This window comes from Cuculus canorus, chromosome 4 (genome assembly GCF_017976375.1).
Source record: "Cuculus canorus isolate bCucCan1 chromosome 4, bCucCan1.pri, whole genome shotgun sequence".
NCBI lineage: Eukaryota > Metazoa > Chordata > Aves > Cuculiformes > Cuculidae > Cuculus > Cuculus canorus.
This window is the reverse complement of record NC_071404.1, coordinates 9,570,179-9,714,357: the sequence shown is the minus strand read 5'-3', so window position 1 is coordinate 9,714,357 and position 144,179 is coordinate 9,570,179. Positions and strand designations below refer to the sequence as shown.

The following is a 144,179-nucleotide window of genomic DNA, read 5'->3' as shown; positions in this document are numbered from 1 at the left end:
CCCCAGCTTCCCCCAGCTGTTTCAACTGAACATCGAGGAAAACAAATTCCTTCCACCATTTTGCAGGCATGTCAATGTCAGCATTACGTATCTACCTACTGTTCAAGCCACATTAGCGTTGCTCTTTTTCTTGATTACTCCATACTACAGTGCTATGCCAGCGTACTTGTTTGGTTTCTTTCCCATCAGCTTCCATGAATTCACGCCTTTACAAATGTTACTACTCTCTTCTGGCCAAATTTAGGGGTCACTGTGTGAACAATCTTCCTGCAGGGAAACCGGGCATCCACGCAGTGCACCGGGCACTGTATAGCACGAGATTAATGAATTACAGGAGAGCAAGGGCTGAGGAAACACTGAGGTTTGGTGCTCAGATTGCCAATAGCAAAGGGGTTGGAACTAAAAGATATCTAAGGTGACTTCCAACTCAAACCATTCCATGACTCTATGATTCATCCAACCCTGTTTCAGCACCTGAGAAGGTTCCTTTCCTCAGGACTGTGGTGATTTGGGATCCCAATTCCTTCAATGGAAAGAACCAGACCCCTCTAGAGGGAAATTTTTGTCTTCAGCAGTTGTTTTTGCCTTCCGGAGACCACCATCTCTGGTCAATGACCACAGGGGAATCTTAATGGCACCCTTATCACCCTCACCACCTCAGAGAATTGTCTACCATTGCCTTTGGATGTTACTTCTGCATGGGCTAGAGGTATCTGTTGTGACTGGAGGACCAAAACTTGGACTTGGTCTGATGCCCAAGAAGGGTTAATAACTCCTGTCAGTAAAAGAACTGGAGAAAACTGTAACACTGTTCTTCCCTCCCTCCCCTCCCCCCCATCCCAGTGCCCAGGCTAATAATTAAAATATTCATCTGGGATATAGTAAACTCCCATGAGTGATTTTCTTCTGCTTGATGGGACTTGAACTTGCTTTCCCCAAAGAAATGTCCAAACTCAGCTCTCAAAGCCTCTCCCAGGCTCTAAAACATTTAAAGATGTTCCCATTTGTATAAAATAATTAAATTGCCACTGGAACAGTCCAGGTTTCTCCCCTTCCCAGCTGAAAGACCTAATAACAGGGTGTGATGATTCAGGAAACCTGCCCACACAATTCGTGGCTTCTGTTTGAAGGTCTGAGATCTCAAAGCCTACCTCCGTCAAGAAACCCTCTCTGGGTTGGGCTACCAACTCTCACCAGAGTCTTTCCATCAAACAGCAGGGTGTGTTAAATAGAGTTGGTCTTTCTTCAAATGCGAGCATCATGCACAGTAGGTTATGTCCTGTGGAGAAGTATATTATTTGGGAAGGCCACCTTGCTTGTGGAGACACCACACACCTCTCCGCAGCAGATGGCACCTGTTTGAGGGGAAGCTTGAAAAAGCAGGGGGTGGTATGGAGGCCAGGTTTTCCCCAGCTGAGGCTCAGACAAAACTGCTTGGCTCAGGAGCCTTAGAGGGGCAAACAGACCTTACCAGAAGGGTGAACATTTATGTGCTGCAGTGCTGTTTTGATTTTCAAGTTTAAATTCAGTGAGGCTGTGGGTTTTTCAAACATTTTGTACCATAGGTTTGATGCAGAGGACAATTGGTGGGCTGTGAAGACACAGGCCCCTTCTGTAGCAAGTATAATATTTCACTCTAAATGAGATTTTCCTATTAGCAGTGATATAAATAAACAGTAAAAAAAATTTATGCAGTCAGTAAGAAGCACTGTATTTCATCAGATGTGAACAGGGATTCATTAATGTTCTGGTTTTATTTTAACATCTTTTTCTAAGTATTAAAAAACCTATTCACTTTGCAGTAAAATATTTTATTTTCTGGTTGAGGGCTTCTATTTAAAACACACGCATTGTGTGTGAGTTTATACATTTTTATATGCATATCTATATGTATGTACGTAAAATACATGCAAGTGTGTGTGTATATTTTATATAGTATAGGCCTGTGTGTGTGTCTATGTTATATTTGGCCTGTATCCACTCTGGCCTGACTGCCCCGAGCTTAGAAACTGAACAGTTGCAGTCTTGGCTGGTGCTGAGTCTGGGGACCACCTGGGAACATGGGTGCTGTGGGGAACAGCCAAAGAGTCGCGGTTAAACACGTGGTGAATTTAAGACCGCAAAAACAGCGTGAGTGGAAAGACTTCATTTGGCACCAATGCTGCTGTTGAGCTGATGGATGGGAGTTAAAAAAAAAAGTAAAATTCAAAAAATCCCTCCTCCTCACGGCTGGGTGTGGTGGCTCAGATGTCTGAGCTGCAGAGCCTCCATACCCTCCAGAGCTTACGCTCTGAGGCCTTGAACCTGAAAGAACGAAAACCAAATATGCTTAATATTATGCATGTGAGTACTTGCATAACTGTTTGCAGGCCTGGAGCCTGAGGAGCTGCTCGGCGCAGGAGGCTGCGGCAAAGCTCACGCTGCCCACCAGGAGAGGCTTCAGTGCAGAGTGGTGTCATAGAATCATAGAATCAGTAGGGTTGGAAGGGACTTTAAAGATCATCTAACTCCAACCCCTCTGCCATGGGCAGGGACACCTCCCACTAGATCAGGCTGCCCAAGGCCCCCTCGGCTTTGTCTTTCTGGCTCACATGGTGGTGAGGATGCTCGTGGTGCTGGCAGTGCCAGTGCTGGGGACAGATATGGCCTTGGAGCTACTTTTCCTTTCAGGATCAAAGCTGGTTTTGCTTTTTTAGATTCATGTGCATACGTGTGCGTCTAAACAGCAGCATGCTGTGTTTCCTGCCATCATCTCATTCTCTCGCAGGCACTGGGGCAGGAGCAAGGGGAAGGGATGAGAGCATCATCCCAGGAGGTTCAGCAGAGGTTTGAAGGGAGAGTTTTGCTTTGGCTTATATCACTCCCATAAACTCTTTTCCTTGGCCTTCGCTATGGATAGAGGTCTGTGTGCATTTAATGAAACCTAAAGGACCACAGGACATGGCTGTGGGGCAGTCTGGGAAGATGCTTGTCCTGATGGCTTTGAGGAGCTGCTTATCACGCCATCACCTCTGCAGCTGGTAGAGTGTGTTCTTGGGGATGCCTCGTGTAGCTGAGACGCATCTGCCGTGTCTTGTGAAACCCTTTGCGCAACCTGCCTCCAACAGTATGACAAGGATGATTTCATACTATATAACTCACAACCAGTTATCTATAGCTCCATGTATAGCTGGGGCTGGCCCTGGCGCTGTCTGGCGGGTGTCCCCCTCAACCCCGCGTTGCCTACAAAGGCCCCCAGACAAAAGCAGAGATATGAATAAGGGCCAAGGATCATTACCTTGGGCAACAAAAGCCATCCAGGAGAACAAAAATAGCACAGAAAGAGCCCACAAAAGGCAGAAAATCCTTCCTTCCTGCCAGTTCCTCTGTAGGCCATGCCTCCAGCGCAGGGGAGTGCAAGGGCAGGCGATACCCTCGGCGAAGGAGCTGCAACAAAGAGCGCATCAGCACGTCCCCCAGCCCCGGGCTACCTTTGCAGCCTCGCCATGCCCTTCCCTGAATGCCGCCCCATTGTGAGGGGACACAATGGTGGAGAACCCCACGGTGACACTGAATGAGTTACAATGCCAACATCTGTGTGACAGTTTCTTTGCTGGGTGATGGAGAAGAGGCAATAAATTCCTGATAGGCTGACTTGGGAAAGCAGTCACCCATGGCAGGGCCGGGGCACGCGGGGATGGAGTCGCCTATTTAACACTGCCGCATGTGTCCCCAGCTCCCCGCCTGCGCCTGGAAACAGGGGGTCAAATGCTGCAGCCCCCCTCTGACAAGGCGCTGGTGAAAGTCAACAGAGAATTAAGGACAGGCAGCGGTCACAGAGCCATTTAGCTCATCTTCTTGTTGCCGTCTGCTCTTTGTTCAGCTTAATGTGAATTGACCCAGCGATTGTTGGACTGTCTAATTCTTCAAGCTGGAGCCCAGACGCCTGCTTTTGGGGGGTTTTGTGTGGGATTGGTTTTTTTTTTTTTGAGTTCTTATTTTAATGAAATTGCTTTCTCCAGCTGCCTTGTCTCCTCTACAGGGGTAAAGCATCCTGCAGAGGCAATAGGAAGTAACGATATTTTAAAGTTTGAGGAATGTGGGTTGAAATAAAATTGAATACAACTTACGTGTGTCCAGTGGAGTTATTTGATCTGCTTACTCACTTGGATATGGACCAACAGGGAATGGATATTTTCTGTTTAATAAACAGCTGCTTTTGGTCTTAAAATGGATGAATTTTCCTCTTAATACAGCTCTGCTTGTTATACAATCATACTGTGTAGTATCACCCAGTGACTCCCGCAGCAGGGCCATCCCACCTGGCTGACCTACTGCAGCTCTTTAATAAGAATGTAAAATTTCAACTTTAGGCTGAAATCTTATTTTATTTTCCTGCCAAGTGTCCATTTATTCATTATCAAAGATGAGTTGCCTACTAAAAATAAGCCCTGGCATTTATATTTACCAGTTTCCGGAGGATGTCTTAAGAACACAGAAGTGCTGATTAACAATTCTGTCACTGATTAATTTTCGGAGTTTTAAGAGGCCATGTCTATCTGCACAGCAGCATGATCCCATATATGTTTAAACATTCTTTCTGCTGCATTATACATCATCCTCTTGGGACTACTCTGCGTCTGACTTGGGAAGCTTTACAACTTTCAGCTCTTGTTTCTTGCACAGACCAATCTCCCTTTTAATAGCTGAACCTGTCTAAACTTGCGGGTGAGCTAAAGCAAGTTTCCCTTCTGATTTCAATCGTAAGTATTTAGCGATGTGCAAAACTGTTTTTGGCAAAGTTCCTCCCCAGCCAACATGCTATCTCAAGTTAATTATTATAATTTGACCTAAAACTGTTACAAGTTCTGGAAATTCTCTGAGATTGAAGGGAAATCCTTTGAGTTCTTAATCCCTTAGCGTGCCATCTAAAAACAGCTCAAAGCTGATGCATTGATCTGTCTTTTGATCTTTTCTCTCTGAGACCATAATAAAACTGCTGATCCATGATACCCTCAATTTGTCAGCAAAAACATTGTGTATTTATTTATTTGTTGTTATGTAGATCTTTAATTCATCTTGGTTTCCTTAAACCTCTCCTAGTGAAGATGCAAAAAGAATTGCACAGAATCCAAAAATAAAAATACTTCCAAAAAGTCATTCATTGATGGGAGTTATAGCCAGTAGGAGCAGAAGGGCCCATTAGATCATCTAGTCTCATCCCCTATAAAATGCAGAGGTCACAGAACTTCACCCGTTTACTTTTGTATTAAGCTCAATACTTTGTGTTTCACTAAATTGTATCTTTCAGAGAAGTATGCAGTCTTAATGTTTAACATGTTAAGAGAGAGATAATCCCCCTGGGTAAAAGGCTGAGTATGTACAGCAAGTAGAGATGAAAAGTAGAAAAAATACCCTCTCCACTCCTTCCTCTTAACATAGGAGTGTATATAAAATATATTTTGACTTCCTTTATAAAAAAATCTGAAATGTGACACTTATAATATCCTTTGACAAATTACCCCATTATTAAAGGAACTCTGGAAACAGATATTCAATGTAAATGTACTATACTTTTTTCAGTTTCCTTAAAATGCCATACCTGTTGTTTCTATTCTAATTTTGTCGCACAAGTGCTTATGTTTGTCGGTCAGGAATTGAGGTCCCCTGTATGGCACAATGTAAAGGGAAAAGATGATACTTGCTTTAAATGACTCATGCTCCATCAGTTTTCTAATTCAACTCCCTTAATATTCTTTTGCCTCATTGGAGACTCCAATATACCTGCTTTGATTTCCTCACATATAGATTGAAGAGGATCAAACCACACACAGCCCACAGTATCTAAAGGGCCTGTTTGGTTATACCTTATGGGGCTTGTTGAATTATTCCCTACGAGACTCATCCCACGCCAGGGATAGCTGGGTGTAGTAGCAAGATTTGTCCCGCCTCATGTCCCAAACTGATGGAGAAGCTGCCTTGCCTTGACAGATAACCACAGAGATGATGCACTGACTTTGTCTTGGCTCCTCCACATAGCTAAATTTGTCCCTAGATCTATCAGAACAACTGTTTGCCTCATGGGAGTAAGGTCTTTTTATCTGCTTCATTTATCAAACTTCTAGAGGAAGCATGTCACCTCTTAGATGAGATGTGGTGTCTGGCACTGGAACAGGTTGTTCAGGGAAGCTGTGGATGCCCCATCCCTAGAAGTGTTCAAGATGAGGTTGGCCTGGGCCTTGGGTAGCCTGATCTAGTGGGATGTGTCCATGGCAGTGGCGTTGGAACTGGATGATCTTTAAGGTCTCTTCCAACCCGAACTATTCTATGATTCTATGTGGTATGAGTCTTCTATCATCATAAATTTATTGATGGGTTGATGTCCATGTTCAGACTCAAATCTTTCTCCTATAGAGTCCTGAAGGTTGGCCTGGGTCCGTGTCTGAGCTCGCATTGCCATGTTATTTTAACTGGGCTCAGACTGATGGCATGCTACGCTATTTCTACAAAACCTTTCTATGTGGAGAGAAAGCAGTTGTGGCCCAGGAATAACCAAAGCCTTTTTTCTTTCTTCTTAGGTGCTGTTAATGGTCTGCCCAGAGCTCTCAGGGGATCCCATTGGCAGCTGTAGGATGTAACCAGAGAAGAGCTGGTGTGCCCAGCCTGGCCCTGCTCTGCTGGTCCCTGTGGCCAACCTGCCCTGCCTCTACAGTGACACTGCCAGCACTGCATGGCTTTTCATGCGAGCCCGGCATGGTACCAGGAAGAAGGATTTTCTTTGGAAGAGGTTTCTTTTGTCTTTGAACATTACCTTTTGCCCATAAAAGAAGTGGAAATCAGAACTGCTGGAAAGGCTTAATCCCCCAGTACAGTCACTGCCTGCTTTTAGAATACTGCTTCTCCGAGTGTCACCTTCACAAGGTATTTCAGGTGTCTGAGGCGCTTTAGGCATCCAAGTAATTCTATTAAAATCACTGGAGGTAAAGAATTGAGGTTGTCTTGTACTTCCCAAAAGGCTGATTTTTAAATTATTTTGATTTTCTCTCTCTTCAGGGCTGAGTGCTCTGGTGAGGAGACTAAAGGCAGGTGTTCCTTTTCTGTTTGTTTTTTTTTTTATTTTTTGACTGTCAATTAGCACTTCTTGACTGCAGAGAGATCTTAACTCCTATGCTGGAGGTTTCTCCCTTGGGCTTTTCGTCAGGATGATGGTCCAGGTGGGCCCATAGAAGCAATGTCTTTGAGTTCTCTCACCTTGAGAAAGGAGCTGAATCCAAGTTTGCTATTTCTTGGCCTGTTGCTGTGTCTGCCATGGTGCCAAGAGCTTCCACTTCCCCTTTGGGATGTGTTTTCAGTGAAGGTGCCAGTGACTGCTGCGCATAAAGTCGGCACACCATGTTCAGTTGACCCTGATGTTACATGGTGGTGGAAGTCTGTGTTCAGAGGACTTGTGTATCCCAAGTGGATTTGGGCAGGAAATATTTTTTCTTGTTTTATCCAAGGAAGAGTTAGTTCTAGTCGAGCACAGCGACAGAACTTTGATCACCCTCTTAAATACGATGGAAATGCAATTGATTTCAGCAGCTATTATTTCATCAAATAGGAAATTAAAAATGTGATGTACGTTCAGAGTCACAGTATTGTTAATCCAATATTATGGCAACAAAATTACAGCTGCCCCAGCACGGCATGAACACAGCAGGATCCGGATACTCATGGCACAGAGCACGGAGAGGAGGGTTAGAAGACCTGGCAAGGGCAGTGCAGCAAGGCAGGGAAGGCTGCAATGCTTTCGTTCAGGTAACTGTGAGCTAATGTACAGACCTAGAGCAACAGACTGGACTGAAAGCTGCAGTGACAGTAATTAGTGCTGGTGTTAATAGTCGGAGGACCATCAGGATTAATATTTTTATACTTCTGCTACATTGATAATGTGGTCTCTCTCCAGAATGAAACGGGAGACCTGGTTCCCTGAGATATGGAGAAGACAGAGGTACTCAATAATTTTTTTTGCCTCAGCCTTCATCGGCAAGGGCTAAAACCACACCAGACAAGTTGCAGAAGGCAAAGGAAGGCACTGGGAGAAGGAGGAACCACGCACTACAGGAGAAGATAAGGATTAAGACCATCTAAGGAACCTGAAGATGCACAAGTCCATGAGATGTGATGAGATGCTCAGCAGGAACTGATAGACGAAGTTGCTAAGCCGCTATCTATCATATTTGAGAAGTAGCAGCAGTCCAGTGAAGTTCCCACTGACTGGAAAAGGGGAAACATAACCCCCCATTTTTAAAAAAGCAAGAGGAAGACATGGGGAACTACGGGCCAGTCGGTCATGCCAAGTGGATGGGACGGTGTAGTCACTTTGCATGGAAAAAAAAACCAAGCCAGGTGAACCCTATGCTTGAAGGTCTGCTATAGATATTGATGGAGGGATATGAAAGTGCCTGGACTGGGCTTTTCTTTGAGCATTCAGGATTCAAAATGCCAGGTTGGATGCCAAAGCAGCTATAGCAACAGGGTATAGCTTGAGGTCTTGGGAGGTGACTCCTTTGCTCTGTGTTTCTGTCCATTTGTCTCTGACTCCTGTAATGGTTCCAGTGCAACTAAACCTGCTTTAGCTCCCACAATAGCATCAGCCTCAGGAATCCTAATGCAGAGAAGACTCCATGTGACCACAGCTGTCTCAAACACAATCCTTGGACTTTGCTTGGAGCAGGTGTAAAATGCTGGCAGTTGCAAACTCCTTGGATTTGAAATGCTCCCATTAGAAGACAGTTGTTTTCTCTCCCTTACCCAGAGCAGAACAGCACTGGGCTGCTCCTAGAGCAAGTTCCAACTCCCACCCCTTGCTAGTTCAGCCATTCTCCTCCTCCAGGGTTTGTCCAGACTTGGCGTGAAGGTGCTAACACGCTTGTACTGACACGTTTCCAAATGAAACATGACATATTCTCAACTGAGCAGCTTTATCTTTTCCTGCTAACACCTGCTAAAAAGCAGCTCCTTCTGTCCACACTGGGATTTGAAAACCTGCTTGTTCAAACATTTCAGCTGACGTGTTTCAGAAATGCTCTTTTCGCTGCCGTCAGGATAGGCAGGATGTAGGGGCCTGTGTTTCTTCCCCTCCTGTGGGCTAATGACAAAGCCTGGCTGGTTTGAGGGATGCAGCATAAGACTGAAAATAAGTTAAAAGCTCTATTTCTTTTCTCTCAGCCTCCAGGTTGTTGTGGGAGAGGAAAGCTTCACAAGCCAGGCTGTTAGTTGCCAATAATGGCCTCCTGCAATATAACGCCTATTTTCAGCTGAGCTTCCAAACAAGAAAAATTTGTCCTGACAGCTACTGTTTCTCTAACACTCCTTTCTGATGGTGTCTGTAGCTTTGACTAGTTTTTCCTTGCCCATCTAACAGTATCTAAACTGAATCTGAAAGATGATTAATTTATTTTCAAAGGAACTGGCATCAGGTACCTCTGGCAAGATGAACTGCCTCCCAAGGCAGTTGGATTGAGCTCCTTCCTCCCCCTTCATGAGTCAGGTCAGGTCAAGATTACCTGAGGTCTCATCTCAAAAATCCTCCAACCTCATCCACACGTAGAACTGCTTGTATAAGTCAAGGGAGAGCTGCAGGAGTGATGAGTGCAGGGCTGGGCTCACAAGTTTCAAGCCTTTTGGGGAAGCAATCATCATTCACTGTTTTCTACACTAGTTACACAGGAGCAAACCAGAAGAACAGCTCTGCTAATGAAAAGAGCAAGTTAAAAGAGCTAAGTAATTATGTCCTGTCTGGGCCAAATTGTGCCTGCAGTGAGCTCACTTGCAGTGGCTCAATCACTGTTAAATGTACCATGACCTCTCTTAGGAATAAGGAACAACTCAAAGTGAAGGATTAGCAGAGTCCTGCCATTACTTAGGGAAAAAATAACGAGATATTTGCTCCTTCTCATGATTCCTTAGGAATGTTAGATACAAAGCTGGACCGTGGATTAAAAAAATTAGGCGGGAATATGGCAAGATTTATTTCTGGGCAAAATCTGGTAGAACGTAGTTGAACTACTCTTCCCATGACAATGAGCCTTGTGCAATCTCCCAGATTGAGCAACATTGCCTCTTAACTTCTTCCTCTTTCACACTGTGACCTAACCTGTGTCTACCCAGGTCTTGCTTTGCCAGCCTGGAGCTGCGCGCACCTTGCTTTTTCGGGAGCTCTCCTGAAGCTGGTGGGCTGTGCTAGGAGGGGATCCTGGCCAACGGGTAGTCCAGGAAGATTTTCACAGGGTGATGGAAATATGCTTCGGATGGTGGAGCCAGGTGGGGTTAGCTGGCATATTGCTTATCATTGCTAAAAGACAAGAAACCTGGTGAACATACCTTCCTTAAGGCTACACCTAAGCTCTTGTACTGATGTGTTCAGTTGGGTAGAAAAAAATTCACTGCGTATAATCTAGAAGGAGGACTTTGCTTCTCAGTACATTTCCTTGAAGTTAGCAGTGCTCAATAATATCAATAATATCAACAGGGAAGGGAATGAGGAGAAAAACTCTATTTACCACTGCAAGGTCTAACTTCTATTAGCTGGGCTGGTTGGTTTAGGGTGGATTTTCTAAGGCTAAACATTGTGCCCTACAGCTATTGATGTAAGCAGATAATTCTATTTATGACAGCTTTCAAGGCTCCAAAGTGAGATCTTTTTTTTTTCATAGGAACCAGACAGGATTTTTTTTTAGAATGGTTTCCTAAAATGAAATTTCTTAGTGGTTTTGGGTCACAAAGCTCATTTTAAAGAAAATTCCACTTCATACCATGATGCCTTTCTGACCTAGGGATTCCTCAAACTTCCAGAAAATCATCCTCAAATACATTGTCAAACCTCAATGTTTTTGCAGGATGGCTGTGCTTTGATATGGTGACACATTTTGTCAAAATGGAGATTTTTCAGTGTGTTTCTCTTGCTGCCTGTAAGTCCCTCTGTACACAGCATTTGAAATCTCACTTCAAAAGCATCTGTTCTCAAGAAACTTATCATGGCTCAGCATTCCCAGTAAAGACCCTTGGGTATGTCCCCTCACTGATTTCACTAATTCCCTCACTGAGAAACTGAACTTCTTGTCCTAAATATATCTGTATTTGTTGGTCCAGTTCAGCCATTAAAAGTGCAGCTACTCACAGCATATGTGTATTTTCTAAGCAGATGAATCTTAGGGGGCTGATTGTGCTCTGGTCAATGGTGCTAAGCCATTTTGCCCCATTTGGCCTCTTTTTTAAATGAAATGATGAAAATGGGTCACACAAATGGTAATTGCTTGATGATTTTCATTGCCCTGAACTCAGTGGTTGTTCTGTGTGTTTTATGATCACTGTGGCATAGATGGGAACAGTCAGCTGTTTCTCAGGTACATTCCTCTTCCAGTTCTTGCTTTTGGCTGGTTTGTTGTAGATAGGTCTTCTACTATTCACACCTCATTTCAGATGTGGCTGTAACTAGCAGTTTTTATTTGATGTGAAAAAGCGAAGTAATCAAGGCGCTTGGAAGCAAAAGGCACTGTTTGTTTTCCAATGCACACAGGGATTCCTGTTTTGCAGCTATGATGTGCATATTTCATAGTGTCATAGACAGCTTCTCTCAATTAACATGAATTATGGCTCTAGCAGCATCCATTTACCGTAAACCTGCAGTACATTAACTCCTGAGTTTCAACCCTTGCTAGTGGCAAATTCATTGCAATGCAAATAGAATTCATTTTGCACCTTGTGACTTGAAAGTTATTTCTCTTGAGGGACTGCTGTTTCTGATGCTGGGGGTGAGCTGTCTCAGTATAACTCACAATTCTTTTTGGAGACATTTTGCATGCCAGATTCAGGCTGCAGGCTCCTCCTGGAGTGTCAGACTTCTTGCCTCCCTTCCATCCCCAGCTGCAGAGGGAAATCTTTGCCCCTGGCATGGGGATAGTGGCACAGGATGGTAAACCTGGTCTGCCCATTCATGTGGAGAACACCTGGAGGACAGGAGAGCCCACCCGAGGACAACCCAGGAGCTCATTTAGAACAACACTTTAGCTCATTCTGCTTCTTTTTCCCCCATCTGTCCCAGGCTAAATGTTCTCACAGCCCCTTCCTGGGCTCTGGGGCTTGGCAGCCCCCTCTCTGATCTGTTCACGCTTAGCCCAGCAGTGATCTGCCCCTTTCTTTAAGAGGTAGCTTAGTTTTCTGCTGGTCAAGTGCATTGAATCGGCTCATGGAAGTCTGATAGGGGAACTGAACAAGGGTGTGTGGCCAGGAGATGGGAGATGGAATGAGGGAGGTTGATGTGATGCCGCAGGGTTTCAAATATCACAAGTAATTAAACCTGCTTCATCTTCTGACATTGCAACTTGGGAACTTTTTTGAGAACTCTATAGACCTCTCAATAACGTTTGATATCTGTCACGGTGAAAAAGACTTACAGGTATAAACAAGAGTTAATCTTAGAGAGCAAAGAGAGATGATCGCCTGCAGGGGCTGTATCCATGCAGATAACCAACTAAATCTTGTCTTTTAATAGCAAGGATTGCAGGGTTTACTTACTTTTATAGGCAGAAAGAGTTCAAAATGTTTTGTAGAGGATTTTCGTTCAGAAGGGATGTTGGTCTGTAGCAGCATGTCCTGTGTGTGTAGATATTTAGGCAATGTGCTCAGACACTGCACTGTGGAGAAAAGATGGATTTCAAGTGGGGGTTCTGAAATGCTGCTCAGCTGAGTTCCTATCTCCACTCTGCTACATGCTCTTTTAGAGTCTTTTGTCTGCTGTCTAGAGTAGTCTGTGTTTCAATTTGCCGTCTTTAAAATGAAGACAACAGAAAGCACTGACCCAGGCATATCTACACAGTGTGCAGATCTGCTGAAGATATCCATATAACCACCTAGGCTGACAGATAAGACAAAGATTGAAATGCTGGTTAGATATCTCTCCTAGACATGAGCGAAAGGTAACTTGTGCTGTGTGGTCTTTTCAGACTGTTGACCCAAGGTCTTTGCAACACCAGCTCCTTGTTTTTTTTTCAAGTCAGGACAAATCTTTCCAAAGCATTGACTTTCATGTCTGCTCCCACGGTCGGATTTTCCTAGGCAGCTGGGTAGGAGTCAGTCAGCCAAAGCAGCCATACCAGCTGATCTGTGCCACTATAGCAATGTAAAACAAACTAGAAAAACTGGATAGGCTGCCAAGGGAAAGAGCTTCCATGAACTGGAGAATCCTCTGGTGAGGCCGAGTCAGTGCAGGACAATACCCACTGCCAGCACGTGGACTGGATTACAGCTGGGGAAAGTGCCAGTGGTGCCTGTATACGGATGTGTAATAAGTGAGCATGTATAAATGCAGTTCAGATGGTGACAGCAACCTTCAGAGACCTCTGATTGTGGTCTACACATTGGCAAAATTGACTTTGTACAGTCTGTAGCTTATTGAGTGAAGCTCAAACGGTTGTGATGCTCACTGCCTGGTTCTCCAGTGTTGTTCTGATACTGCTGTGCTGACTGACCAATGCTGATCTCTGCTGTGGCTGAAGAATAGTTTCTTTTCTGCAGAAATACAATGTTGTGAACTTTTACGTACCTCTGCATTTCCTGAACGGGTTACAGGATGTGTGTATTTTTGACCTAATAGACACTTTTCACTTGCCTATGACTGCATAAGGAATAAGGAGCAACTCGAGGAAACATTTTACAGGCCCAGTAAGGCTTTTTATCTCCTTCTAACCAAGAAACTGTTGCTGAGGGTGTATGTTATTCAATTAGAGCATTTGCACCTTATCTACTACCAGTTTGCACAGATACGGTGCCTGTACCACTGGAGAGGGAGCGTTTGAAAGAAAAAATGCTTTTCAGGTGAATAATATTCAGCTTTTGCAACTGAAACCTTCACAACATCAGCTTTGAGAAAGCATGACCAGAGTGGAAAGGGCACAGTTTGGTGGAAACTGGAGTGCAGACAATGCCCCATATCTGGGGAAGTGCACAGTGGGGCAGGTCCCGGGGGGGTCATGCTTGTGAGTACTGCTGTGGTAAGTGCATGGACACAGACTGTCCAAGAAGTTTTTTTAGTGCGTGTGAATTGCTGGTGCATCTAGAAATCAAGTTCCAAGAGTTCCCAAGACAGATTGGAGCTCTCAGCAATGTCCAGTTCTGTATTTCTTCACCATGAGAGTGGTGAAGCCCTGGAACAGGTTGCCTAGGGAAGTTGTTGATGCCCCATCACTGGAAGTGTTCAAGGCCAGGCTGGGTGGGGCTTTGGGCAGCCTGATCTAGTGGGACATGTCCCAGCCCATGGCAGTGAGGTTGGAACTTGATGATCTTTAAGGTCCCTTCCAACTCAAACTATTCTATGATTCTATGATTTCAAACTTTGCTGGGAGGGTAAAAGCTCCAGTTGATGCCAGCGTCATGATGCTCTAGGTCTTGTTCCTGTGAGCTGTCACTGCGTAGGACTGCCCTTCTCATGAGAGGCTCCTACTGGGGTAGGTGTTGACCCATTCCATATACATAAGCTTAGAAAGATTTTCATTTTTTCAGTGACCACCGAAACTAGTTTCTTTGCTATGGCTTGTCTGTTGTGGGAGACTGGCTCGTGTTGGAAAGAATATTATCTGACGTGCCTTAACTAGCATCATGTTAAATGCTGCTTTGCCCAGCTGTCCTTGCTGCTGCCAAAGGCAAAGTAATATTGAATATTGTGGTGGTGTTGATCTAATCATGCTAATGAATATATTTTCTAGGATGAACTTTTCCACTGTAGACATAATCTGTAGTTTCAGACAAGTAAAGAGTACATAACTGATTCATTTCTTGTTGGTGTCTGTGCTCATTATAGTTGTAATTACCATCCGCTTGAGCATTCATCCACTTATCTCAACAACACTGTTAGTAGAAACAGAGGAGGAATGTAGAGAAAAACTTGCTACTCCCTTGTTGCCTCTTCCAGCATCAGGGAAGGTGGGATGCAAGCATTAAGAAAGTGGTGTGGGCCTTTGTGAGCATCAAGTGAGGAGTTGAGAAGGGTGTGCTTGGACTCATTTCTTGCTTTTGCTGGCCTAGCCTTAAGCAATGCATACACTTCTAAGGGACTTGGTAAATCTTCCATCTTGACTCAGGAAAGTGGGTTTTGAAAGTTATGTTGCCAAACTCTTTCTGTAACCAAGGCCAACATGGGCCCAAGGACCCCTACATGCATGTACAGCCTCAAGCGGTTAGCATTTATCAATTTCTCATTCCTGCTCATGGCTAGAATTCCAGCACTACCAGGGAAGGTATTCTGGTAGGTACCAGTGAAGCCAAAGAGAGCCATTCATGAGCAGTCATTTAATCTGACAGAGGAATTGAGCCGTTTATGGAGGTTATTAAACACAGCAGAGGGAGCTCGAACCAGGTTCAAACAATGTGGGAGCAGTTGTTCATCCTTAACTTTCCCCTGCAAGCCAGAATCAGCACACTGCTTCCTATGGGAACCACTTCTGACAGTCAGAGGGAAAAAGCGTGGCTGATAAGACGCATGACTACCTGAAAGGAGGTTGTGGAGAGGAGGGAGCTGGCCTCTTCTCCCAAGTGACAGAGGACAGGACAAGGGGGAATGGCCTGAAGATCCGCCAGGGGAGGTTCAGGCTGGATATCAGAAAAAAATTCTTCACAGAAAGAGTCATCGCGCACTGGCAGAGGCTGCCCAGGGAGGTGGTCGAGTCACCTTCCCTGGAGGTGTTTAAGGAAAGGGTTGATGAAGTGCTTAGGGACATGGTTTAAGGGAGTGTTAGGAATGGTGGACTCGATGATCCAGTGGGTCCTTTCCAACCTGATGATTCTATGATTCTATGATTCTATGGCTCTGAGGGTGATTTAACAGGGCTTCCCTGCATGCAGAGCTGTTTCAGGGCAGTCCTCATGATGGCAAAAGGCTTTTCATGAGCCAATCTGAATTTAGAGGGAGAAATACCCTCACTCACCTTCTGGCAGGCACTCGGAGCATTTTAGGGACTGAAAATGATGAAACAGAGAGTGAGGCAGTCCAGCAAGATCTGAGGTACTGACATTACTTATGCGTGGATGTACTAATTGGTAGGAGACTAGAGGCAAATTTAAATAAAAATACACTGCACAATTACGAGAGATTAAATCAAGTTGGATTAATTGAAACTACAGGAGCGAAGGGAAGAAGCATACTGCATTGCTGCAGTTTGAGTAGGTTTTATAGAAACTTTGTCCACCAAACGCCTCTGCTAATGAGCATCAAAACTGAGACAACTCATCTGGCTTAAAGGTATCTCCTACAAGTGACTCCTTTTGCTAGGCTAAGGACTAAGTAAAGGGGTTTGCAGTGAACTAACTAGAGAGCTCTGAAATTCATAGAGGGGATTTTGAGTGCTGGAGGGACTTACGTGCTTTGCCTGACTTCCTTTAGTGCTGTCTACAGCCTGGTTTTCTGCCTCAGCCCTGACAGAGCAGCCACTTGGAGGGCAGGGGATGGGTGACATGTATTTGTGCTCTGCCCAGTGACATGAGATCTCAGCCTTGTCACACTTATATAAAATAGTGATACTAAAACCAAGAAGCCCAGGAAAAGCTTTCTGCCCATGTCAGCTCAGACAGAGATCGTTGTTTGCATCCCGATGAGAAAAAAACACAGAAACTGCAAACTCAAAACAAAGATCTAAAGAAAAGCTCTGGGTCATCTGAGAAGATCTAGCAATAAATCAAGCACAACAAGGCGTAAAATGTTACAGTATTACTCGCTTGCTTTCCGTACAGCTGAAGATCAAGTGTGAAGCACGGGCATGACTGAAATACTGCCTTTCCCAGAGGTTTTAGTGGCCCACCCCCATCACACATCTAAAAGGCTGTTCTATTCCAAGCAATGCCAGTGTCAGAGTGGAAGAAGAGTGGGGCAGTGCTCTCAGAACTGAACAATTAGCTAATTTTGAATATATACACATATTTTCATGTCTGAAATTTGTCACTTAAAAGAAAATAAAATTTTACACTATTTTTAATGGCAATGAAAAATAGAGTTGGTAACTGTCGTCTTTGCTTCCTTTCTTTGAAGCCTCAGATGTTAGGGTTGTGATATTGATTTTATAGCTGGGAAGAAAAGCTATAAATGGTCCTTGGAAAGTACCCTCCAAATTCAACAATGAAAAGTCAAATAAAAAGAGCTTTAACTGTTGACTTAGACTGAAAAGTAGTAAATATTCAAAGTCCTGCTTCTTTGAGCCAGAATTGTGAATATTAGTCTATTAGTATGGAAAATTGCTATAAACCCCATAACCCGCATTTGTCTGTGCACAGCATAGACACACAGCAGTGTCTTTCTCCGCACCGACCAGAGCAGGGCTCTTGCTCTCAAATTCAGTCTTTGGTGTCAGGTATGGATCACCACCGGGAACTTAAGGAACGAGAGTTGTCCTACCTGACCAGAAACCTGCTCCAAATCCACAGCCCATTTCACAGAAGCCAAGGTGGAAGCACAGCTGGAAAACCATTCCATGATCTTCCACTGAGTATGGATTCACATGGGGGTGTTCAATTCCCAGACTGCTGTATAGCCACCCTGTCACTTAGCCCAGTAGTGACCTGGGTAAATTACCATTAATGCTTTTTGCAGCATATTATAAAGAGGGAACAGCAGGTATTTTACCTTAGCTGAGATAATTGAGCATGTTTCCTTTTGCAAACACCTTTTCTAAAGTACAGGAGTATTAGTTTGCTCGTCTTCATCCTGCAATGACATTAATTTATGAAGAACGCACTTTCTCTCCTGTTAAATGTTTTTTCTCGGCATGTCAAGTGTGCACATTGCTGCTGGCAAAAAGCAACCAGACCTGTAGAAAGAGAAATTTCTGAAGAATGTGTGGGGTGTTTGGGTGGAGCACAAATGAGCAGATGTTCCCACAGAACAGGGTTTTACGGTGAATGAGCACAGGTAAAGCCCTGGCTCCAGGGCAGCTGGATGGGTTAGGCATACTCCAGCATAAAAGTCACAGATGCAGCAGGACTACAGGAAAAATAACTGCTGCAATGTGCTTGAGCCCTTGAAATGCTGCATATGGAGAGGTTTCCCACTGGGGGAGCTGATTGAGGTGGTTGTACGTGGGATAACTGGGACAATCTGTGCCCAGCTGACAGCCTCCCTCAAATGGCAGTATTTGGCTTTTTGAAGCAAATGCTGAATAATGTGAAGTTTAATGTCAGGAAGAAAAATGCCTGTTAAAAGAAAAGTCAAGAAGTTTCAAACCTGAGTATTTGCAGATAAGCCAGATAAATCCACATTAGCTGGCAATAGTATAATGCCATGTTTTTTTGGCTTGTGAGACATATTTTTTAAGGGAGTGGTCAAAAAATATGAAATACCTTTGCCACCTCACCCAGGCAAGGTGGAAAAGCCAAGAAGCTAATCCTCTGTTGCATGCCAGTGGGGACCCCATGCGCAGCTCCTTGGGCTACTGGTGCAACATTACATGTACAACCAGAGAGTTAACAAAGCTATTTCTTTAATTTGCACCATGTTGGAAGTCTGAGCTCTCAGCTCTTCTAAAAACATGCACTCCGCCTTCAGTGCTTGTAAACGGCAGTAATTAGCTGTAGAAACCCAGCTCTCAACTCTGGCAGCTTTGGCGCCATACTAAAGGATTACACAGAGATCTGAAAAGCCCCTCTTGTGCCCCTGCTTGTCTCTAGCCCCCGTCTACCTCTCTCTACCCGGGAGATATGCTGCAAACTCACACCATTCCTTGACCTTGCATTGTTCCTGCTCTACTAAATTTGCAAAAATGTTTGTCTCTTCAGCACCTTCAGATCATGAAAACAGAGAAATTGATGACTAATAATTTATTTTGCTGCTGAAATTCCCGTTCTCTGCACATTAGATGTCCCACCCGAAATCTGCTTCATTGGTGCCCGAGCTTCAAGATACATACGACAAAAGGCATGGATTATGCTCCTTGAGTGTCACTGAGAGCTTGGTGATATCTGATCTCCCCTGTCTTGGCTGTATCTTGCTCATGCATGCAACTTGCACAGAAATGTGACAAATGTACAGCCAGACTAAATTGAGATGTTTTGCCTTATCTGATATTTAATGTGAATCATTGGCTCATTTGAGGTTGGAATTAAGTATTAGTTTGCAGTCAGTGTAATTAGTGGTTGTTTGAAATGATAGTTAAATCCATTTTCTGAGCCCAATGAATCACTCAGACATTGAGGAAAGAAAAATAAACAAGGGTCGGATCAGCTCTAGATCTGATAATTTGAAATTATATGCAAAGCCAGAAAGTTTGGAAGGCACAGGGATGTGGAAGATCTGTCCCTTTGAAGCCACAGATTCTTATTTCCCAAAGGCAGAAGAAAACTCTCATCATAAGCCATGGGACTGTGCTCGTCCTGGCTGTCTTGCGTAGCTGAATCCTGGAAGATGATGTGGACTCTGTAAGGGACTACCTGTAGCACCATATTTAGGTATTCCCTTGCTTGCAAGAAAGGGCAGTTGGTTTTGATATGTGCTGGTTATGAAGAGCATCCTAAACCAAGACCCAGAAAACAGCTCATTACTGAGTGAATAATGAAAAATCAGGAACCGCAGTGCAGGATGCTGCTTCCCTAGGAGATGCTGAATGGGAAAGCCTGGTCCTGCAACATGCTGTGTGCAGGTTTGCACGGGCAGAGACTGCCCAACCCATGGCATTTCAGATCTCTTGGTCCCCTTTCCTCTCCATGCACAGCCGGGATTGTCAGCAGTGACAATTTTAGACTCTTGTTCGGATGCTGGCATCCAGACCAAAACACTTCTTGAGTACCTAAGTGACAGACTTATTTTGGGCATAATTCTTTGCTCCTGAGAGTGTGAAGTGACCCCTGCACCAAAGCACAGCTAACACAGATGAGGAGATCGAGGACAAAGCATGGGGCCATAAGGGTGGCGAAGTCTCAAATTAAAGCATCACTCTTTTTTGCAGGATAATCGTAGGTTAACTTGTCACTGAACAACCCCAACTACAGAATATTTCACAGATCTTGCCTATTTCATGGAGTCCGAGCGACGTGCAAAACCACCTTTACTGACACTTAAGTACTGGGAGGCAACATTACAGCTGAGCATTCAACCCTAACGCTGCTTTGCTTGACTGCTTCATTTCTCAACTTTAATGTTGCATACACAATGGTTTTTCTGCCCTGTTCTACATGCTTACACATGCACAGAGGCCTTGCTTCTCCAGTCCCTCCCACACAAGCAAACCTCCCTTGGCTGTGCTGGAGATTTTGCCTAACAAATAAAATGACAGCCTTTTACATGGTTTCTTAAAATCGACTTCAATGGTCAGGATGAGTGTCTCCCTCTTGGAGAGCTGCCCGTTCTCCTTTGGCTTATGCTGCCCTTACCTTCTTCCCAGTTCATAAGATCTATGTGATTTACTGGTGAGGGCAAGGTAAATACGGGTTAGTACCACCTATATGAGGATTGTGGTGCATGTAGAAAATGCTAACCAAAATTATTTTCTATTCTGTAACCTCAGAACCATCCCTTTTGCCAATAATTTCTTGCCCTTTCTTCACCTTGTAAAAATTTCTTAAATTCTATATTTAAGTACAAGGCTGATGGAACAGTCATGTGTATTTCTGTGCCAACATAGCATTGTAATGTTGTAATGAACACACTACTCACCTTTCTGTTTTCTGAATATCCAGTAACACCTTTGCTTTTGCAAACCTAATTCCTGAAAAATGTCATTAAAATCACTTTCAAAGAGTGAAAGCTGATAGTGGAGCTTTGCACGAAATGGACTTGGTATCCAAAGGCTCAGGTTTCTTAACTCTTTTTTATTTTAAAAAATGAGAAAAAAAAATGTGACCCTAGCAAATAAATAATAATTCAGAATAAAAATAAAATGTGGTGTGAGTGTGCGTGTATCTCTTATGTTTTGATATCCTTTTGATCAAAAATCTCATCACTAGCTAATTAGAAGGTGCATAGCTGGGAGTATGCAAAATGTTTCAGCCCATCTGAGACCTTCTCCAGTTTAAGGCAGAATTATGACCTTAGTAGTAAATGTCAGTAAAGCTTGTAAGCAATCTTGAAAGCATCCATTTTCTTGGAATATTTACCTAATGGCAGAATTTGTCTTATGCTGAAATTATAAATAGTAATCATGTAAATATTAACTGCTATGTGTTTGTTAACTAGCCCAAAAAAACCCCACCATTGCAGAGAAAAAGGGAGTGATGCTCAGCTGGCACAGCTTCATGTACACCCGCCTGCCCTCTCCACAGACATTTATCTTAGCAGAAACACTAGTTTTTTGCTGTTATTGGGCTGGAGGAGGTCCAGAGCTTAGTCAGCTCCATTCTCAGACCACAAACATCTTTGCACAGCTTGTACAAGGACAGCTGGAAGCTCCTTTGCCTTCCTCACTTGGAGCCTGGGACCCACACACCTGTCTGGCTCTCTGTGTTTGTTTAGCATCAGCCTCATGACATGGATTGCATCTATCTGCACTTTTATATCTAGTAGTCACTGTGCTGCTCAGGAGCCAAATACGATGGTTCCAGACCTTGGCGGTTGCCTTGCCAGATGAAAGCCCCTGGTCATCAGAGGTGTATTGCACAGCCTCTCCTTCTCTCTCCTGGGCTACCTGGAAGGTAAATAGTACTTGCAAAGATGTTACCTGGTTTTCAGACTTTTCTGTCATTCCTCCCATTGGGCTATAAATATTTCCTTGGTTATGGAGTTATTCTGAGTAGAATGGCTTTTTTTTTGAAAAATTAAAATGGTCCAATTCTGGATTTTCCTAGAGTTCTCCAAGAGTTCTCCAAGAGTTTGACTGTAAATACCTTTGGGATGTTTATGTAGACTCTTTTCATGTGCAAGCCACAAACCTCCAAGAAGAGCATTAGGCAGGAATGTATGGATGGATGAGAGTGTTCTATAAACACATTTTACGATGGCTGGATCAATCAGCCCTAAAATTCACCTCCTCCGTGTCTTGTGTGGGTTACAGTTGGCTGCATGGTTTCTGTCCAAGGAGAAATAATCACCAGAAATCTGACTCACTTGTATAACAGGAGATCTGAGGTGACATTCAGACTGTGACAACATTAAAATTCTCACATGCAGACTGTAAATGACTGCCCCTTTCTAACAGTACCACATTCCCAGCACATGAACTCACAGATACCTGGAAAGTTACTGCATCTTTCTTGGGAAACTATCTAGCAGCCCAGCCCTTTCCCTCCCCTTATGAAGGGACACGGTTTAATGGCAGATAGGAATGGCTGGACTCGATCCAAGAGATCTTTTCCATCCTGGTGATTCTATGATTCTGATTCTATGATTCTACGACTCAGTTTTCACCATCCATGTGCCCGTCTCTGTTCCTGTCCTTTGGTTTCCATACTTCCCTCACCAGCGAAACATCTCAGTGCCTGTCCGATGATGTGTTCAGCAGGGGTTCATTCATGTGTTCATTTAGGGGTTCCCTAAGGGCTCAAGGTCTGTGATCACGTAGTTAAAATTCTACTGCAGTTCCCTTGTTTGGACCATGAGGTGCACAGTGGAGGCCAGACTGCTTCTGCTAAGGCAAACTCCTCACTGACCTGAAATGAGAGAAGACATCACTAGGAGACTATTTTAGGCAAAAATTGAAGACTGGCAGAGAACAAGGAGTCCTCTGAAACCACTGGCCAAACTGAATCAGTCAGATACATTCAAGAGCTGATCCTGTCCAGCTGGTCAGCCCTCACGGTGATGCAGAGTGAAAGCATGGTGGACATCATCCAGGTAATGTCAACACTTGAAAGCGAGTTATTCCCACGTGGAAGATGTTTATGTGCCACTCCAAGACAGGAAGATGATTGCTTTGGTACCCCGTTTTGGAGGTGCTCATTGAGTTTGCTCACCAGAACGGCCTCGAGCACCATCACCTGTAAGCCTGACATCTTCTTCAGGACAGAAATTGTTGAGGAGCCAAACACTGCAGGGAGGCACAACAGGAAGAAAGCAGATATCTCTCTCTCTCTCCTGCAATAACAAGAAATTACCTGTCGGTACTACTAAAACAGGTTTAATTCCAGGATCTGCTTGGAAACAACTTCTATAAAGACTAGTTAATTTTTATTTTGGGAGAAAATTTTAAGTGTCTGTCTCCTCCATGTTACTGGTGTGGAAGTGGAAAAATTGACACTGAGTGTCTGGAACCAACAAAAGGGTTTTCTGCCTTGCTGAGCAGACTAGATAAAAGTCTGATGGAAGTTCAGCACAAGGAATCATTTCCTGACCATGTTATTGGCTATATTGAGAAGAAAATACCTTTGGCTCTACCCAGGAAATACATGGAATCATTTCTCTTAGACTGGGTTCAAGTTTCTTTGAAGGACCAGAGTTATTACACAGAGCAAGCATGCTAGGTCCTGGGAAAGTGGCAAGATACCGTCTGGATCCTGGTTGTGCAGGTAGCTGTTTCACATGTCTATAAGAGTGTCAGGAGTGCACGACAGCACTTCTCCACAGAGCTTTGTGCTATGCTCTGCCTGTGCAGGCTGCAAACTCCACATTTGCAAAGTTACTCTCCAAAGTAGACAGTTCCTTGAAACAACTTCAGTGAGGGCTTCCAGGAATTCGTGTGTTTTGCCCAGTTCTACCAGTCTGGCAGGGTCTTCAGGGGATGTGCTATGTTTTATATTGCCTTTCAGAGCCTTGATTTCCTGCCATCAATACTTGAAGTTTTGCTCCTCTCCTATCAAAAAGTCCTGTCAGTATGAGTCAAAAGGCAACAAGTTTCACCACTCCTGCTTGTAACCTGCTCTTTAGTACAGTCTGTGACATCTGGAAGTCTGTAATTACCCTCACACCCCTGCTGAGGTTAGCTCAGGGTGGACTGAAACCAAAAGCAGTGCCTACCTTTGATGTAAGGCAGTGGTACACCTTCCAGTCCTGTCTCAGTCTAGCTCTGTCATGAGAGCATGCAGAGGGTGGTGAGGCAGCCCCAGAGGTGAGTGTGTGTGGCCTTTAGCTAATTTACAGTACGAACAGCTAGACGAGGTGTGTTAGGACTGGAGAGGCCATGCGTTGATTATCCATGGTGTTATGTTGTTCTGCTCAGCGTTGGTTTTAGTTTGTTCTGCCTGATTTTCTGGCTGAATGTATAGGGAGTGCACCTCAGTGTCATGGAAGTGTGGAGGTACTTAATTCTGCTGGTGCCAAACTTCATTTTGCTTTCATGGCTTGAGTTCATTTGAATGTAGCCCTTGGTGTGCTTGAATCCACCCCTTCTACCTGCTCTCCCCTCCCAGTTGTGGTCCTTCCTCCTTGATGGCAAAATGACTTTTGTCTGCACTGGTGAGGAACCTGGAACAAGCCATGGTTGGAGGGTGATGCAGATCTTGGCCTTTAGTCCAATCATTCCTGGGCCAATGTCATCTGCACACTTGGTAAGATATCTTTCTTCTGCTTGCACAATTCCCTTTTCCATCCCCTGCTCCTGCACGCTGCCAGGCCCTCCCAAAAGGGCCTGGAACAGGTGCAAGGATTATGGTCTCATCTTTGATAGACACCAGCCAAGACAGGTGATCACACAGTGGTGCATGTGAGCACAAATGTCCCTGCAGGGCTCCGAGCCGATTGTATCACCATGTGCTAGGACACTGATTTCTTTCCTGGTTTTAGATAACAATCTTGTTGGGTCAGGGCACGATGCTTCTGCTTGACATGTTGCCTACACCTGAGATGCTGCTTGTGAAAAACAACATGATGGTGATGAAACAGAGAAACTAAATCAGAGGCATGAGAAAATGAAACCATGCTCAGAGTTAGTGTAGCTAGAAAAGCATGGAGGGAAGACCAAAAAATACCCTCTCAATCTCTTGGTGAGCCTGTAGTCCTGGGCCATATAGCTGTAGAAACCACTTTATGTCCTGGCATCTCTGGCCATTCCCTTGTGTCTTCCCTTTACTAGTAGCAGTGTAGGGCAGATCCATCATTCACCTTTCAATATATATTGCTTTTTCATGTAAATGAAACCTGTGTCTCCATTTTCACCTTTATGCAGGTTATGCAGCCTCTGGGAGACATGAACTGGCTCAGAGGAGTCTACCAGCAGGAGACATGTCCTTCAAGAGTTTTAAATGGCAGCAGTCACCTGGAAACTGCTATTTTAGCTCTAGTTGATATCTCTTGCTGACACATGCAGAGCCTCAGACTTCTCTTCCCTTTGCCAAATCCTCCCTGTCTCACCATGGAGCAATGACCAATGGAACACATTGAAAAAAAAAATCACAATTTTAGTGATTTGTTTGAATGTTGCTATGGAACAGGTCACAGAGGCCACTGCAAGTCACCCAGAGGAAGAAAAGATATTTGTTCTGCTTTGAAAAATACCTCTTTCATGTGGGAAGGGTATACGGTTTGTGTGGAAGGCTGCGGTCACTGAAGGGGAGGATGAGCCACAGTGGGACATTTGCTAAGTGATGCAGCCCAGCTTTGGAGATTCGCAAATATTCCTTGAGATTGTTTTGCATGTCGCTTAATGCACATCACAAGCTGCAGCCAAATATTCTGGGCTAAGAACTAGCTGCATGGTAGGGCAATTAAAGCAAAATATTACCCCCTCCTCCCTAACCCACAAGCAAACACTGCTGCTGGTGAAGGCCGGCAAAGGAAGAATGACATCATGGAACCCAAGAGGGAAAGCAAACACCAGCGTGGATCAGCCACATGGGACAGAGACTTGCCTCTTTATGACTTCTGTGCTCTCTGTGTTTGGAGGACTTTTTTGGGGGCAGTTCTAGAGCATGGATAGGGAACACATTGCAGATAACTGCAGAATGATCTATTCCGCTCCCACGTTTCAAGTCCTGGCAGCAAAAGTTGCACAACATCCTCATCACCCTCATAGGATGGAGCCATTTCCATGTGAGCAGGCAAAAGGCCATTCAGCTGCACTCCAACTGCAGCCACAAAGGGCCAAGGATGCTGGGGTAGCACTTGGGGTTGTCCATTATTTCATCCTTAAAGCTTGGAAACAACCCATTCTGGGCAGTAAGTCTTCACTCACAGTGCAATGCATTGTAATAGTACAGATTTTTTTTTCTCAGAATGGCAAGAAAATTAACTGAAACACATATAATTATCTTTTTTCTTCTTTTGTAAAAAAAATTCTAGCAGGATGGAACTAGGTGGTGCCAGGCCAGCACTGCAGATGTAGCCTGCTCAGATGCATGCCCAGCCCTGCCCAGCCACTCAAAACTACAAATACTTCCTATCATTTTGCAGGCTCTAAGTAAACTTGGATGCAACAATTGAGGTGTCTGGGAGGCACTTCAACAGGATCACTTGTAGGAATCCTTTAGGCTTATATGGAAGTGCTTGTAGGATTGATTCAACGTTTGCCAAGCTGCAACATCCTCCTCCGTTGTCTGCTACAAGCAAAGCAAGGATTCACTGAGCTCCGTTGCTCAGCACCCCCGAAAGACAAAGCCAAACTTGGGCTGCTCTTTCTCCTTGGGAGCTGGGCAGGATGAGGTTCCTCATCTCCATCCCACCAGGCCCTGGGTGCCTGCTCTGCCACACCCACCTTCCCCCCTTTTTTAGTAGTGGGCTCCTCTTGTGGACCTTGCACCTCCATCAGCATTGCAGGGCTGGATGCAGTCTTGTGAGCACCACGATCACAGCTGCGAGACGTGGTCTGGGTGGGTGAAATCCATATTCAAGGTTTAGTACACAACTTCTGCTATATCATAGAATCATAGAATAGTTTGGGTTGGAAGAGATCTTAAAGATCATCCAGTTCCAACTCCCCTGCCACGGGCAGGGATATGCCACTATATCAACCTGCCCAATGCCCCATCCAGCCTGGCCTTGAACACCTGCAGGGATGGGGCAGCCACAGCCTCCCTGGGCAACCTGTGCCAGTGCCTCACACTCATCGTGAAGTAATTCTTCCTAATGTCCAGTCTAAATCTGCCCCTCTCCAGTTTATATCCGTTCCCCCTTGTTTTATCACCACAAGCCTTTATGAACAGCCCCTCCCCAGTTTTCTTGTAGCCCCTTCAGGTACTGGAAGGTCGCTATAAGGTCTCCTCGGAGCCTTCTCTTCTCCAGGCTGAACAGCTCCAACTCTCTCAGCCTGTCCTTGTGTGGAAGGTGCTCCAGCCCTCCGATCATTTTTGTAGTCTCCTCTGGACCCGTTCCAACAGCTCCATATCCTTCTTACATTGAGGATTCCAGAACTGGACACAGTATTCCAGATGAGGTCTCACAAGAGAGGAATAGAGGGGCAGAATCACTTCCCTCGACCTGCTGGCCACGCTTCTTTTGATGCAGCCCAGGATACCGTTGGCCTTCTGGGCTGCGAGCACACATTGCCGGCTCACGTTGAGCTTCACGTCGAGCTTCACATCGACCAGCACCCCATGTCCTTCTCTGCAGGGCTGCTCTCATGCACGTCTTCCCCCATCGTGTAATGAAAACGGGGATTGCCTCGACCCAGATGTAGGACCTATATGCTGAATCCTGTACCAGAACAGAGTTAAACACCTCCATACCTGCAAGCACACAATGGCTTAAGTAGCTATATACACACCCAGTAACAAAGAAATGAAACTGTCCTTGATCCAAAAGTGTCACAAAACTATTGTGACTATTAAACCTGCATTAGCCAGGACTCACAAAGCAGCACTGTAAAAATTAAAGCCTCCTGGCACTATAAAACCCTGAGCCTAGAAGACTTGGTTTTGCAAAGGACCCTCACAACTGGGGATAAAACCAAGAATTTAACAGCTTGTTTATTATTTTTTTTTGTTTGGTAAAAGTAAGTTTGCCATGTTAACAAAAGCAGAATAGCTTTATTTAGTGTTCGTCTCACATCTTTGACAGCTGCAGCTGCCAGGCACAGAAATACAGTATTAAAATAAACTGAACAGTTGCTCACTGAAAAAAATCACGCTATGCAAACCTGTGGATTGTAACATCAACAGTATAAAATGTAACAAAATTGGAATTTTATTTTTTTTAAGCTTTTAAAGATAATAGTCCAGGCTATAAAACTATATAAGCATTGAATAAGAAATGTTAAAGTCAACAAGTCTACAACAGATACATCTTGTAAAAACTCAATAAATTATATATATATTTATAATATCTAGTAACATTTGAAATCATGCACAGTTTTGTACATTTTCTTTTCTCAGTACAGGAAAACTCAACGCTTCGAGTACTTGGAATGTACACAATTAGCAGACATTTGTAAGAAAATACAAAAAAATTCTTTTTTTTATTCCAACAAAACAAAAATCTATAGAAATCTACCTTCTTAAGCTTCCATTGAAGTAACCTCAAACTATAAATTATTTATTTTAGGATAAGGATTTTGTGGCTCTAAGAAAAAAAAAAAAAAATCTTAAAAATGAGATGCTGTCATCCTGCTGTTCTGAAACATTGATATGTAATATGCACCAGAGAAAGAATTCAGGATGCAATTTGCCTTGCCTCTTTGTGGCAGTAGATAGAGACTTCTGGACAAAAAAAACCCCCACCCACATCCCCCCCCCTCTGAGCCCAAATCTCCCTCCTTGTCAGCTTGATCCACACTAATATTCTCTAGGTCACTCCTGTGCTTTTAAACAGCTCTCTGACATTGAGGAACAAAACAGCACAGCATTTTGAACACAGAAAATCAGACATCACTGGCATTTTCCAATGTGTTAGACGCAAAAAGAAATACGCAGTCGTTGCACCTCTCCTGCAAACAGTGTCACTGTTCTGGCTATTTTGCGCACATGGTATTTCTGAAGCCCAAAATACAACGGTACTGGCAAAAGGGGAAAAAAAAAATTACCCCGCATCATCCAAAGTCAACACTTCGTTTTGCTGCATACTTGTTATTACGTTGGCCACAAAGAATACCTTCATTTGAAAATAGAAAAATAAACACCCACGCCCCCTTAATGCACAGTGGTTAAACTGATGGAAGAATTCATGGCCCTGTTTTTCTGAAACATGTAAAAATCATTTCTCTGCTGCTATTTGTTTGGTTTTAACCACTGGTGATGTATTGAAAAATAAAATTACCTCTGCTCACTGCAATCCAGGATAAACTAATATTTTTTTTAATGAATACATATATATATATATATATTTATAACATTAAATGTAATTTGTTAAAGGACTGTACACCTATACATTCTTTCAATATTTCCCATAAACAAAAAAGAAAAACTTGATTAATATATTTTTTTCTCCATTTTTAATAAGTTAAAAAACACCCTTAAGCTTGGTGAAATTTAAAGTTTACAGTAATGCTACGCTATTTAAACCGATGAACAGATATGTTAATATCTATAAATAGCTTTACAAATATACATGTTAAGGTACAATTTTTAAAACAAAACTGTGAAGATATAAAACAAACAAACAAACTCTTTTCTTTCACCCAGATCAGTATATCCTAGATTGCAATGCTCGTACTTTGAGACACTCTCTCTCTCTCTCAGTACTGCTTTTTGTTGCATTAGTATTATACATTCTTTTTTTTTTAATATATTTATTTATATATATACAGGATATATTTATAGATATATACACAGATTCTCTGGAATAAACCTTTTTGATATAAGTTAAAGGCTCTTGCCTACAGGTACCCGTAACTTCTTTCTCCGAGTCACTGCATGTAGATGGAGCCAAACCGCTGGCGTGGAGGGGTGGAGGGAGGAGCTGTTCCCCTCCCACTCACCCTTGGTAAGCAATACTAAGCAAATCCCAAAAAGCGATATTTTTTTTTTTCACCAAAATGGCTGTTCCCAAAGGTCAGGATGTAGCTTGAGACGCCATGTGGGCATCCAGGAGCCAGGTCCCCCGCAGCTCTCAGATGGGTGATGCTCTTCTCCCTGGGGACCCCACAGCTGCTGCAGGTCTCTGCTCGTCCCCGGGGTCTGCTCCCAGCTCAAGGGCCAACAGCCGCTGAGCCTGCCCAAACGCCATTTCAGATGACTTTTACTGTCTCTTTTTATTTATTTTTTTTTTCTCCTTTCTCCATGATGATTTGCGTTTTTACTCATTTTTTTTTTTTTCTTCTTCCAAAAAGGATTCCTTCTATCGTAGCTGGGTAATACAATCATGAAGCTATAAAAACGACGACAACAAAAATATAGATATTTTTATAAATATATGAATCCCTGCAGGCAACGTGGCTTTTCAGCTCCACCAAAAAGGTTCATGTACAGATTGCATAAGCAAAGAATTTCTAGATTCTTTACACCTTTTTTTTTTTGTTTGTGGTTTTTTTTTTTAAAAAAGGAAGATTTTGTTTTTTCTCTTCTTCGTATTGTAGGCACAGAACGGCTACTCTGGCACTCGAAACGCAAGCACGGAGGCTGGAAGGTCAGCACCCCCCAGGTTCAACATTCTGCTTAGTGAAAAAAAAAAAACCAACCCAAAAATGAAAAATAAAGAAAAAAAAAATTCATATCTGATAGATCATCTTGGCAAGAGATTAGTTCCTTCAGGCCAAACAGTGCTTCTTGACTTTTTATACAGCAAACAGGAAAAAACCCAACAAAAAACCAAGTTAATTTTCTTTTTGTTTACCCTGAACAGCTCAAGACCGAGTCGTCCCCGGAGGAGCAGGTGCTGTGGGTGTCCTGGCCCGCTGGCGAGTACTGCTCGAAGGGCACCGAGAGGTCTAGGTACTCCTGCGAGGATGACAGACCCATCAACGTTGGGAGCTCCCCGCGGGGGACCGAGTGACCCCTCCCCACGCCCACTCCACCACACTCACGTCAGTGGACGTCACGGTGAGGACCCTGTCCAGGTCTTCCACCAGCTGCTTGAAGGTGGGCCGCTGTGAGGGGACGGCGTGCCAGCATTCCCGCATGATCATGTACCTGCACGAGGGGAGAGGGGACTGTTACCCATGGTGGGACTAAGCACTAACACCAGTCTGCCCACCCCCTTCAAATTGCCTGAGAGAACAGCTGTGGCAAACACAACTTCAGCCTTGGTGGCCTTGGTGCACAGCCAGCTTGGAGAAGGAGGGTTTTGTGGAGCCGTGCTCCTTGTTACTGATCAGCTCACGTGTGTCCCTACTCCTCAAGCAGGAGGAGGAACCATTCAAAAAATGACACACCAGAGCTTTGCCCCCAACCGCCACCCAACAAACGAGGGTAAGCGCATTGTGTCGCCCAGCTGAGCCAAAACACGTCGGCCAAGGTGAACCTACCCACCACCGGCTTCGCAATTGCACAGCAGGGATGTCCTACTAGCCTGAATCATGGCCCGGAGTGGCATTTGGCCACAGAGGGAAGGGGGAATGCACTCACAAATCATGGGTGCAGTTTGCGGGTTTGTCCATCCGATGGCCTTCCTTCAAGAGTTTGAAGAGTTCCTCAACGGGAATTCCTGGATACGGAGACCCTCCCAAAGTGAAGATCTCCCATAGTAGCACTCCAAAAGACCAGCTGAAACCAAAGAAAGATCTTTAAAATTCAATGAGTTTTTTTCCATCCCTCCACATCCCCTCCCTACCCCACTCAGCTTTATTTCTGTGCAGCCATGCATAGCTAACAAAGTCATCAATAGCATGACTAATTGCCTAGGCCATTTTTACTAGTTACTTGGAGATCTCTGCTGATCCAACTCAATAGCAAAGAAATCCCAGGCACCAAGTCTGAAATTGAAATGAGCATTTAATCAGATAGGTGACAGCCCATCTATTACCCCCAGCTCTTTGTTAGGTCTTCCACCAGCTCCACTGAATGGAACAAATCAAATTATTCATGCACAGCTTCACTGAATTGCCGGCTTGGAACCACAGGCCACTAATTGTGCAAGCTGATACCAAAACTTGCTTGTTACAACACTCATTTCACTGGCCAAACTGGGAGAAAAATACCTCAACAAAAATCAGCAGAGCACTAATGTTACACACTCCAGTCCTGCAGCTGTGCTCTGGTTAAAAGTCTCCTTTTTTCAGAAATATCTTTTGCCTTCTTCATTTTCTTTTTAAAAACAGGGATTATCTGTCCCTGTTTTGCTTTCACGCACGCTCGCTCTCCCGTTCTGTAGCTTTGATTTATCTGTCATGCCTGCTGCGGTATTACCTAAGCATGGAAACTATGATTTAAGATCAGTAAAAGCCAAAGTATGCGAAAAATACAGAAATAGAAAAGATTCATTTGTCCAATTGCAAGTGGCGAGCCTTGGGGAGCAGGCAGGCTGGCTGCTGAATTACTGTAAAAATGCCATTATCAACCAAATATTGAATTAAAAAAGCCAGTGTGCACGCTGAGATACTGAAGCCCTTGCAAAGCTTAGGCGTGATACAGGTTTTCACTTAAGGAAGACTCTACTGTTTGCTTATCTTGCAGAGGCACTAAAACAGACAAGACAGGATTAAGAAAAATAAAGGCAAATAAATGAAGCAGCAAAATTAATCCAAGAATATATTTGTTGAATATTCTCTGATCAACTCTACTAACAGCAGACAGAATATTTCAATATCATCCCACATACTCAACCGAAGCGTAACTGTCTGGGTACAGTGCGGAGGAAGCAGAGAGTAATTTTTTTTGTGTGGAGGTTGTTTTTGACTGCAGGACTAACCACCTCATCTATAAACTGGACAAGAAATACCTGTGCCTGCCATGCAATAATTTTTCAGCAGCTCACTAGAGATCCTTGGATGAAATAAGCCAGATAATGGCAAAATAAAACCACATGTGCAAAGCTGCAGCCTGGAATCAATTCATTTGCCTCATCCCCAGGCACTCCAGCAGTGAATGAGCCCTGCTCATGCCTAGCAGGACATTTGACTTTAAGATACTGTAGGTATCGATTTCCCTGTAATTTTATTTTCTTAAAAAATTGCAAGTGTGCTTACACATCGCTCTGGTGAGTATAGACCCGGTCAAACAAAGCTTCTGGAGCCATCCATTTCACAGGCAGCCGACCCTGTAATTAGGAAGACAATGGGAACATCCCATCAGCGTATTCCCCCAGCCACAACGGCACCATCTGAATCTTCTTTTCTAATCCAGTTTGAAACATTTTCATTAACAACCACATCTGCCTTCCCGGTCACTGGGCAAAGCAGTAGTGGCCACATATAAACAGATTAGAGCATTTGATCCCTGGATCTTCGCTGACAATCTCTGCAGTAAAGGCTCTCTGTAAAGGACTGTATTTCACTGCCAAGGCAGGTTTAGCATATCAGAGCATCTAAATCTTTGCATTGGAACAACATCCATTGCTCTGCAGAGGAGCATGGGACACCACTTTCCATCTTTTTGGTTGGATAAAGCAATTTCAACTCCCATCCAAACCCTGCTTAGACTGAACTTAAGGGGAAACTTACAAAAGTGAAGGCAAGGGTCTGATCTTTTAAGAATCAAATCCTGATCCTGCTGCAGGCTAAAGGAGGAAGCCTACTCCCAAATTTCCAGGGGAGCATCTTACATCAGGGTAATAAACATGGGCTGTCACATATGAGAAATATGAGATGATTAAGGCTAGATTAATAATAATTCTTTGGGGCTTTGCTTGGCCCCTGGAGGAACTCGGAAAGCACTGTTTCGTGTTTGAGGCATAATCTGGCTATGGGAGGGCTTTGTCCTCTTCTGACCTCCTGTCTTACTGGTGGAGACAACTAGAGATGGGACATAGGCAAGATGTACAAATGAGATTAAGCTCTCAGCTGTCCGACACAGCTCAAATGGGAAATTAATCTCATGTGGAATTAAATTCCCAAGAATTTTTATTCATTTATGATTAAGAAATCCTGTTAATTAAGAAATATTTCTGATGGGATATTGCAAACTATCATTGTGGACATGGTGGGCTTCACAGGGCTGCCTGAACTTCTAAACCCCTTACAGTTACAAGGCCCTCAGGTTCGGCAACACCCTCAAGCTCTTCCACTGACATCTTTGCACTTCGTTGTAGCTCTGGGTTTTGCTCAGAACTCAACATCTGCTGAAGGGCTCTGAACCAAGACACAGGTCTTCTCTCCAGCCCCTCATTTGTAAATTCACCTCTACAGAAAATATAAATGACTCTGTGACCCAGCCACTGTCTGGGACTATCTTCTCACCCTTGGCAGTTGAGTATAAGAGCTCAGTTGTAACAAAGGGAGATAATTGCATGAAAGCCAGGTAGCTCCAGGTATACAAAAAGTGGTATTTGTCTGTCAAGGGCTCTGATGGGACAGAAATTGGCTTCTTGGGACCTTTATGAACAGTACTGGAGCAGACAGGAAAGGACTCCACTTTCCTTTGGTAAAAACCTTGTTTTCTCCTAGTCTAAAGCCTCCTGGTCAGAGCTGAGACCTCACAACCAGCTGCTAGCAGTGGCAGCATCCGTAAGGAAGAAAACAGACAGCAGGTAGACTCCTGGGAACAGCCTATGTACCAGGTGGGGCCGCTGGCAGATTTCTTCCTCCTAAGCCCCTCTAGAAAGGGAGATGTGGAACAAGGGCCACTTGAAGCAGGGATGGCCAAATTCCCAGCCAGGAGGAGAACTCCACATGCTTGGCAGCTCTGTACTTACGTTGGTGGTTTTCTTGTAATAGTCGATGTTGTGAACGTCTCTAGCGAGGCCAAAATCAGCTATTTTCATCACATTGTCTTCAGTGACTAACACATTCCTGGCTGCCAAGTCGCGATGAATGCACTGTGAAAGGTGAGCAAGTCAATAAATAAGGGCTTGTTAGCTGCTCACGCCTGGACCCAACAGCACCGTGTAGTTTATGAGCTGCCGTTTCATTGACTCCCAAGCTCATAAAGCTGCGGGCACTGCTTAACTTCTCGCTTTCTGTGTCACTGCCCCATCATGCATGCTCAGTGGGAGCCACCTCTTAGCAACACCTAATTGGCAGCCTCAGTGCTGACACAGCCACGCGTCTTTCCTCTCCAAAGGGGATGCACAGATGAGAAAGCCAACCCTCCTCTTCTGTGGGGCCTACTGGGACATGAAGCTGCTTTTCTGCCCTGCTTCCTCCAGGAAGAGGAGTGCAAGGCTGATGTTTGAAGGAAAATAATCCTCAAATTAAGACATTCCAAATACGTCCAAAAGACATCATAGCTGTTAGCTGAGAAAGAAATTAGCCTGCATTGCACAGGAAGGGGGTTTAAAGCCACAGTGAACTACAGCCACAGGACCAACACACGTGACTACTGAAGCTGAACTTGTTCTTGCTGTAGTGCTCCCAGCCCATACAAGAGGTCACATCGGCTGGCACACAGCTTCCTAAACCCAAGCCTGATTCTCCACTTGCTGATGTCAAGGTAAATCAGGACTAATCCCAGGGTATGATGTAAGCAAATGCAGCAGCCAACACAGTGTCAGCAAAGTGCTCCCCAGGGAGCATGCTGGGCATGTCCATGCATCGAGCCAAATCCACTGCCAGCTCCACTCCCACCGAGCCTACACGTGCTGGTGACAGCCACAAACACGTGAGCTACACCCAGGATCTCCGCTTCCTCATGGGTGCTTTGCGTCTTTAGTTATCTCAGAAGGGAGATGGGAGGGACATGGGTGCATGCAGCTCCTGACTGTTGTCTAAAGTAATGTCTTCCACAGTGGAATGATGCTCACCCTGACCACCACTGCGCGAGCCTTAGGATCACACATCTGAAAGCAAATTATTGCCATAAGTGATAGTTTGAATTGGTGAGGAGCAGTGCCAAGGCTTGAGTTGCTCGTACTTTTGTATGTGTTTTGAGGATGCTAAAAGGCCTGCAAGTGACAGTGAGGGCTGTACAGCTGTGGGGCTCATGGCTGCAGATGGCATACAGGAACTTCTGCATAGGACTGAAGTATTCTGCAAAACCCCATAGTTCTTCATACTGAAAAATCCAGTCTCTAAAGTGAGAAGCCTGCAGCACGTTGCTTGAGCTGTCCTATACACGCACACAAACAGAACATTCCATGCCTTTGAATACACAGGTCTGACCAACAGTTCTACCAAATGAGGTTTCTCAACTCACTTTTTGAGATGCCAAGTATTCCATGCCTCGGGCCACCTGGTAGGCACAGGAAATGAGGTCTTTAAATGTCAGCTGCTCCTCAGGTAGCTTGCAGGTGTCAAAGGAATAGTCCATGCCAGGTGGGCGACGTGCCCTGAGGTATTCCCGCAAGTTCCCTTTTGACGCATATTCCACCAACACATAGAGTGGTCCTGCAAGCAGAAGCTCCATCAGCATCCAGTGGAGGAAAAGCACATGCTGTGCAGAGGCTAGGTTGACCACCAAAATCTCATCCGGGACTTTCTGGGCAGCCAGTGAATAATCACACAGAAGGGACAGTCAAACCTGAGCCTCCCATGGCGCTGCGAGCATTGGGATGCTTTGCTACGTACCATCCTGTGTGCAGGCACCAAGGAGATTAATGATGTTCTTGTGCTTCCCAATCATTTTCATCATTTCCATCTCAGAGACCAGATCAGAAAGGTCCTTGTCTGTGGCATCATCTGGAGAAAGCAAAAGAGGAAAGAAAACACTATGTTAGGAAGAAAATAAGTGTTTTGGGAAGTGGTTAATATAATTGTGCAGCCATACAGGGCCTTGATGGAGAAATAGTACTTAAAATATCACAGTATTTGGTTTTATTCTACATTAGGAAGAAGAATCAAAATAAAACCAAAACCCACTACCACAAAAACAAGATAAAAAAAATCAAATAAATGGAGGTAAAAGTTCACCCAGAAATCAATAATGTCTTTCATCTCCTGTCTCATCCTGTTAAGTATTAAAGCAAAAAAGACAGTTTTTGCACTTTAGATTATTTTCCTTTTCTGATTATTTCCCTCCCTTGTCTCCAGGGGCAAAGAGTTAAGGATGGTGGAAGGTCAGAGCTGGGAGAGGAGGTACAGGAAAGAATGCATTTTTTTGCCTGGAAAGCTGCAATTTTTGTACAAAACTAGAAAAATTACAAAAGTAGAAAACTTTCTACTGAAGTAGAAAAATGGAGGAAAACCTTCCCAAGTGAATTCTCTGGTTAGGAAAGATGGAAACATTCCTGCTTCCAAAAACAACTTTAGAATGGATTGAAGGAAATTTAAACTAAAATAATCCTTTTCTGACAAGAAATATTATTTTTTTTAAAGATATGACCTTATGTAACCTTAAACCTGTCTGCTCACTGTTGGAGAACCTGCCCTGATCTCCCTCCCCTGAACTCCTCAGGGTAATTTTGTCAGTGGGTACTGTGCATGGGGGAAGGATGGGAAGAATACTCATCTGAAGGTGCCAAGTGAAAATCTCATTCTGCCCTCCCTTTAACCTCTCAGGATTTTGGGGTTAAGTTTCTTCAATGAAGATATTCACCAAGAATGGGTTTGCCAATAGAATTTCTGCAAACTCCATCTGTGCTTGCTACATTTTTTTTGATAAAACAGACAGCACTGGTTATGGGAGGAGTGAGGAGTGGATTTGCTCACAGAGCTGGCTAGAAGTGAAGGGGGTTCCCCTTATTCTCACAGTTGCTATTACTCCTTGGCAAAGAACTGGGTTAATTCCCAGTCCCTCTTCCTGATGGAATTTGCACTTTTACATGCTCTCCAAGGTGACAGCCCTCACCCTCAGGCTATGTGGGTGAAGGGGAAGAACGATCGTTCTTGCTTTCTTCTGTAATATCTGTTTGTATAAATGATTTAAAAGAGATACAAAGAGAGACAAAGGGAGGAAATCCCAGCGCTATGTGCTGTGCAATATGGTGCTCTGCCCTCCGTGGACTCTGCATACCTTTTAACATCTTGACAGCAACTGTGATGGCCTTGTTTGGCTTGTCCTTATCAATTCCAATTGCTTCTGCCATCACCACTTGGCCAAAACACCCCTCACCGAGCGGCTTCCCCAAAGTCAGGCTGGAGGGAAGAACAAGCAGGCATGTTAGCATGTACTGAGGTGGTGATGCTACCAGCAGGCACAGGGACCCTGACCCGTGGGTTTGACTGACCGAGAGCGTGCCAATTCCCACTTGGGATCAGGAGGCAGTTCCAGCTCAGAGACGTTGGCTAGCATTGGCCCATCACTGGAGGAGAGACGCGTGATCCGGACTAGTGGTGTGTTGGAATTCATGGAAGAGTTGGACTCCAACGACACCTGCTTGGGTAGAGCAAATGAAGTGTTATTGCCAAATGTATTCCTGGGACAGCCAGTGCCTGAGATGGATCACTGAGGGGATTAGAGTTATCTTTGTCCACTGACACCTTTTTGGTAATTTCTAAATGGGAAATCCCCCCTGCCCTCCACCTCTGCCCACATCCCTGCAGAAAGGCACTGATCTTGGCACCAGTGGTTAGGTTTTCAGCTGGTGGAAAGAAGGGACATGTCAACCAGTGCCCACCAGCAGGCAGGAGGTACAATCCATTCATTTGCTCTGTGTGCATCTCCATAGCACGTACAGGCTATGGAGTGACTTCTGCTGTTCTGGCATTGTAAATGCCCACAAGGAGCTTGCAGCCAAAGCCGTGAAATCTGTAGTCTTCACTATATGTTTTTACATGTTGCTTCTTGCCCCTGCACCTCTCCAACTACACAGAGGCAGAGCATCTCCAACTACATGGAGAATCACCTCCATGAGAACTGGTTCAAGTGACCAGCGACCTCTGTGAAAGCAGGACAAAGCACAATTAAACGTGCTTTTGTTCCTCAAATCCACCTTTCACCAGGGAGCATGGACTAAGTTATTTCCCTGCAAGATGTGCTTTCTGTGGCATTCACGGCTGCACTGCCAGCCCCTCTTGGACAAGGGTGACAGAAATTCAGCTGGTTGGGAGCTGCTTATGAATCAGTCAGCTGCCACCAGCTACTGCTCCACTGGAACAGAAACAAATGAATAAATCAGAGTTAAACTCCTAGACTGCCACCAAGTTATGTCCCTCTTAGGTGATGTTTTCCTGGTAGAACTTCTCACCTAGAGAGAAAATTTCAAGGAGGGGAAAAAAAAAAAAAAAAAACAAAGCAAAAGGAGGGATGATCATAGTGGGGAATAGGAATCTTGTATCTACTTTCTGTTACCTCTCTCTTGAGTGGAAATTTGGAGACTTTCTGTACAGTGGGGGTGTTCATGGCTTTTTTGTTTGGCATTTTCATCCTGCAGATAATCACAATGAGCAGCACCAGGATGAAGAGAACAAAGCCAGTGCCGTAACTGAGAATGCCAGCGTACACTGAGCCTGAATCATCCATTTCCATGAGCTCCTCCGCTGCGGGGTAACAAGAGATGGCAGTCAGGACGGGGCGGGCAGCTGCCTGCACGCTACTACACACATGCAGCACAAAGAACGTGGGGAGGACTTGCTCATCTACGTCAATTTGCTGAGCAACTTCAGTGAGGGGACTCTGCTAGGCCAGTGATTTTCCACCTGTGGCTGTAGCTGAAACCTTAGTTTAGTTTGCCTTTTTGGGGGTAACTTTACTGCCCTTTGATGCATCTCTGGACTTTCTAGGACCCTTCAGCACACAGTTTGAAAACCACTGCTCTAGGCTGAAAGCATTTTCACGTGTCTGTGCTGTCCCTCTGACCGAGACCTTGCTTTCCCCGCACATCCACACCACATAGCTGGATGCCTCGGATGTGCAAAGGCTGCAGGACTGGATTTGCTGTGCTTTGCCAATTCAGCTTCTCCAGCAAAGATTTCCACCAGACCAGTGCCTGCCCTGAGGGACCAAGGGGCTTGAAGGTCACCAAGGGGTAAGACACCACCCAGGGAAAAGCCTCACAAGAACAATCTGCATAATTACTTTATGAAAACTTTGTTCTGTTGGGAAGAGGCTGGAAGGTCTGGCCCAGAGAGGTGACTGAGCCAGGAGGGCGATGGTGTAAGCCCATCAGCAGTGGCTACCTGCTAGCAAGACATTTTTGGGACCAGCAAAGCTCAGCTGTGATTCTCCCCTTCTTCCTTTCAGGACAAGCACACAGACCAGAGGAAGGAGCCATGGTGGGACTTGTTTTCTGTCCCCCAAATGTGAGCTGGCATCAGAGGAACAGCCAGCAGTGGGAAACATTATACTGAAGTCATGCCAGTGGTGTTAGCTCTGATAGCTCGTGTACATCACTGCTGCCCCAAAGCAGCATCTTCAGCAAGCAGCGGGAGCTTTCCTCTGGCAGCAGCAGGTTCCATGTCACGTGCTTGTGTCCAGGGGGACATGGGGAAAGGGCAGTCGGTGACGTTGTGGGCAGTACTAGCCTGTGTGCCAGCTGTGCAAGGTCTGATCCTGCCAAGCGGCCATCTCCTCCTGCAAGGAAGGGATACCAGATCTCCTGGGATCAGGCACTACGGTCGGTGCCACAGTTCTGCAGTCTTGGGTCACACTGCCTTGTTCTCTGCTCCATGTCTCTCCTCCCTTAGCACGGGCAGGGGTTTACAAGCAAAGGTTCCCCAGAGAGCCTGTATCCTGCACCCTCCCTGCGGGTAGCGCTTCGGGGCCTGCTGCTGCACAGATGGCTGTCCTTCACCGCATCTGACTTCAGTATGAAGTTCCACTTCAGGTATTTTGATGGCTTTTCTCCTGCTTATTCTTTACTTAAATCAGAGGTGTGAGTTCATACATTGTAAAAACAGCATAACAGTCGGATGAGACAGTATCAAGAGATTCTCAAAATAACAGAGACATTAGTTTTCTAACCAAAGGAAATTATTTCTGATCCAGTGGATGGCAGAAGCAGAAACAAATCAGATCGGCTATTACAGAGCTGGCAAATAAACAGAGAAAGACCAGCAGATCCCACTGGCAGCAGAGGTCGGGCATGGAGGAGACCACCTTGAGCTCCGATAAAAGCAACTATATCTCAATCACCAGTACAGATAAAGTCAAGATTAGAAATGCCAAAGTTTCCATTTTCTAAACACATCCTGAGGTGGATGTGCTGCGAGATGGGCCTAAATGTGGTCTGAGCCAAACTACAGTATATAGGATTTTGGCTGCCCTTTCAGTAATTGTCTATTGAGCATCTCCAGGTCTGTTTCTGCACTCTCTGGAAGGTACAGCACCTGTGAATATTGCTGGTGCTTTCCTGGACCATGCTCAAGCCTGCTCCACATTTGGAAGCAGATTCTGCAGGTGAAGGGACAGCACAGCCTGATTTCCCTGATTTGGAGAGCAGACCCCTCTGTTGCATATTCTGTGCTGGCTTCATTGTCAATAAGAGAGCTTTGCACATGAAAGTACCACAAAATTGAGGTCACTCTGGCCTTAGGTTTCAAGCCCTCTGCAGCCTCCACTGATCCCAGCTGGAGCAAACAGCATGCAATGCCCCTGGGAGCCAGGACTCCTGAGCTCTCTCAACAGATGACTCTCCTCTACCTTCTGTTTGAGATCACTATCTTGGCCTGTTCATCCCTGAAGCAGAAATAACGCTACAGGCAGGGAAGGATGTACACACACCAACCACTTATGCATCTAATGTTAGGTTAAGATATGAGGTTAGACGGAATAGTTCCTTCATAAGATGATCCACAGTCCACGTCTAATTTAGGTGCCCTGGATCATCAGGCAGGGAAGTTTCCTTCTCCTATCAGCAGTGTAAGAAGACAAATCTCTTCATTTTGGCACTTAAAGACAGCCTCCTAACAAAGATGTCAGGCTGTAAACATCTTCCTGATCTAGATCAAAAAAGATACTGGGCCTTTTGTATCACTATTGCAATAAAAATGTAAATCTTGAGATGCAGTGCAAAAAGTCTCAGCTGTGAATACGCAACAGAGGTCTTCCGCCGTGCCCATTTGCCATCAGCAGAGCAAATTCCAGAGGAGAGACCTCCTTGGATAACAACCCCTCTTCCAAACAAGGGATGGTCTGTGGGAACTTGGCATTTCTAAAGCAAAACGTCAAGGCACCTTAGAGAGGGAAGGAAAGGCCAGCACAGAAGGAAATACCTGGTAGCACCGTCAGCCAAGCAGAGTGATGTGAGAACCCAATAGAATTCCCTGCGAGACAAGTATATTCCCCAGCATCCTCAAAAGTAACATTTCGCAAGTACAGAATCTCTAGCTCCTTATCCGTTGTGTTAACACCTGCCGTCTACGGGGAAAAAAAACACACACATATAGAAAGAGGGAAAACAGAGAATAAGCCACATTCCCAGCAAGTGTGAGGACACCACAGGCAATTTCAAAAGCAGAAAGGTGGGTTGGTTTTATTTTTTTTCCAATGGCCCATCCTCCACATTTATTTATTCATTCCCCTATGCAACCTGCAGTCAAAAGCAAAAAAAAAAGTTCCCTTCACCAGGTTCTTACTCTGTCCCACTAAGGAAGCATGCAAGCAAAAGCATCCAAATGAAAAATTGTGCCCACAATATGACTGACTTGAGGTTAGTCGGATGAGTAGAGGTGGGGGGAAAGAAAAGTGGTAAAAGAGGAGAGGGAAGACAGAAATAAGCATAAAGGTAGGGAGATGTAGTGGGGAAAGATTCAAGTGCTGATCAGAGGAACACACAAACATTGTGATTCATTAGAATTCTATAAACTTTTAGAATTTTACAGAGTGGGAATCTCAAAGCCATATATTCATTACACAGCCCTCGATGCTGTGGCCAATTACAAGAAGTTACCTGGAAGGAACTTTCTTGCAGGGGCACTGAGCAATACAGCAGCCAAACTCTCCAGGCTTGAGACAAACCCCAGAGCCCACGAGACTGCTGCTGCTCTCTGGTTAATATGTTTGCTTGCATAAGCCAATGTTGACATTAATTTCTCCATTACTTCTCCAAGGGACAGAAATGTGAGCACTGATTACATCAGTTTTAGGGGTGAAAAACTTGAAACAGCTTGGTTTTCCAAAGCCTTGAATGTCACAGGTCATTAACATGCAATTCTGTTATCAGCACTCAATTGTGAAGAAGGGAAAGGAAGAAAAGCATGAAGAGTTGATAGTGAAATTTGACAGTCATTTTATTGTGGGAATTTTTCCATGGCAATTGCTGTATGGGCGTTACATTCTTGTAAAAAAAAATTAGCAAGGAAATAAGATAAAGCCATTCAGCGCCAGTTGACAGGGTATAATACAAAATGAATAGTAATTTTAATCACTAGCTTCTAAAAAATGTTATAGCTCATTCTTGCAGTTGCCAGGACCTTGGGACAGAGTCTGTGGTTTACCTGGTTTTGGTTTGCGAATGTGGAGCCAAAATGGTTTTTCGGCTATGCCTACGAAATTGTTGGCTCTACACAGATATTCTCCTTCATCTTGTTCTGTCACATTGAACAGATTTAGGTTAGCATCGGCTTCAGCGTTTTTACTGATCCAAGACTGCAGAAATAGACAGAAACCTGAACTTCAGTAAACCAAACAATACCTCCATTGCACCTATATTAGCTAGGATTGACTGTTCACAGCTACTTTCTTTTTGGCTGTGGCAACATCCCTGGTTCACCGTGTGGTGAGAGACCTAACCTAGGACCTGGGTGGAGAAAAGAAGTTGCATCGGTCCCCAAAACCATGTGCAAGTGAACTCCCTTCCCTTTGTCAGTGGCACATGTGATTTCTTTTTTAAAACAGAACAACTTCCCACTTCTCCATCTGACAGCAGTCAAAGGCCCTATAGTTTCTTAATAACTCTGTAGACAGGAGCACCAGAGAAAGGGCTTAAGCAGAGATTTGTGTTTGCAACCCAGCTCAGCAAATACTGTTTCAATTATCAGATTCCAAAATAGAATTTGGAAACAAAATATAAGCAGTGGCGGTCTGAAAATCGCTGCTGACTTTGCCTTTCAGAAATTAGCTGTAATTTTTTCCACTGCTTATAGGAGCCTCTTCTTTACTAAATAAAGTGGTGCACATAAATCAAACAAACTTCAGACTGTTAAGCAGGGTTTTATTTCTCTTCTTCCATGCTGCCACATAGCACATCAGTTTCTTCCCTAAACAGTTGGTTTTATTTTGGTTGAAAATGCACAACTGTTTTGGGTGGCTTCAGAAGTTGCCTAGGGAAAGTCTAGAAAAAATATTGGCTTCAGTTCTGAAAGTGAAAATAAAACAATTGGTCTTCTCATAGTTTGTTCTTATGCTCTTCAGCCAGTCTTAATGGGTTCGATTTCAAGGCCTGATCCTGCCAATCTCCCAATGCATCACATTAAAATGAACCAGACCTGACAGGTTATTAGGAACTGAACCCATCAGTAGCATCAGAGGAGTCCCAGCATCCATGCCTGGTGACAAACACCACTGGTTCTGACCAGATTTCCTCTCTAAGGCTTATGTGCTGGCAAGTTTGTCTTTCTTGACTAGCGGGAAAAAGTGCCTGCCTGCTGTTGCTGCCTTGTTTGTAATTAAAGCGGGCATGTTTCAATGCAGAACGTACAATTTAGTCTTTGACAATGCTTGGGCACAGTGTTGCCAGCCCCACTCCTTAACTGGAATGCATGTAGTGCTCTTCTGCAAAGAAAAAGGGGTTTTCTTTGATCACAAATTAGCCCAGGCTTTCAGAAACTGATGCAGGTGATGGCTTGGCTTTGTCAGGCTGTTTAAAAACTGAGTTGAAAGTACGGCATTCAGTTGATCCATCTGGACTGGGGTGGATTTTGCCCTCCCATTTAGATCGGAGGGAGAAATTTCATGTGCTGGCCACCTCTCTGTCCCTCTCGCTCCAACTGGGATGGGGATACTCCCCACATAGAAACTGCTGTGTAGCAGCTCCTACACTCCACAAAATCTTCTGAAAGCAGGAGGGAAGGTCAGGCTGATAAAAAAGCCTTATCTCCCTGCAGGTACCACAGCACGGGGCAGGAGCAAGCCTCTTCTAAAGCAGCTGTGGCCAGGGAAGGGCTGTTAACAGCTCATTGCTCCAGCAGCATGGCCAGGATGCTGGTTCAAAGAAACAGCACTGCATGGCATAAGTGGAACAAGCCCATAAAAACAACTGACTTGTCCCAAGATGACAGCGAGATCATTTTATCAGACCTTTATTTTCAAAAAACAAGCACACACACAAGAGAAAAAAAAAAAAAAATCCCTGCAAAGCTGGGCCTGATACAGCTCTACGGAGGCCCAGTACAGGCGCACAAAAGATGCATCCCAAAATGGAAATGCTCTGTGCCCCAGCGCCGATGCCGGCCTTAATACAATTCAAAGCATTCCTTATTAACCAGAAGTAGTAAATAGGCGTGTGCTGGTCCTATTCAGCAAAAAAAATAAAACCAAACAAAACTTGTGCTTTCAAACGCCTGCCTGTGCTCCCCTTCGAGGAATGTGGAGCCTTTGCTGTCCACAGAAGAGAAGGTATTTGGCAATTCTAATTACCTAGCCACCCCAGTGCCGCTCCAACTTAATTTTAAAACACTATTTATATGGACTATTTATATGTTCTTTGCCACAGCAAAATGGGAGCTTGTGCTTGTGACACAAGGCACTGTTCGTAGTGGCTCTGCAAACTTCCAAAAGGTAGCACTTTATCCCACAGGGACCACACACAGAGCTTTGGAGACTATACTAGATGGCATGTGACACAGCCAGCTATTCACAGCTTGGTACTGGGCTGTGAAACCAGGGGGAAATTCAAATATGCATAATTCAAACACATTTGGAGAGAAAGAGAAAAAATAAAGTTTTATCAAATAGCTAGAAGTGTGCATTGCCAAGCCTGAAGAACTGTCTCCAGCCATTTCTTCCAACCAATCTGTTATTTCAATCTGTGTAATTATTGCCAGGGTTTCTGGCTTTTATTATCATGTATGTGTCTGAGCTACAGTTTTGTAGATGCTGTCTGATAAATGGCTTTTCTTTAAAAAAAACCAACTTCATACAAAGAAAAGATGGGTGTATGTAGTAGGATGTGCACTAGAAGTGTCCATGCACAGGACAACTTCAGCTTGAAACTGCAGGGACCAAATCTGCTTTTGGCTAGAGCTTCAGAGTCAGAAAAACTCCACTTGGCCCTATATCTTTTAATAAACACTAACTCAGGATGCCTTTCATTATTAAAAGGAAAAAAAAAATTTAGAAGTCCAATGTGCTTTTCACTCTCTATCCTCTACCTTTTATAATTGCATCAGTTCAGGGGAAAACCACACCCCCTGGCTTTGTTCTGTCTGTAATCTGAAAGTTCCCTTTCCAGAAAGCATTTCAGGAAAGTAAAGTGTTACTAAGTGAGTTTTTGCTCAATAAAAAACTAGCTTTCCTGAGCATGGATAATAGCAATGCTCACAAATGTTAGTCGCTGGAACAAGACTGTCTTGCCTCTCAGGTGTTGGTAGTTCAGCATTATTTAGTACGTGCATGCTGCAGTGTGTTTACTTGGAGAAGAGAAGAATGCATTATCATTGGCAGCTTTTTATTTTAAAAAGCCTCAAAAATACCTCTGTTGAAGCTGTAAAAAAAAATGGTTATTTTTACAACCTTAGGTCAAACGCAATCTGACAGCTTCTCTGTTATGCTGCATTTCTCACAGTTGCCTCAGCTCTTACAACTACTTTGCTTATCTGTGCCACTACAGTAGTTGTGTTATCTCTGGCAAACACAAGAGTCTGAACATCGACTTGAGGACATTTTTGCTGTACCCCCTCCAAACGGCAGCGTACTCCACTTTGCGCGCTGAAAACAAAGAACAATTCCAACAGCTGTCCTTGGCTTACTCTCATGACTTTTTTCTTATAGACACAGAACCATTACAGAAAACGAGACCTCGAGCTCCCAAAAAGCTTATTTAAATAATGATTACCCTTCTAGGAACTGTGGCATTAAAGACATTCTTTTCATAGTTTCTGGTTCACACTGCACTGTTAGTCTAGAGCTTACTTATAAACGCGTAAATAAAGTTTATGGCTTCCATTGATGGTGAGCACCTTTACTCAGTCCCAACCTTTCATAAGTATGGCAGTGGATTTCTTTGAGACGCATCCCCACAATACAGCTGATGTCTCTGTAAGACAGAGACTGAGATCAAGGCAGAGGAAAGACTGCCCTGAGGGTGAGAAGAAGGAGCGTGTACCAACCTTCAGCACTGTGACATAGGGCGTCCCATCGGGTCCATATTTGCTGCCGTTGACTTCCACATGTTTCAGCCACTGGATGTGAGGCTGGGCATCACTGTAGACTTTGCAGTGAAACTCCACATTGCTCCCTACCACCACAGTCTGGTTGGCAGGGAGCCCTGCTTGTAAGATTGGTCGGTGGGGTGACCTTTCTGAAAAAAGAAATGAGAGGGAAATCCTAATCTTCTGGTCTTTCCTCTTCGTTTTCCTCTGAACCCTTCACCTCCTACCTCATCAGCAGAAAGGGTGGAGACCGGGACTGCCCCCCTGGGTGTCATGACCACTGCTCTACTCTGTGCTTCTCAAGCCAAACAGGGAAAAAACACCCGGGAATAGGGGAGTCATGTCAGTCTGCAATTCCTTCTGGCCTCTCTGTAGACCAGCTAAGTAATTTATTGATTCACAGATCTAAGGCTGGATTGTTGGCCAAAAGAAAGCTTGTTGGTGGTTTTAGAAGATGCATGATCCGGCCCTCTGGGAAAGAAACCAAGCCTCTGCTTCCCATATCCCATCACACGCCTGCTCAACATCACCACAGATCAGCTGTTAGGGGAAACAGTGAAATCTCACCCAATACATCAAGCTGGTATGTGTGCCTGATGTTGCCATATTTGTTCTCCACAACACAAGTGTAGTTTCCTCGATCTGATGGCACAACACTCTCCATCACCAAACTCCACTGCTGGTGTCGTAACTAGAAGAAGAAACCAAACCATCAAGCTTGTGGTCAAGTACCATCATCACCAGACCACTCAAATCAGTGAACAATCAGTGAACTTCTACACACTTAGCCAGAGTGAATGGACCCCGGAGTAGGCCTGAACATCACAAGGCCCCATTTCAAGGGTCATTAAAGGCTTAATGTGAAAAGGAATTAAGACCAATGCTGGGAACAGTGCAACACAATGCAAAATGCTGAGATTGCAACAGGGACTTGTATATGCTTCCACAACAAAACCACTAAAGAAACCAGCTGACAGCTGAGTGTGGCAGCTCTCATTAGAATAACAATTTCAGAAGGCATCAGCTAAGATAACTCTAATCTGATGGTCCCCGCTCCCAGATCACTCTGGTCCAGAGACTCCATCAGTTTAAAACATTGTACTCTCATATGCACAGCTTTACCAACTGCTAAATATAACCCATGAGATGACTAGAAACTATAAAAATCATACTTTTTACCCCATCTTATAACATATTTAAAAAGATCTGTGCTACGGAAGCAACAGGGCATCAATCTGGCTGAACAGAAATGTGCACGTCCAAGTGAGTTAGTCCCCTAAACTCCCTGTAAAAACATGCCCAGCCTCAACTTTGGTTCCTAGAACACTTGGTCAACCCTTCTCTTTTGGCATCCAGATTTATACTCGTTGATTTTCTGGGTATGGCTCATATCCACAGCTGTTGTTCAGTAGCAGAAGAGAAAGCACAACCCATGTCTCCAGCGTGCCCTGTGCTCCCCGCTCCAGCATTTGTTTCTAATGAGTATAAAGGAAATAATGGATATGGAAAGCAAACTTTGAATTAATACAGAAAGTAACCAATACTAACAAAGATGACTTCAGGATGCATGCTCTCCTAATATCTGTGTATTAATTTGATGCCTTCTGCTGCCCAGAGCAGAACCTTTAACTTATTAAACATTTTGAAGGTGACTCCAAGGACACAGAAGCAGGAGATTACAATAATGCTGCACTACAGAATGTCAAGGGCTGACAGAAAAAACAAGGGCATAATTGCTCCTGGAGGTTTCTTTGCTGCAGCAGGTGAACTCAAATATGAAGTCATTTAACCTCTTCTGCTACAAATAAATTGCATCCACATGCTTTCCTTTAAAGGGACAAGTTACAATTAAAGCCCGAATTTTGTAAAGAGAAGACTTAAAGTCATAGGACTAGACAGCTTAGTTACAAGGTAAGCAAGCAAAAGTCATTTTAACGAAGTCCCTTCTTTAGTAGATCTCTGCATCCCTGGGAACAGCACTGTTGAGCACCCCACTTTTCAAAGACCACTGAATATAGCAAATATTTTCATTTCAGGTTATGGATAATAGGAAACTGTGGCTAAACAGTCTGCACACAAATCTCAGTTGTTGCAGATGTCTAGTCGGGTCTGGCTGCCCACTTAGGACAGCAGAGATGGAGATCAATGCAGAACCAAGACCAGCCCTTTCGTAAAGCAACATCGCACTTGGCACATCTCTCTAACAGCACAGCAATTACAGGGTAAGAAGAGCTCTGAGAAGAGAGGGCCTGGACCCCGAGTTCGCACCTGAACATACTAGACTGTCAAGGAAGTTTCAATGCAAATTTGTGGCTGCTCCGTGGCTCATTTCCATATATCTTATATATCTCATAGTTGTGTCTAAAGGCTTCTTTTAATCCACTTTTCAGCATTGCAAAGCATTTGCCTCTGGATCCCCTAGAAGCCACTCCAAGGAAACGAGACTCCAGATACATGGATGACTTCCTAATCTGACCAGTATTACAAAACCAGTCCCCAGTTAGGTGTTTTATTTATGATGCACTTTTAAAGACACTTTTAAGACACCTCTAAAGAACTTCATCAGGTTTGTGATGGGGACTTTGGACTCTGAACAGAGAGGAGAACCTGGGGGCACAGACTGATGGGGCAGAACTTGTTTGGAAACTCTTACAGAAGCAACAAGATATTTTTTTTTAGAATGAGACTGGCACCTAGATTTAAAGGATAATAAAAAGGGACATGGCCAAGTTAGGATAGTCACCGTACTAGATAAAATACTAGAAACATGAAGTGACTTAGTGCAGGCATTAATCAAGTGGGTGAGATACTGGAAATCCCTCTGGCTTATTCAGTTTTGTCATTCTTGGCTCCTTGTGAAACAAACATTTGCAGACACACTCAGAACCTCAGTCAGTGTTTGCCAGACTGGTATGCAAGTCAGCGGTCTGGGGAAGGGATAATCCTCCATCTCCCCTCCCCCTCAATCTTCCCTTCTAGGGTCATTTAACACACACAGGCTTACGATATTAGAGATTCCAACAAGGATTTAACCATTAATGCTCTTCAGGAAATTTCATATGATAAGTCATATGAACTTTTTTCTTTCCCAGTAACTGTAACAAGATGAGGTTAGGCTGGACTTCATGTTTTCAACACTCGCCCTTCTCTCTTGCAGACTTTACACTGGGCAATCACATGGGATCAAAACGCCATTTGCAAGAGGGAGAAGTGGAAGAGTGGTCAGCTTTCATCTGCTGACCAGACCTTTCACAATCAGTGTTTAAACTCTTCCACACGCTGAAAACAAATGAGAACATTCCTCGCTCAAGGATTTCTGGGTTAAGACCAGATCTCAAGATGAAGTAAGCCAACAAAACTCTGCCAGATCTGGATCTTGTCCATTCTTTTCAAGCTGCCTAATCCTGTTATGAAGCTAAGTTGTAACAGTGAATTTACATCTTAAATACATGAGATACCAATCAGGTTTTCAATCTTTTTTTCTGGTTCAAATCTCAGCTGATATCTTTCAGTCACTTATACTGGATGAGATTTACATTAGACTACTTACTTCTAACAGCCACGCAAGAGCAAAAGCAAGCAAATAAGGGAAGGAAAATTACAGCGAAAGATGTCTTTATATCAAGAAAGGGACAAAGAACTACACCTAGACAGATAGAGAGCTTAAACCAATCTTGCTGTAATTGGCCTGACATTGCCTTCAATAGCTCTTTAGGCATAGGCTTGTTGCTGGAAGGTTCCCCTAGAGAAACAAAGCACAGCAATGCCAAAGACTCACTACCGTGTTGCAGAGGATGAAACGTGTCAATTTTAACTCAAGGATAGATGAAAACCGCTGGGAAGTGGGTAGGGGAATTGCTTTCAGCTTTAGATTTTATTCTGCAAGCATAATTTAGTGCAGCGAATGTCACATAGTTTTGTACAAAGCCGTCTGAACAGCACACAGAAGCCTGAAAACACTTCATGATGATCCTTACAGCCTGCAATTAGTAAAAGATGCTTGTGCTTTGTGAATTTTACCTACTGAAAGGCTATTTACCCACAGGAGTTGTTACCCCACTTCTTTTCCCTCCTTAACTTTTCAAAGATCTAAACCTGAGCATGTCCTCAGCCTCCTGGAGCAGAGACAGGGCTGAGGAGGGAGCTTCAAAGGCTTCAGTGAAGCAACCATAAAAGGCTCTTTCAGTACCGGGTCTGAGCTAACAGGAAAGAAACAGCCCAAAACTGCGGGGAGCAAAGACTGTTTTGAATCCATTTCTGGAGCCCAGCACACTTTGCATGCCTATCCCCCTTCCAAAATGCTACAGATGTGGTAGGCATCATCACAGAGCCACTCAGCGTACTGACGAAGGTGCCTGCCTAAAAAGCACCTTCTTTCTGTAGCAGTAGTGCAAAGATATGCCAGCGCTGGCAGAGGACGGGCTAATTGCTGCTCAGGAGTCCTTCCTGCTACAGTGATTTCGTTACAATCAGCTGCTGCCGGTTTTACTCCCCTCAAGTAAAACCAGAAAGGAGTCTGACTGTGACCTCAAGGGGTCTAAGTAACAACAACAACAAAATCAGGGAAGAGCTGATTTTCCTTTTAAAATCCTGCCAAAATTCATCACATACAGTAGCATAGAAACTTCTGGCTAATTAAAACATTTGAGTGCAGTGAGGTTTTGTGCCCCTCAGCTCTATCTGTAAACACAAGCCAGAGCATTTTCAAGAACATCTCATGGTAGAAAGGAAGAAGGGAGAAGAAAGCAGCCAAAGAGCAGATGCTATTACTCAGGCTACAAGGGAATCCAACACTTGACCGAGGGTCAATGATTTACACCACAAGAATGTTAATGACCACCAGCATGATGACGGTCCAGCGCTTTGGTGAGGTCGTTCCTACACCTTCAAAGGATGCCAAGTTGGTTTTCCTTGAAAGCTGGGAGGAGCTATGGTTTGGTCTGCCTTGTCTCAAAGCACTGGGCTGATCTTCAGAAATTAGTACAGAAGTTTCTGCTCCTGCTTCCTCATCACTGTCCATAACGCAACCATAAACCCAGCCTCATTTTTACCAAGTGCCCTAATGACTGCTATATACAACCTCAGAGAATTAGCCCTCAATCGCAAGGGACAGCAGCCCTTTTAAACACTTTGGTGCTGAGCAGTTGCTAAGGCTGTCAGAGACACTCCCATTCCCACACTGTTGGGACCATGCATTAACACGTACCGATGTTAATCATTGTGAAACACGATTTTCTGCAGTCAGAAAACTCCTGATAAAAACAGAGATCCAAACCAAGGCCTTACCTTGATGCCCCCTATCCTATGCTCTCCCTTGAACTCCTTGCCATTTTTCAGCCAATAGATGGAAGGAGTTGGGTTTCCACCCGCTGGACATCGGAAGCGAACAGTGTTGGCGGCAGGAACTGCCAGCAGCTTCTTCTCCATCTTATCTGGCCGGGTCCAGAAGGGGACACCTGAGAAAGGAAAAACCAAGTTGAACAGGCCCATTTCTGCTGTGGAAGATATCAGCTGGTGAGCAGATGCATTTGAAGAGTTTTTGGCATGTGTGGAGTGACAGTTAAATTGCTACCTGCTGCAGTTAAGATAAATGACACAGAAATGCTTTCCACCTAAATGACTCTCATAGACAGGGTTTTGCGTTTTAGGTTTGTGATGAAAGGTTGATGACTAAGTTCTTGTCTCAGTAATGCCAGTATAAATCTAGAGTAGCTGCTTTTAAATCAACAGGGAGAGTTATCTGAGATCAGGATGAGAATCTGGCCTCGGTGTGTAAAAAGACACAGGTGTACCTTCAGGACAATAGAAGCCAAGAAGCATGAACAACAGTAAGATATGGGAACCATAAAAAAAATGTTGATAGGCCAGCTAGGGAGCAGAGAAAAAGCATTAGCTGAGTGGCCTGGAAAATTTTGCTTCTCAGTGAGCACAAATGGTAGTGCGGCCTCCTTAAGGCAAGGAGAGGGGAAAAAAAAGTCAGTGCCAAACTGGTTTATCATGTTTATGTTCTTTAAGTACAAGTGATTTCAGTTTTAAAGATTCATGTTACCTTTGAACAGGGATAAGTTTTAAAACACCAGTGTTAGCATGAGATACTTTTTTATAATCTGCCTCCAGTACAGCAATGTTTCTTGGCTGTGTTACAAACATTACATATTAACTCCAAATTAAGGCAGCAGCAGCAAGCTCATTATACTGGGAACAAAGAATATGTTTTTAAAAAAAGCCTCCCAAACTTTCATTTCTGCTTAAGGAAACACTGCAGAGCTGCGCATAGGGTATTTCCTCCACCACACTGGGCAGCCACCTCCAGTCCCTCAGGTCCATGCTCCACACCAAGGCCAAAGGGAGGTGGGGGCAGACAGCACATGTGCTGCAAAATAGCCAAGAGGAGGCCAAGGAGTCTAACTGGCATCTCCAGATGGGAAAGAAGCACCCACAGACACTGAGCACCCAAACCCACTGGTTGCAGAGACCTGTGTGCTTCTGGCCAAGACAAACTGAAGGTGCTGGTCCTTCAGGAACCATATTGGAGCACATCGCGGCTGCCAAATCTGTCAGGAAAGCATTGCTGCTGGACTCTTCCTCAGCGGAAATGTTGCTCAGAAACACCATCCATTACTGCAGCCTCACCTCAGTGCTACTCTGGGACCTCTGCAATACCCTTCCCCTTAATGACAAAGGTGTACCAGGTTTTCCCTCTATTACATCCCTCTGAGATGCACCCAAGCTCTTCCCTTTCTCTAGCGCTCCCCAATGTACTTTGGCCCAGTGTGTTTGGCTTCCTAAGACCCATCCCACTGCAATTCCAGGTAAGTCAGTGGTGACCCAACCTTGGTCTAAGTCCCCAGTGTTCCCTACTCAGGCTCGCTGCTGCATTTCAGCTCCAAGGATTTTGCAGGCAAGTTCATATAGCGCAGCCATGGCAATCCGTGCATCCACCTGCCAACACCCTCCACATGGTCCTCTCTCCCCATGGCTCCTTGCGAAGTCCATCTGGCCATGAGGAATTGGATGTCAGGAGCTACCCTCCATCTGCTGCAGATGGCCCCGCTGGGCACATCATTCTCATGTCTCAGCTGCTTTCAGATCTCTGCAGACGGACGGCTGGATGTAGGTGCCCCAGTAACGCTGTCCCAGGGAGGGAAACCCAGTACCGAGAGCTTGCATCTGCCCTCAGACTGCCTTGCACAATGCACCATGATGCCTATCAGAGTCAGCTCCACGTATCAGATGGAGCTGGTGCTCACCCATGCTGTGTATGCCTCATTTTTTAAACAACGAAACTGCTTAAGGCCCTTTCCTTGCCTGGATGGCACTGAAGCAGAAGTACAGCTGGCACAAACAAAAGCAATTCCCATGGTCCTGCAAAATCCCAGCTACAAACTTTGCTGTAAACACACAGAACATCCAGCAGAGGCCTCGAATGGTATATGATAATGTGGGCTAAGGCAGGACATCATGTAGCCATCTACTTTCCATCATCTGAGCTTAGAAAACTGGTAGAACTGCACAAAAAAAGGGAAATATTCCAAAAAAATGTTAGAAGTGTGGGTGGAACCCCTAAAGGAAGAGCAAGACTTGATGGTAAAGGAAGATGCGGCTATTGCATGTGTTGGGGAGGGCAGAGACCCAAGCAAAGGCTGGGCAAAAGCCCAGGCAGCAGCAGGGGTGAATTTGGAGGACAGTCAGGTTGGTACTGGGAAGACTGAAGAGGAGGGAGCTGCAGAAATCGTGTTGGGAGACATCCGGTCCTTGGGTTTCTGAAGCATGGGCTATATGCTGGCCGAACGCTCCCTTCCTGATTTCCCAGGGACTTTATAGGAGGGTAGCGGGGCTATAGGGGAGAATTCAAGGAAAGGCCAGGCATGGTTGGTGAAGTTCCCCTTCACTGCTGCTAAGAAGGGCAGCAGAATAACCTGCTGTTTGTTATTTGATTAATGTATTTGCCTACAATAAATCTCATTTTATCACACTGGTGACACTCACCCAGGCACAGAGGTGTAGCTAGATCACACAGCCACCCCATAAGGATCGGGGTCCTCCGTGCACTGTGCTTTTGGGTGTTTTCCCCCTTCCACACCAGCCGTGTGCACTGCAGGGCAACATTTCACCATGTTTTCTCACTGAAAAGATGAGTTTGATTCTCACAGGAAACCAATCAGCTCTCTGGCTGCAAATTTTGCCACTGAAGCCACGGGGGATTTTGCCATCGGACATCAGAGATGAGCAAGATGGGGCCCAGAAAAGTTTCCAGTTGAGGATATTCTTTATATCGAGCAGAGGCGGGATCTGCTCCTGCTTCCTGCAACTAGACACAGCTTCTTTTCTGAGAATCTACCCTACATTCAGGTGCTCTTTCATGTGATTTGGGGCTCACCAGGTCTGGGCAGCCCTGGATTGATGTACCAAGATTCAAACAACCAGAGCACCGCTCTCAAGTTGAACTGGAACTGGAAGAAAGTGCCTACACATTGAAAATGGTGCCTTTGTTCTCACTTGCAGGAGCAGTGAACAAAACATCACTGCTTTTCGTTTGCTGTGCCCCCAGAGTCCTTTTATTATCGCTTTTTCAGGGTGTGAAAATGTTGCTAATTCTTTTTAAGCAAGGCTTGCAAAGCTCCAGAGAATTTCTGGAGCAAGCAAAGAGAAAGGATGAAAGGCAGGGAAAATTTCTAGACCCGCTCTCTGTAAATTAATTACCAGCAACAATTCTGCATGCACAGGTGTGAAAAAAAAGGGACCTAGAAACATTATCACTGGCCCTTCCCCATCACCAAACACTAAGCCTGATGGTCCGTTTTGTTTGTCAAAGACATCGGCCACCCATCTGACTGGAATGACCAATTAAAAAAAACCGAGAGCAATACTTGGAATAATTAATACAGCCAAGTGCTCATTTAACAATTAGGAGCTGCCACAAAATTCTGTGGCAGACAGAATCAACCCTAATTGTGTAATTTCCCCAGCTGACGCCTCTGAGTACACAGCCAGATTTAATTGGAGATTATAGGGGCTCTTTGAAGGTGCTGGGGCTACACAGCAGGGGCTCCAAACAAACAGATACAGAGGGGTAGGAAGCACTGGGGCAGAAGAGCAGTGTGTGAAAAGGGAGTTTTGTTTTTGTTTCAGAGCCAGGAAAAACAGCTGTAAAGAACAGAGGTATTGGAAAGCCTCTTTTTGCAAAGGCAGATCATGGCTTGTGACAAGGCTGCAACAAACGGGCTGATAATTTGAAGTTGCTGAAGTTCCTCTTTCTTCTTTTCTGCTGCCCATCCCTAGGGGATGCCCTGTTTCTGTACTGTCCTTAAAAGAGGATGCTTAACAGAGAGTGATCAGAGCAGCGCACTACATATGGAGGGCCTGTCTCTGAGCTTTCCAAGAGTTTTTGCACAAAATATTAATTTCTTTTAGGACAGATCTCTTGTTCTCTGCCTTAGTATTTCCAGCTTCCGCTGTTCAACAATTTTGGGTCAAACCCTCAAAGTTAATAAGATTGGCTTCAGACTCATGGAGTGGAATCGGCTCTCCAAGATCTCTGAATATAAGAAACTCCCTTGAACAACACAAGTAAGCCAGAAAATTAACTTATTGTCATAAGGGGCTAGGAGATAAGGTTTTATTCAGTGACGTGATATGGCAACACGCAATGCACCAGTCAGTCCGGGATGGATTACCTCCTCTTAAATATGAATAGCTATCAGTAATATTTTTCTTCTGCATGAAAGCATGTTTGTTGTCCTCACTCCTCTAGCTACTGACTATGGCTACATCTGATGGCCAAGTAGAGGCTCGTACTCCTCATTATTAGGGTATCTTTTTGCCACAAGAGATGGGAGGACACAGGTCTTTGGGCTGTGCATAGGACGTGGCACTGGCTGCACCCATGTGTCTGCATCCCTTGTCCCTAGTGGGATGTTCTGGAAGCAGTGATGTCAGGGTTAACACCACGGCTCCCCAGACTCAAGAGAAGATCTGTGAAGGTTAAGTGGAGGATCTGACATCAAACAAAGTAACGTAAAGTACATACATGTCATAACACGCCATGAGATTTCACCACTCTGGCACGTTAAGCTAATCAACTGTTTCTAAAGCAGAAGAGAACCCAGCTTTTTATATCAAGACCTTTAAGTAAAGCCAGTCATTACCTTCAAGTCTAAAAAAAGAGACAGCCTTGAAGTCAAGAAGGGCCAGAATACAGGCTATAAATATATGCGGCAAAATGTGTGTCTTCCTTTTCATTGAAGAAAAATGTGTCTTTCTGTAGCATAAACCAGCTGTTTTGTGATATCTACTGCTAAGAGATGGAATTTACTACTAGCAACATTAAATAAAAGTACAGAACAATTAACTGTGATCACCAAGAGCTGTTCAGCAGCAGGAACCAGAAAATGTGACCCTCCCTATGGCTCTACCAGGCTTCAGCAGCCACCAGGTGCCCCGAGCACCTCTGCAAAGGTGCCTGTCACCTTGCAGGATCCAGCCCTTAATGAGAAACTATCAGAAAACCATTAACTGCTGCCTATGTGTCACCTGGCACCATAATTCACCCTTACTGTCCACATACTGCACGACACAGTATGAGCCTATTACAGTGGGAGACCTGTTCTAAAGAGTTCTGCATGACCAATGCCATGGGCAGAAGAAATTTCCCAGTCATGTTGAACTTATGCCAATGTTCACAGCTGACTGGGAGTTCAAATGCAAGATATTTGTTTATTAACAACACATACACAGGCAGCTCACTCTGCATATAAGGCATAATAAAACACAACACTAACGCCCCTGAAGCATGTAATGATCCTAATTAATGCTACTGCAGTTAAAGAAACAAGCACCAAGATTGAAAGAGATTCAGTGTATAAGCCCCACAAGGCTACATCTTGGGGCTCCCTTCCCCATGTGAGCAAAAGAAAAATCTAGTAAAGCCAAAGGATTTGCTCCTGCTCACAGCATCAGTAAATTTGGCCCTTGGCTAGCGTAAATTTTATGCTCTGCTACCAGCCAAGGTGCTGGTAAGGACCAGAATCAAACTGGCTAAAAAATAAAACAGGCCAACATTTGCAATGGTGTAAAACTGGTGTGATATCAGTGTAGTAAAAAATCCCATGCTGATAGAGTGGGTTTGTCTGGATTTTACATGGAAAGAGAATTTATAACTCAAGCTCATCAAGTCAAATTTGCAGAATCAAGTCTCCAAAAAAACCCATGCTACTGCTGCTCTAAGATTTTACAGCAGCGATACCACGCTAGCAGCTATTTATACATTTCTCAATAAACCACTGTCATGCTACAAGCTCCAGAGAGTTTGCCCTCCCCATCCTAAGGTCACCGATTTCAACATGACAGAAAGCTGCTGCTTCAACATCCAGATAGACCGCTCCGCTTGGGAGCCACATTTAGACAAAAAGGAATCTGTATGCCAGAAAATCAAATTACCTGTATCTTCTGACTCATCATCATCATCTTCATCATCACCCGATGAAGGGGAATCTAGGAGGAGAAGGAGAAAGAGGTGAAGTAGAAAGAGGATGACACACAGGGACACCACATTGGATGAGGTTGTTGGTGGTCCAGCGAGGGAGGACATTTGAGTGACAGGTCCTCCTTCCTTGCAGCTCCATCAGCTCATCCCTCACAAGCTGCTGGACCAGGGACAACCAGACAGGAACTTTCTGAACTGGAAGAGAGGTGCCACGAGTGCCAGTGCTCTGTCACCAGGGATTGGGGGTCCAATGCCAAAAACTTGTCCCTGTGTGAAGTGCTCTTCTATAATGGCAATTCCAAAAGGCAGTTTCTTTTTTTTGCAAAACAAGCTCTACCTGGCTTTTTTTTCCCACTAGCATTCACTCTGAAGACCTTTCTTTTCACCAAGTCTCACAATAACAGGTCAGTGTTTCTACAATTCACTTTCCCTGCATTCTTCTTCTAACTCAATACACCCCTGCCACATCTCCCCTCATTAACACTTCGCTAAACCACTCAGACCAAAGCTATTAAAACTTCCCCTTGCAATCAAACCTCTCTCTGGATAGACATTTGATGGCTACTCCATGAACCAGTTCCCTTTGCTTATTTTACTCCTACAGCAGCACCTCGAGGCTGTAACTGAATACAAATTAACAGGTGGGAATTTTCCATTTGTATCTCTCAAAGCATCCTGGATTGTTTCTTTTAATGGGGTCTAACACCTCATCTTCTCCACACTGTCCACAATGAAACCACAGTCACTGTTCCCCCCCATCAAATGACTTTAGTGGCAGATAGGAATGGTTGGACTCACAACGATCCAAGAGGCCTTTTCCAACCTGGTGATTCTATGATTCTATGACTACTGTAAAAGTAAATCCCATGATAAAATAACAGCTTAGTGTTTGATCTAGTTTACAACATTAGTACAATTCAGTGCATGGAAGACTTAGCATCACTGACTTTATATAATCTCCAGAATTTCTTTATTAAATAAAGGCAAAATGCTAACAATCCAGCAACCTTTCTATTCTGAGACAATGGTAAAATAACTTGATCTTAAACACTTCAGGACAAGCCAGGCAGAATTTCTGTTGCTTCAAGATGCACTCAAGGTTTATGCTGTTCTCTGACCAACTCAGTGGAGGTAAAAATGGAGCAAAAAAGAAAGGAAAAGCAAGAGGAAAAAATACCCCCAACAAACGAAGGGGGGCGCAAGGTAGGGGGAAGGTAACAACAAATACTACTTTCTCTGCAGAATCTGGAAGAACTTTCTAAACATACTCAACATTTACAGAAGTAAGCAACACAGGAACCATCTCCCTCCTTTACACTGCAGTGGTGCATCATGCTTTGCATCTTCCCTTCAGCAAAATCTCTAGGAAGACTTCAAGCACGTATGTAACTGCAAAGCCGCAGTTAAGGTCCTGCTGGCAGCAGTAGGGAAATGCCAGGAGGCTTGCTGAAAGTGAAGCAGATGTTTAGGTGCTTGGGCTGAACAAGCAGGTTTACTCAGGTTCCAGCATAGGCAGAAATCAAGCCAAATACCCAGCAGCACCGACAAAGAAACCAGCACATTCTCAGCCTTGCACCCTGAGATTCGGTTACCCATATAATACCATGTGATTATAGTTTACTTCTGGTTTTCAATGAACCAATTGTGATCAGTGCAGAATCAGTTTTTAAACTAATTCAAAAACACTTCCACAAGATCGTAGGAAGAGTCTTTGACCTTACTTGTGTGCTGGATGAGAGGTGCTGTTTGGGTTTTAAGACAAATACCCCATGTTCAGAGCTGCTGTCCTATATAAGTTACCAAAACATAACCTTTTTCAAAAGATGACTAAAAATTCCTAAGCTGTTTGTTAATCATTTACTAGAATAATAATCCTTTTCAGAAGCTGATGAGTACTGGCACCAGCAAGAACTGCTATATGGTATTCTCAAAAAGGCCTTAATTATGAATGGAAAGGGGCTTAACTTTTTAGTCACCTGTTTTGAAGAGCTTAGTCTTGAGTATTTTGAAAGCTCTTTTCGCCAGTACCAGCCTACAGTCTGTGCTCGTCACAAGGGTGCTGCTTGGCCATTAAATCTAAAAGCTGTTCTGTGTGTGAAATGGTTGCAGAAATGGGGCTCCTGCCAACAGGGCTGGAGATCAGTTTGGGCACGCAGCCTCTATTTGCGATCCACATCAAGCGCTCAGGTTTTAAGAGGACAGTATGTTTCTTTTTGTAAACCAGCAAAACACTTAAGCCCATGTCTGTCAAGGGAGGCATATTAAAACAGACCAAACCCTGCTATTAACTAAGCTGGTTTTCAACCCTGAAATGCCGGCTCCAGCATCTCCTTGCTCTAGCTTCATCCTCGAGCAGTGTGCACAGCAGTAGCCACTGCAGACGATCCAGTTTGTTACAGACCTGAAACTCATGGCCCCACACAGGAAAATCCTGATACGCTGCTAGAATCTGGAAGCATCCCTCAAAATGGGACTTACACGTATGCCAACTATTTTGAATATTATATACCTGTCCTAGGTTTGCTCATGTAAGCATCCAGATCGGAGCAATTCCAGTTAGAACAGACTAAAACTAGTTTAATGCAGAGAACAACAACAACTCCGTCCTCGAACATGAGATATCCGCATAAACACCCGATCAGATACCTGAGCTAATTGCTGGCATTACCTTTAAGAAGTGAGAACACAAACCACAAATCTCCGATAACAATCTCATCTCCGCAGTGCCACACTGAGCAATCAATACTAATTATTATGAAGAAATATCTGAGCGTACAAGAGGCGCCACTATTGCCACATAAAGCAGGGCTTCAAAGTTTAAAACAAGTGCTGCTGACAGCTAAAACGGAGACTCCCACATTACCAGCACTTTGGTGGTAATGACAGTGGGCTAATAGAATCAAAGACTCATAATGCTGTCAGAAAGCAGGTTCAGGTTACTCGCTTGTTCTGAAGCTGTTATTAGCTATTATTAGCAAAGAGGAAAAACACAGGGGCTTAAACTTTTTAAAAGCAGAGGATTATCAGCCCTTCCACTATTAAAAACAATTTCTCACTTTAGGAACTTTTGGTGCTGGCAGCTGTTTCATTTGAGCGTGTAACCAGCTGCCCTCTTCTGCCTCCCTGCTGCCCCTTGAACTCAAAAGCATTTTAATGTCACTTAAAAAAAAAGAGAGTAACGTTTCTAACAACCTGCAGTTCCTTGGATAGTTCCAATAATCGTACCTAGTTAAAGAAAGCCTTTCAAGGGCCAGATACTTCTTTAACCATTTAATTGATATGACCTTGAAGCATTCACAGCAATCTCCAGTAACATTCAATGAAAAGCAGATGTTGGTGAAGGCTTGCTGAAACGAGCTTTTATTCTCATGACAGTTTCACAAAATCTATTTCTGGCATTAGAAAACCCTTTATGAAGTGGATGCAATTTACAATCATAAACATCTCTGTGGTTTTCAGACAGAGCCCCTTCTTTTCTGAGGGAAATCAACTATTGGAGGCAAACTGTTCGGGGATACTGCAGCACAAAGTTTTCAAAACTTTAGATCCAGAGGGTGTTAATTCATCTGAAAATTCAGGCTTTTAATCTGCGTGACCAGGAGGCTTTCTACCTGCTCATAGCGATGGGTACCCATCTAGCAGTGCAGCAGCCTGAAATCATGGAGATGATCTGAGTGTTAGCAGTTAGCTATCTGGGAACAACGGGTTTTTCTGGTATTCTCTGTTTAGTGATCCAAGCTTGGACAGCTTCTAGCTGTTCTGTCCTGCTGTCCTGATCACAGAAAATATGGCCAAGCAAATGACAGCATGTGTTTTGTTAACACAGCACTTGTTTGCAATAAATGAATCCCAACAAGTACCTTTGGCGAAGCACATATTTGTGATGCACACAATTTAGAGATAAGCTACTCCCGAAGCAAACTAGTGATAACTGGGATGGAGGGAAGAGATTTATCAGCTATAATAGGGAAACAGTTTTCAGGAACCTCCAACTTCTACATGCATTTTTACATTTACATTTTGCCACTGATTTGTCACATAAAGTGGAAAAAGTCACTTAACCTCCCTGAGCCACGCAGTTCACTCACTCACAAAAGACTTCAAAGGCACATGTAGTATTGCATCTATTTGAGTGTTAAGGGGGATTTGGGGTTTAATCTGACTAGCACAGTTTCTAAGTCTCTCTCAGTATTAACATCAAGCTTTAACATTTGGAATGGACACACAAGCATTCTTCCATTGGTTTGTTTTGTCAGTCTAATCACTGCCAGGAGTTACCAGGGAGGTAGACCTACCAAGTGCAGATGAACACCACAAACCACCAGTCATGCTGAACATGTGAAAATTGGGAAAAAAAAATAATCACCTAGAGAGCTGCATTTCTGCACGTACCTGTAACTCTGACTGTAAAGTTTCCCAGGACTTCGTTGGAATGCCTTGGCTTGCAACTGTACAACCCCGAGTCATCATATGACACATTGATTATCTTCAACAGTTTTTGTCCAATATGAGTTCTGTTGGTAGGTGCAACCCCGATACCATCTTTAAACCAGAAAATAGACACAGAAGAGCCTTGGGTGTTACAGGTGAGTTCAATGGTATCTCCACTTCCAAACACCAACTCTTCCAGAAAGGCGGTCTCACTCCTCAAGTATTCTGCAAAGGGAGAAAGAAATGGAAATGAGTACATAATAGCAGGTGCTGGAGAACAAAAGAGCATTTAAAAAAATAAATGTATCTTATATGTGCCTTACTGATGCTTTCATGTGCCCAGAGATAAGGCTTGCCTGTCCCAAGCAGGCAGCAATGCAGAAACACAGTGGAACACAGTACAGCCAGGTCTCTAGCTAACCTATGAGGATGGTTTCAACCCTCTATCAACCAAAACAGGGCCACCCCATCAGGTGCACCACAACATACAGCACAGACCTATACGTAGGGTCATTGCAACACCCAGTGTTGTGTGTGGAGGTGATCTAGCAGAAATAAGTATATGTGAAAAGTTCAACAGTTCAGTCTCTGGATTTTGATTTCTTTATTCCTGCCAGTCTGCCCACAACCCTTGCAAGACCCAGCAAGGAGGGGATACAAGGAGCAGAAATGGGCATAAACCAAATTTCTCAAGTGACTCTGGGTGGCCCAAAGGCAACCTCTGTGGGCTGAATGTAATGAAGGAGAAAGCTGGACAGAATATGCAGGCTGGAATAGCTAAAATAAATGAACCCATCTTTAGCTCGCTGGAGTTACTCCATGCAACAAAGAAGTACAGAATCAAAGACTGACCACGAAACCTGAAATCCCTATTTCATCAGTCTATTCACCATCTGTGGCAGTTTGTTCTGTGAGTGATGACAGCGAACCCTGCCACGTGCTGGAGAATTTTGTTTTACCGCAGGATAATGACACAAGGAAAGGTTCAAGCTTAGAAGGCTTCCCACTGAGGAACGTGAGGCATGTTGGAAGCGTGGTTCTTGCATCTGATGGTCCTCAGGCTCATTTTACTGACAAATAAACTCTCTCTTGACATTGAATGGTTTATTCATCCTTTATGCCACTTTAATATAGAAGAATTAGGCCCCTGTAGCCACTCTCAACCCAGCTAGATCAGCACGACAACTGCCATTCTCCTCACCCCGCCTATGCCAACCAACTTTTTTACTTGGAATTGCCCTATCTGTATCTTCTGGCGTACACCAGCTCTGAGACTGTACGGTCCATGAAGCGTAAGAGCCTTTTTGGTTTTGTACATCGTGGGGGATCCTATTGTACAATGAAGACATTTTGGTGCTCTGATTACATAATTAAGGAGTAAAATATAATTCATAACAGATCAGTCTGAACTTAATCCTATGATCCAAACCCAGGTGGCCTGACTCGATCTCTGATGGTAATCAGATATGGATAGAGCTCCTAATTTTGCAGATTTAACATATTCGAAGATTACAATTTGACTGTGAAACTAATTCAATTACAGCAGTTCTGAATACCTGAGGATGTGGCATTGGCTTCAAGCTGCTCTTGTGTAATTAAGGGAAAGAGCTGGAGCAGGTTATAGGAGAAAAATGTATTACATTTCTCTTCTTGTCACGCAAGTTCTTTTTCTTGTAGAAATGTGAAAATCAAAAATATAAAAATGTTTCAGTAACTAGCCTTGCAGCGACTAGGGGCCTGAAAATATGGTATTTCAGGGGAGGTATCATCTCACAGGAGGCAAAGAGCACACTCATTTAGGTTACAAAGAACCTTTCCTCTGATACACTGGCAGCAATTCCAACTCAAATATTTTAGGTTTTGGCCAGAATTTTGTGGTATTCATACGGTCAAAGGTTTAGGGTGTTGCGTTTTTTTTTTTCTTTTAATAAAAAGATTTTCCCTGAAAGCATATACTTCTGGTAAAAAGAAAAAGAAGACAGAGCTTCGGTATCTCCTCCCTATCAGACCAGCACCTTTTGCAACACTGTGTTCATCCATGGCCTCCTCCCAATGGGGAGACGTTCTTGGGGGAAATGAGTGCTTTAAGTGTTCCTTTCAGGTTTTTTTTTCTTCCTTCTTCTGGACTTTTTCAATGATACCAGCTTTGGCTTCCAACTAAAAAGCCCTGTATACAGCTTTGCACTTGCAGGACTGGGTACTGATCTTTGTTTGTTGACTCTGATGGAAGCTCTCACTAACTTAATCTACTGGAAAACAAATCCCATGCAGCTGCACAATTCCTCCATACAAAATGCACAGTTTTACCCAAGCTGTCTGCCAAATGATCAAGACTTGTATATTTTGGCTTTGATACCATAAACCTACCAAACAGGAACAAGTCCAGACCAAGCACAAGCCAAATCGTACTGCTTAGCCATTTAAAAGGAAATCATTCCTTTCTGAAAGCCATAATGAACCTGGGTTAATGAAAAAGCGATGAGCTATTTTTATAAAACATAATTAAGCAACACTGAAACAAAAAGGAAATTTACTTTAGACTCAGTGCAGAGCAATTTGGGTCCGAAGCTTCTTCTGTGGAAAGAAGCATCATCTAATTTCTGACAAGTTTATTTTGCCATCTCTGCCCTCAACCTTCCCACCCAGTCTCCAGCAGATATCCTGATCACTGTTAAATGCCAAGCTCAGCACTAGTAACTTTATTCCTACTGACTGGTTGTAACATCTGGAAAGATGGAGTGGTGAATTAAAAAGAGAATGTTACTAATTATTTTAATCTCACTTCTTTAAACGATTCTTTTAAATTTCGTTTTATATGCTTATGGCTTAAAAAATAAACAGGACTTAGATTTGAGACTTCCACAACTACTTAAATGTGCACTTAAGTGCTTAAGCATTCTGCCCAACTGTGACCTTAGAGAATGAAATTTTACTATTATTATTCCTCAAATAGCTTTCAAATACAATGATCAATATGAGAGAGCTCACATCTCTCACCAGGTGCCCAGAGCCCAGAACGTCCTTTCCACCTTCCTGCTGCAAGTGCCTTGTGTTTCCAACAACTTCTGAACAAGGACAGTTCCTCCCTCACCAAGACATGAAGTTGCCCTTCCTGATGTCAAACATCCAGCCGTTAGATTGACTTGCAGAAGTCTACATGTCCAACCATGTTGTATGAACAAAGTCTGGGGACTTGGGTTTGACCACCTTTTTCATCTTACATCTCCCATGGCTAAATCATAGGGAAACCAGTACAGAGAAGCAGGTGCTGAGCTCTCCCAACACAATGGCATCTTGCATCTGGACATGCACCTTCGATTGAGGCATTTGGAAAACTTCCCACTGCAAAGCAGCACCGCGGGCAGTGAGGTTTTCACATTTATTTGGGCTACAAATGCATCTCCCGGATCTCAGTTCTGGGACCTAAAAAAACTATCCTTGCTCTTAGCAAACAGCTATCCCCACATGTCATTTAAAACTTTCTTAAAGAGTTTCTACTGCAAGTCAGGTTGCACAGGTCCCTGGCCTCTCTCAAAAGAAACTCCCACTTAGGATTTAACAGATGTTAAGAGTATCTTTTCAAAATCCACAGTAGACATAACTATAAATTACTAGGAAGTTAACTCCTTGTAGTGGTTAACAAGAGCCCACTCTTGCCACTTGCCCACACAGCAGGGACTAATGAGTTTGCAACTTTAATGGGTTCTCAGAGAGGCGGAGGCAATCTAGGTTGTGAGCTCCCAAGATGACTAAAATCCAACCATTTATTAGTGTATCCAAAGCAGTAATGTGCTGGGAACCACCAAGAGATGCTTTTGATGGAGATCATCACTTGCAGCAGCATCACTGCAGCCTACAGCAAACGTATTACAGAAAACAAGGCAATTTTTAAGCTGTTCAGAGGAGAAAAAAGGCAGGAACTAGCTGGGAAGCACCTTCCACAATGAGAAGCAGCTGGTCCAGCAATGCTAAAATGCTTTTGTATGTATTCACTTATAAGGATAAAACACTTAATCTCCGTAACTGTTTGGCTCATCCCAGCAATAATTCACTCTCTTTGCAGTTTGCAGCTCCAAGTCCTTAAGTGTGTCAGTATTTCCATCCGATGTCTGCTCCTCTTAGACATCAATACTTGTCTCTGGCTGAGCCTGGAAATGTTTTATTTCAGTTTTTATTTCAGTTTTAATGCAAGCAGCTCTCAAGAACTGCAGGAGGATATGCGATTTCTTTTTCAGGCATGGAAGGACAAGGAAGTGGAGGGTGGTGGGGTATTCCTGGGCTGCTTATAGCCCCCCCAAAAACTTCAAGACAACCTAGAGCCTGGCTGGTGCCATTTTGTGTCAGGGACTACTTCCAGGTACTGTGGCAGAGAGTGTGGGGGCTGCCCCTGGGGCGGTGAAGGCTCAGTGGGGTGGAGACCTATGGTCCCGTGCCACCTTGCAGGGTGCTGGGTCCTGGCTCCAGGACACTCCATCTGGTTATTTCTCTTCATCTGTGTTTTTTCTCCTGGAATAGCTTCCCATGATTCTGCTTTTCCAAAAATCAAAGTGTTTGGAAGCCTCCCAAGGGACTGCTCAGGTAAGGTACATGTCTGTCCCATCCTCCTCCTCCTCCAGTGAGCATCCTGCAGCTGGAGCCCATCCACCACGCAAACAAAACTCCACTGGGACTTCCACCACAGAGGGCTTGAGGCACATGACCTTCAGTACCATCAGCAAAATATTCCTCACGTGACCTTGAACCTTGGCAATCCCAGCGAGGCTTTTTTTGGGATTGCTCCATGGCCCAGTGGTGGAATGGACTAAGCCACTCATTTCTAAGTGAATCATATTTTCCCCTTTTCAAGCCGGAAAAGCTGTATTTGGCATGTTAACAAGTAGAAAGATAGCAGCACTCCACACATTTCTTTCTTTAGGTTAATTTGAAAACAATTCTTGTTCTACGTATCATATTGCACTAAATCCACTGTGATGAGATATATTGTAGGACCACAGAGCAACAACTGTGCCAGAGCTTTCTCCTGTGGAGTTTGGTATACTGTCCCCAGGGGGATGATGGTCACAGTCAGTAAGCCAGCAGCTAACTTGTGTAGGGATAGGGAAACCTCCCCTGGCCCAGTATCAGTGAGATGAATGAGGCCATGATGGCAAAGAACACAGATTATCTCCAGGCTCAGACCAGTGCTGTGTTCATTAAGTGTCCCACCTGTGCTAATAGGGACCCACAGTGTTATTCACCCCCTCAACACTGTTCTTCCCAATATCTGTGTCACTGCTTGTGGGAAGGGGCCACTTCCACACCTTACTTCAGGACTTCTGCACCGGCAAGAGCAAACCCCCACTGCCCAGAGGGATATAAAACACTTTTCTTGCTGAATGCTTTTCATTTGGGACTTGCCTTAATTTAAAGAACAGGCAGGAGAGGTGACAAGCAGCACTAGTGCCACCTCCCCAGAAGCATCCTACCAAGTCACAGAATCATAAAATCATAGAATAGTTGTGGTTGGAAGGGACCTTAAAGATCACCCAGTTCCAACCCCCCTGCCATGGGCAGGGACACCCCACTGGCTCAGGCTGCCCAAGGCCCCATTCAACCTGGCCTTGAACACCTCCAGGGATGGAGCAGCCACAGCTTCCCTGGGCAACCTGGGCCAGTGCCTTGCCACTCTCATGGTGAAGAAATTCTTCCTATGTCTAGCCCAAATCTGCCCCTCTCCAGTTTATACACAATTGCCCCTCATCCCATCCCCACAAGCCCTCCCCAGCTTTCTTGTAGCCCCTTCAGGTACTGGAAGGTCGCTCTAAGGTCTCCTCGAAGCCTTCTCTTCTCCAGGCTGAACAAGCCCAAGTCTCTCAGCCTGTCCTCATATGGGAGGTGCTCCAGCCCTTGGATCATCTTTGTAGTCTCCTCTGGACCCGTTCCAACAGCTCCATATCCTTCTTATGTTGAGCATTCCAGAACTGGACACAGTATGCCAGATGAGGTCTCACAAGAGAGGAAGAAGTCCCTGTTTCCTCCTGTTCCCTCCACCTCCCCAGAGGCTGATGGGCCCTGGGGAAACACCAAAACCCACCAAAGCAGCCCCAGGCCCTGCACGTATCAGCAGCCCTATGAGAAGTGGACATGATAAGATCATGGGAGTGACCGTTTCCCCAAATACCCATCTTCTCAGGGAAGATAAGATTGAGGGAGCATCCCCCAGAGCAAAGCAAGCTTACCTAAAGTCACCACATACCCTCAACTGCACTGTGTGGAGTATTTTTTATGGATGTATTTTTGGTGGTGCTTTATGCAAAGCAAAGCTTCCTCTCCCTTACATAGCAGCCACGAGGGGGTGAGTGATGGACCAGCACGGCCTGGCCATAGCCCTGCCATCCCAAAGGGTATATCATCAGCCTGGAACAGCAAGATATACATAAACCAGATGTTTTATGTGTTTTATACATATAATATTAAATATATTTTTATATTTTATAGACCTACACATATAAATATACATATATACTATTATATATAGTTATGTATTTGATATTATGTATTATATTATACATACAAAATAAAAAATATTACATAAAATACATATCCTGTCTTTTCTCTTCCCTCCCTTTTCTCCCCCTGCAAGGTCAAGAGCCCCTCTTGGAGCACATTTCCCAGTGCCAAGCTGCTGCCATCCTGCGAAGAAGGGGCTCTGGTAAACACAGCAACATGGGATGCTTTGCTGAAGTAACATAATTTTCCAAAGTGGTGTTAAGCTGGGTTATCTCCCACTTCAGCAACAAAAATGAAAAACCCAGTTGCTTCTGTAAAAGCCCAAACCACAATGAAGAAATGAGCCTTTAGTAAATAATGTTGGAAAAGGGGTTGTCCCCATCATTTGAAGGTACCACTTTATCTTTCCCCTACTGTGGGTGGGTGCTCGGGGGAGGGGGTAGTTCTGGAAAAAATGAAAATAGCTTTTCTAATAATAATGCAAGGTATATTGTTTATACTACATTACCACCACAGTGTTCTACACAACTGTTCACATACAATGTTTCTTCCAGAGATGTTAACGAGTGTGCTGCACTCTATTACCAGCCACTGGGATTTTTTTAGATCTGCAATAGGAGGAAAGCAAACTTTTTTCCTAGAGAATTAGCAGAACAATAACCAGGTTTAGTTCTGTCATATGCAGCTTTCTTCATAAACAAGAGATTATGGAAATAAAAAAAAAAAATCTCTAGTGTTTAGCTTGGCTATCTCTGACTGCGACTTTGGAAGAGCTTCTAGATTGGAAAAGCAGATGTTGCAAATCTTCCTTATCTATGGAGCAACTGTTGACTCTGTTGTGCAAATCCTAATTTACATCTGCATGAAAGGTTTCAGAGATTAAATGGCATTCAAGGAGGAATATTAGCTTTTCTCCCTCCCTCCAGCCCTCCTTTGAATGGATTTACTACTGGCAATTAGCTTTCTGTTCCACCGGCCAAGTAGAAAACAGGATTCATCAGGACTCTACAGTATCCTCCTTTTAATGGACTGCTTTCTCAGATCACCCAATTCAGATGCTGAGAGTTAGAAGAAGAAATAAATCATCACAAAGCTAAAATAGTTACAAAAACACTTTGGCCAGGAGGACTTCCCTGTGGCACTTAAAAAGCCCTGAGGAAGAAAAAAGAACCCCTGAGAACAAATCAAAGGGGTCTCCCGGTTACACCTAACAAAAATGGGAATGTAAACCCCAAGAGACACAAAGCTTTGGTTGCTGCTGAGGCCACAGTGTGTCCCAAAGAAGCCTTCAGCTGAGGCTTTGCTGGCTTAAAGGAACAGACAGTGATGAAGAGTTTTCCTTAAATTCCAGCCAGACTGTGCAATCAAACACAGTTTGGTTCGCCACTCAAAACACAAAAGAGGGAAGCAACCACCACCCATATCTATCAGTTTCACAGTTCTGCACTCCATTCTTTTTTTAACAGAAATAGAAGAACTGACACAAAATTTCCTCTGCTGACGCCCAGCAACGTGGGGATGCTCAGGTCCCCGGGCTATGCTGCTTCATGTTTCTATCCCATGAGTTCCTAGATCATGCTGAAGCAGCTCAAGGATGCAGACAGTTCCTGCTCTCCTGGATGCCAGAGCCTTTGTGCTTTACTCAAGAGGAGAGCAGCAATGAGCTGTATCAGATCTCAGCAGCCCATGCTTGTGGAAGAGATGACACCAGCCCCAGTCTTGCACATAGGTGAATACAAGATCACAGCTGATTTGCCCACCCATCACACAACCCATCTCAACCAGCCGCACTGGCAACGTGGTCAACCCATACTGCTCCATACTCAAGGCAGAGTGACCCACTGGGCTGACCCTAGGTGGAGCACAAGAGACTGTACCAATAGGTCATCATCCTTTTGGTGTCTGCCTTTTGTTGCTTCTGAAGAATTCTGGCCAGCTTGGCCCCAGCTTTTGCACAGCACCACAAGGAGCATCTTAGCTTGATCTCAACAGACACATGCCTCACCACAAAATGGCTAACGCTTTACACTCCTGCTCCCCATGCTTGAGGAAGCCCAAAAAACCACCATCATTGCAGCAAGCAAGCACGCAACCACTGCTACTCCTTCCAAAGCCAGTGGAGGCAGATATGGAAACTGATGTACAGACTTTGGCTTCCTGACACCCCTATGGATTGGGTAAAGCTTGTCCTCAGCCTCCGTTGAAGCAGGATAGTCCTGCTAAGCCATGGATGCCCTGAGCAAACCTATGCTCCTCAGCATCAGTGCACCATGCCATCCCTTCTGCCTTGCAGGACCAGGTCACCCAGTAGGTGACATACATCAAGCAATTAAAAAAGTTTGCAGATTGCACAAATGAATACTCCACAAAGCATGAAGAAAGGAGAGAAACTGAAACTTTGGAAATAGTTTAAAGCTTTCTCATAAATCCTTGAAAGAATAAGCACACATGGCTGAATAAGTCTTCTAAGTTTTTTTCTCTGGTGTCCTCTCCTCTACACTATCATTTTTTTTCCAAAAGTCCTTCAAAAATTCATCATTTTTGGTGTTTTGACCTCTGGGGTGGGTTTTCAGCTATTTAGTGAATTCTAGCAAAGAATTTCACCACTTCTTAAGTGTTCTTGTAGGTGAACTTTCAAGTAATACAGAAATTCATCAGGCCCAGAAGTTTAGGGTTTACCTCAAAGAAATTTTTAAGAGATGCAAGGACTCACGGTCCCTTTACAGGTCCCAGGCAGGCCTGGCCCTGGCAGTTATTTGTGATGCTTTTCTGATAGTTGCGATGAGTTTCTGAAGTGGGCCTTGAGATCACATGGCATCAGGAAAAATTTGCCATAAAGCCCCAACCTTTCCCCTTGGGTTCACAGCTATGCAGCTCCCAAATCCCAGCTCCTCTGCATTTCCCTTGCACTTCTATGTGCGCTCCTCTAATCTTCATTTAATGCAGGCAGCTGGCTGCAAATACCCCAGAACAATGACTTTAATCCTAAGTATCCTGAAGCCCCCCCTTCATCCAAAACTGAAGGAAAACAAAAAAAAAAAAGAACAGCCTCATGACGGCAAGATGGAGAAATCCAAGCCCTCCACTGGGCCAAAGGAGCAGAAAGACACAATGAGCTAAATTTTGCCTGGTTTGCTAATTAAAAACGGAAGCAATCCCACTCCGGAGCCAAGGCAGGGAGGTGGGGAGAGTTTTCATGCTATTCAAAAAATTGGCTTCCAACTGGGACCATATTCACTCTACATTAATTGTCATTCCAACTACGAGTGTCCTAGTTTCAAAATGAAAGCTACTCTCCAGTGTAGCTAGTGAAAACTAACACCAGTTTCGAGGCATTAAACAAAATTTATTGATTGCATTTTCCCACCCACTAAAACTTTAATAAGCATTAAACCTCAAACTCCTGGCCCCGTTTCCTCCCTCTACCCTCTCTCTCCATAAAAAGGGTCAGGCTCCTCTATATGGAGATTAGGACTTAATGTTTGGTATTTGTTTATGAGGCTATCAATTGCCTCTATTTCAGAGAGGAGGAAGGACCTTGAGAAAAAAAAAACCCTCTCTTGTACACGGATTAAGAGAGGGCAAAGGTTTAGGGTAGTTTGGGTGGTTTTTTTCCAATTGATTGTAGGTTTTAGATATATGATGGATCATGTTCACATGAATGAAAATAAGTAAATATTCCCCTTTTTGCAAATTTCCCTCGAGTTACACAAAATGGTATTTCGTAAAGATCCCTGTTTCTCCATAATAAGGAGCAGAACTTGAAGTCTTCTCTGCTAGTTGTTTTCAGCTGTGTAAAAGGAAAAAAAAATAATTTAGGGGCCGCTCTGTCTGTATACATAGTAAAGAAAATAAAGGCCAAACATCTGAAATGCAAAGGTCAGTGATTAAGCCCAGAAATCCATATCTAGGCATCAAAATGAATAGCCAGATTTTAAGAGTGCTTAAGTGATTTAAATGCAGAGCCTGACCTGGCTCAGCATCTTTCAAAACCAAGCCTGTTATTTCAGTGCCTCAAGCAAGATTTAGGTGCCAGGTACCCAAGTTGGAGAAGTTTAACAGTAATCTTCTTTCAGAAAGTCTGATCCACTTCAGTCGCAAATGACAAATGAAGATTTTGTTACTTAGAAAGCCCATCTAATAAGAGCTGCACTACTCTGTTCTTGTGGTAAATTCAACTTTTATCCTTCAGCATTATTATTAGCGAGAGTTTGGAGAGATGGCAAAAGAAAAGTAGATGTCAAAAATTCTTTTATTTCTCCTCTTTAAAGAAGGCTGCTAAAGGGATTAGACAGCTTTGAGTTCACCGCTCTGTTAAATCAACCTTACAATATTTTTTCAGCTTGTTTGACTTGCTGTTTTTGTATACATTTGTGTTTTCACCTTTCTGCATTCAAATCCCACACTTTGTGTTTGTTCTGTGCTTCTCACAGGAAACTTGGTCCATTCTTTATTTGTATTAAGTCTACGGAGTTATAGAAAACAGACTTGGAAAACATTCCCTAAATTAGCAGGACTTATCGGCTTCCATGCATACGCACATACACACAGGGCATCGCATACCATCCAACCCAAATGAGGAGGGTTTATCATTTCCAGCAGCAACAGCAGGGCATCAGGTTCACCAGAACAGACCTTTTAATGGTCTGCTGTAACCATATCTATTACAGCAGGTTTTGGACTGCATATAATAAATTAAGAGAGAGTTCAAGGAAGTCATGCATGTCTTGGTTCCCACTCCCTTCAAGCAGTTTTAATGCCCCCAAATAATCATCTTCTATGACTAGGTTAGACACTTCTATACACAGCTATTTGAATGCTGTGGTAAGGAAATATAGACCGTCTGCAGAGGTAGTTTCCTGTGTCCTGCAGCAATACATGACTGGTCCTGCCTGCATGAGCCAGAGATCTTCCACAGGCACTTTTGGACATCTGTCCCACCCTCTGCAGTCTGATTTTTCCCAGCTTTGCTTTTCCCTTCCTTTCCCCATTAGAAACACTTCTAAAATGTCTTTACCTCTGCAAACGAGCATCTGATGCTGTTACAACAAGCAAGCTGAGAAGGAAAACATGAATGATAAAAACTGAGCCTAGCAGCCACCTAAGGGCTGGATTTCTGTGAAAATCAGGCACTGAAGCTTAGCTTCAGCCATGTTGCCTTGGATGGGATGGGTGGATGAGCCACTATCTTGCAGTACAAGTGAAGATGTGAAGTTGGACAACCTCCACACATATTTATACCCACTTACCCACATTGATGTGAACACCTATATGTGGAGCAAAAGCTGCCCACAGCAGTAAGAATGAGGTTTGAATTACACAAAACCTGGGGTCTGGCTCTTCCACTCCCTTTCCAAGAACGGGTGGCTAATTCAGGGCCATCTGCTTTCCTCCCTGCCCTGATAAGGTGTTGCTCCCCTGGCTGCTCCTTCTCATACCCAAACCAGCCAGGCTCAAGCACTGAGTGAAGTTATTCCTGCAAAGACTGCACTTTTTTTCCACACCTCATTTGCTATGCAGTGGGAGGAGGGGGGCAGAAGGGGAAAAAAAGCTCCACTTCAAACATCTACATGCATTTCGAAAGCACATGAGGAGGTTTCAGGCCCTTTTTGCCAGACCTAATGCATTCCACCCACAAGATGACCTGGTAGATCCTCACAGGAAAGATTTACATTGTGTAGGGTCACCAGATCCAGGATCAGGCGGGGGCAGTCCGGTTTCTCAGGCAGCAATCCTCTGCTGAAATCGGAGCAGTGGATAAAAACCTGCCTCTTTTTGCCCCTGCGCTGAGGGAGATGAAGCAAAGGGAAAGCCCTGCTGTCCCCCTCAGTCACCTCTGTGGTTACCACCCCTCCATGAAGACTTTCCCAATCTAGAGGCACAATGCCTTATTAAATCCCAAGATGCCAGTACGCCTACACATAAAATTGAGACAGCAATCTCATTTATTCACTAAATAATACACAGGTTGGAGGCCCAGGATGACCCAATAAACACTTTCTAGGAGTTATTTTCCTTTCTGTCTGGGCAGATCTCAAAGCATTTCTGTGGTAGGAGGTTTCAGGTTTGGGTTTCCTTTGCCTCCTTGTCCAAATAATGGCAATACTAATTGAACCACTGGCCAAAAGAAAATGAACTGTACCCTTTCATCCATACTCTGGAGGTTCTCATTTGCTCCCGCAGTGTTCTCTGCTCTACCTGAAACGAGGGTAAGAGAAGGTGCTGCCGCAAAGGTGCCCCACTCTGAGGTACCAATGACTGAGGGAAAGGTTGGGTATCTGTAATACAGTATCTACACTGTATTTATTTCATCTACAGTGTATTTACTGTGTTCATATTGTATCCTGGGTAGGATGGGAGCTGCGGGTGCAGGAGGGTGGCTTTACCGAGTAGCTTCAAGGCATCAAGATGTCAGCATCTCCCAGTAGTCGCTTATAACCCTGTTATTAAGACTGGGAATCAGGAGCCTGGAAAGCCTGAAGCTTATTTCTATGCTTAGTTACAGATTTCAAGTGCCTGACACTAGGCCCTCACTCATTACACTTTTGACACTGATGCCTTTGGGTTGAGCTGGAATAAATGCTTTAAATTTGCTCATCACTCACTATGTTCACAAGTATTTAACTCAGAAGAAGGTGGGTGATGGATTTGTAGCAACTTTGGGCAGGGATGCAGAAAGGACACCATCTGTTGTTTCCTACTTCATTTTTTCCCTTCCTTCCTTTCTGTAATTAATCAGTTTTTAAATTGGGAGGCAGAGTTTCCTCGCAGTTTCCTCTTCCAGTCTCCCCTGAGAAGCAAAGGCTAAGGACGCAGGGCGGCTGCAATGTCTGAGTGCTGCCTGTGGAGCGTGAAGCAGCATTAGGGCTGGTCAGTGGGAGTGCTGGGCTCCCAGCCCTGCGGCTTGTCCCACCCAAGGGGCCTCCCAGCACTCAACCCACCCCACACTGCAAGAAAAAGGCTTTCTGAGTTTTCCCTGGGGAAAAAAAAAAAAAATGCTTTCACAGAAAGCTGCGAGAACATGCATAACACACTGGCTGTAAAAATGAATGTATTTATTTTATTTTTTTTCCAACTGCATTCACTCTCAGCTTGCCTCTTACACAGTGAATACCAGCTAATTTATGCACCTCCATTTACCACCATCCCTAGTCTATTAACATAACTATTTAAACTGGACATGCTTTTTTTAAACATTCTTCTTCTTTCATAAACTGCCAAGTGACAGTTGTTTACTGTCAACAAGCTGGGGTACTCTTAAGACAGAGAGAAATATGCCCTTTCAAAAGGCAGACATATTGGCCACCAAAGGAAGATTAAAATCTGGTGGTTTTCTCTTCTCCCTCCCCAAAAATGCTTCATTTGTACAGATACACACGATACAGATCAGGAGAGATGGTACTATGCCTAATTCCAATCATTCTTTAATTAAAAACAGGCTTACGGAGGATTTATCTTTGGTTGCACATGCTACTCGTCAGGGCAGACTCCCAACTCCCTAATCTTCCCATTGCAACTGGTTTTTCCTCTTCACTTTTAGGTCCGATACCCCCAGCTCCCAAAGCTATCTTGAGGAATCAGCATGCTCATCTTGCACAGATCCTGCTACCGGCTAGAAACAATACACTTGCCTGGGGAAATCTGGAAAGAGAAGTTAAAAGAATTTGAAACATAAAAATCAAATCATGGGTTAGCTCAAGAACTACAGTCTCCGAACAAGCTGCTGAAACATTTCACTGGGTGGCAATTTCTTCTGCTTGAATCTCGCACATGAAAGAAACCTCAACCCTCAGAGGAAACCCCCTCTTTTCTCCTTGGTCTGCTTGACCGTGAAGTACCAGGAAAGGTCCTCCATGGGCTCCTGTCCCTGACAGCCCCAGCTCGGTCCTGTTCGCCTGTGGAGCCCGGCGGGGGATTATTAACACTTTCCCCAGCGCATTGTGCGGCTCACAGATCACTACGCTGGGGGCTAATGCCGGCCGACACTGATATGATGGCAACGAGGATGATGGGGCATGAGGGGCTGGTGTCCGGCTCTCCGGCTCAGCTCCATGTGGGACCCACGCCAAAGGCACGGGGGGCCCAGGCGGTGGCAGTCACCGTGTCCTCTGGTGCTCGTGTTTCGGCTGCAATGCTCCCGCTAGTTTGCATCAAAGCTGGAGTTACAAAAAAAAACACGATGAGAAGCTAAGGTCTGTGTTACAGGAGGCTGAGAGGAATGAGAGGTCACAGGGAGCCGGCACCAGGGATCACCCCCATGAAGCAGCATCAGGCACCTCCCCACCCCCAAACCGGGGAGCCCTTTCACTCACTGAGTTTCCTCTGCTTGTTAAAATGTTTGGGTCATTAGAAAACTTTCCAAACAATCCCTGCTTATGCTAAATAGCTGCTCCCACCACGATCTGTGAAGGGCTTCAGCCTGCTCCCCTGGAAATCAATGGGGGCCTTTTTGCTTAGGATTCAATAGGCGCAAGATCAGGACCTCATTATTATTTTTACAGGACTATAAGCAGCAGAGAACTGCAAAACCCCCAAACAAAGCAACAACCCTCCAAACCGGGAGCCAAACTTGCCCTGAAGGATTTCTACAAGCTCTGCCAAGCATCAAAGTAAAATTAAAACCCCAGTTCTTGTGAGCTTTTCAGTTCTTTGACAGGAAAGTGTAAAGCTGGTATGGGCTGGTCTCATCATTTGGATCCAGGCACGTCTCCCATAGCTCCCTGTCCCCAAAATAAAAGCCTCCACAGATGCGTATTTTGCCTTCCCCAGGGGGAGTGAGTAAGAGGATGAGTTGTCAATTTGAGATGACTACCCTGCAGTACCCATGAAGCCTGGAGCAGAAACACCTTCAGTGCTTCCCACGCTCTCCTCTGCCCTATGCCACAACAGAAAACCCCAGTAAGTCCCCTGCAGAACCACCACCAGCCACACAAATGGCTCTTGGGACCTGGGTCCTGCTACAGGAACCCCACCTCTGCAGAGATCAGGTGCAACCCACACCTTGTAAGAGCAACCTCAGAGAAGCTCTTGTCCTTATAGCACCCTCCTTGGAGTTCTACGACAATCAAGTTCTCCACTTCTTGCCTGCTACTTTGCATTGCTCCTCTCTCTTGGCATCAGTGAGAACTCACCTACGCACCACATAACCACCCCTAAGCAATACCCAGCTATTTTGCTGACTTCTCTACACCCAGCTTGCCCCAGGTCAATTCCAAAATGCTTCAACTCATCTCTCTCCCTTGTTGCTGGGTACTAGCTCAACCCTTATAAACTAGCTGTGCTCTCCAGAGCTTTACTGATTTAACTACATTAGCTGAAATACATCAGTGAGAATCCTCCTGAACAGCACATGGTAGTTTGGTGCAATAAAGGCATAACTGCAAAACACTCCATTTCCCTGGGCAAAAGCATTAAATGAAGGTAAGACAACAAAACGCTATCAACTATCAAACAGCAGGAGCTGGGAAGCCACGCTTGTGGGTCTATGGCATGCCACGGCGCCCCATGATCGCCTATTAGTTCATTTACGTAAAAAATGTAGGCTCAAACTAAGGGATGAAGGGATGGCTTGGGTGACAAGGAAGAGAGGGAAAAAAAAAAAACAACAAAGCAACACGCTGTTCTGTGTCAGCTTGACATTTGCAGGTAGCTCCACAGTTTGCAGAAAAATGGTTGGGTGCAGACACCGACACTGGGATCTTTGTGCTGCGGTCTCCCCAGGGAAGAGTGCCTTCAGCACACATCGCAGCCTGTGGAGCTCTGCTTCCTTGCAGAGCTAGATCTACACTGCGTCCTTTCCTCATCCAAAAACTTGGAACCCTTCTCACTTCTGAGTCATTAATACTTTTAACCCCTCACAACCTGCAGAAATGGCACAGCCCCAAAATCTCGCAGATGCTAAACATGTAAGCACACGGTAATTGTTTTGCATACAGTTCTGTGTGATAAAGAAATTTGCTTCCAAGTTTTAATATAACCTTTTTATTTAACCAATTCCTTATCTTCCCCTGCTCTCTGGATTTGAGAAACCCAGACCAGCACACAAGACCAATCCCTACCCCAGTAAATACTCACTTTTTGGATGAATACATCTGAAACTGAAGTGGTTCCTGGAGAAATGTTTTCTTGCCTGACTGTGCCACTATTCTTAAAAAAAAAAAAAAGCTTTGCTAGATTGTGTAACCCGAGTGCCACAGCAAAAAAGTAAATTGATTTAACTACCTGGCTAGTCCCTATCCACCTGAAAGTGGCAACCTCCCAGAAAGCCTATCAGAATAATAGGACAGGTTGATGTCTGATTACCTTTCACATTTTAACTACTAAGTTTACCAAAGGTTTTCCTCAGCTCATATCTCACAGTTCGTGTTTGCTTTTGATATTACAGAAACTTCCTGGTCATTCAAGCCAAGAAGCAGATACTTCAGGGGTAAGCACACCAGGAATACTGCATTCATCACAGGAATAAAAGCCCTTCTTCACACATCCAGGGTTTTAAATCATATCTACAGCACTTGGCAATCTGAGCTGTGAGTGTATCGAGAAAGGGGCACCATAACAGTCAGCTCTAGTTCAGAGAAAAAGGACATTTTTTTCACAAGATCACCAGATAAACAGCCCAAAGAAAGGCAAACAGTAAACTGATAAGCTAAATATTAGGCCAAGGGAAAAAAAGTCAGGGTGTAACAAGGTATTTTAAGGCGCTTTCAGCATTGTATCTGTCTTCACACATGGCTTTACCCCAAAGTTTGGAAAGGGTGCTATCAGATTTACTCCTCACAGCCCTGACTGCCCACTTTCATGCACCAGGAGTGACTCTGCTGAGCCGCGATCCCATTTGCTACAAAAAAGAAACCAAACGTATGGCAAATTTTTACCAAGCCAACATCCTCTCTGGCAACCAGCCTGATATGTGGAGAAGAATAAAGTTGATAAGTGAACAAGTATTAAAGATACGAAACGACAAACACTGAAACAGCTCCATCAAACCACGCTCCTGAACGGGGTGAAGGGTGCTGAGTCAGCAGGGCACCTCCAGCTGCCGGGTTTTTGGGTTTTTTTTTTTGAAGGGTCAGAAAAAAAAAGAAGCAGGTTTGCAGGGCCAGACAAACCCCGAGGACACAGGAAAAGTTACAAGCATGTAACACACTAGGAAAAAGGGAAAAGTCTATGCAAATGGAGAAACAGAATGAAATAAAGTCAATTTAACCAATCAGCTGTGTACCAGGACCAGCCCAGATGGGAAAAAAGTCACCCAACTGGCATGGCAATTGCACCTGTATTTTTAGTAAACATTCCTGTTTACTAAACAGGAATACTTTACCGGTATTTTTGTAACATTCCTGCTCCTTCTACTCCACACATACTAAAAACTACCAAAAGCTAAACTATGAGAACACAGCCACTTCTGCATCTATCCCACAGCCTCAGGACTCATGCCCTGGATCCTAAACATTTCAATGACCAGCCAGAAAAACGTACCGGCAGGCCATGCCCTAACTGAAACTCAGCCCTAGCTGAAATTAAGGTTCGGCTAATGCTCTGTGTGCCAGCTGACAGATCACTGTCAGAAACGTCTTGGTCAAACAGTTCTGTACACTGAAAATTTTATTAACTGTTCAGAAACTGGGGTGATTCCCTATTTTTTAGGGTCTCTTAACCGAAACAGCAGACACATGCAGTAAGTTTTCAGGGAGGACAGCTTTCTAAGCATACAGTTCAATATGAAAGGTCACTTTTGATGATCACACTTTAAGAGGCAAAAACTTTTCCAGCCTTATAGAGGGGAAAAAAGTCCTTCCCTAGCTTCATGCAAAATTTCAGCTTTGTCCAGGCAGTAGACTGGGTGTCTCTGGATGGAAACAGTCCACATGCAGCAATCAAGACTTCTTCAGTGTTCGGCTAACTTCAAAAGCCACACTCAGGCAGGTTTCAGGACAGGTACGCTTCCCAAACTGCACTGAAGATTTGTAGGAGGGAGTCATAAAAGTTAACATGCTGGTCAGAGTGGCTTAATTTAATTGCATGATTTAATTAGCAGATCAACACTGCGCTACACAATTTTCAGATTTACTTTCATCACATTCCCTGCTCAGTGGTTGCTAATAAAGTCTTAATTAAAAGAAAAAACCCCTCAGATTTAATTGGAGTGGCCCTTGTCAATACGTGTAGAAGAAATGATGCTATACAGCTAGTATCGAATACATTAATGAGTCTATCTCTGCTGTGGAACAGACTTTTTAGTTTGCTATTTGCTAAGTAAGAAATAGATTTGAAAAAAAGCCATATTTCATCATCCTTTACTCATGCCCTCTTATTTTATTGCTCAGTAAAATACGCTAGTCTCAACATTGAAGACTTAATTAGCTTTTTCAGCTGCTACTGTTAATGAGAAGAAATGGATCAACTTTTAATCTTAAAACTGTATCCCTCGTGGCTGCCCACTGCATCTAAAGGGTTTCTGGTGTCAGGCACAAAGTAGGCAGCATCGTCAATATACAAAAAACTGCTTTTACTGGGTTTTAACGCATGAACCCTGAAGTGAGCTCCAGGAACGGTTGGTGCTATTTGGTACTCACTTCAATACCCTTATAATTTCAGGGTGAACTTTGAAATGCTCAGATACACAAACCGAGCCTATGCAGACTGCTATACCCTACACCTCAGACCTTCCACTGGGCACACACTGGAAGGCTATGAGAGCCTGATTGCCATCAGCTACATGAAGAAAAACATCTCAACCTGTGCTTTGCCAGTCCTTTCCAAGCAGAAAATTCACAGGAACTGGCATGTGCCTTCCCATTCAACTTAGGCAAATGCCTAAAATGGCCTTTTCTATTCTTTTGACTTGCAAACTGCCTGTCCAGTAGCTCTAGGTGACAATCTGTCTCCAGTGCTGCACAAGAAAGCTTCAGATCTTGCTCTTAACAGACTGGGAGAGCTCACCTCTACCTACACAAGCCTTCTCAAACTTTAGCATCTCTCCATAAAACTCTTCCAGTGCACATGGACAGCTTCAGCTGATAACTAGTACAATATAAATCATAAGAAGCCCAGAAAGAAATTCCCTTTTTCATGAATACTGTATTCAGACACATACACATCAGCTACAGGAGACAGGCTGGTTATAAGAAGTTTTTAAAAGTGAAACGCTGCCGTTTTAGTTGGTCTGCTCTCTAAGAAAACAGACAGCGTTACTTGACATTCACAAATCGTACGAAGTAATATCTTTATCTGAATACTAATGCAAATTGGACGGGCTTTTTTATATTGATGTCTATTCTGTGGCTGCTGAATAGAGTGACCGCATGCTCAAGGCTGCAAAGGAGTTCACTGACCTCCCTAATCATCTCTGTCATAGCCCCTGAATGACATACACATTCAATCCTGCCTCGCCTCTCTACTTTCATTCATAAAAAAAAAAAAAAAGGAAGGGGGGGAAATTTGACATTGTTCTTCCTGCAGCGGCCCCGAGAAAGGGAGAGAAGAGAAACTCAGCCCAGATGAGGCCCCTGGTGTTTTTAGTTTAGCTTCTATTCAGCAACAGCCCCGCCATCTGCCTCCTTCCTGCCAACAGCCGAACACCTCCCTGCGGAGATGTTAAAACCTGCACCCCCTCCACCTCCACTAATAGCGAGTATTCATATTAGCAAACATACACATACCTCGAGAATGCCTCCCTTCAATGTGTGTTTTATGTAGCTGAGTATAGGCACAAAGCAGTAGCTGTTACAGCCTTCACAGCCCCGTGTGGAGAATTAGATCACTGGGGAAAAATCCTTCCAAGCCCCTTTATGGAAAATAAGGCCTTAGACTGTAAATGCAAAGCCTAGCTAACAACAACCCTCAGTAATGAGCCAATACCCCATGGCCCATTTGACTAGGAGAAAGAATTTGCTTTTTACCATTCAATTCAAAAAGACTGAAAAAGTAAAATGTGTTTTTACTTGGCTCTGAAGGTTTATATTCTTTACAGTTTCTTTTGCACAACCTTTTCCCCTCCAGGCTGGACGGGCAGTGGGTGTCCCTGTGCTGGCGTGGCCACTGGCTCCAGCGTGGGGCTGGGTGAGCAGCACCGGCTTCACCCACGTGGTTGGTGGTGGGAGAGCCACCAGCATCGCAAAGCTCCCCCTGCCCTTGCAGCCCCTCACCTGTGGGATCCTCCAGCAGCTCACAGCTTCAGGGCAACCCTTGGAGACCACGCTGGGTGTTGGGGTGAACAGGAGTCCTCCCTGCATGGAGGACTCCTATTCCCAGGGAGCACGGGGTGAGGGGTTTTTGACAGCAACACTTACTTTGGAGAGAGCTGACAGAGAGCTTGTCACAAGGATTTCCACGGGAGCCCTGAAATCCCAACCTATCGCTCAGCTCACAGAAATCACCAGAGGGATGTTTCCCTCCCCACGTGCCACTTGGTAGAATGTGAACAGCATCCTAAACGCCTCAACTTGCAAAGATGTCTTAGAGCTCAGGAAGAGTTTAGCATCACTTGATCATACCATCAACCCCAAGTTATGGGCTGAAGATGCAGGTGGAAACCCAGAGGACCTCTGAGGCAGTCACCGAGGTTTGCTCCCCACCCCTAGTTCTTCAACTGTGTCTGATGTGTCAGCGCCAACGAGTATTTCAGCCTAAAGCCGGGAGAATTGGTGGCACTTCGCCTCTGCCACCTCTCAGCACAGGCTGCTCGCTTCCTCCCCGCACACCCACCTCATCCGTACTGACCAAGCCGCTGAGATGTTGCCCCATAAATCAGTTCTTTTGACTGTGAAAAATGAGCCAAACGAGTTACACTAAGAATCTGGTGTTTTATTAGGACTTTCTTGAAAACAAAACCAACCCCCGGTGTGATTTATAGCTTTAACCAAAAGGGGTATGAAAGTAATGCCCCCACCCCCCAGCCTCCACGAAGCCCATTTATTCCCCTGTCACTTTTTTGGCAAACAGGCTTCAAACCCTTTCCTGAACAATGGAAACTTTCTGCCGGGTACATGCAATCCCGAAGACGTGGGGCTGTGAGGGGGCTCCCTTCCATTAAAGAGCTTTGAAAAATAAACAGGGACTCAGGTAGCAGCTGAGGCGTATCAGGGAGACACAAAGTTTCAAACCTGCCATATACTATTTAAAAAAAAAAAAAAAAAACACACACAAAACCAAACAAACCAGCTTTTGTCCAACGTGTTAACCTATTTTCACTTGCAACTGCAGCGCTGCCACTCGAGGGTAAATCTTTACCGGCTTCCCAAAAATCCTGTTCCCTTCTCAGCACACCCGCAGTTATTATTTAGCTGCGATCCAGCGTGAGCCTACCCGGAGCTGTGAAAACTCCAGTTTTGCTCCCAACGTACGGATATAGAATCATAGAATGGTTTGGGTTGGAAGGGACCTTACAGACCATCTCGTTCCAACCCCGCTGCCACAGTCATATATATTACTTTTCCTTGCTTCCCCCACCCGAACACGCGTGCCCCGAGCATTTCAGATGTGCACATGGACGGAGGCATCTTTCCCTCACTTAACTGCAGTTGGAAACGCAGCCACGGCTCAAACTCCGAGTGTTCCAGACACTGCCACCGCTGGCAGAGGACTTGTGGGACACAGGGACGGTTTTAGAAGCATTTTTTTCCTCCGAGAGGCGCATCACCCCGGCCCGGCTGCCACCACCCCGTCTGGAACTCCAAATCATAGAATCACCAGGTCGGAGAAGACTTTTAGATCAAGCCCAACCACCGTAAACCATATCAGCACTTCACCTACTCGTCTTTTAAATACCTCCAGGGATGGGGACTCAACCACCTCCCTGGGCAGTTTTAGTGCCTGAGAACGCTCGAGTGAAGAAATTCTTTCCTAATGTCTCCCCGGCGCAACTTGAGGCCATTCGCTCCTATCGCTTGGGAGAAGAGACCAACACCTACTTCTCTACGACCTCCTTTCAGGCAGTTGCAGAAAGCGATAAGGTTTCCTCTCCTTTCATAGAATCATAGAATTACCAGGTTGGAAACGAACTCTTGGATCACTGAGTCCAACCATTCTTATCTGCCACTAAACCGTGTCCCTGAGCACCTCTTCTACCCGTCTTTTCAGTGCCTCCAGGGATGGCGACTCAACCCCCTCCCCGGGCAGCCTCTGTCAGTGCCCAATGACCCCTTCTGTGAAAATTTTTTTCTGATATCCAGACTGAACCTCCCCTGGCGGAGCTTGAGGCCATTCCCCCTTGTCCTGTCCCCTGTCACTTGGGAGAAGAGCCCAGCTCCCTCCTCTCCACAACCTCCCTTCAGGTAGCTGTAGAGAGCAATGAGGTCTTCTCCAGGCTAAACAACCTCAGCTCTCTCGGCCACCTCTCACCAGACTTGTTCTCCAGCCCCCTCACCAGCTCCGTTGCTCTTCTCCGGACACGCTCCATAGCCTCAACATCCTTCTTGTAGGGAGGGGGCCAGAACCGAACACAGGACTCGAGGTGCGGTCTCACCAGTGCCGAGCAGAGGGGCAGAATCACCTCCCCGGTCCTGCTGGCCAAGCCAAGATGCCACTGGCCCTCTTGGCCACCTGGGCACACACTGGCTCACGTTCAGCCGCTGTCAATCAACACCCCCGGCTCCTTCTCCTCCAGGCAGCTTTCTAGCCACTCTTCCCCTAGTCTGGAGCGCTGCACAGGATTGTTCTGCCCTCCTTTTCTCCAGGCTGAACAACCCCGCTTCCCTCCTAAGAGCTGTAAGACCGAGCCGCCTCCAGCGCTCTCCACCCTCTCCTCCTCTTCCCCCCGAGCCCCAACCTTACCTGCGGGCTGCCCTCCGCGCCGCCTCCCCGCCGGCATCCCGCCGACGGCCGCCGCCAGCCACAGGCACCAGACGGAGCCCCACGCCGCCCGCATGCCTCCGGAGCGGCGCCGCGGCTCGGCGGCCACCGCCGCACCGCCCGCCTCAGTCATCCCCCGGCCGCATCCTGGGGCCGCTCCGCGCTGCGGGGACAGGGAGAGCCGCTCAGCGCCGGGACCCACACCGGGAGGAGCGGGGGAAAGGGAGGGCGAGGGGGGAAAGAAGGGAGGGCGACAGGGGGAGGGGGAAAGGGACGGCGAGGGGGGGAAAAAAGAAGTGAGGTCGGGGGGGGGGGGGGAAGTGATGTCGAAGGGGGAAAATAAGTGATGGGGGGAAAGTGATGGGGGGGGAAGTGATGTCGAGGGGGGAAAAGTGATGGGGAAAAAAAGTGATGAGGGGGGAAAAGTGATGGGGGGGGAAAGTGATGGGGGGGAAAGTGATGGGAAAAATGTGATGGGGGAAAAAAGTGATGGGGGGAAAAAGTGATGGGGGAAAAAAGTGATGGGGGAAAAAAGTGATGGGGGAAAAAAGTGATGGGGAAAAAAGTGATGGGGAAAAAAGTGATGGGGAAAAAAGTGATGGGGAAAAAAGTGATGAGGGGGAAAAAGTGATGAGGGGGAAAAAGTGATGAGGGGGAAAAAGTGATGAGGGGGGAAAAGTGATGAGGGGGGAAAAGTGATGAGGGGGGAAAAAGTGATGAGGGGGGAAAAAGTGATGGGAGGAAAAGTGATGAGGGGGAGAAAACGTGATGTCGAGGGAGGGAAAAAAAAGTGAGGTCGAGTTGGGGGGAAATAGTGATGTCGAGGAGGGAAAAAGTGATGGGGGTAGGGGGAAGTGATGGGGGGGAGAAAAGTGATGGGGAGAAAAGTGATGGGGAATAAAAGTGATGGGGAATAAAAGTGATGGGGAAAAAAGCGATCGGGAAAAAAGTGATGGGGGGAAAAAGTGATGTCGGTGGGGGGGAGAAGTAATGGGGGGGGGGGAAAAGTTATGTCGAGGGGAAAAAAAGAGGAAAGGGAGTCTCGCCGGCCGGGTGCTGAGCGCCTACCTGCGCAGGCACCGCGCATGGAGGGACGGAGCCGCGGAGCCGCTGCCGACGCTCCCTGCGTCTGCTCAGCCCGGAGCGGCCGCCGCGATGTCCCCGCCCGCCCCGCCCCGCCCCGCCCCGCCCCGCGCGGGGGGAGCCGCGGGCAGGGGATGCGCCGTCCTGGGGCCGGGCGGGAGGCTGCTCCGTCTGCGGGGAGAGGAGGAGCGGTTGCTCCTGGAAAAAAAGTGGAATGCTTTTGATTTAAGCTAAAGTTTCATCTAAATATTGTGTTATCGTAGAATCATGGAATAGTTTGTGTTGGAAGGGACCTTAAAGATCGTAGAAGCTTAGGATAGTTTGGGTTAGAAGGGACATTAAAGCCCATTTAGTTCCAGCCCCCCTGCCATACGCAGGGACACCTCCCGCTGGATCAGGCTGCTCAAAGCCCCATCCGACCTTGGACACCTCCAGGGATGGGGCACCCACAGCTTCCATGGCCAGCAGGGCGAGGGAAGGGATTCTGCCCCTCTACTCCTCTCTTGTGAGACCTCATCTGGAATATTGTGGCCAGTTCTGGAATCCTCAACATAAGAAGGATATGGAGTTGTTGGAACAGGTCCAGAGGAGGGCTACAAAGATGATCGGAGGGCTGGAGCACCTTCCCTATGAGGACAGGCTGAGAGAGTTGGGGTTGTTCAGCCTGGAGAAGAGAATGGTCCGAGGAGATCTTATAACGATGTTCCAGTACCTGAAGGGGGCCTACGGGAAAGCTGGAGAGGGGCTATTCATAAAGGCTTGTGAGGATAGGACAAGGGGGAATGGGTATAAACTGGAGAGGGGCAGATTTAGACTGGACATTAGGAAGAATTTCTTCACCATGAAAGTGGCGAGACACTGGCACAGGTTGCCCAGGGAAGCTGTGGCTGCCCCATCCCTGGAGGTGTTCAAGGCCAGGTTGGATGGGGCCTTGGGCAGCCTGATCCAGTGGGAGGTGTCCCTGCCCATGGCAGGGGGAGTTGGAACTGGATGATCTTTGAGGTCCCTTCCAACCCTATTCTATGATTCTATGATTCCCTGTGCCAGTGCCTCACCACTCTCATAGTGAAGAAATTCTTCCTTATGTCTCGTCTAAATCTGCCCCTCTCCAGTTTATACCCTAGTCCTCTGGACTCGATGATCCAAGAGGTCTTTTCTAGCCTAGTGATTCTATGATTCTACCACTACTTTGAAAGTAGTTTGTTCTTTGAAAGTTAGACAGGATGTCCCTCTGATAACATGTTTGCTTTAAAATGGTGTTTTCTGGGACACTGGTCGTTCTTTAAGGATGATAACATTTTGTGTGAAGTATGATGTGTGCTGGATGTGTCTTCTGTAATCACCTCTGTTTGCAGTGTTTCCCTCTGTCAAATGCAAGATCAGGCAGAGATCTGGAACCAGCTCCAAATTAGCAAGAGTTTTGACTGTTGCAGGGTTTCAAAAGAACATTAAAATTAGACCTTGGAAAGTAATAGAATATGCATAAGATTTCTGGGAAAATTTATATGTGTGCACATAAGTGGGAAATATATTCTGTCCCCAGAACTTGTCTTGCTGCACGTGATTGATAGAGATCGCTCCCGCGTGTTGCCTGGGCCTGATAAAGGATGCTTGCTTTCTAGAACTCCATAACGAGTCTTGGAGAGTTTATTTGCTGGCATTTTCAGTATCAATAGGAGATTAAAGCTGGCTCAAATGCCACAGCAGTGCTCCCATTGCTTCAGAGTGCTGTATGTTTTCTTTTTCTGGCCCTGTAACAGTGCATTTTCTGAAAAGAGGTGGTGGGAAAGGGGCTGCAGGAGGATCTGTGGGTTGGGGGCAGCACAGGAACTGCATCCAAAGCTTTGGCTCAGCCTGAGGATTCGCACAGCAAAAGGACAATGCACCCACTCCCTGGCAGAGTCCCTGTGCTGCACCCTGGGGTGAAGAAGCTTTGAGTATCCTGACGTCACCCACCAAACACACAGAATTTTTTATTGATGGGAGTAATCCCAATGTCCATGAACTCTGTGTGTTTGCTGCCGCTGACAGGGCTAACTACTTTGAGAAAATCTGATTAAATGTCACTTGTATTTAGTTATGAATATGATGATGTAGTTGCTATCATAGATATGGACTGGGATATCGCGGTTGTCTCAGAGATCACTGACGGGGCCGAGTTGCCTAAGTGACATGCATCAATTATTGCTGGCAAGTGATCCGAGCAGCTTCGTACAGAGAAGTCACAGCTTTGCTTTAATCCCGCTTGACGTAGCAGCTCATTCACCAAAAATAGATGCAAATATTATCAGATCTGAAAATGCCCTGCGCAGGGGACTAAAAAAACCCCAACCTGTCTAGGAGTAAAGCTGAGGTTGTCTGGGTCAGAGAAAAAGTCAGGCAGTGTGGAGGTTTAGTTTCAGCAAAGACTTACAGCGGGGATTGCTTGCAGCCGCTGTGGAGGGCTCGGAGTTAGCCCTGTTGTCGCTGGGACTGGGATCTGTCTTGACACCTTTATCAGGCACAGAGGCTCTGACATCTCAATACTGTTGCATTGTGTGGGGAAGCATTGAGACGGAGCTGCAGCGAGGAAATCCTACATGTCAGTGGAGACCCTCACCAGTGACACCATCGGTTCAGCTGAAAACAACGTGGGTAAAAGCAGACATATGAATAAAATGTGGTTATTTCACCGTCACAGAGATTGCTTGGCAGCCTGTCAAACTGCGCGATGTTTGCTCTCACAACTGCTGTGCTAGAGGTGCCAGAAAATCGATAAAAATAAAACCAACCGCAGCAGCATAATTATAACACTGCGTTAGGAGTTGCTGCCGCCGTTATTTTGAAGATGACTTTTTGCAAGAGCAGGACCAAACTCTGATCTCATGTAAAGTCGTCAGGAGAAGAGCAACACCCGTTATTGTTACTATTCTGGTCCCTGTTTTCCAAGGGGAGAGCAGCAAAGGAGGATCCGGAGGTTTCCTAAGCCTGCAGCTAAAAGAGAAATGTAAGTGAGAATTCAGGGTGGTTTCTCATACTGTGACTGCATTTCAAAAGCACCGCAGTGACTGTTCCTCTTCATCAGGTGTAGAGGATGCTTTTGTGATGCTCCTGGAGCAGGGTAATAGAATGAAATGGCCAATCTGAGTTCAGGGAGTTTCAAGGTTGCTGGGAGACCTAAAGGTCTGCATCTCAGATCAAGTCAGCTCAGCCCTTTAATAGTTTTGAGCTGGTTTTCATTTAGAGGAAAACTAAAAGCTTATAGCATTTGGAAGCCCTTTACAACAGGAAATCAAAGGGGTATTGCGATAGTCCTGTATGAAGGACTTCAAGGTTTGGAGTTTTCCCTAGAGTGGGATATTTTTAGGTTTCTCATTTATTAACCTCTGGTGCAGCACACTCACGAGGGGCTGGGGAGCACAGGCCCGATTAAGCGCAGATTTTCTGATGCTGCTTCGTCACTGCGGTGGCCACCATAGCAGAGCCTGGGATGTAGTGCTGTGCAGCGAAAACTGCGGCTCTGGACTGTGTCTCAGCCACTTTCTTACTATAAAAAAATCAGTGTATGTAGACTAGTAAAGCCTGCACAACACAATTGCGTTTGTTTTAGAACTACTACACCATAAGCTGCATATTAACCCCAAAGTTTTCCTTCCCCCTCAAGCGAGGAGCCTGCACTCCCCTTCATGCAGAGATAATCTCCTTTCGTTCTCCTTTTACCCTTTATAAACATTCCCTTCACAAAACTTTGTATTTGTTTATCCCCTTAACATCCAGAGCTGTCAGTGATGAAAATCAAAACCCTTTTGGCAGCTCAGGGATGGTGAATGTCTGCCCTTTTCTGAGTGAGGGGCTGAAATACAAGGTGGTCAGTGGTGCTCTCAGTGTCTGCGCCTGTCACCGTTACACTCCCACAGTACCCCTGTCTGCCTGAACCCCACTGGGGGCTTGGCAACCACGAGCAACTGTCCTGGGAAGAGATCTGGGGGGCCTTGGCTAAAACCCCTCTCTGGTGTCGGCATGGCTAAAACCCTTCTCTCCCTTCATGTCTCCCCAAAGCCCTGCCTGGGTGGGAAGCTGCTAATCTCTCTCTCAGAAAGTGCAACCTGTTGGTAGTCTCAAAATAAGTTAAACACAAGCTGCTGTCAGCAAAATTGACTCCAGGCGTGAATGCTTTAAGCAGACCCTTCTGCTTCTCTGGTCAGGAAATAGGACAGGACAGGCTGTGAGATACCTCTCCAGAAGCCCTTGGGGATGAGGCTCCTTGTGAGTCACCTTTTGGAACAGTGCTGGAGGACAGAGTGCAACTGATCAGGTGTGGTGACATGAGCCGCTTCTTTTACCCCTGGAATCTGCACTGTTGCAAGGCTCTCACCAGCACCTCACTGTATTTAGCAAAGCAGAGAGTGGAGCACAAGGACCACCCTAAACTAACGCAGTGCTGGGCTCAAGAAGGATCTTACAAAAAAGATACTGCTGACTGGTACCCCCATGTAGCCTCACCAGTGTATCCTTGTAGAACTTGCTTCCTTAGCAGACAGAAAGTGAATCCTGGATCAGTTCTGAATTGGAGGAAAGTGATGAAATAGGAGAAACATCAGGGCAAGTTTTAATATACTGGGCAAGTTTGATGGGAGATTCGATCACATAATAGTATCAGGTTAGGAATACATGATAAATATCACCAAATATCTCTTATCAAAACTGGGATTTATTAGCTGACTTGTGAGCCAGCCAGAGAATTGCAGCCCTACAGTGCTGTGAAAAGCTCTTCCTTCAGCCTGACGGGCTGTTATGAGCTCACAAGACTGAATTGAAATATTGGTTCAGAAATCGATGTCAGTGTTTGTGAATAGAAACTCAAGCTGCCTACTCCTAGCATCCAATGGTTAAATAGTGTCGGTGGATACAGACGCTGCGGTACATTTTCCAGAGCTCATGTCACTGTCCATTTATATCAATAAGGTGCATTGGAATGACTAAACCGTTTTTTATTAGCTAACCAGCCCAAAGAATCGTGATTCCAGGCATGTTTATTGAATTTCAAGCTGAAAGTCGTTGTTGCTAAGATTAAGGATCCAAATGACTGCCAGGGTAAACACTGCGAGAGGTTAAGCCACCCTGTGAAGGCTCTCTCTGTGCCTGCACCCTCTGCAAGCTGGTTGCAACACAACCTTGTCCTGTGAAATTTGTTTCTCACTGAACAGCATGGACAGAGGAAGAACAGAGGGTTCTGCAGGGGGTGAGTTGTTTGATTTGAAGTGAATTAAGAAGGAATGAGTGAGCTGGAGAGACACACCGAGTCTCTTCTGCAAGAGCTGTGTATGAGGAGGTGCTGACAGAGATAAAATAATTTAGCAGCCTGGAGAGCCAGGCAGACGATTGGAGGAAGCACAGAGTAAAAAAAACCAAAAAACAAAACAATAGAACAACCACCAACCAACCAAAACGAAACAAAAATAAAACAACCTGAAGAGTGCCTGTGGAGGGTGTGAGAAGCAAAGATTTAAAATCAGACCTTTAAATACTGCTGACTCAGCACAGCCGCTATGTGCACAGCTGGGGGAACTGTGCTGAGGTCAAAGGAAGCTCTCGGAGGTGCCATTGACCACCAGCACAGTTTGGGTGTTCCCTGTCCTTGAAGTAAACCAAGACAACACTCTGGAGCTTGTTGAGAAGACAGGGATCACATCTGCCAACCAGATACGTTCATGCCCTCATCACGTAGGACATTTCCAGCAAACGTGGGCTGGAGCATTGCCCTTGCAGGTGTAGCAGGACACCTTCTTTTGTGTGGTGTTTGGAACAAAGCCACAAGCTGTTTAATCACCCAGCAGTCTGTGCAGACTGATGCCTCTGAGGAGAAACCACGTGTTGCCAAGATGAGTTTTCGGGAGCCCAGTGGCCATACTTAAAGCCCTCTCACTCCTGGATGCCACCAGAGACCACTGAAGGGCATGGGCTGCCTGCTGCTGCCTGCCCACCCCAGCTGCCCACCTGCAGGGGATGGGTACAGAAACACCCCTTGTCTCCAGCCCTTCAGAGTAGTCACACATCAGGTTCTTTCCCAAGTCATGGCCGTGCTGTATGGGCTGATGGCCAGATTCTTATCATCCTTTCTCCAGGGGCTTTTCCTCTGTTCTGTCCCACTCCAAGGTAGGGACAGGGATGTGTAGTAAGCGGCATGGAAGCTTTCAGAACAGCCATGTCCTAAAATAAATACTAGCCGAGTTCTCATATCTGATAGGGATGGCAGAATTTTAGTCTTTATTACTGAGACTTTTAGGCCAGCTCTTTCTCAGTGGCGTGTTGTCTTACTTCGAGGGAAGGCTCTCATAAGGGGACAGATCAGCCCTTCTTAATTCTGCTTTAATGCAACCTGTGTGCTCCTGCAAAGACAGTGCTGGTGCAGTGCTGCATCTGACTCCAGCCCAGCCACGTCTAGAGACTGATTTGTATGGCCATCTCCTTGAAATTCCTGTAGTAGTTTTGTTTTTCCAAAGAGCGTGGCACAAGCTCTGCTCTGAGTATATTCCACTGCAGAGAGAGTGGGTGGATCAGACTCGTATCGTGTATTAAATGTACAGGGGGTGTTACAGGACTGGGTGGCTCCTAGCTTTTACTGGCCTTTGAAATGAGAAGCAACACGCATGTGTATTCCAGATCCCATGTGAATGTCCAGCAGCTTTGCAGTGGGAAAACAATTGAGGGTCTCAGGATGCTTTATAAACACAGATAACTCCATACAGGATTGTTAAGTGTTATTATCCCCGTGGTACAATTGGTCACTCCAAAGCCCAGGAAGGTGGATTTCCTTTCCAAATACCAAATCCTGCAGCTTGTTTTGTGGGATCATATCCATCTCTATCGTAATAAAGTGACAACTACCTCATGGATCTTGTGCTTTTGCAGAAATATGATTCCACTCACGCAGGATGCTGCATGTGCGGATCAAACATCACAAAGAATGCAACCTGTGGTTGGAGAGGTTTGGCCTCCATCAACCCTGAAAGGCCTTCAGTGTAGTAATTGTGGCATAAATCATTTCATTCATCATTAAGAGAACAACATTTGTGGTGTGGAAAGCAGCAGTTACATAAGAAATAGGAGAGAAGGCAGGTAGATATCGACTTTAAGATGTTGCATGGAGCTGTGCCTTTAATCAACAAGAGAAATGTTTGAATGTTAATAGAACTAACAGTGAAACTGGAGTCGTGTTTTGACAAGTATTTCCAAACATTCCAGCAACACTGTGATGCTCTAGCAGCCTCTTTTCTTGGGAGGGAATTGATTACTCAAGTTATAGTGCAGTCTGCAATGCACAAACAGCCTTGCCAGTGCCTGTGAACCTGAGATGCTGTGGCGGGCAGGGGTGGGCGGTGGTCTGAGCTGCACCAGTGGAGGTGGGCAAGTTGCTATTTTGAGTAAATAAGAAGAGCTTTCTTCCTAAACAGTAGTAACATCCTGCAGGCTTCTTGGAATAAAAGTGAACTCAATGTTGGGAGCTCTTCCTGTGACAGAAATTATCTTCTTTATTATCCTTTTATATGAAGAAATTGCACATGATGCATTTTTCCAGATGTTCTCCCTCCTCTGTTGTGTTTTGCTCTGGTTTTTTGTTTTGTTTGTTTTGGGGGTTTGGGTTTGGTATTTTTTTTTGTGTGTGTGTGTACACTTCTCAAACAGGTCAGCTCTATCTGTTCTGAAAGAAAACCCTGAGTCATGTAAAATGTGACCAGAAAAGTGCTGGGAGACAGATGCATTGTTCAGAATCAGCTCTGCAAGGTCTACATGGCTTTGCCGTTATTTTCACAGCTAATTTTGCTGTAGGTCAATAGATCAGATGAATCATTAATAAGCATTTGGAAACACTGGATGCCAGGTACTGCTGATCTTGAGCACCTTGTAAAAGATTCACTGACTGGTCAAAGGTTTTTATTTATGGAGAAGACCCAAGGTTTACCCCCAGATTTGCCATTAACTGTTTGACTCTAGAAACTCCCCACCCAATTTGAGCATCTCCTGCCTCTGCAACACTTTGTCACCCATGTCTACTCAGTTTGAGAAACACACGTAACTTCAAGCAAAGATAGCAAAGCACCCAAGCCAGGAGCCTGATGGACCTGGGCTGTTCTTGTGGTCAATGGAGAGAGCTAGATGCCTAAAAAATATAAATTTTTTAACTCAAATTGCTTCTGATGGTGCCTGGCTCTTTACACTGATAATGGAGGGACCCTGGGTGCTCAGCTGCTGAGGGAAGGGAGTTTTCACTCCATTTTAGCCAGCTGCAGTTTTCTTTTCTTTGAGTGGAGAGGATCTACATGGTCTCGCTGTGGGGGTGCAAGGAGAAACAGAATCCCCCTTAGCCCATGAGCACTGGCTGGAAGTGCTGGAGGTGGTCCAAGGTGGGAGATCCACAGTGGCTGAAGGCTTTGTTTCACCAAACTACCACCTTGCCTGAGGTCAGGGTCTGCGCCCTCCATTTCGCCCACATGTACTATTTCACATTTGTGCATCACCTTTACATCTGAAAGAACAGGCAATCATAGAATATCTCAAGTTGGAAGGGACCCTTAAAGATTAAGTCCAACTCTTAAGATCACGATTTCTTTGTAAATCACAAATATAACTTCAGTGCTAATGAAAGGTAAAAACATACTTCTGAAGGCATTTTTTACAGCGAAACTTCAGTCTTCCTTTTAAAAAAGCAGCCAGAATAGCCAGTGGCTTTCAGTCAGAGATTTTCAATGTTTTTCATTTACAGACATCCACATTTTCTACAGCAGAGCTTCGGCCCCTTGCATAGTTAAATTGAAGCCTACTAACAATAGGCTTGTTTTTCTTGTTATGTTTTGCAGACCATTCAGAAGTCACTGTACCCACAGACTACAGTGAAACCGATTGATAACTATCATGTACTCATTCTTTTGTAACTAAATATGATTTTTTTTCCATATATTTATACAGACTGTCTATGTCAACCCCTACAGTTTCTGGAATTTGTGGACCTGCTAGCTAGCAGAGACAGAGTTTTGCTCCAAGGCTGAATCTAAATGTTTTTAGGTATTTTCAATTATTCAGTGATACCCCTACGTGAAGTGTAACTATGACAGTAACCGAGAACTAACATTAATGGACAAAATCAAGTTACTCCTCTTAATAATTAGTTTCCAAAATTGATGCAATGAGGCGAGAAAAGAGCTTAAGCAAAGCAAGAAATTAACAATAATTGCTAAAAGGCTTAATGCAGTTTATCCATAAATTGATTCTTAATTGCTTCTTAATTGCTCATGGTGGGCTCAGGGGGAGACAGCATGCAAGCAGTGCAGATATTATGAATCCCTCTAGCCCAGCACTGGAGCAAACCTCATTTTCTGGAAGGAAAACTGTACAAAGCCGGGCACTTCAGAAACAACAGCAAGCAGGCAGCTGCAGTACCTACTCTGGTTCATACAAGTCACTTGATTGTGACAACGAATTTGAGCCCTTCTCCAAAAGTCAGGCATAGTATTAATCATATGACATGGTAAGACAAAAGGGTTGCATATTGCCAGGAATATATTAGCTCTTCTTCAAACTGAGAACACAAGTAAGAACTTGGTTGAAAAGGGCATATTTTCTCTGTGGTTGTTGATGCCTCAAACCATAGAAATATGAAAATATTTGTAATAGTTTGTATCTTACTACACAGTGGAGGGGGATAATCCACTGTCAGGCTGATTTCTCTGCAGGCAGTTGTGCAGCTAGACAACAAGAAATACCTGTACATGTAAAAAGAGTGCCAAAATCAAACAACCTGAACTTTGAAAATATATTCCTTTCTGACAGTGATAAAGTTAACCTGGGAGTCAGACAGCAGTCTGTCTGCAAACCAGCAGAAAATTAAAACCACTATTTAGTTCCAGCCAGCTGACTGGCTCGTAGGGTAATAAGAAAGACGAGGGCACTACAGAAAAGTTACCATTTTTTTCTTGAAGGCTACGTGACAAATTTCCAGTCACTTATTTGCCAAAATAGTTTCATAAATACTGGAGACATTTGATTTTATCCAGCCTGAATTCACAGAAATGTTAAAGCATGTTCTCACAGGTAGCCACTGTTAATCTGTGCAATCTTGAAATGTCTTCCAGCTTTTAGAAGTTTACATTAAGTAAAGATTATCCAATTATAGTATTCTTTAAAGATAAGAAAGATAAGGTTGATGAAGAGACGTGCTAGATGACTAAAGTATGCTACTTACATTTCATACTTTTTTTTTTTTTGGTATGCCATGAGACAATTTAGAAACTAAAACACTGATTTTTGACCAGGCAGGACCATATGACATAACATGGTAATTGAGGCACAAACACTACAAACGATGGCAATATTATTGCTGCATCATGGCACTATGGATTATATCCAGAGTAATACATTAGCTTTCAAAATGCTTCACTTCATATTTTGTTTTCATCCGATAAATTACCTGTGGCCTGACTCAGCCACTTGAAAATAAATGTTGACTTTTCAGGAAATCGTAAGCATTACTGGAAGGTCTGAAGTCTGACAAACGACTGGTTATGGATCATTGTGCAGGAGGAATATTATGTTCAGAGAAATGAGAAGAACATTTCTGAGTTTGGTGTTAGGAAGTGGAATTGTGCTTACTTTAAATTCGAGTTCTCTTGGTCTCTTACAATGTGCAAAAAATATATATATATTTGCTTGTACATCACTGCAGCTTTGAAAAATATTCCTGTTGTAAGCAGGTTTGGACAGATTTAAGAAACCTGAGGAATATTGATCCTGATAAAGCCAAACATTAAGTTAATACCTGTTTGAACAGTTCAACAGTTTCATGGAATGATTTGAAAAATAAATAGCGTAATGTGTCTAAATCATAATAAATACAATTTCAAATAAGATGTTGTGGCTTATCATAGTAAACCACCCAGCTCAAAGCAAAAGCAAAGCCTATCTACAAGTGAAACTATAGGATATACCTAAAGGAAACTGTGTTTCACACAGGGATGCTTAAACTCTGGAGCATCATTTCCATACATGGAAGGCTGCCATAGAATCATAGAATGGTGTGGACTGGAACCTTCTACTGCAGCAGGCTCCTCATCCAGCCTGGTCTCAAACACCCCCACAGATGGGAGCATCACCGACTTCTCTGAGCAACGTGTTCCAGTGCCTCTCCATCCTTACAGCAAAAAAGGTTCTTCCCAATGTCTAAATTTGTCCTCTTTCAGCTTAAGACCATTCCCCTTCATCCAATCCCTGCACTCTCTGATAAAGAGCTCCTCCTCTTCTTTCCTTTAGGTCCCCTTTATGTACCCGAAGGCTGCTGTGCATTCTCCTTAGAGCTCTCCTCTTCTCCAGGCTGAACAACCCCAACTCTCTCAGTCTGTGCCCACATGGGAGGTGCTTCAGCCCTCTGATCATCTTAATGGCCCTGCTCTGGACTTGATCTAACAGATCCATTTCCTTCCTGTGCTGAGGACTTCAGAACTGAATGCAGTACTCCAAATTTGGTCTCTTGAGAGCAGAGTAGAAAGGCAGAATAAACCTCCCTTGACCTGCTGGTCACACTTCTTTTGATGCTTTTTGTCCCAGGAGCTGAGTTTACCTGCTGTACTGTGCCCAGGAGGAAAGTTGCCTGGATGTTGCCTTTAGTTCCCCTTGCTCTGCGAACCTGTGTGGGCAACTGCTGTAAATTCATGAATTACACTAAATAAACAGCATAGCCATGTCGCCAATCGCTCTTCTAGTTGGAAGCAGCAGCTTAGGGCTATGATCTCAGTGCAACATTAGTCTAAAAGGTAAAAAATAATAGTTTACCATCTGGATTTCTTGCTCTTTCCCCTTCTTTTCTTCCAGTTGTATGGCTTCCCTTTCTGATCAACATCGAACTGAGGAGGGTGGTTCCTTTAGCGATCTCATACAGTGTCTCACTGTGTGTCTTGCAAGTGGTTAAAGGGTTCTCATGTTCTTTGAGAAACGTCTGTCTCAGTGTTTGTGTCTGGAGAGCCTCAGCAATGGCTGGTGCTCACTCAGCAGATACAGGTCTGTCCCACCTCCATTCGGTCCCCGGCTGCTGGAGGGCACCAAAATGCTAACCGTATGCTTGGACCTGAGAGTGAATAAGGAAAACTCCCCAAATCAAACATTCTCTTGCAGCACTTTTAACATTACAACTGTTTATTTTCTTGCCTGATGTTGGAAAACTTCAAAAGATCTTTACATTTAACTGAATGGGGTCAGTGAAATTTTCAGGACAAAATTCATTTGGTGAAAAGGTTGTGATACATATTTGGGGGGCAAGAGGAAAGAGAAAGTTTTGGACTTTAACTGCTTCCTTGTTAAAGGTATTCAATGGAGGAAGGCTAAAAAATGTTATTTGCCTTTGGTAATTCTGTGAAATAACCCCTTGTCCTTATTCTGGCTCCATTGATTCTGTTGCACTCAGCCTTTTTCCCAGCCTGTAGTTGAAATGCTTCAACTTTACCTGATGTTTGCAATGACTCACATGAAAGGGAATAAAACTGCTGTGCCACTATCATGCCTACAGACCTGTCTTTATTTATATAAAGCCTCTGTATTTGGGAGCAGGCTGTGCTCTGATACCACAGGGCGCCTCAAACTAATTGTAGTTAAAAGACATAAAGTTGTTCGAGAGAAAAATATGCTGGTGGGCATTACTTGTCCAATGGCAGCAGAGAGCATAAGGGCATCTTAAGGACTGAGAGAGGATCTGAGGTAAGAGGTGTGGGATATTCATGCTGAGGTCTTGTTGTTCAACGCCAGCTGACAACAAAGCATCACTCAGCCACTTGCTCACTTGCCCACCCTGTGGGTTGAGGAGAATGAAAAAAACCAACCTTATAGGTTGAGATTAAGACAGTTTAATAGGAGAGTAAAAGGGAGAGATAATGATGATGATGATGATAATAGAGTATACAAGAAAAAGTGACACACAATACAATTGCTCAACATCCAGTGACCTACTCCCAACCTGTTCCCAAGCAGTGATTGCTGGTCCCAACCAAATCCCCAGTTTATACACTGAGCATGATATCATGTGGTATGGAATACCCCTTTGGCCAGTTTGGGTCAGCTGTCCTGGCCGTGCCCCATTCTGGCTTCTTGTGCACCTTCCCACTGGCAGTGTGTGGTGAGATGATGAGTCTTTGGCGTAGCATAAACACTACTCAACAACAACTAAAACATCAGTGTGTTAATCAACATTCTCGTACTTAATCCAAAATGCAGTACTGTACCAGCTACTAGGAAGAAAATTAACTCTATCCTAGCCAAAACCAGACAGGTCTGCAGAAGAAGCAGGTGGCCTCCGAAAAGGAGAGGTCTTGCCTTGCCAAAATCAGCTAGTGATACTTTTAGGGTACTTGCTTTTGTACTTGCTGTTTTCTGTGTTTCCCACCTTGCTCTGTACTATAATTGTTACCTTCTGAGGATGCTAAAGTCTTAAAGGTCAAAGCCTGAGGACGGCAGCTCTCTGAACAGTGGATGAAAGCTAATCCTTCTCATCGTCGAAGCTGTGTGCTTGGCCCTTTCACTGAAGCAGAAAACACAAGAAATGGGCTCCAGGCAGTTGGGGCCAGAATTGGTGAAAAAGTTAGTTTTCAGTTCTCACTTCTTCATATTCACAATGAGTTTGGAAATTGCCTGCACCAACTCTATTTTTAATTCCAGATGAAAGACATTGCAGGCGGAGGAGCTGAGTTGAGGGTGAGTTTCTCAGAAATGAGAGAAGGTGCAAGAAAACAGGGAGAAGCTGAGTGGGCAGAGGGAGAGAGGGTCTCTGCTTACACATGCTTTACAAGGATCATTTCCACCAACCAATGCAATGCTATACCTTGGCAGTGCAACATGCCAAGGCAGTACCAGAGCTTAGCAGAAAGGCAGTGATTGTGTCCAGAGCCAGTGCAAATGTGAGGAGAAAGCAGTATAGGCATCAAACTGCTACAGTGCAACACCTCCATGCTGGGCTGGAGCCAGCACTGGTGTTTCATGATTCGAGGTCTTGCAAAGCAGCCAGCAATCACCTCTGGAGGTTCGGGTGCCCTTTGCCTACAGATCATAGAATAGTTAGGGTTGGAAGGGACCTTAAAGATCATCCAGTTTAAATCCCCTGCCATGGGCAGGGACACCTCCCACTGGATCAGGCTGCCCAAGGCCCCATCCAACCTGGCCTTGAACACCTCCAGGGATGTTCAACTTCCCAGGGCAACCCATGCCAGTGCCTCACCACCCTCATTGTGAAGAAATTCTTCCTAATGTCCAGTCTAAATCTGCCCCTCTCCAGTTTATACCCATTCCCCCTTGTCCTATCCCCACAAGTCTTTATGAATAGCCCCTCTCCATCTTTCCTGTAGGCCCCCTTCAGGTACTGGGAGGTCGCTGTAAGATGTCCTAGAAGCCTTCTCTTCTCCAGGCTAAACAACCCCAACTCTCTCAGCCTGTCCTTGTAGGGAAGGTGCCCAGCCCTCCGATCATCTTTGTAGCCTCTTCTCCAACAACTCCATATCCTTCTTATGTTGAGGATTCCAGAACTGGACACAGTATTGCAGATGAGGTCTCACAGGAGAGACCTGTGAGAGAGGAGCAGAATCACTTCCCTCGCCCTGCTGGCCACGCTTCTTTTGATGCAGCCCAAGATATTGTTGGCCTTCTGGGCTGCGAGCACACACTGACGGCTCATGTCGAGTTTCTCATCAACCAGCACTCCAAGTCCTTCTCTGCAGGGCTGCTCTCAAGCATGTCATCCCCCAGTGTGTACAGAAAACGGGGATTGCCTGACCCAGGTGCAGGACCTTACACTTGGCCTTGTTCAACCTCATGAGGTTCTCGGAGGACCACTTCTCCAGTCTGTCCAGGTCCCTCTGGATGATATCCCATCCTTCCAGTGTGGCAACTACACCACTCAGCTTGATGTCATCCGCAAACTTGCTGAGGGTGCACTTTATCTCGCTGTCAATATAATTGATAAAGATATTGAACAGCACCAGTCCAAGTATGGACCCCTGAGGGACACCACTTGTCATGGATCTCTATCTGGTCTTTGAGCAATTGATGACTACTCTTCAAATACGACTATCCAACCAGTTTCTTATCCACCTTACCGTCCACCCATCAAATCCATATCTCTCCAATTTAGGGCAAAGGATGTTGTGGGGGACAGTGTCAAAGGCTTTACAAAAGCCTATACAGATCACATCCGTCAGTTTACCCATGTCCACTGCTGCAGTTACTCCGTCATAGAAAGCCAACAAGTTGGTCAGACAGGACTTGCCGCTGGTGAAGCCATGCTGGCTGCCATTAATCACCTCCCTGTCCTCCATGTGCTTTAGCATAGCTTCTAGGAGGCTCTGTTCCATGATCTTCCCAGGCACAGAGATGAGGCTGAAAGGTCAGTAGACAAGTAGACAAGTAGATCTTCCTCATGAAGTGAAAAGGAGAGTTCAAACAATGTCTCTGCCTCCCTGCTATGACTTTCTTGGAATGCTGTGAGTGTTCTCAGTGAGGGGAGGGTTTGGTCTTGTTTGTTTTCAGTTATTTTTCTCTGCAGTCCTTTCTCAGGATTCTGTTAGCATTGCAAATTCCCATTTCACAATCAGCATTCTTCCAGCAAGATGGACAAAGGCATTCAAAACTAACTGCATTTATCACTAACACTCAAGCTGAATGAAAGACAGGGTTGGATCCTCCACAGAGGGGTTATGCTGTAACTCCATCTACCCTGGAGGAGCCATGCTGATTTACCACAGCTGAGGATCTGCCCACTGGAATTTCATCTGGTGAGGCTTTGGTGATTCTCTGATCAAAGGCAGACTCTGAAGAGGCCAAATTCAAAAGGCTGGAGGATGGTCTAGGGGCATGCTCTGCTCTTCCTTAGGAGCTGGTGGGAGAGACCTGGCTCAGCCTGTTGCACAGCAATGCTGTTGCAGATAACAACCATCTGCATACTTGGCAGTCTCTCTTCAGTTGCATGTCCACCCCTGAGGCAATCACTGTCCCTTGGATGGCCTGTTAGACCAGGTTTAGGCAGTACTGATAAGATTAAAGAGGTGAAAGAAAAGATACAGCATCTGCCCTTGAAAGCCCATTTACTCAAGGACCATCACGGAGAGCAGTGCTGGGGAAGCCCTTTGCTCCCACCTCTGTGCCTGGGCAGCTGTGTCCACCTCAAGTGATATGGTGAGCTGGACCAGACAGGTCTCTTGAGCAGCTGGGGACACGGCTCCATCCATGCAGACGTGTCCTCGGGGGTCCAGCAGGTTTTAAACTCTCACATCATAGGCTCAGGTGTCACACTAGTTGCAAATGAGCAGCTAGTGTCAATATTTTCAGAAAGTAGGCTGGGGTTTGGCTTGGTTTGTGTTTACCCAGCTGAGCTTCAGTTACTTAGGTTTATCTCTGAAGCACTGAAGGACAGTAGTGGAAACAATCTGAAAAATGAATTATTTTCTTTTGTCTTCAGTGCTTCTACCTAGCCATTGCAAGACTCCGAATAATCTGAATTTGGATGCTTCCTACATTGTCAGGCACTTAAGGCAACTTCTTGGTCACTCCTGTCTAGCTTGAGCTACTCTTTGCATGTCATCTTAGTTGCTTAAAGCCCATTAATTGTTCCCTCCCAGCTTTCTTCGATGAGTGTCTTGTAGCCTTCCCCAGGTGTTGTCTTCTAGTTGTCTGGTGGCAGGAGCTCATCTGCAGATACTCTGATTACGTTTTTAGCGCGCGTATCTGCTGTGTGCTTCTTCCTTACTGAGTGATGCTCAAGAACTAAATCTGATGAATTCTCAGAGTCCACTCTGCCACCTCTGTTTTGGCCGTAACACAGAGCAGATTGATCCAAACTGTACACATTCAGCAGCACATGTTTCAAAATAGTGGCAAAACCCATCCTAAGAACAGATTAAGTACGTGGTTAGTTACTCCACTGTGCTGCCGGGTTAGACTGCTGTTGATGCAATATTTAAAGCTTCTTCAAGGTATGCCTATAGGTTGTTTCCACTATAGAGGAGCCTTTGATCAAGTTCTGCACTGTCTGCAATAAATGAATTCTATTGGATACATCATTCTTCCCAAGAGGTTTGCATCCAAAGTCATTTGGCTGGCTCTCTGGGCCTTCAGAGGGGTTTTCTGGTTTTCTACCCATTTATTAACATGGAACAACACATGAACTGGAGCCTGAGTGATGGTGCTTTAAGCTGTAGATTTTTGAGGCTTAGATCTGGGTTAACACTGCTGTGCTGACTGTGGATGTGATTTCCTTTCAGACATTCCTACTGAGGTTCATATTACTGCCAAGATATGTAAATTGCCTCACTTAGATTCCTTTGCTTTCTAGTATCACATTGAGTTAGGCATTACCTGACTTCTTGTTAGGTTTGTGGGTTTTTATAGCTAATTATTTAACGTCCCTTTTTGCCTGTCCAGACAACATTTTGAGCTCTGCTTATATGTCAGTACAGCTTTCATCTGAAAAACTCCACTGCTAGTAAAATCTAAGTGATGTAGGGTACTGCTGTTGAGCCACTTAAGGCCTGTGTTGCATCTATGTATGCTTTTTCTCCCACTGAAGTTCCAGGCAATGCCAAAGAGGAGCAGTGAAGGAAAACATCCTCGTATGACGTCAGTGCCTGTATGATGGTATTTAACTACACACTCTATACTTTGATATAAAACATTAATGATGCTCATTCATTTTACTGGCATAGAGAGACTGTGTGAATCACCACAATGACATTAGCTGAGGCAAATAAAGTGTATTTAACAAGGCCCTCAAAGCCTGTGACCTCTGTAGATATGCTACAGTCAGTACTGCTGGTCAAATTTTACTAGTATCGTTCATCGAGAGAAGCGTCTCTTTCCTTAAATAGACCAGCTTTCTTTAGGGAAAGAGGCTGGAAGAGCTCTCTGTTCATGGAAAAAAAATAGTGAAGCACGACAAAGCCTCAAATAAGAATCAGTTCAAGAAATCTAAATCTGACCTTGAGAGACTGCTCTTCTCCAAAGACTATGTTGCAAACACGTTAGCTTTTCCTAACCAAAGGAAGGTGGATATTTGATTACAAAGCTTTTCCTCAGTTGCTTAATTAAGACAATTAATCATTTATTTCATCAGCTGTTTCTGTTTTCTTTGTCGGTGGCCTGTGCCTGAAGGACAACAAAGCTCCTGTTGGCTCAAAGCATCTCAGTGCTGGGAACCACTGTAGTTTATTGAGCTTTTAGCTTTTTTCAGCATTTCCAATAATTTGACTGACTTCTGAAAGGAATTGCTGACCTTCCCTCTTCCCATAGCAACTGATATTTGCAGCAGCCTGTTTCCTTTGAGTGCACTGGTACTTTCCAGTTCATTTGGGTGCCCATCGACTACATCTCAGCCACTGTGGGTTGCTTCTTCAGAAGAAAATAAAAATGGAAGTTCCAGGTTGCACAGATCTTTTAAAGGCTTTTGTGACTCTCCAGGCCATGGGTCTGCTTGGAAAATTTGTCCATCTGCTATTTGCTTTTGCTTATGGAAGTAGTAAGCTTAACTTCTGGTCTTCCAGAAATGGTTCTGAAATCTCTGTCTTACTTTGAGTTCAGTATTATGTCTGGCTTTGAGCATTTTGGAAAGCCCTCATCTAACAAAAATGAAGGAAAAACATTTCTGTAGGAGAAGGTACTCAACATCTATCAGCCTGTGGCTGCCAAACCCCATACCAAAGCTCTGTCTGTAGCAATGTCTAAAGCTGTACCCAATCACGGCTGCAGGTTTAGTTTTTTAAATCGAGGGGATATGAGTAAGTACATCTCTAAGTATATAAAGTACAGTCTTCTATCCAAAAAGGCATCTGAAGGGTTGGATGCATCTCACTCAGTTTTGACTGACTACAGATTTCTCTTCAGGCAGTCACTTTATAGGGGTCAGCATCCCCTCCAAAAGGAGCAGAATGGCTGACCCTGGCAGGATGAGCCATGGAGCTCCCGGGACTTGATGAAGGGGATTTTTAGATATCCAGGCAATGTCCTTGACTATGACATTGCTGGCTTTAGGTCAAAAAGTTGATTCAGTAGAAGTCTAAACTTCTGTCCTTATGGTGTTTAGGAGACATCCTGATTTACTTAATTTAAACAAAGGCAGATATCCGGTTAGAATCCCTGGAGCTGCAGCCAGTAAGTGCTTTATTTCAGCACTGTGCTTGCAGTGACGGCTACTCACCATAAAAAAAGAGGAATAAAAGTATAAAGAAAATAAATGGATGTAATACTTGAATTAGATGCAGATTTGAAATATGTGAAGAAAGATGGCGCGAGTAGAAAGAGCTGACAATGAATAAACAGACAGAACCTGATGACAGCATGCTTAAGCCTGGCTGCTGCATACAGTGTGTTTTTATCTTGTATATTTGATTTCTTCTTTTCCCACTGAGTAGGTGAGAAAGGGATCTGCTCTGCCAGCCACCTTGGAAAGAGTCTGTGAAAGAATGATGCTGGCACAGTGAGAAGAGAGCATGAGGAGCTGTGAAAGGAGCTGCAGAAGACCTTGCTGTTTTCTATGGATGCACTGAAGGAGTTTGGGTATGGGCAGGTTAAGGACAGTGATGAGGTGTATTTGAGATACATTAACACCTTTTCAAGTTACTCCTGCAAATTTTCCTTGCTTGCTGGCCAATCAGATACTTCAAAGTCTCCAGCACCACTATCTAAGTATTTCACTAACATGGATGAGTCTGTCAGTATGTGTTATCATGGGTTTGGATAGGTGGGAAGAGGTCAAATGTCTTGCATAGTCTTGTACAGGAGATCTGGCATAAAACCACAACCTCCTCAAATCTATGTCTTAAAGAAGCAAGTTCATAAAACTGTAAAAAATTCAGATTGTAAAAGACCTTGAGAGGTCATTGAATCCTTCCTCTAGCCCCTCCACTGCTTAATACGAACAGTCTCTCTTGCTCCTCTCCTTTACATGGCTCTGGGTGAGGAAGGCAATGGGTGCTGATTCCTACAGCCTTTCTTCATGCAAACTGTACTTTGAACACAGTGGCTGGGCATGTACCTACATGTGGAAAAGCTGTTTCTTTCCTTTAGCTGAGTTAAAGCAGATTGGCATGGAAGATGCAACTTCTGTGATGGTGCTGGTGCTTTGTCACAGCCTGGAGCTTCAAAAGGTCCTGTGTCTCTAGGCCTGTATTTTGGATGAAGACCGCTTCATTTCACGGCTTCATTTAGCCTGGTGCTAACAGAGAGGGGAACGTGCCATGGGGCGAGTCCTTCGTGCTTTCAGAAGTGGAACTGGTTTGGTAGTAGAGTAGGTGGAGAGGAATGGTTTCTGGGTTTATTTTTCTCTCTCTTTCTAGTGGCTGTTTTTTTTTTTACAAGGCAATTCCTCAGTTAGGAAATCACATGTGAGCAAAGCAGTCTGAGCGCAGCCCAGAATCACACACTTTGTCATTGCTGGTGTTGGGACCAAGGAGATCACCAGAGAGTTGTTTGGTCTGGGTGGATGGCAGGTCAGACTCGCTGTCCCGTGCTTGGGCACTTTGTAATGACTCAACCACTGCTAGACTTGAGCCATGTTTTTTTCTTTGCTTTAGGGTAATGATACTTGCTGGAGTCATCCTGGCTCTGAGGTTAGACTCATCTGGTATAAAAAAGGCGAGTTCAGAACAGGCCACCCTCAGACTCTAAACAAGAATGCTGTCGCTTGGTTTATGAATTCAAGATGTCAGTTTCTACATCCAGAGATCTATTTTCTGCTATGGTTTCTATTCAAGAAGGGCTGTGTCTGTGTAATGAGGAGCAGCTGATGAGGTCTTACAGCTCAGCATTACGCAACTGAAATGAATAGCATGTATGCAGGAGCCCCTGGCATGGCACAGCGAGGGGTACAACCTGGGGCCAGTCCCATTTTTGGGGCCTCCACATCATCCCTGTGCCTGTCAGGCATCTCCCATAGGGGTGGGGTTTGTTCCCTGTTCTCCCAAAGTGTAGGCAAATCATGAAACTTGGTCTTGATTTTCTTTTCCAAACCCCTAAAATCAACTGGTCAGGATGCTACAGTGCCCTTCAGTACAGAGCTATGCTTTCACAGTGACTTTGCCTCATTATCCAGGCAACGTAAGTCTTCTGGGTGCATATGGTATCTTTTATTAGATCTTTTATTTTGGTCTAATAAGAGATCTCACCTCTCCCCACATTTGGCTCATGTCCTGAGGGTGCTGCAGGTACCCCAGCACTGAACCGCCCTGACTAGGATCAAAAAGCCCAGACCCCACAGCAACTCCCCCTGCAGCCAAATCAATGTGGTCTCCCTTCATCCCCTTGATCTTCCTAGTTCCCACAAGAATAGGGTGCCAGGATGCTGATGAGTTGATCTAGGTAAACAACGGTATTTCAGGTCCCAAGAATGATAAATAAATTGCTTCAGGTCAAATCAAAACTAATTATTTGCATTTTCTTGGCAAACTGAGGGAAAAAAGGAAAATATTCCTGTAGCATCAACCCCAAAGAGTTTCTTCAGTGCAAATGCAAAATGTTTTATTGCATTTATTAACCTATTCATTTAACCTTGTTTTGTTTTAATTTATATTCTTCTATAAAACAAAAAGGCTGTTTTGAGACATGAATGTTCAAATGTTGAAATGAAATGTTTTGTTATTTCAGAAAAAAACCAACCCATTTTGTTTAGAAGATGTTGAAACAATGTGTTTCGAAATTTTTTTCAGAATTCCCCTCCCATTCTTTTCTCTTTCTTTCCTTTTTTCCCCCTCTGGCTGAAACTATTAGCTCAAATAACCCTGAATTTTCGAAAAAAATCATCTTCCAAAATATTTGATTTCTCACGTACTTTCTGTTAGTCGAAAAACAAATAAAAACAAATAAAAAATGCCCTGTGGTACCGGTGAGGACCAGTTCTGGATGCTGCTGTGATATGGATGAGGGAGAGAAGAGCAGCCGGGTATCTCTGAGATGGACTTTCTGTTGGCCCAGGACATGGGCAGCAGAGAGCCCTGCTTTTTTCCTCTGCTCTGGGAGGTGAGTGCCAAATTGATGTTGCCTTCCTGACCCCATTTTTAGCAGTCCAAGCCTCCAGCAAACCTGGTGGGGAAGGTGGTTCGCTCACCAGCTCAAAGCAAGGAGCAGAAAGGGTGATGCAATGAGTGAGATTGTTGCTTGGTATCACCGAGAAGTTCTTGAAGAATGGCGGCTCTGGCAGGTTTGTTGGTGAAATGCATTTGCGTGTCAAGTTTTGTTGTCTGTTTGCAGGAGTCGGGGTCATTCCGGCAAAGTCGGCTGCTGCTCGGCGGAAGGTGCTATGTGGTTTGCAACACTGCACATGGTTCACAGACATCAGCCACGGCCCCAGACACGGGTGGGAGGTGTTTGTGGTTCAATATAAATGGCAAGAAGCATGCTGCTGGTGGCAGAGGCAGGACGACTGAGGCTGTGATAATTACGTTTATCCCATTCCCAACAGCCGCCTGGCCCTCAAACCCTGCAGTGCGATCTGCTTGGAGCTGGTCTGGCCATTTGGCCTTACTGCCTGGCCAAATGCATCTTTTGGCTAAAAGGCTCTGGGATGTCACCGGGTTGGAAACTGCAGCCCAGGATGCTCAAGAGCATCACGGAAAGTTCACCATGTGTTGTGTACCGAGGGATGCAGCGAGAGGTTCTGTGTCCCTAAACAGGGAAAACTCTCCTGGGAACATGGGCGAGGGAAGGGAAGGGAAGGGAAGGGAAGGGAAGGGAAGGGAAGGGAAGGGAAGGGAAGGGAAGGGAAGGGAAGGGAAGGGAAGGGAAGAGAAGAGAAGAGAAGAGAAGAGAAGAGAAGAGAAGAGAAGAGAAGAGAAGAGAAGAGAAGAGAAGAGAAGAGAAGAGAAGAGAAGAGAAGAGAAGAGAAGAGAAGAGAAGACGACGCATGACCCTTCTCTCTTATCATATGGACTAAGAGAGAGGAAAGCCAGCTTTGAAGATTACTTCTTTCACTCATACCCAGCTGCTGCTAAGACCTTTCTCTCTTCTCCTCTGTACTGGTATTGCCCCTGCTCTGTTCTTGCCCACAAAAAGAATGACATCGAATAAAAGAGAGAGAGAATTAAAAAAAATGTATCTTTTTTTCTTCCTTTGAATAAAGCAACAAAGTAGCCAACAAATTGGTTCTTTGAAACTGATGGGGTGGAAGGAGTCAACTGGAAATAATTTTGCTATATAGCCTTAAGACCTTTTCCCTGGCAAACAAATCCTACATTTTCATTTGCATTTATATACACCAAGCTGACTTTTTATTTCAGTAAGTTTGGGCAAGTAAGAACAGATTACTCTGTGGGGCAAAGGGCGGTGTCAGGGGTGGTGGGGTTTAAGCATAGTTAGTTTTTTTTTCACTCTGGTACGAGAAAGAGCTTAGCGGGGTTTGGGGTGGTGGGCAGGGATGAGGTTATGTTGTATGTGGTGGCGCTACATGTGCCTCACACATGTAGGAAACCGAGAGGTCCTTGTGCAGGGAGATCCCAACCGTCTGCAGCTCCCCTAGGGACATTTTGAGGCTGCATCCTTGTTGCTGCCAGGTTTTCACTTTTCATCTCTGTGTTCATAGACAACAGTATTTTCTGCCACAATAACAGCAAAGTTCAGCTACAGACCCTGGTGCACCCCTGTCACAGGGGCATTTGACTGCCGTGGTGGCTACGGGTTCATGACATGACTGTGAGAACAGGGAATGGTCCTGAGAGCAGAGTTACAGCTCCGCAGAGTCATTTAATGGGCAGCAAGTGGAAAGACACATGGCTTAGCCACGGCACAGGTCTGCCAGCCCTGTGCATACCACCTTCACTGGCAATTTGGATCTCTGGACCTCGGCCAGAGCACCGCCATCCCACATACTGCCAAAATTAAGTGATTCAACCAAAATCATGCAGGACGTTTGTGGCAAGGGGAAGAACCCAGAACCTTTTTTTTGTTCCCTCCTTTCTTATCCTAACCACAGTACTAGTTCTTTTTCTTTCGTCTGCTGATTCTCACACAGAACAGTAGTGCACATGTGCGTGCAAGGAGTGTGGAATATGAACACAGGAGGACATAAGGAAGAAATACTATTTTGGGAGCATTTTACACCCACTTCGCACCACTTGGAATAACTGCAGGCAGGGCAAAGCAATGGAGGAACAGGCTCCTTTGCCATGGGATTATTATATTACATATCCAATAAAACAAGTCCTTCATTTTACTCATTATAATCAGACATGCTTTTTTGTTGGAGTTCGACTGTACAGTATTTCTTCTGTTTGTGAATTTAGCTATAAAACTGAAAGAAAACTTTTCTTAAGGTTAATTTTGCTTTTAATTGCTCATAGTGGAGTCCTTCTGACTCCAGACCATTTCTATAATTACTGGACCCCATTCTTTCCTGCTTTACCTATTTTATGGGGTTGGAGCACTATTTGCCTTCCCGGCATCGAGAATCCTTCTTGAGATGAAGCTGTAGGAAATGTAACCACAAATTAAGTCTGTCAGCTCTCATATTCATGTGTTTGTTATTCCTGTTGCCAAGTTGAAAATTGCCTTTTCTCTTTTTTTTTTTTTTTCCCCAGAAATAAAATAAAATTTAAAAAGGTCCAGTCAGGCCAACTTTCTCGCCATCTGGGTCTGCAGTTAGACAAAGATTCTGTGCTGTGGTTGCAGTGAGAAGATAGGGACTCCTAAGCAGTGGGGTGAAGAGTTCTACCGTGGCCACCAAGTTGTCACATGGCCCATGGCTGATCACAGCAGGCAAGAATTTGTGATAGAGTGAAGTGATGCTTGGCACACCGGCCTCCCCAGGCTCCCCTTCCCAGCACAGCTGCTTCCCTGGCCAGCTCCAGGCCGTAAACCCTGGCTGCACTGTCAAACCATCTGGGCGGTGTTTCACAGTTCTTTGTAGTTCAGTAACACCAAGCTGGTTTCCAGTGTCAGTTGGAGGAGATGTGTCTTCTTCAGGGCAGGCAGAAGACGTCATAGGAAGGTAATATTGGGACGATTTTAATCCACACCTGGATTAAGCCAGCTTACAGGACCTGCATACTAATTTTCATCAGTCCAAACTGCATTGAACCACATTCCCCTTAGTTTCCCCTGAAAAATTTCCTAATTCACTGAACCGAATTCTCCTAAAGCTCAGTTACTGCTGCCTGCAAGGTGGCAGAGGATGTCCCAGGACTGATGAATTCTTCCATGGCTTAGATCAGCCATAAGCATGACAAGCAGTAACTTGACTGAACTGATCAGTCCAGACTGGCTCCTACTTCTACATTGATCTGCCCTAGAATTACTGGAAACGAGCAGGTTTGCCACAATGGCATAGCAGGTGGGCCAATAATGGAGTGTCATGAGGACAGATTCTCTCAGAGCAATTAGAGGGACCTCAGCATCTTCTTAGGTTACAACAGCATCTAGGGATGCCAGTCTGGACCCCTGTGGTATTAAATCCTGGAGGAACTGAGGACAATGTCTTCACAAGAAAGCACAACGAGCCTCCATGGGCAGCTTTCTGCAGGGAAGCAGTGAACGGGGCAGGCACGTTACAGCTGAGTGTTTCATCTGCATTTGCCCCAGACGGAAGCAGCCAAGATTTGGCTGACCACACTGAAAACGATGTGGTGGCTATGCTATGTGGATTGGAGGTAGCTATCTCTGGTCGCCCTGTGGTGGGGACACCCACGGCTGCGCAGGGACACTGCTCAGGCTACACATTAGAGACCCTGGGCAGCAACAGCTGCAAAACCTATCTCACACCCAACCAAGGAGGGAATGTGGCTCCTCTAGGGGTGCATCACCGAGAGACATGTCTGATGGTTCCCGTTTTTACCTTGGTTGGCTGCGCTTCTGGTCTCAACTGGGGATCTTGAACCTCTATGCTTACACTTTCACCATATGTCTCCAGGCTTGTGACAGCTTGGTTCGTGCTCCAAGATAATGCTTATATACTGGCAGTAGGTTCAGTAGTTTCTGAGGTAGGCAAGTTATTTACGGAGTTCCTATTTCCTAATAGTCTTATAATGTAGCCCACTGTTGATGGTTTATTTGAAAAAGTCAGCTTTCATATATAAACATGTTCCATTCAGTTATTATTTGTTTTTCTAACTCCTGTTATCAATAGAATTTATTATTAACACCCCTCTCCACTTCATTAGAAAATGTTGTTCTGGAATATTTGTGTGTCTGCAAATGATAAATATTGAGATTTCTGCTTTTTATATTTGTGAAAGGGCAATTCATTTATTCAAGCACTCAACTTTTGACCTGATCTTTGGAGTAGTCACTTCTGCTGGTTGAATTATTCATTGTGAATAAATTATCCCATGAATTTATCCCCCTCTGCCTTTTTTTTTTTTTTTCCGTGTTTATGAAGCGCATGCTGAGTGATCCTGATTTCTGAGAACAGAACCGTCATTTGCGAGAATTTGCTGAATAGTTGCATACCTGATGCTTTCCGCAGTGGCTGTGGTCTGATCATCTCTTTCCCCGGCTGCTTTCCTGGAACAGCCAAGTGTTTCTCTAGACCTGTAACGGAGAGAGAAGATTAAATCCAAGACCCTCTTCTTAGGAGGAATAAGACCACCCTACCTGCACACAGTTGGTTGAAGGGGTTGGGATTGCAACCCCCACCAGTGGAGCACACCCGGCACCTCACCACCATCTCCTTCTCCCACAGCTGGTCTACCTCTGCATTTAGCCCAATGTGCATAATTGAAGTACTAGGGATGGCGGAAAAAAAGAGAAAAAGAGTGCAAACTCCAAATATAAATCCGCTCTGCAGACCACCACACTTTCAAGCGAGGTCCTAAGGAATGTTTTTCGTCACTCCCAGTGAAACTCTAGGACTTTCATCTCTAAATGCTTGCAGAGCTGTGGATGAAAGGCTCCTGACTGGAAACACTTGAAGCTCAGCTTTTGATCTCTGCATTGCCTGCACACTTGGCTGAGAAGAGCTGCTGCAGCCCTGTGTCCTCTTCCAAAAGTCAACAAGTGTTTTCTTCCTCTCTCCTCATTTAATATTACTGCAGCCAGTTTATCCAAGGGATGGATGTTCCTATTTTCAGAGGGTCAAATATTATGACAGCTTTGGATATCAATGTTCTCACAGTATCTCCGCCAGTTGTCTTCCAAAATAACTTAACCGGTCCTTTTTAAGAAATAAGCTTTCCTGGATGGTTCAGCTTTGATTCTTGCTGGGTTTCAGGGAGGGTTTTTCTCCAGGGGGTGGGGAGAGGAGCTATATTTATTTTTTCAGAGGAAAACTCTGGCTGTTGTGAGAGGGCTCTTAAATGAAACACAGAGCATTGCCAACCCCTGTGGGAGACAAGCAACCTCAGAGATGCAGAGCTATTACTTGTTGTTGGAAATGTGGGGGCTGAGGATTGAAAAAGTGAGGTAACAAGTATTTGCAAGGAAAATCATGTGTGGGTGTATAAGTTTCACTGCTAGGAACTATCTGGCAAGAAGGGTCTGTTACCCGTCTTAGATGTCTCACAGGTAAAATTAGGCAGAGAGGAGCCAATTTTCCACTGTTGTACAGTATCCTTTCCTGCTATAGAAATTGAATGTATAATGCTGCCATGCCAGGAGCCTGTGCTCAAGGGGTTGGTATTGATTTACACCCACTTAGCACTCAATTTGTGCTGGTATAAACGTCTACATAAGGCAGTAGCAAATCAGGATAACTTTATGGTAGTCCTGAATTGAGGAATAGTGTAATTAAGAATAATGACCATGGAGGACTGGCTGTTTTGTACGTGTAGTTATTCCTTCTCCTCCGTGAAAAAGGAGTTATTACCAGGAAGGACCAACAGATACTCAGGGCATGCTGACACAATGCATCTTCCCAGCAGAGAGCATCTCTCTAGCACAGGAGTGCTCTCCCAGATCCAACTGACGAACAGATTCATCGTCCCATGCTCTGCTGTGAGTTAAATCCTCTTGTAAGACAGCATCTTGGACATAAAGCAACTTAATGTGGCAAGCTGAGTTAAACTAGAAGGAAAAGTGTATTTTAAAACCATTCCAGTTAATGCATCCTAAAGCCTCCAATAGAGGCAACAAGTTAGATTTTTGCTCCTGCTGTGTTACTGAGGGAAAACTCCCAGAGGTTGCTCTGGTTGGTTGCTGTTGATATACAGCTTTTACCTATCTTAATTAGGACTTTCAGGAATCTTTGCTAGAATAGTGTACGCATTTTTAAGCCCTGTTTAGTCAGAACCTATGTCTCCCGTAGTGGAAGGGAGTAAAACTGATTATAGGTTAGCTAGGACGTTAGAGAAAACACTACAGTGCAGTGACATGAATCTCTGGATACATTTTACAAACTGGTTAAAGAAAAACGAGTAACTCCTGTCTCGCACTAATCGTACCGTTTCTGGGATATGCTGGAAGCACATCTGAATGCTCCTCCAGGGCTCCTAGCTTTCCCTAGTTGATGTATCACAGTCCCAGGTTGTCTCTGCCCTCCTGAGCCTCTCCCAGATTTTCTCTTCATTCTCATATTGGGGATTCTCCCTGAAGCTGCTACAAAGGCACGGGATGTTCATCAATACCTTGAACAGCCAGAGAGTGACACACCATAAAGTCAGCATGGATCTACGGCTCTAACCATGAACACCTGGTGTAGGCTGTGTGGAAAGGGCTGTGCCCATCCCATGTCTCCCTTCTCATGCTGAACCCAAATTCTGACCCATCTTTGGTTCCCCTCTTTGCTGCAGATACCTCAGCACAGCCCTGGACAGCCCAATTCTTCTCCTGCTGGTTCATGAGGACAGCAGTGCTGTGCCTCCCTTGGGGGCTGCAAGGATGCCCAGGAGCACCTGGATGCTGCATGGCACCCCTGTAACTCCTTATACTCTCTGTGTGCTGAAGGCCTGGGACATTTTTGCAAAGATAAAATATCATTCCAGAAATTAATCATATCAAATGCTGTGGAGTTTTGCTTAAACTCTCCTTTCAGATTTGTAAGCCTGACAAATATAATTTTTTTTTTTCACAGCTTGCCGGCCATCTGCTGATCCTCTATAAATATAACTGATGGAGTGCTTTGTCTTAAAAAGGAAGAAGACGCACATTTACACACACAGCCCCTAAGAGTGTGATGCAAATGAAAGGTATTAGGAAATATTGTAGTTGGCCGGGACCCATGGATCACGTAGAAGAGTAGTATTTCTAGAGGTATGTGTGTGTTTAGCTTACTCTGCCAAAGGCTGAGCAATACTTCCAAGACAGCCCTTCTCACCCGTCAAAGGCCATGCTGGTGACTTTGCTTAGGTGTCTCTCCTGGTGGGACTCGGCATCTGTTATTGAAAGTGGTTTCACCCGACAGAGCTTTTGCCTTTCCAATGGGAAAGAAATGTTCCATGTGGCTCTAAGTCTGTGTACCAGGTTAAAAAAAAAGAGAAAGGAGGGAAGGAGGGAAGGAGGGAAGGAAGGAAGGAAGGAAGGAAGGAAGGAAGGAAGGAAGGAAGGAAGGAAGGAAGGAAGGAAGGAAGGAAGGAAGGAAGGAAGGAAGGAAGGAAGGAAGGAAGGAAACCCTCAGCATGTAAAGGATGTGAGTGCTATGAAGAAGCATAAGAAATTATTACATATGTTTTTCTAGATGTTGCAATGTGTTTTGTCAATGTGTGTTCACATGGGAGATGTCTCATTTCTGCAGAGATGAGCATTTCAAAATACGCTGTTTTAAAAAGACCCATCAGCTGGAAGCAACCCTGTCACAATGTAGATGCAGACAAAGAGATGGAACGCCTCTCCTATGAGGACAAGCTGGAGTTCTTCAGCCTGGAGAAGTCTCTGGGGAGACCTTATTGTGGCCTTTTAATATTTAAAGGAGGCTTATAAGAAAGATGGACTTTTTAGTAGGGCCTGCTGTGATAGGACAAAGAATTTTAAACTGAAAGAGAGTAGACTCACACTAGATATAAGGAAGAATTTTTTATGATGAGGGTGATGAAACACTGAATCATGTTACCCAGAGGTGGTAGATGCCTCATCCCTGGAAACATTGAAGGTCAGGTTGGATGGGGCTCTGAGCAACCTGATGTAGTTGAAGATGCCCCTGCTCATTGCAGGGAGGTTGGAACTAGTTGACCTTCAAAGCTGCTTCGAACCCAAACTATTCTATGACTCTCTGATTCTATGATAGCCCTGTATCCCTCCTCCTCCTCACCCCAGGCTGCACACAGAGTGCATTACCACTGGGCAGGAAGCCAGCTCTTGACACAGATATGTGTTCCTTTTACATGTCTCACAACTAGGAGCTGCAATTTTTGGATATAAGCATCTGTTCTGCTTCTGGCCATTAGGTCTTTGAAGGCATTTGCTCTTTTTTTTCCAAAAAAAAAAAAAAAAGAGAGAGAGTTCCTGGCATTTTACTTTCCCTCCCTGGCTCCTGAGGAACCTCTGCAGGCAGACACAGAGGGTCATGTCCCCATGGCATGAAGATGCAGCGCTTGGGTAGTTTTGTAGCCTGGGAAGCCATGACTAGACCTTGCCAGAAGATGGGAAGGACCAAACATTTCTTAACTCTGGGGAGCTGGGGCTGCAAACGCAGCCTGATGACACTGGGCTGGAGCGTTTGGAAGCAGGTCCTCTCCCCAGGACCTGACTGAGCCAAGTGGGCTGAGTGACAGGTTTCTCCTCTGGGGCCAATAAGGTAAAAAAATTCTTCCATTGCTACAAAGCAGACTGGGGAGAACGGCTCCCTGGCAGCTCCTCCAGCCTGGGACCAGCAGCCTCTGCAGCTCTTTCATGCCTCTGTGTGAAGGTCAATGCCCGTGTCTCTGACTAGGGAGGATCTCTTGCCCCCGACCTGCCCTCTCTACGTAAGTCCCTAAAGTGTGCGAGTGGTTGGGCAGATGCTCGTGGCTCCTATGGCACCCTACAGCATCCCAAAACCCCGCAGACAGAGCCCTGTGTTCTCCCTGGAGCGGGAGACATGGCCCATTGTGTCTTGACAAGGACTAGAAGACAGTAAACAAATAAATCAAAAATAATTGAAATGACACCATGGGAAATAACTCCCCGGGGCTTGCAAGCAGACAACTTCTTCGCAAGGAAAGTTACTGGGGATGCTGCCTTGGAGATGTCAATGTAATGAAAACAAAAACAAAACCCACCCCAAACCAGGGAGTGTTTTACTTTAACTAACGGGTCCCTTTTAAGTGTAGGATATTGACATTGTGTTTGAATAGGGGCACTGTAGGAGCCCAAACTTGCCATACATGTATTTCCAAACCTACCACCTTCTCTAGAAACATCAAGGGAATACATTTGAATAGAAATAAATTCAGCTAGTGCCTATTGATGCAAATGGGTAATTTCAAGTGCATTAAAGAATGCGACCAGAGACGCTTCAGCAAACAATCCAGATCATGTCTTAATTAAGGTATTTCCTTTCTTCTTCTTTCTTTTTTCCTCCCTTGCATTCGTAGGCACAATAACAAAGAATCCTCTCGGTCCCTGAGAAGACAAAATTACACCTAAACCCCAAATGCAGACTAAAACCGTGCTTTGATAAACATATATGGACATGCATTTAATTGTGCCCGTGTGCTTTCACTCTGCGAAGGTGACAGCTGAGCCAATCAGCTAACTAATTAACATACACTGCAAACGAGATTCCTCTTTTCTCAGGACCGGGACAGATGGCCTATGCCACTCAGCCAGCTTCCTGCGCCTAATCCCCTGCCCCTATTTGCTCCAGTGGCTGCAGATATTTGCATTCACTCAACAATGACCCATTGAAACAAATCACTCCCTTTTTTCTTGCCACCTCCAAGAAAGCACTACACGCCATTGCCAATGTGGAAATGCTACCACAAAGGAACCAATTATTGTTTACAGAAAAATATCAGGAAAAGGAAAAAACAGGATTGCTGCTAAAAAAAAAAAAATAGGAAAGAAATAAAATGACATCTCTGAAAAGGATCTAGTTCATAAGGGCTGCAGTAATGGTGCCTGGAGCAGGTTTTTGTTTTTTTTTTTTTGCCTGCTCTGTTGCCATTGAATCTGACAGTGTGCTTTGCTTGTTAACAGGTTTTATGCTTTATTTTGGACAATCGTTTTATGCCTTGGCCAACAATACAGATTGAGATTTGTTTTCTAGCAGTCCTTTTTCCAATGGTCCGCTCGTTGCCAAGAATAAAAACAGTTGTAAAGTAAGATTTATTTTCAACAATATCTTTTCTCTGAGCACATCCCTCGATGCCCCATGGAAATCCAGAGTGCCACTGGGCAGCCTGAGGCTGCATTTTGCATGTGGGAAGACATGAGTGCTGCAACTTCTCCAGATGCTTCCCAGCAACTGTTGCCATCCCCAAGGGGTGCAGATTGGGCACTCAGGATTGGTTTGTGAAGGATGCACAGCCCTGAGAGGGGGATAACGAAGGTGCATTCCCTAATGCTGATGGTATGGGCACTTTTCTCCAAACTGTCCCTCGGCCCATCATGGCAGAGATCTTCCCTGGGATTTCGGAAATCAGGCTGTAATGGTTTTTTATGCATCCCATGGAAACAGAGGTTTTAAAAATACTGTTGAGTGTACTGTCATGCTTTGGGGTGTGTTTGCCAAGATGCAGAGGCTTTACAGTGACTGCCCACAGAGTTGTCATCCAAGCACTGGAAGAAGGCATCTCCCTGAGCCCTTCAGCAGTGTGGAGAAATGAAGGGGCAATGACGGGGAGGAAAATAGTGAAACCAAGTAGGGATTTGGGAGATCAAAGACAAAAATCTTTTGGAAAAATCCTCCAACCTTCATTGATGCAGTCAACGAAAAAGGTGCAAGAAGGGCTTTTTTTCAGTCAATTGTGTCCAAACCAATATTGCAGGACTGGTAAGTCCCAACAACACATATTTAACATGTCTCAGTGTTGGGAAAAATCATTACTAGCTGCTTGGATCAGGTATGACAGTACTGCTTTTGTATTCTCTGCAAATACAGAAAAGATTCAAAATATCTGATTCTAAAATCCTTCTCTATGTGTGTAAGTTTTTGTATAACTTTAATAATTTCCATCACCTTTATGCAGTACTTTATCTCAGTTGACTCAGATTATTCCAGGCATTAATTCAAGTCTTGACTGGTGTGGCCATGAATTAAATATTCTTTCCTGTGTTGTGAGAAATGGTTAGATATGAAAACATCTGCTCTTGGTGGGTGACACAGTTGGTTAGAAGGCTTCATGTTTGGCTTTTGGTTCCTTGGATCAGCTTTTCTGGGAAAGGATCTAGGTTTCCAATGTCCATCCGCCCTGATACAATGGTTGACGTGGTGAGATCTCAATCCATCATGGATTAACACTAGCATTAAAATAGTAAGTTGTAATCAAACTCAAGAAGGAACATAGAGAGACAAACCAAATAGCTTCTTCTCCCTCTTGCTGTCTCAATTCAGTAGAAACACTCGTGCTAGTTCTGAGGGATTACAAAATTCAGAAAGTACCACACCTGTAGGAAAATAGTATTCAAGATGCAATTCCAGATGAAGGACTGGAAAGGAAACTTCCTGGCAAATGATTCCAGATCAATCAAAAGAATTGAATGCATCAAAGTTTCATTCTAGCTTGAGAAAATGATTATGTATGTCTTGTGTCCAGACGCTCAAGTACTTCACTGGAAAAATGAGGGTTTGCACAGATGTACGCAGCCTGTCCTTGTGGGTAGGTAGGTCCAGGAACCAGGGCAACCTTGTCCCCTTGAAGGTGCACTAGGAGTGCCTTCGTAACAGAAAGCAGAACTTCCCAGAGATCCAAAACCCCAGCTACATCTACTTGTTTTCCCAAGATTTGTATTTTCTGTCTGTTGCCAGATTCACATGGAGAGGCCAAAGCAGAATAGGAGAGACTCTTCTCCATATATCTCCAGTTCAACCAGAGCGATGACAAGCAATCAACTAACGTCTTAGCAGGCTGTGAGGAAACTTCCTGCTTGGCCGTGCAGCCTTTCTCCTTTCACATCAACAGCCATGCTACAGGGTCCTCGTTTGACCCGAAATTCCACAACCTCAATCCTCAAAAGTTGGGTGGCGTAATTAAAACCAACAGAAAGCAAGAATGTAATTTCGCATGCTGGATCTCAGCCTGAAAGTTGGTTTGACCACTCCTAATACCTCCTCCACATCCATCCAGCACAGAAATGGTTACAGGACCATTGATAAGAAGCCCATTTTGGTGGTGGTGGGTCCATTTGCTATTCCTTCTTATCTTCCCACCAGATCCAGCCCTTTCACAAAGGCAGGAATCCATCCCTGCTTTTTTTCTCCCCCCCCAAGCAGTCTTCTCCTCTAAGCATCGAAATGAATATGCAAGATGGAAAGATTGCTGGTAAAAAGCTGTGCTCTCCTTTGCATCTTAAATGACCGCTGATTACTCCTTGAAAAATAACTTCTTAGAGGACCATGCAAATTCCCTCGCTGGTTTGCATGCCATTGAAAGCAACCCAATAACAACAAAATCCCCTGTATTTTTGAGACAAAGTTATTTTTCATAGCAGAGCCTTAACAGTCGTTATAAATGTAAGATGCCAGTGGTTTCTCATGCAAACAAAGGATCCTGGGGCTTAACTCTCTGCTGAGAGCGAGGAAGCTCCAGGGTAGGAATGAGAGAACATTCAAACGGGCTCCTCTCTGACAGCTTTATAGCCCCGATACAATGGGCAGAGCCTCTGTACTGATGAGTCTAATTTCGGCGGCTCTGGCACCCGCCCCCCGCGGCTCTCCCGCACTTTAGTGCTGTCTCCTCCAATTCTTCCCCTCAGCCCTCCCGGACAAATCTCCCTCTCGGTCCCCAGGGCCCCGCACACCTTTGTGAGACTCCCTGCAGAAAAAGCTGCTGTTTAGCAAAACAAAAGGAGCCTCATAATCTGCTTATTGTGCCTCATTAGGGCTGCGGGCGCCCTCTTCTAATGGGAAAGTTATAGGATCAAGCAGCCACTGCACTTCAAGGTTACCCTTCTGGGTAATAAAGACATTTTTTTTCCCACCCCGTTCATGTCCAAGCATGACAAGACACAGCGGCTCGTTCCCAAGAAGCCGCTTGACATCTTCATTGTTCTACCTTAACCGCTAAACTATTTCATTTTTGCAGCGTTTCTTGGGGTGGACATCACAGAAGCGAAGGTGGGTTTTCCAGGGAGGAGAGAGAGAGATGGTTTGATGGGGCTTTCGTTCTGCAGAAGAGAGCTCGCTCAGGCAGCATCTCCACACGTTTCCAAAGGAGGGTCCTGGGCTGATGCTATCAGGGATGGTTTATATAAATCTGAGCCTGGGTTAATTCAGAAAATATGTAGTTTCGACAGCAGCGGTGAGACACACAATGTTATCGCTCTCCTGATACGCGGGCACTGCGATAACATGACAGTCCCCGGGTGATAGCGTAGTATCTACCTTTGATGCCGAAACACATGCAAATACCCTTTGGAGCTGGAAATGCAGTGCTTCTGGGGGCTGTTTAAAGAAGACATTGTGCAGATAGTGTTTCTCACTGAAGCTGCAGTTTCTTATTTCCAAAGCAGAGGAGTCAGCTCTGGTGGATGTTACAGAAGTCCCTTAGAAACACAGAGACGGCTTAAAAATAGCCATTGTATCTCAGTTTAAATGGATTTATGGAACTTAAACAAAACAAAACAAAAACTTGGCTTGTTTGACTGTAGTCAAAGATCTGATGTGTTCGCTAAATACAGCAGCCAGAGTCGTGCTGCAGAAAACATGTGTGAAATACTAAGCATTTTACTTCACATGTAATTTAACTCTAATGGACTACATTGTGTTATCAGTTTTGAATTGAGAGTCCTTGATGAAGTCTTCAGGGAAAGGGCTTAAAAAAACAGTGACACAGTGAGGGACAAAGATTTCAAAGCCCTTCAGCAACCTAAAAAGGCCTCAGTCCCAAGCACTTTATTTAGGCAAAAGGCAGATGGTTTCAGCATCAGAACTCAGACTAATCGCACAGATTGTTTCAACTGACGATAAAAAGCGATCTCCCTTGTAGGACACACGTCTATTATTTAATGGTTCATAACAATGCTGTGTTTCAATTTAATATCAGGATTGTGAACTAGGGGAGACAGGGGTACTAGAGGTGGGAATTCCGGGAAGTGTAAGGTCATTCCCTGCTTTGCCTGAGATAAAGTTCCCCCTTCCAAACTGCCCTGATTTTCCCCTAATATCCCAGTGCACATAGAAAGTCACTATGGCCTGTTTAAGACAATGAGTGGTCGACTTTTGGTCTACTTGAATATAAACTCAATTTTATAATCTCATTTGAAGAAGGACTGTCTCCCTGGAGGTAAAATAAAATTAAGTATTAGACTATGACACTGTTAACATTGCCACCGTGGTGATATTGAAGTGGATTTCACATTCCTTTTGTCCATACTTTTCCAAAGCATCCCTTGCACGTATGGCCGCTGGACATAGGTTTCTGTGATGAGTTAGAGTACAAGAAAGCTTTTCTGTGAGTGACGAAGAGCCCAGGTGTCTGACGTGCTGGCAGTTCTGCTGCCAGGTGACACATAACTCAGCTCTCCTAACACCGTGCAAATGTTTGCTCTCTAACTCGTCTGATTTCAAATACAGGCAATGCTTACATGCATGAAGTGCCTCAAGCCTTAGAGCAAAATATTGTAGCCAGCAGATATGGTCTTCTCAAGAATGCAAGGAGGAATGAAGTGCAGTTGTTGTTTTTTGGAAGTATTTACTGAAACAGTCCAGCTGGTAGAGCAATGGTGAGGAGCTGCCAGGAAGCGTAACCTGGGAAGATGCTGCCCTTTTGGACAAAGCAGATATATTTTGCGGGATTCTAGGCAATGACAAGTCTTGGAAAGTTGTAGCTAATATTTCACCCAGTAGCCAGCAAGGAGAACAAATTTCTTGGAAATAAAACTTTTCTCATGGGTGTCTCATAAACAAACTGGCCATATTCACCAAGCCATCCCTCTCTAAGAAAGCAAATACTCGATGAATCCCAACCAAAAATGAAGCCAAGCTACCCTGGCACTGAAAGAGCGATGCATGGGCTGGACCTGGAGTTATGCCATTTTCTTTAATCTGTTTGTAGGGAGGTTACAAATATCCAGTTTCTCTCGTGTATCAGTAGCTTTGAGGCCTCTTTGTAAGCAGAGCTAAAGTCAAGTGCATCTGTAATGCCTGTTATTGTGGCAGACACCACAGAGAGAGCATTAGAAGCTCCCTCCTCACCCAGGGAACACAAACCAGGATGTGTTTATAGCCCAATAATTGCTTGTTTGTGTAAAGTAATGATGTCCCTGTTTGGCTTTTAGGCCAATTAGTGGAATAAAGGTGGTGAAAACACCAACATAATTAGTCTAATGACTATAAAACACTGACACTAAGTGTAAAATCTCTAGCCTTTTTGACACCCCGGTTTTATAGCGCAATATAAGGAGGGCAGTAACATTTGGATGTGGAGGAGATCCTCTGCTTTTGTAGCTGGCTCTGAACGCCCCTGTACGATTGGGTGTGTTTGGATCGCCTGGGGTGGCTCACTGAGGTCTCCTATTAAAAGAAAGTTACTTCTGCTAATTATTACTTCCACTGCTTTTCCCCTTTGCTAATTAAAAGCAGCAAAGAGATTTGCTTATATTTTTTTTTCCTAGAAGTTCAAAAAAGTCAAAACTGAACCTGAGTTCATCCCAGACCCCAGGCTGAAGAAGATACTGCTCCTTGCATCTGAGGTTTCACTACTTTATCAATACGTTAGCAGCTGAGATTGCTGGAGACTTGCTGTGAGGAGTCAAAGGCACAAAAAATCAGGTCCTTAGTGTCAGCAACAATGCTAGGGCTATGCTTGGTGGTTAAACAGAAGGGGAGTTATTTGGACACACAGCTCCCCCTGAAAACATGAAGAGCTTCATTGTGGCACTGCTGCTCCCTTCCCTGTGCAGTTAAAAAGGAACCACCAAGATTGGGAAGGCCAAGATTGAACCTAGGATAATTATTCGCCCAGAGGCTTTATTCAGAAAAGCAATGCAATTCCTTCCAAGGGTTTCTCCTGCTGGCGTGAAAGTCCCTTTTGTTAACCGATGGTTGCTCTTCCAGTGCAGGAGCCAAGCCTGTGCCAGGAAGGCTATACTACACCACTGGTGCGCATTTCTCTTAGGGCAGCTAACCTACTATTGCTAAATCCATCCTTCTCTAGTGAGCTGATTTCTGCTGGTAAAATCCATTTCTCGGTGCAGAAGAACAGCCCAGCAGGGAGACCTGGCAGCATTGCGCAATGGCATAGTGTGCTCAGAGCAATGGGGTTGTTGCATGCACCTGCCACAAGAGTTTGGTCCAGTGGCTGAGACTGGACAGACTTCATCACAATGCATATTTCGCAGCATTTCCTTATGTGTTATTTGGTGTACTGGCTGATCACAAGCCAGGACATACTGCAGCTGTCTCAGTTTTTTCCTGTGAATATGAGGAATGAACAGGAATTGCAACCCCAGCCTGCCTCTTATAGTCCCTAAAGTTGCCCCTACTGTCCTGGACATAATTACTCTTATGACCCTTCACTTCACTTCACTTTTTTTATGACCCTTTGCTTCACTTCCACAGTACACCTGTCCTGTGATTCCTGTCATGGCTCCCTTGAAGAAGCAGCCTCTTGTGTACGTTTCGGGCCACGCGAGGGGACACTTGTCCCATTTCAGCCCTACATGAGTAAGCAATGGCTCATCTCGATCTGTTTTTTAAGTCTGCCCACAGAGTACTCTAAGGGCATGGGAACATCTGCAAACAGCAGAGAACTTAAAAGCCAGCCTTAATTCCCAAATTTTAGTTATTGCATCCATTGCTGGTTCTGCCACCCAACAAACCTGCCACCAAGGTTCAGTTTCCTCCTGATGGGTGACGGAAAGTGATCTGTAGTTGCCTTTGCACAGGAACAGACTAACAAGTGCTCACACCGTCCCTTTCCTTCAGCTCACCAGAGTCAGAGCTGTGCTGCACGGACAGGGATCTGTGGTCAAGAATGTCCTGAACTGCTCCAGTGGGATGGGCAGGAGAGTCCTCCATCATGCCCTGACTCTGAGAGTCCACACTGACAGATCAGCAGGGACTTTTCTTGCAGCAAATGTTGTAGTGGTTCTTAAGAGGTATTTTTTTTTTCCTAAGGATACAGCTAACAAAAAAGAAATAAGGATGGTAGCTTTTTAACCTTAAGTCTGATTTTATCCCTAACATTTGGGACTCCAGGCAGATCGCCACAATTCCCTGAATTCAGCCTAGTTTTGGTGGTTACTTTTAGTATTTTTTTTCAGTGGTTTCAACAGATTTAAAAAACATATCTTGTTGGATTAAAGATGACAGTAGTGAAGCTATCTCATTCCTAGGAAGCTCATCTTCAGGGATTTGAAGAATTTATCTTTTAGCAAGAGGTTCCCCTTTCTTCCAGCCTCTGCTGAAGCTCAGCCTTCATGCTCTGAACTGCTCTCTTTCCATGAGTTATCTGAAAGAGGTTCTGCCTTCCTTCTCTCTTCTCAGATCAAAGGGAACGTTATCGGTTTACAAAGCATCACTCCTTACTTCCTGTCTCCCAGCACCTCTGTCTTACAAACCTTTTCTCCAGGGGCAAAGGGTTGGGACCCAAAGTGCTGGGCAGAGAGAAGGGCGTTCACGGAGATCTTCTGCACTGTGAATCAGAAAATCATTTATAAGCTTCCTAGTTCCAGGAAAAGCTGTTGAGTTTGATGATTTGGGCTACCAAACATTTCTGGTGGAACACCACTGTATGCAGGGAGTTCCTGAAGGTATCAGTTTGACCCCCTGTCCTTGATTTGCACTGTGGGGAAGAAAGGAATAAAAGGCATAAAAATGTAAGTTAAAGACAGAGTGTCACCCTTTGCTTTGAATTTCCTGCCTTTTGTTAGGCTAAGTGCTCAATGCTATTTAAATGCAAGTTTTCTATAGGGGAATCCTCCCCCAGCCAGGCTTTGGTGGAAAGCCCTGCAATGCTCATGCCTTCCATGACAGCAGGTCTGGGGACAGTTCATCTGAAATCTCCTGCCATCAGAGAGCTCAGTCCATCTCTAAGTTGTACTACATCCTTCGGCACTGGAGAGTGAAGAGAGGAGAAGCCCTTCTGCCTCTGCCCTTGACTGATTTTGTCCTACAGTAGTGTTACCCGACCACCTTCTACCACATTTTACCTGTCAGTTCAGTGGTTATGACAGTGCTGGTATTGTGGGAACATTACAAATCCATAACATTTCCAAGTGCCCGAGTAGGCCTTGTGGTTTCTACTTAGGTTGGAACAACTTCTTCAGAAAGACTCTTTTGCTAATGGTGCATCCTTTCTTCTTGCCAAGATGGCCAGATGGCGCTTCATTAAAAAAATAAAATTCATACTTTTTTTTACTGCACTCTCATTACCGCATGTTGCTGATAAAGCACTTGCTTCTTAAACATTTTCTCCCTTCTATCTATCCTACCCCTCTCTTGCTCCTAAACAGATTCTCAATTAACCATGGGAACAGATTCTCAATTAGGAATAGGCAAACCTTGCAAGCTCATTTTTGTGTAGTTGGTCAATGTTTTTCTGTCTCAGCTAATATTTCTGACTGGTTTTCAATTAAATAATAACATCTGCTCTCTGGAAAAATGTTTCAGAGTAATTGAAGCTGTAAACCAGTTTTTTTCCTTTGGTAAAATATGTGTTGAGGAAAAGTCTTTTTTTCTGTTGTTGGTGAAAATCACAATTTTTTGACCATAATTTTTTCAGAGGTTACTGAGTCCTGAAATTTCCTGCTGATTGAGTCAGGTATGAGATAAGAAGCCTCTCTAAAAGCCAAAGAAGTGAAACTAAGTGAGGATACAGTTATTCAAGAGCAGGCATGCCTGCTTCTAAATCCTGTGTTCATCAGCTATACCACTGTGTTACACCTGGTGAATATACAGATTGTCCTTCACCTTTTATACTTTGGTGGAAATCCAGAATAGCTCTATCAGACCAACAGAGCTGTACCCAAAGAGGCCATACAATCCTTGAGTTTAAATGCTTACCCGAGCAAATCGTTGTGAATTGTGCTGTCACTTGGAAATATAGTGGAAACACCAAATGTGTCCAAGACCATGTTATTCCAGAAATATCCCCAAATGGCCTCCATAATCGTTACTGGTTCATTCTAGATGTGGCTCCAAATGGAACCTGGGGTGTACAGAGAGACATTAATTCATCTTCCGCATTGCCGGGCTCATGCAAACCCCAAGACAGACGTGGTTTCTTTGGAAGTTAAGGCAAAAATAAACAAAATTCATTTATCTGCCCAAGTGAGGCCACCCTTCCTGTCATATTTTCATATTTAAAAAGACAGCTGTGGCCTAGAGCCTTGTTTCAGCCTTTTGGACAGCAAAACCCGAGTCACCCCTGGAGCGCTCCAGAAGTGGGACAGCTTGTCCCCTGGTGCAGGGATCTGCGGCTGGGTTTAAGCACCGGATTAGCCACAGAATAGCTAAGCTTCTATAAGGCTTGGGAAAACATGCTGCCCTTCCATGCTTAGTAGGTTTGCCAGGCTCTCCTGTCACTTAAAATGAATGGGGAGAGAAATCATTATTTAATTATCTGGGAAGCCCTTTAAAAGACTAATCAGCAAGGAATTTCACTCCAGTAGTAACAGCTGGCTCTCACACTATGAGTCACAAAGAGAGATATTAAAAGGCTGTGTTTTTCTCAGTTAGCGAACTTATTAACTGTGCTCTCCTCTTTTATAAAAATGCCGCATTGTTCTCTAACAATGGTCCCCAGCCCTTGAGAAACACAACAGTATGCTGAAGGGGACAGTGTGCTCCCTTATTTTAAGTTGGGGTTTACCTAGTCTCGGTTTTTGTGCTTCAAACTCGTGTTTTATTTTTTTTTTTTTGAGTCCAAGTGAGGCTCTTCCCTGCAGTCAGGTGGCAAAGGAGTCTGAAATGAGAAGTGTCAAACAGAGGAAGCACCAGGGAAGGGAACAGTGAGTTGAGCTGTGACAGCCAGCAATTTGCTCCTCCACTGCCCTTGCAGCCAGAGAAAAGCACATCCAAGCTGGTTTCCCCTCTGAGAGGCAGTGGTTTTCCTCCGTGCAGCAGGCACAGCACAGTGGGGTCAAGCTCAAAGTATTGGACAAGTTGAAATGGATCTTTCCGAAAGAGATGGTGGGGGTCAAAGATAGAAATGAAAAAGGTGCCCTCTCTGGGTCTACAGTTCTGAGTGGATGCTACTGCTTCAGTTACTATTTGTCACCAAGCTGGGAAGATCGGACCTGGCTCAGCTGTAAGATCCCACCTGAGAACCTCTCTGCACCAGTCCCCCTCATGTCAGTGCCAGACAGTGGATTCAGGTGTGATAACTGCCACTGGGGAACTTATTAATCTTCAGTGCAAAGAAACAGCTTTAATTTCAAGTGGCAGCGTAAGTAAAATTAAAAGAGAGAAGCAATGTTTCAGCCAGTGTAATTCCAGACTACTTGCCACCATCTCTGGGTTTTCACTGTTTGGGCATCTGTTTTGCTCTTTTCTGCAATATGCAGCTATGTAACAAGCACTTAAAAACTTAGCAGACCCCATCAGCCCCTCCAGGTCTGTTAACCAGAACCTTGTCCTTATCACAGCTCTGTAGAGGGAAAGCCATCTTACTCCTCTGGGCTTGTCATCTCTCCGACAGTTTAAATATGTAGCTCTCCAAACACAACTGGTTGAACAGCACAATCTAATCGCTGTGGGAGCATGGGGGTGGCAGCAGATCCCTCTGGCAAACAGGGGCACAAATGCCTGGAGAGTTGCTGGTTGTGGGGGAGAGCAGCTGGGCAGGGGTCAGGAATCTGCTCGGCTCTAGTGGGGAGCAGAGGTGTTTTAGGGGGTGTGTGTTTTTGTGTGCGTATCTCTGTGGGTGGGAAAGAGGGGAGGAAGAACAGAAGGGGAATTTACAGTTTATTGAAAATCCATTTCCCATATGCACAGTGATCTGCTGCTTTCAATTTTTCTTAGGGAATCTTTTTCTCTGTGGGTATATAAAAATCAGTCCTGTCCCATCCCCCTCCCCCAGAAATCAAACATTTGACTGTGAAAGATATTTACAGGGTCAAATTAAATTCCTAGTATTTGAGCCAGTGTCTCAGCACAAAAGAGCAGAGTGTCCAAGTGGCACTGGGCTCTCTGCCGCAGGGGAGAATGTGCAATAATATTTACCTTGCACAGACAAAAAAGGTACGAACACAACCATCCTCTCCCCTTGCTGAAGACAGACAGCTCAGCAGTCTGGCAGTAACGGATAAATCTCAAAGGGCAATATTTCAGCTTATATAAGGGGATGGGGCTCCCTGCCAAAAGAGCTTCTACAATTTACATCAGGAAGGATTTGGCTGGAGATAAATCAGGTAGTCATTGCCCTGGAGGAGTTGCGGTACCAGCAGCGCTCACCTGTCTGCCCAGTGTCAGAGCCAAGCCTGTTTCCCCTTCAGCAGCTCCAGGTATTAATTGCACATTTCGTGTGCCCTGGGAGAGGTAAGCACTGACGGTGATGAGACGCAATGGCAAACTCAGACATGCGTAAACACTGGAAAAATAGGTGTTCAACTGGAGCTTTTTCCCTTGTAGAGGAGAAGGAAGGTGTCCTGCCACAGGGGTGGCAGGAATCTGAACAAAGGTCTCTTGAGGGGATTTGTCCAAGAGATCTGTGTTCAGCTCCCTGCTTCACCACTGTCTTTTTGTGCCATCAGTCTCTTGGTTTTGGTCCACAGCCACCCAGCACCCCATCCTGGGCTGTAAGTCCAGAAGTGAGCAAGATTTTCCATGCTTGTCCTCTCTATGCAAGAGGTGGGAGGGAAAGGACGACAAACAGCAAATGGTGATGTGGTTCCAGCTCCCCTTGCTCACATCCCTGCACAGCTGCCATGGAGGAATCATTTTTGGATTGTGGGCTTGCTCCAGGACTCCTGTTCCAGGATGAAGCTTGGAGAACAGGTGAGTCAGAGCGCTCTACACCAGAGCTTGTCCTACGGCTGCTCTGATGCACTGGCTCCTACACAGCCTTTCCTTACCATCCTGACTCCAGCTGCAGCTGAGCCTCACCAGTTTGGTAGCAGATGCACATTTTCAGCTCCTGCCTGTCTGCATCTGTTCAGGAGAGGGATTTGCTTCTGAGATTTTGCTCATTCTGCCACTTTCAGTAACATGCAAACTAGTAGTCCACAAGCCACAGCACTCTGGTGCAAACACAACTCATGCTTCTCCCTCTTTCCTTCCACTAGCTGGACTCCAGCACCTTGCCTGGGACCACTGGATCAAGATGAAGCCCCATGAAGCCTTCAGCAGTTGGAAATGGAGCTTCCTTTGCCTCTGTCCTGCATTCCTATTAGCTTTGTTGCATAAATAAAAACCAGTATTATTGCTGCTTTTGATTGATTGTGTTTTTTGGGTGTTTTTTTTGGGTTTTTTTGTTGTTTTTTTTTAATACGGTAAGCTCACAGCATGCAGAGTAGTTACACACATGGGGAATTCACCAGCCTCCCAAGGAAGATCAACAAACCTTTTTAATCAGTGTACCGGGAAAGACTGCTCCTCTAAGTTGCTTTTGGTGTGTGTATCATAGAAGTACATAATGGTATCCAGTCAGGAGAGAGCCCTGCTGTAGATCCCAACCCCAGACCTTGCAGACTGTTTTAAAAAACAAGGAGAAAAAAGTATTTCAGGTTTTGTAGACCAAAACTTGATGCACAGGCGGTTAAGAGTTCAATCTACCTTCGTCTGGTTATCTGTTGCCTCTGGACAAGACTGGGAATACCTCAAACACCTGAAGAGGACCAACAAATCAGACAGAAGAGTTTGGGTCACCTATGTCCTTCTGGAGGCCAGAGGGACACTGGAGGCCATGTCCAGTGCCATTAGCTGCCCACATGTATGCAACTGAATTGAGCCACAGTAGGACCTCTGAAATCAAATCACTATCAGAGGGAAAGACTGAGCCAAGACCTCTTGCAACAAAGGCTTGTGCCTTTTTTTGTAAAGAGCACTCACATTATTGGATACTGTACAATGTCAAAGGGTTTCTGGCCTAAGCTGCTATGAAAGTTCCTTAACAGATAAGAAAATATGCCTTTATATTTGCCATTTGATTGTGAAAGGAGACATTTTAATCAGCATTTGTCAGCCTGTCTGATACATAAATAGTATTGCTTTCTGTTACACTGCTCTTATCAGTGTCCTATGGTCTGTTCACTCACAAACAACAGTGATTATCTTTTCTATAGGGAAACTGTGGCTTTCTTTTGCTTAATTTAGGCAAAATGCCTACTAAAGTTAAGTCCTGTCAGAATCCACGGGTGCCAGCCCCGGTGAGCAGCCTGGGGTAAAAAAAGGAAAAAGGGCAAACACAGGAGTCTGTCAGAACCAAAATTCAGAAACATGAGGGCAAGGTGGCCCATGTACGGGGCCCGGAAGACAGCCACTGTGTAGAAGCTTCTGTAAGAGCTGGTGACTCCAAGGGTGTGAGTCCAGTCAGGCAATGCTGGTGCCACTGCAGGATGAAGAGGCAGCTGCAGCAAAAAGGTTGAGGATTATGTTTTTTTGAGAGATGCACAGGAAAGAGCAAGCCCTGGAGAGTTGCTTTCAATGAGCCTTTCCTCTCCCTCCATCTGCTTTTGATCTACGCAGCGAATCCACACATATCCCCATCCTGTCCCAGCACCTTTGTCTATCTCCTCTCTGTCACTTACAAACCCTATATCCAACAGGACAGGTGGACGAACAGTCCTGCTGGGATCTGCAGAAGGCCGGCTGATGATTTTCCACCCTAGGTAAATAGATGTGTTGATGTAGGAGGGCACTTTGGGAGTACAGTGAACTTGAAATAGGTTTTGGTCAGTAATTAGCTGGAGGCAGCTGTGCCTCCTGGATAGGTGATATGCTCTGGGCTATTTCCTCACTGACTGTCCTAAATTGGTTCTGCTGACTGGGATCCATCCAGGACAATGTGAGTGCTTTGTCTGCCCTGAGTTCTGCAGCACGTAGGGAATGTTTGTACAATAAGTTTGCTGCACACCCTTTAACTCAGATACACAAAGTCTGCAACACCTTAAGTTAAAATGAAGTAAGCTCCAAATGCCGTTGTGGTTTGCAGTTTTTGGGTGTAATAAATAGAGATTTATGACATTCAGGACACTGGTACTGTCTACAAGTTCCTCTTTGCTTTTCTTTCTGATATTTGCAGTGTGTCCAGGGCTGTTCCTGTGCTGCTGATGCTGAGGATGAATTATAGAATCACAGAATCATATAGTTTGGGTTGGAAGGGACCTTAAAGATTATCTCGTTCCAACCCCTGCTATGGGCAGGGACAAGGGAATGAAGTTTATGCTATAAAGTGTTGTAAGCAATGGGCACTTGCAGTTCAATACTTTGGCACAGAGTTATAGACATTCCCCAGACTGAGGGATTTCCAAATTCCAAGTATGTGGCTGGTGGCCCCCATTTCTGCAAAAGCAAAGCCAAACACCAAAGACACCTGTTTAGGAGCATTCAAAGCACTGTGCAAAATCTAAGGCTGTGCCTTGATGCTATTTCTACTCTTTCTGCAACAGCTCAGTTAAAAGGCATTTTTGAGAAGGAAAATGTGACACTTAAAAGGTAACATATTCTTTTCACCTTCCAGTTTCCAATTCAGTTTCTAACTTAGCCTCAAGAAGTGATCAGAGGCAGCTTTCCTTTCAGCCTAAAATCTCTTTTTCATGCACTGGATGTCAGCGCTCCCGAAAAGATTAAATAAGGCAGAGGTAATGTAGATTTAAAGGATTTTCCAGATGAAGTGCCAGAGCACTTTGAACTGAAGAAGAAAGGGGTTGCTGTGAGGGGACTGGATGGTATGGGGGGAAGGCGCCATGGAGCACTGCCCTGCACAGTGTGTGCAAGTAAACATGCCGTGTCTGTGGAGTAGTGGAGTCTGGAAGAGCATCGTTAACTCCACACCGTGGGGCACAGTGTGATGCTTGCAATGTGCTGGCAAAAGAAATGTGTAGTGGGGCTGCATGTCTGGTAGTGGCCCTGGGGAGTGGTCCTTCCTAAGAGGTATGAGGCTCATTGTTCAGCATTGGGGAGCTGCAGGGATATTGCTCAGCCACTCTGGTAGTGCCACATTGTGTGTGGTGGCTATGCAACCACGAGCAAAGCTGATGGGCCATGGGGGACCTCCACTCTCTTACTCTTTGCCCAGAAATCCAGCTTTGCAACAAGAGCAAAACCTCTTCAAGGGGGGATCAGCATGGGAGGGAGAGCTGCAAGGACAACATATGGACTCCCTGTGTCCATTTAGTGGCTGCCTCAGCTAGGGAAGGGGCATCAGACATCATTGGCATCAAATGTTGCTGCCACCACCAGAAAAAGAGGCATCAGGAGCAACTGCTCCTGCTTGTCCTCCAAGAGAGAAATTCCACTCTGCTTCAGCATTGAGGATGTCTGGGCAAGAACATGAACTTCTGCAAAGGATAAATTACTCTTGTTATCTCCAGATGGATCAGATCTCCAACAGCATCTGATACCAGCCCTTCAGGAAGAAAGTTCAAGGAGATTTGTGGAAACACTTGCTCTGTGATGCTCTCAGAGGGTGCAGAGTTACCTTCTGGCCATGGGCAGTGGGTGGAGGGAGAAGTAGGGGGAGGAACAAGATCTAATAAAAAAAATGATAATATTAAAAAAAAATCCCCTTTGCATTTCAATAGCAGCTCTTCCAATGTTCTCAGACCAAATTAACTCATGAAGAATTCCTGGCAGGTTGATATGAATTCCACAGATAGGTGAAAAGAGATTTGGAGGTAGAGTGAACAAACAGCTTCAAGTCATGCAAAATGGCACTGGAGTAGGTAGAAAAGAACCCAGGAGCCCAGCTCTGTCTCTTCTCTGGCTGTGTTTTCCTTGTGGCATTTGACCTTCGGGAACACTGCCTGTACTGCTTTGTTTCTCTATTTGAGACACCTTTGTTTAAAGAGCTGCAAAGTAGCATGGAGAGCCATTGGGAGGCTGAAGCAATTTAGGTATTTAATGCCATGGAGCAGATACTCATCTCTGCCTGTTCAGACCTGTTCACCCTTTGGGATACATGGGTTTGTATGTGTGGGGCAGTATGGGATTATTTGGGAGCAGAAGTCAACACCAGAAATACAAGTCTTGACAACAACTCATGGGCTGATTTTCAGGTTCTCTGTACCTGCAGATGGCTTGTTTCTTTCAGCCTCCTGCACAAACTTTCAGGGGCTGCTGACCTGGTGAGCTCTGGGGAAAGCCATTTATTTTGAAATCTGACCATGGTTTGAATGGTGAGCTCTTGGGAAGTTTGGAATTTGATGCATAGTCAGATCAAATACAAAGCCACTGACTGTATGACAACTGATGTCCACACTCTGCTTCTGTAGATACGTACAATATGCCTGTGGAGACATCTTTAGGGTCTTATCACCAACTTTGGGTGCCCATTTATTAATTTTTATTTTATTAAGGAAACATCCTTAGGTCCAGCCCTATTCAATGTCTTTATCAATGACCTGGATGAAGGCATTGAGTGCACCCTCAGCAAGTCTGCGGATGACACTAAGCTGGGTGGAAGTGTGGATCTGATGGAGGGTAGGGAGGCTCTTCAAAGGGATCTTAACAGGCTGGAGATCTGGGCCAAAGCCAATGGCATGAGGTTCAACAAGGCCAAAAGCCGAGTCCTGCACTTGGGGCACAACAACCCTCTGCAGTGCTACAGACTAGGGGAAGAGTGGCTGGAGAGCTGCATGGAGGAGAAGGACCTGGGGGTAATGGTTGACAGCCAACTGAACATGAGCCAGCAGTGTGCCCAGGTGGCCAAGAAGGCCAATGGCATCTTGGTTTGTATCAGAAACGGTGTAACCAGCAGGTCCAGGGAGGTTATTCTCCCTCTGTACTCAGCACTGGTGAGACCGCACCTTGAGTACTGTGTTCAGTTCTGGGCCCCTCACCACAAGAAGGATGTTGAGGCTCTGGAGCGTGTCCAGAGAAGAGCAACAAAGCTGGTGAGGGGGCTGGAGAACAAGTCTTACGAGGAGTGGCTGAGAGAGCTGGGGTTGTTTAGCCTGGAGAAGAGGAGTCTGAGGGAAGACCTTATTACTCTCTACAACTACCTGAAAGGAGGTTGTGGAGAGGAGGGAGCTGGGCTTTTCTCCCAAGTGACTGAAGACAGGACAAGGGAGACTGGCCTCAAGCTGTGCCAGGGTAGGTTCAGGCTGGATATCAGAAAAAAATTCTTCACAGAAAGCGTCATCGCGCACTGGCAGAGGCTGCCCAGGGAGTTGGTCGAGTCACCTTCCCTGGAGGTGTTTAAGGAACGGGTGGATGAAGTGCTTAGGGACATGGTTTAAGGGAGTGTTAGGAATGGTTGGACTCGATGATCCAGTGGGTCCTTTCCAACCTGGTGATTCTATGATTCTATGATCCTGTTCTGCACTCTCTGTGCAGTATTTCTGGGTATGCAGATGTACACATTTGCATTGTGTTTTTACAGCTCCTAGCACATCAGTCCCAGTCCTTAATGCAGTAAACGGGATAAAGGCAGGAACAGTAACAAGCACCTCAATGGTGAGCCCAGATCTGCATCACATGTTGAGTCCTACAACCACCACTGGATAGCTATTCCACTTGCCTTCCCCACTATGGGACAAAAAAATCCTCTGTTGCTCCCTACAAATTTTAGACTTATAGTAAAAACCCAAATCTGCATTGTAGATGCAGGAGAACTCAAGGGATGCAATAGGGAGCTCAAAGGAGGTCTTCAGCCATGCAATAAGGAAGAAATTATTTAGTAAAATTCTCCTTTGACTCTACAGAAAGGGCCAGAGCCCTTACCGTAGACAAAAGGAAAGAGCCCCATGGCTCTTGCCAGTCTGAGCCAGTGAAGACTCATTCCTGGTCCCGAATCTGGTGCCAAGTGTAGTGTCTGAGTATGTGAATCAAGATGATCAATACCGTGGGAGTGTTTAACGCCTCCAGGAGACCAGTCCACTACCCCCTTGCCAGCTTCCCTTTTACAGCTCTTGTCTGTCTCAGTTGCCTATGAGAAAAGTGAGGAAACATCAGCAAAAAAGGAGAACAAAAAGCTCCTCCCAGGTTCTGCAGGCACCCATGAATGGTCCGGGGTGGCGAACAGTTCCACAACAGCCCTTCTTGGACATACTGACAAATGAGGCACTCATAGATTTTTTCAGCATTTTGAAGAACAGGACCATGATTTTTAGAGTGCTGAGTATCAGCATCCAATGAAACCTCAATCCCAAACCCTCCAGGAATCACCGTCCCTTCAGAAGTGCAAAGCAGGTAGCCTTAGACAGGCGATGCAGAGGGCAGAGACAGGGTGCTTTTCAGCTGTAGCCTTAAAAAAGGCAGCACAGACTGGATTTTACCACTCACATGGGGCATTACATGCGTCCCTGGGTAGGCAGGACCAGACGGTCACATCCTGCCTCAGCTGTGTCTTCTCCCCGGACCCTTCATAAACACAGATGTTCCTTCTCCTCTGACAAAAATCATTCATGAAAAATTCAATGGGGCATTTCTTCCCCCCTCTTTCTCCCTCTCGTTTTTGTTGTATTCTTGACAAGCTTGAACTCCATAGGGGGGGAAAGAAAAGAGCAGCCTATCCCCTGGTTCTCCCTGCATCTTGCAGCAGTGCCCATTTTACATGGTACAAAGGTCATTTAGCATAGCATGAAGCCCTCAGCAAGTTGCACAAGGCAATTTCATCTGATCCGTGATGGAATTCCACTCAGCCAAAGTCCTTATTATTATGCATTTTTTACACATTAGGATTTTCCTTTTGTTGGCAGCCAGATCTCTTCATGAGGTGTTAAAAAGTGCAGAGGGTCTCTCTGCTCCACTTCGGGAAGCTAATCCTGCCTTTAAGGCTGGGATAACTGTTTCATTGCAGGATAGCCTCAGCTTTACAGCCACTGACGTTTACTGACAAGGATCTCAGAAACCAGCACAAAACCTGATGTGGAAGAAAACCTATCTCCGGTTCTTGCAGGGCAGCCGCATCCCAGCAAAGGCCGTGAGACTGACTAATTTCTCCTCTACCTCCTTTTATTTTTTTTTTTTTAAGTTCTAACCCCTAATTTTCTAAATGTTTTCCAAGCTGGCAAATGTGTGATGACTCATTTGCACCTGTGAAAAGCAATCCTCCCAATTTGATGGATGATACGGCAAACCTTAAAAAATAAAGGTTAACCGGTAAAGTTAAATAAATAGATTCTCCCCCAGCACTGAATGGAACGATGTCACAGGCAGAGCAAGCATCTGCTTCATGCCAATCATGGCCACAGGTCTCCTGGGTAGTCAGAGTAGCTGCTTTATTAAGTTTTGTGGTCCTTCAAGTACTAATTAGATTATACCTGAATTTAAAAAAAAAATACAAAGCCTTTGTTCATAGCCCTTATAAAATAATATCAAGGCCTATTATAATGCTTCTGGCTGGGAAAATAATCAAACCCAGTCCTTCACTAAGTGGAATATTTCAGTGGGTTTAAACTGTTTTGACTTTATCAGAAAAGATGAGTTCAAACAGGAACAGGTGCAGAGAAAGCAACTAGGATGGAGCATAATCAGGGCCTGGAAAGCCTGTTTTATGTGAGGGGACTAAAAGAAATTGGCTCGTTAAGCCTAGCAAAAATGAAGGGAGCATGATTGCTGCCTATAAATACATCAGGGAAGTAAATATGAAGGAGGGGAAAAGAGCTATTAAAGCAAAAGGCAGGGTTGGCACAAGAACAAATGGATATAAACTGGTCACTAATAAACACAGGAAATTAGAAGATGTTTTCCAGCCACCTGAGCAGTGTGGCTCTAAAACAAGCTTCTAGCAGCAGTGAAAGGAGTGAGGGCTGGGCTCAGCTCCTGCAGGCTTGGGCAGTTTCTAGCAGGGATGGCAGGTCCTGAGAACAAGGTATCAGTTCAGAAGGCCAGGAGACCCCTGCTAGTCCCACCTTCATCTGTCAGTGCAAATATTTTGTAACAAGTCAGGCCTGAAGGGAAAAGATGGAAAATCCTAACAATGCTGGCAGTTTCTTGGGGAAATGCTGCTTCTGAGGAAAATAATTTCTGAGAGAACAGAAATAACTGGTGAGAAAATTTCATCCAGCAAGATGAGAACAGCTAATAAAATGTGTGGCAGCAGTGAAATGATTTTTCTGGCTGATATAAGAAGCAGATAGCAGAACCGAGAACGGCCCTAAACCTTATTTCTTGATGACAATATGAATTTTCTTCCCTGAAATGTAACATAACCCAGAAAAGCTAAATAGAACAAGACCCTGTATGTGTGGAAAGGGACAGACTTAGTTGTTAGCGATAAGTACATGGTGTTTTGTAAGTTATGAAAGAATAAACTGAACTTAGCTTTCTCTTCCTCCTACCTTCCCATGACCAAAATTTAAACATGGGCAAAGACTTGCCTTTAACACATTGCCTAGGGAACACAGGGTAGGGGTAAATTAGCACAGCTATTTAATTCCTTTGGGGAAAGTGCCTTTTTTCCCCTCTTGATTTAGACAAACTAAAACGTTGAAGTGAATTCAGAAGTCTGGCACAATCTCTTCAGCCAAAGCTGGCCTGCTGCATATGAAATCCTTAAACAGGCTTTGGCTCTACAGAAACACACTGTTTTTGTTTTGTGAGTAAACCCCAAGTGTTATTTCGAGTCATCCTTTCACAAACGCAGACGCAGAGCAGAGTGTTTTGGTCAAGCTGATTTTCTTCCTGCCTGAGCAAAAGGCTTTTGGTTAATGGGTTTTAAAGTGATCTGATGTTCCGACGTCATCTTGTGAATGATGAGAGGGCAAAAAAAAGGTCTCTGGTTCTGGTTTTATTTACAGACCAGCAAAATCTCTCATACTCCGTGGTGACATGGTGATATAGAGGGAAATATCTGGAAAGAGGTCTTGTTCTTGTTCTCAGCAGTGCCTCTACCAAGTTATTGGTGAATCTGTAAAAGCAATAAATTTCCCTCAAGATGTTGTTTCTGTCCTGTTTTTCTGGCTTTTCAGGTACCTGACCAACTCTTTCTTACTACTAAGAACATACTGGCCCCCCTTCGGTAATGCTAAAGACAAAGAAATGTAGTACAAATAGTTACCAAACGACCAAAGGAACTAAACAAAGAGTGACGCCTCTAAATAGACAAGCAGCCCCTGGCACTGTGACCACAGCATATCAACGCAAGCATACATCAATATCGGTCAATACTGTACCATAAGCCAATGCCTTATGTACTTTGGCCACCCAAAAGCGTCCCAGGCATCCACCCTGGTTACATGATGCACCATGCTCCCTTGTTCCCCTCCTATGATTCAATTGTTAACTCAGATAATGCCATGGAGAAATTACTTAGAGCCAAGAATAGTAACCAGGTAATAACCTAGCCCTAATGGTTTACACGCAACATCAAAGGTGGCTAGAAAGGCACAAGCGAGAAAGCTGCTGCGTTAAAACACAGCTACAGGTGCATGATAGCCTATTGCCAAGAGACATTTGCTAAGAGATGTTTACTGTATGTGTTAGCAGGGATAATGCAGAAGGGACAAATTCATTACCTCAGTAGTGATTTTATATTAGTATGTGCCTTCAATGAATTCACTCCTGAAATTAATTTTTGCCCCTTCCATATGCACATACTATAATTTGTCCCTGTTCACATTTATGAAATTGAGATCTGCAGTGAAACTTAAGAAAAAACCAGACAGACTATAGTAATATGGTATTGATCTTAGACTCCTGATCTGCTAAAAAGCGAAATTAAAATACCCTCTAACATGCTTACAGAATGGGTAGCTATCAGGATGTAAACTGGACGTAACTGGTGTTAGAGATCTGCAAGCTGGTAAAAGCTCACTGAGGTTTTCAGGATGAGGAGTTCAATGATGGTGGTGCAAGAAGAGTTGCATGGCTGTAGGTTGGTACCGCTGATCTCCTGAACAATGCCTTTGAGTGAAAAAGTCATTGTATGTACTATAACTGCCTGATTAGTGAGTTTCCTGTTGAATGGGTGCCCTGATAAAATGCTGCATGAATCAATTAATGATTAGGCTGTTGCAGGAACACTCATTGATTTGACTTGTAAAGTGCCTTTTCTTTTTGTCCCAGAAATGCCCTTGTTGGTTTTGTTCATCCTTTAAAATGAAATTATTTTAGAGAATGGAAACCTGCCATCTAGTCCAGAACTTAGGGTGGTGACTACAAATTACTTTGAATTTCTAAGACAATTGGCTTCTGACATAAAAAAGCGCCATCTTCTAGAAATAGGACCAAGTGTGCAATTTCATTTTGAAAGATGGACTGGATGGAAGGGAAGAAGGAAGAAAGGAGAAAGCTGGAGGGAAGGAAAACATGTGAGGACGGATTCTAAGTGGCAAATTCAGATCCAGTCCTGTAGGCTGGCTGACCAAAGAGTCAACCCAGCTCAGAATAACTTATTTTCATGGTGTAAAATGTATATATGTTGAGATGAGGCTTTTGGGTCCGTGACAGACTCAGAGCCCAGTGATAAAATGTAGATCAAGCACAAGTTTGCATTTCAAATGTCCTCAGGTGTGGATCTATTTAGACGTGTAGTTTGGCATTGCTTTTCTAACAACAAGATGCCTGAACAATCATTAAACAGCTCAATACACCCTGCTCTGAACTCCTGGAGGAAAGGCTGTTTTCCTCCAGAGAATGGAAGAGGGCACATTTGGGTGTCCAGTCTGTGCTTTGCAACGAAATCCTATTGCATATTACCTTCACTACTGCCCCATGCCTATACGGACCTCTCTTTCTACCAACACCTTATTTGTCCAACAGACCTCTCCTGAAGAAGGACAGTCTTCCTTTTTCCTCCTTTGTCCCACAGACATTTCTTTGAATTGTGTTTGAGGCAGGAACCAATTGCGAAAACATATATATTTTTATATATATATATTTATATATATTTATATATATGTTTAGCCTGGAGAAGAGGAGGCTGAGGGGAGACCTTATTGCTCTCTACAACTACCTGAAAGGAGGCTGTGGAGAGGAGGGAGCTGGGCTCTTCTCCCAAGTGACAGGGGACAGGACAAGAGGGAAAGGCCTCAAGCTCCACCAGGGGAGGTTCAGGCTTGACATCAGGAAAAAATTTTCCACGGAAAGGGTCATTGGGCACTGGCAGAGGCTGCCCAGGGAGGGGGTTGAGTCACCTTCCCTGGAGGTGTTTAAGGGACAGGTGGACAAGGTGCTGAGGGGCATGGTTTAGGGATTGTTAGGAATGGTTTGACTTGGTGACCCAGTGGGTCCCTTCCAACCTAGTGATTCTATGATTCTATATTACTAACACCAGCCTGGCTAGGGACCCACTGGTGGATAAATGATGATACAAATATACTAAAGCACATCTAAAGGGCTCGTTTAAAGTGGTGCTACAGAAAAGAACTTGGGCCCTTGGCTTTGAGTTGAAGATTGCAGAAGTTTCATTGGCTTCATCTTAGCCTATTTGCAGATCACTCCCTGGTAATCAGTTGTGGGCTACTTTCCAGCTTTCATAGCAAGCCTCCTGGGGTGGAGGATCCTCACTGCACCAGTCTGGGCATAAGCCTGGCTCCACGTCTGAAGAATCACACCTTGCAAAGCTTCAGGGTGAGCACATCCGACAGAAATACATTGAGCTCTGTTGTTCATCTATGGCCAGCTTGCTGATACACCTGCCATGAAGGTATATGACTGCTCTGTCTTATTTCTGGTCTGGGAACCTGTGTAGTTCCACAGAACTACACCACTAGAAGTCAGGTGGAGGAGTGGGGTGTTGCTGTCTTGGAGTCCATCCACAGGAGATGCCAGCCTTATACAGTGTAAGAGTTGCGTAGCTAGTGCGGTAATAGGTCTTACCACTTCATACTTCAGGTAGTTCTCATTGTAACCAAATTACAGCGTGAGAAATAGATGTCTTCTAGTTTGAATCTGACCTGAAAGCAAAGCCAGACAGTGTCTGTGGATCACCAGAGCTCAGAGGGGTCTGTGACTCAAGTTTTGTTTTTTCTGATATATATATTTATTCCTCATATGCACTTAATAATTTCTACCAGATGTTAAAGACCCTTTGTGTCATCTGAAACTTACTGAAAACAAACTGAAACATGGCTAATAAACACATGTGTGCATAGTACTGCATCGTGACTGCCTGCTCCTGGATAGTTATTGCAGGTATTCCAAATTTCATGCTGGTGGAATGTATTTAAACATGAATATCAATTTGAGACTTCAGTTCTGATCACACTAGATGACTCTTAACAACCATGACCAACCTCTCCTCAAATCATTACCATTCGTATAGCCACAAAAGGCAAACTTGATGAGAGAATGAGAAGCTAGTAGGGTCTCAGGCTAAGCACACAACAGTGGGATAGCTATAAATGAACCTTTTCAACCATAAATTACATGTGGCCAGTAATTCCCTTTTCTCCAGCTCTCCCTCCCTCCCCATCCTCCCCCTCCACTCTGAAAACCCTGGAACAAAGGCTTGCCTCTCTGAAGGATGCCTTTCTGGAGGATTAAGCAGCTTTTGTTGACAAAATACAAATTACAACTCCTTTGCCTGGTGTCCCGCCTTCTCAGCTGGGCTCCAGTCCCTGAGGGACAAGGCTCTATTACCCCTGCATAGATGAAGAGCTCAGAATAGGCAGATGTAATTATTAACACCATTCAATGGGGTGTCTTTCTGAATTATCAATTAAAAATCTCTACTGTTTTTTCCTCGTACTAAATAGAAAGCTGATGGCAGTTAATCTATTGTGCAGCTCAGCTTTATATGCATATTTAAACAGTGTGCTTCTTTACTTTTTTATTCTGAGGGCAGTGTGGGGTGAGAGGGACTACCACGAGGTAGCACAAAGACCCCTGTCATTTGATTGAGAGAAGAGTCTTTGGAAAAATATTGTCGCCTTCTACCCTTGCAAACAGGTCCCGTGGAGATAGCCAAACAGGCCAG

The 144,179-nt window shown here is 44.7% G+C and overlaps 1 protein-coding gene across 8 annotated transcripts; it reads right to left on the bottom strand.

Moving 5' to 3' along the window:
- Positions 1-28,531: 28,531 nt before the first annotated feature.
- Positions 28,532-87,293, bottom strand: FGFR3 (fibroblast growth factor receptor 3). 8 transcript variants are annotated; one of them, XM_054065038.1, is made up of 19 exons: positions 87,211-87,293; positions 86,125-86,305; positions 62,824-63,087; positions 58,386-58,439; positions 52,233-52,402; positions 47,514-47,637; positions 46,905-47,095; positions 43,074-43,224; positions 38,983-39,176; positions 37,925-38,070; positions 37,711-37,832; positions 36,327-36,437; positions 35,956-36,146; positions 34,517-34,639; positions 32,853-32,923; positions 31,294-31,431; positions 30,753-30,858; positions 30,563-30,666; positions 28,532-30,097 (listed from the first exon to the last, which is right to left on the bottom strand). In XM_054065038.1, the coding sequence occupies exons 2-19, from the start codon at positions 86,273-86,275 to the stop codon at positions 29,986-29,988; spliced, it is 2,523 nt and encodes an 840-aa protein (XP_053921013.1). In that variant the 5' UTR covers positions 86,276-86,305; positions 87,211-87,293; the 3' UTR covers positions 28,532-29,985. The 8 variants fall into 8 exon arrangements, with proteins under 8 accessions (XP_053921013.1, XP_053921014.1, XP_053921015.1 ...); XM_054065039.1 differs by having other exon boundaries at positions 37,925-38,073; positions 38,989-39,176; XM_054065040.1 differs by having other exon boundaries at positions 38,989-39,176.
- Positions 87,294-144,179: the final 56,886 nt, after the last annotated feature.

Excerpts from the sequence above, each read along its gene's own strand:
- FGFR3 (XM_054065038.1), bottom strand. The coding sequence starts at position 86,275 with ATGACTGAGGCGGGCGGTGCGGCGGTGGCCGCCGAGCCGCGGCGCCGC. Across the intron at positions 34,640-35,955 it reads AATACTTGGCATCTCAAAAA|TGCATTCATCGCGACTTGGC; the intron begins GTGAGTTGAGAA and ends CACCTTTCACAG. Across the intron at positions 30,098-30,562 it reads TCGGTCTTGAGCTGTTCAGG|CTTCATGATTGTATTACCCA; the intron begins GTAAACAAAAAG and ends TCGTTTTTATAG.